General features: G+C 38.4%; 1 protein-coding gene, 1 long non-coding RNA gene and 2 pseudogenes across 2 annotated transcripts in view; all 4 read left to right on the top strand.

The window, feature by feature from the left end:
- The window catches only part of LOC115422492 (protein kinase C zeta type-like), a 182,454-nt gene extending 178,235 nt beyond the window's left edge, over positions 1-4,219 (top strand). Inside the window, exon 18 of the mRNA XM_030138838.1 lies at positions 3,898-4,219. Within this exon, the coding sequence (XP_029994698.1) occupies positions 3,898-4,219 (322 nt within the window). The remainder of the gene's footprint in view (positions 1-3,897) is intronic.
- A 51,513-nt stretch (positions 4,220-55,732) lies between these two features.
- LOC115422491 (protein kinase C zeta type-like) lies at positions 55,733-138,321 on the top strand (annotated as a pseudogene).
- On the top strand, positions 74,544-88,333 carry LOC115423140 (uncharacterized). The gene is made up of 3 exons (XR_003935912.1): positions 74,544-74,555; positions 86,770-86,777; positions 88,187-88,333. It is a non-coding gene; the product is annotated as an uncharacterized LOC115423140 (long non-coding RNA).
- A 1,196-nt stretch (positions 138,322-139,517) lies between the features above and the next one.
- Positions 139,518-144,179, top strand: part of LOC115422490 (protein kinase C zeta type-like) — a 61,477-nt pseudogene continuing 56,815 nt past the window's right edge.

Here is a 144,179-nt window from a genome sequence, read left to right as displayed (position 1 = left end):
CAGTGTTATTTTTGAGGTTAAGATGAGCCATCCTTACTACTTAGATGAAGTAAGGATTTATAAATGCACCTGCTGGAAGAACAACTGAATACCCAGCTATGCATTTTATTATTTTAATAATATTCATTTATGGATCCAGATGGATAGAAAATTAAATTGTCTTTAAAATATGAAAAGAAAATCTCCAGTGAGCAGTGAGGGTTGTGCAGATGCAAAGGCAACAGTAACTCAAACAAGACCAACAATGAACGTTGTAATGACTGGGGATGTCCCGATCCAATGTAAAGATCGGTAATGGCTGCCGATCTGGCATTTTTTAGAAAATTGGATTGGATCAGATTTAGTCACATGATTGGGCTGATCCAGTTTTCACATGAGTATTCAGCATGGTTCTGCTTAACAGCTTCGAAATGAAACATCATGCAACATGTCTGCTGTGTGGGAATACTTTTCTCTGGAAAGCAACAACTGTCAAGCAGCAACTTGCAAGATGTGTAAACTGGCAGTTGTGTGACAAGGGAACATCAGGGCTTGCTTTAATACAACAAATTTGATTCGTCACTTACAAAAGCATCACATGACCCAGTATAAGAACTACAAGGCTGCAGTGAAGCTGAATGTAGAATGAATGTAGAGCCCATAGAATAAAGGTTTTAGTTCTCTCTGATTTTTGTATATGTAAGATCTAAGTTACTTGATTGCTTGAGTATTTGTTATTTTTTTCTATTTAAAAGGTCTTATTTTAAAAGGGTTCTATATATATATATATATATATATATATATATATATATACATACATATCTATATCTATCTATCTCTCTCCTCTCTCTCTCTCCTCATCTCTCTCTCTTCTCTCTCTCTCTCTCTCTCTCTCTCTATAATATATATATATATATATATATATATAATATATATATATATATTATAAGAGGTATAATGTACCACAAAATACCACAAAATGGATTGGATTCGACTTGCTTTTAATACGACCTGACTCAGTGTAGGTTTGTTTAAAAAAACAAAACAAAAAAGAATTTTGTTGATTACCTCCGCCAAGGAGGTTATGTTTTTGCCAGGGTTTTGTTTGTTTGTTTGGTCTGTCCGTAGTGTGCAACATAACTCAAAAGTTATGGACAGATTTGGATGAAATTTTCAGGGTTTGTTGGAAATGGGATAAGGAAGAATGATTAAATTTTGGTGGGTGATTGGGGGTGGGGGGGCCCACGAGGGGGGGGGCCACTAATCGTTACTGGCAACATAACTCACAAAGTTATGGACAGATTTGGATGAAATTTTCAGGGTTTTGTTAGAAATGGGATAAGGAAGAAATGATTAAATTTTGGTGGTGACACGGGGGTGGGGGGGCCCACGGGGGGGGGGCACTGATCAGCCTTGGCGGAGGTCTGCGCTCTCCGAGTGCTTCTAGTTATGTTATGAAACATTATAAAAATCTTTGGCTAATAGTTTGGTTGCATTTAATTGTAATGCTTGGAAGAGCCATATACCAGAATTCATGTTTGTTATAAAATCGAAATTTAATAGTAAAAAGTATCGGTATTGGCAACACTAATCATAAAAAAAATTGGATAGGATCTGAAGCAAAAAAAATCCAGATCGGGACATCACTAGTAATGACCCCTTGACCACCCCTTTTGACAATGAGGGCAACCCTGCACCCATACACCCGTTTTTCCTATCTTGTCCTGTCACGTCATCTGTGCTAGCTTCTCCTATCTGTTCCCATGACCATGCACTGACCCTGAAAGACCAGAAAATGTAGGTTAACATTGCTGTTCAGATCTGATGGTAGTGAAGAGTAATCATGTTGACACTAATGGACAGACACGTAAATGGATGATGCAGTAGAGACAATACCCCTTCAGCCAATGCCAGACCGAGTAGTAGCGTACCTTGCAACACACAGCACTTAGGACCTTATAGGAGATTGGTTACAGCAATTTAAAACCACACCAGGGCCGTTGACTAAAGACCAGGTTTTTAGTCAGAAGCTTTTGGTTTATTCTACAGCAATGCATTATATTCTCTGTGATAGAGACTGCTTTGCCAACTGTTGACCACATTTCGTCAGTTCATGGTTCCTACTATTGGTACAAATGTAAACAGAGAAAAAGGCCTTTGAAGGTCTTTAAGTAGCAGAGCCAGCGCTGCTTTTGGGTATTTCCCATCAGAGAATCCTCAGAACTGTTCCATGCACAAGTGACTATAGAATCCCCAATGAAGAATGAATGGTTGTGGTGGTCCCGGGGGACTTGCAGAGGACAGTGGCCGTATACATGAAACATTTCAAATACACTTAATTCCAAACCACTCATTTAAGGTCTGATAATCAGAAAACAGCCCATGTGTAACTATCTATAGAATATGTGATGCTATGATATGCCCTACATACCTTTTTTTTTTTTTTTTATCATGCAAAAAGACACAAAGCCTCTTTTTTGTTTTCTCTTTTCTTCCTATTTATTCATTTACTTTTACCATATGGGCCCTTGTCATGGGGTCATGACACTCTTTAAGCAGCATACGATGTTTGTCACCAATTTTTTCATCAAATCTGTAAAACCAACTGATCGCCGAAGTATCACAAATCCGTTGGTGTTTCATGATTACGCACTTGAATCACTTCAGTCATGGTGAACAACTTAGAAGTTGACTCCATCACAAGCAGTCCTTCGTTTACATACCAAACCAAAACCAAACTGTCACTCGGGCTTTTTTGGAATTCCACGCAGCCGCAACAGGAAGAATCAATGAAGCCGTTTTCTGTGTTTGTTGCTGCTGCGACCATACTGCAGCTGTGGGAATTCCCATTCACACAATGCACTTTGCAACAAAATTTCCGAAAATGGCCCAAGTGACATATCTGTTTGGTATGTAAACAAAACAGACTGCTTGTGATGGAGTACACAACGGGGTTGTTCACTGTGAGTTAAGTGATTCAGGTGCGTAAACACGTAAAGGTTAACAGATTCGTAATACTTAGGTTATCACTTGGGTTTTACAGATTTCATGAAAAATTGGTGACAAACGTCACAGGCTGCTTTAAAGGCTTTCTTGTCCAAAATAAGAGAAGTGTTGCTGTGCCTGATTTATCACCACAGACTGACCACTACAGCAGGAAACAGTGTCTGAAATGGATTGTCTGGGGAAAGCAGGTGTAAAATCTGGTGCAGCGTTTTAGCTGACTCACATAGAGAGTGAGACCAGACCAACAGAAAAAAAACCCCAAAAAAGCCAGTTTTCTAGTTCTACCTTTGTGTCTGATCTTTCCCTTCTGCTTCGTGATATCTGGTCAGAGGAGTTTATTAGATTAAAAAGTACCCACACTTTCACTGTGAATAATAGATTATCTGCCTTTTTTGTATTGCATTCCAACAAGCTGCACTGTGATTGGTGCACTGCAATTACTGTGCTTATCACAGCCAACAAAAACAAAGTTATTCAAGATACTATCATATGGCAGCATGTTATTAATTTGCCTTTCTTTCTTTCTTTCTTTCTTTCTTTCTTTCTTTCTTTCTTTCTTTCTTTCTTTCTTTCTTTCTTTCTTTCTTTCTTCCTTTCTTCCTTTCTTCCTTCCTTCCTTCCTTCCTTTCCTTCCTTCCATGACTGAGATCACCACAGACTAACTATTTAGTCCACACCATAGTCCGGGAAGTTTTGGTGCCTGTTTTTTATTTAGTTATTGTGCCTGTCCTAAGTGACGGCGTTCTCATTTCTTGTAATCAGCACAACTTAAATTTTGAAGTTTTTTTGTTTGCATTTTTCTAAGGGTCTAGAAAAAATGGAAAAATGTGCTTTTTTCACTGGCAGATTTTTATTTGGGAGGGCGCCGGAACTGGCACCGGTTCCTAAAAGTTGATTTCTGACCACTCAAAGCAGCTATATCCTGGGGTTTTTGGCCTTGAAGTGTGATTTGGTGAGTGTCCATTTGCCCTCAGTCAGCAGAGGCGGCCCTGCCTTGTACTGGATTCTCCATCTCCATCATACCCCCTTGCCATCCCCCACTACACTGTACCACCAGCAGCAACAGCAGCGGCAGCAGCACCAGGCCACACCCACCAGCCCCCACCCTCTCTTCCCTCACACCCCCACCCTTCTCTCTCTCTCTGCTGTGTGGCACCACTGTCTCTCCAGGGAGGAGCCTACAGCGCCGCTGCTGCATCACAGCAGACAGACTCGGATGAGGGACACAGTGTGATAGTGAAAGACAGGGAGAGACAGACAGAAAGGGAGCTTTGTGCCATTAACGCACAAGGCAGACATTTTATTTATTTCTGTATTTTTTGTCTATTTTGGTTTAGCCTGCCACAGCCAAAAAAAAAAGACAAAAACAAAAGATACTGGACTACTTCATCGAGGATAACAGACGGAGAGAAAATTAAACAGCTTTGAGAAAAGCAAGGAGACTCCATCAGCTGTGAGGAGAGAGAGGGAGGGAGGGAGAGGGAGGAAATAATGAAATAAATCCCAGGGAGGAGAGAGAAAGAGGGAGGGATCGCCAGAGAGAGGGAGAGGAGGGGATGTAGCAGTGTGCATCCTCGCCAGCTCACCGCACATATACACACATACACATACACACACACACATATATGCACTCATACACACACACAAAAACACGCTTAGCCTGGATAATGTGCTGAAAGAGGTGGAGAGGAAGGAAGAAGGCAAACCGGTGAGCTATCTATCTCTGCATCCATCCATCCATCCATCTGTCCACATCATCCATCCTTTCACCATTTCATCAAACTGTGTGTTTCTATGCTGATCACTGACACAATGGATGTCCTTGTCTTGGAATCTGTCTGTCTGTCTGTCTGTCTGTGTACGTCTGTGCGTGTGGGAGAGCCTCATCTTCCTCCATGATTAGCATGTGCACGATTGATTCACGCCTTTTATCTGCTCATTGTGTCAACGCATTGCAGGCAGGCGGAGAGACTAGTGTGTGTGTGTGTGTGTGTGTGTGTGTGTGTGTGTGTGTGTGTGTGTGTATACATGCAAGCAACCTGCTAGCTGGTGTGCTAGCATGGCTCATGTTCCTGGCTTCAGTTGGAGCATAGCCCTGGAAGGCTGTCTGCTTGCTTAGCGTTCCACCTGCCAAGGAGTGCTGTCGCTGTGCATATTTTTTGTCACAAAAAAAAGAAGAAAAATAGTGTATGGGTAGGACTGGTGGTTGTACTCAGTGATCCACCTCTGATTTGTTGGTTGACTGCTCATCCCAATTCTTGATATACTGTTTGTAATGGAATAATACTTAAACCTAAGATGACAAGAATGCTTTGTTGGAAGAGACGTGGGGAGGTTGGTTTGAGGAATTCTCGCAGCAGAAATAGTGCAAAGTGTTTTGCAGTGGCAGCTTTTGTTAGAAAATATTACACAAGATTGACCTTCAGAAACCTATTAGATAAATCGTATGCCCCCAAAAATATATAATATAATATAATATAATATAATATAATATAATATAATATAATATAACTGTGTGTGTGTGAGATGAGGGAGCTTGCTTGCTTGGAGGTGTTTTTCTTTTTCACAGAGAAGATGCTCAAAGCACAATGAGGGGAGAAAAGTGTCCTCTTTTTTTTCCACCTCCTTCTTGAGAGAACCCTGGAAGTTTGTCCACATGGATATGGTCTGAAAGCAGTGCTACTTAGCTTTGTGTTTTACTTAAAGCACCAACTTTGCGATAGCAGGATAAATGCAAATGCACATCCCACTGCTTGAGTCAAACTATATATATATATATATATATATATATATATATATAATATATATATATATATATAAAATTAGCAGTGACATAGACACCCACATTCAATGCCTGATTTCATCACTTCAGTATCTATGTATCCTGACTAATTGTGCTCTGTCACATGACTCACGCCAGAAGTTACAAGACGCCATCGCTGACCCCCAGCTGTGGTGGTTCCTCTGTCTTTTGTGCACTAGTTAAATTCTCATCTACTCATCTCATCTACTGACTGCAATCATACTCTAATTTTTGACTCTTCCCCCGTCCATTGGTTTACCAACACCCCCCCACCCCCCCATCCCTTCTCCATCATGTGATATACATTTGAGGTGCATTAGAATGTATGGTGATACTTACCTATTAATACATACAGTTTCATTATAATAATGCTATGTCTGATGCCACATAAGTTTGTATCAAAACTGCTAACAGATTAGTCTGATAAAGGTTCATACTGTCTTCCAAGTACAACTGTGAAGATAGTTTATTTAGCAGACGGGAACAGTTTTTACCTACTTGATGGGTTCCACACCTGGGATGCGTCCTGATGAAGGTGGGGGTGCAAGCCCTCCCTGCTGTCTGGCACATTTTCCTGAGCAGCCGACAAGACACGTTACGGGAACATAATGTGACGAGTCTGACAAAGGCTAAAGGAAGTAGCCGAAACTAGTCAAGCAGGTAAAAACTGCTCCTGTCTGCTAAATGAATTATCTACACTGCTAACAGGTTAGTTTCCCTGGTTTGTAAGTGAGGCAAGAAGGTGTGATTTATTTATTTTTTTTTCACAATAAAAGTATATACCATACCTGTATACAGCAAAGTCAGAAAACATAGAATTGGTAAAAATGAAAAGCTTAAAACAAAATTTGGTAAAGAAATAATCAAATATGGTTGGACTTTAAGTGACGTCAAAGTGTGACAAAACTGCAGACGATTAACACTTCCCTGTACCCAGCACTTCCCTCAGCACTGCAAGCCTTTTAGCCTCTTTAAGTCTGTTATACAGCCCACAGTAGTGCTGTTTGGTTCACTGTCACCACCTTCATCAATCTCTTGGCAGCTACAACCATCCTCTCTGTTGCACATGACCAGCACCAAACAGAGGACAGTTAATTTAACTACTTGCAGGCGACTTTAGTGCAGCTTCAAGCAGCTAATAGAGACAGATATCATGTGCAGTGGTTAGCCGACACAGAGGTAAAATTAAGAAGTGACTTAGATTCACAAAGTAGTGTTTAATAAGTAACTGTATGTTCACATGTCTGAAGTACATGTTTTTTTTTTTTCATGGTTTGTTTTCACTGCCAAGTAGCCAAACCAGTTAATCTTTAATGTTCACAGTGAGTCTCAATAACTACAATTATAAAATATTCTGACATTTGACATTATTCTTAAATTGACAATATTGTTAATAAGCTGTTTAGATGTCTTTTAAAAAGGAATGTTTGTGTTAACATGCAGTCACGTATATTACAATTAAAAACACTTTCCCCACTGCTGATAGACACAGCCTTCTGCCTCATTCCCTCAAGTGCCTCCTTGAAAAGGCTTGTGTTGAGATATTTGTGTAGTAATGGAATACTTGTATGCTTTGAATGAATGTAGTGAATGATAGGTGGATTTAGCTGAACTAAAAAATAAGGGAGGATTGTGAAAACAATTTTATTTATTTATTTATTTAACCTTTATTTAACCAGGTAAGTTAGTTGAGAACTGATTCTCATTTGCAATAACGACCTGGCCAAGAGGCAGCACACAAACAATACTTATGTAGGGATGGTTTGTCCACTACTTTGTTCAGCAAACGGACCTATTTTCCCTTATGACACCTTGGGTCCAATCACACAAACCTGTAAATCCTGTAGGTCTAAAGCAGGGTTGTCCAATCCTGGTCCTTGAGGGCCGGTATCCTGCATGTTTTAGATGTATCCCTCTTCCAACACACCTGATTCAAATGATAATCCTATCATCAAGCTCTGCAGAAGAATGATAACGTCCGTCAGGTGTGCTGGAAGAGGGAAATATCTAAAACATACAGGATACCGGCCCTTGAGGATCAGGTTTGGACACCCCTGGTCTAAAGCTTTCTAAAACAACTAATTTACTCCATTTTTTTACGGAATGAAGCAGATGAAACATATGACCAAGGCAAGGAAAAGGTTGGAATGTGTATGGTGTTATGTGCAGTAATGTGTTGCTGGACACTGACAGTGACTAACAACAGTGTTGTAAAGCTTTACTGGTTATGAAATACATGCTGCTACCAGCATTTTCCAAAAGACACCTCTAGAATGAACCCTAAATTTCAGTGTGCATTTCAAAGGCTCAATATGAAACATAAGTACAAAAATTGACTTGGATTCACAGTATTTTTGTTATTTCTTTTACAGATGCCAGAATTGGGTAATTAAACTCCCAAATATATTCAGACACAAAATACCATTGATAGTATTGAAAGCAAAACAGACTACATTAGTACATAAATACTAAGAGATTATGGTTAGGAAAACATCACAGTTATGGATAAAATAAGATAGCTACTAGTCACATGGGAATCTCACATATTCTACCTTTGAATACATCATTGCAAGTTTTTTTCATTGTTATTTTAATGATGTTGTGTTTTGCTTGGACCAGTCAGTACAAAATGGTATTTACCTCCACGAAGGCAGATCCTTGGTGGAGGTCTGTGGTCTCCGAGTGCTTTTCTAGTTTTAACTGTGTTTCTAGATGTTCTGTCAACTGTTAGATAGTATTTCCCTGGCCAATCCCTGAAATATGCCAATTGAAAAGTTGTTAGATATGCTATTTTAACCCTTTTTGCAATAATTTTCAAGTTTTTCATGTACATTGCAATATTGAAGTGTGGAACAATTTGACATGGTAAAGAAAATTAAAAATAATTAAAATTGCTGGACACAACTTGATCTTAATGCCGCTTAACATCTACCAGCTCACCAGTGGCCATTTAAGTGTTTTAACCACATGCTAGACATGAAGGATATTCCACTTTAGATTAATATGAAAACGTGGTTATCTATTGTGATCATGCTTTAGCCACATACTACACAAAGAAACTACTAGTTTGTGTCCAAGTGAAGTCAAATTCACTTGTTTTGCACTTTGACTTGACTGATATGAACCCCAACTGAATCCTAAGAATAAGTGAAAATTCTGTTAACAATTACTTTTGCTCAGAGTTCCATGGAAAGGTTAGATGTTAAAAACATAATTTTTCATCAGTGTTTATATTGAAATGCTTTAAATTTTTATACCAACCATACCATACCAACCCAAAGTTCAGTGTTCATCTGTTAAGGCTTTGAAAGAATTGGTTGCCCACGAAGCGTTGTATGTTAATTGTCCCGGTGTATTCTTCTGATGATGGCCCGGTCATAATGGCAAAGGACTTTAATACTTTGAATGTTTCTTTGCCTGAAGTGATAAGGCACTTTAGCATTCAGCCACTCTGTCCTTGGCTGTGCTCTCTGCAGCACAGGGAGGTGAATATTCTGGAGCTGGAGTATTACATCTCAAAGGCTATTTCTGGTTTGGGGGCATTTGAGGCTGTTTTGAGCTTTAGTGGCCGTGCTCTGTGCAACCTGACTCATCCTATATATTGATTCGGTAGCTGTTTCCAACTATTTATGAGCCTGTGTAGGACTGCGTGTGTGTATGACTGGTTAGAAGTTGTGCTGACTGAATGCTGACCTATTAATAGCACTTTATGGGTAAGGTTTGGTTCGCTCTGCAGTGCAGTTGTTGATATATGAAGCATAATGACACATGCTTCCATTTCCGTTTGTCGATTGGAGGAGGCTGTGTATTACTGTCTTCTGGTTTACTGCTGTCTTGCTTAGAGGGGTCATTGAGACTGCATTATCCAGCTCCAGTCAACCTGGAGTAGCTAAACTGATTAACTGGAGACCACCGACTTTCTTCAGTATCTGGCTGACTGACACAGGGAGTAGATCATGATACATGTATCAGCCCTAGTCACTAATCTAAAGAACAAGCTGCATCTGTTTATGTCATGTTGATTATTGCATTAGCAAAACGCTGCTAGTAGCTGCCCAGTGGCATTACAAACCAAATAGATCATTGTACCACAAAGTGTTTGACTGTATCTGTGGTGAGGGAGGAGGTGGGGTTTGTGCTTTTTAGCTCACGGGCCAATAGGCTATGTGCTATTGTGATCGTTGTCGTCGTCTTAGGTTTCATCTTAGTTTTAGTCTTCGTTAGCAATTTCTTCAAATATCTTCTCTGACAAACTACTGGTCAGATTCATTTAAAAAAAAAAAAAGTGCATGTATCTTCCTTGGGACAATGTCCACAAAGTTTGTTCACAGTTTTGAGAAATTTAGCTTTTTGAATTTCTGACACATTTTTGAAATATTAAACACTTTCCTTTACTTATAATGGGCCATATTTTGATGGTTTATGATAGGAAAATTGTTAGATATATCAATATAGTTACTATTGAGCACTGATATTAAGTCATATATGGACTTTAATTTAATTAGTTGAGTTATCCTTCAGTGAAAGCACCACCCACTTCTATTGGGAGATTGATTTCCTGCATCAAGACCACAGGTCTCTAAGCTCGCAAATTCAACTTGGTATTGATTCTTGATAGAACATGCCAGTGAGATACAGGGACATTGGTCCTATTTTTATGGAGTGCTCTGTATTGGGCTGGGTGATCTCACAATGTTATATCTTGGACCAAGTTACTTTGTTCTGGAGTCTATGAAGTACTGTTAAAGCCTTCCTACTCATACTCATGCTGAGTTCTCTGTGTCTGTCTGCACTAACTATAATGTTATTGGTCTGAAGTGATGCAGAATGAATTTTTAGATGAATAACAACAACACAAAGTCATCATGTCACAGCCTTAGGCATCCAGAAACAGGAGGGAACTAAAGAGGAAAACTTGTTGTAGTTGTTTCTAGTGAGTCTGCAGCATCATAGGCCCCCTCACAAAAACACGAAACAGGCTGAGTACTTTTAGTTTGAAAAACACCATTACCCTCTGAAAGAATTTGTGTTTTTCTTGACATAAAAACAAAAACAAAGAAAGCAAAGAAATACAAGTTTTTCCTCTATAAACTGATGGTGTAAATCAGTAAAAAAAAAAAAAAAATTAATAGACTGCAGCAAATGTGTTTAATGCTCAAAATTTCCTGGTAGGGAACCCCAAGCCCCTGACCTGCTAGGGTCTTTGTGGTTGTGTTTTTTTCTTTTGTATGGGTTTAAGCAAGACGCAAAACACACTGAAGTGAAAAAAAAAACCCCATAGTGTTCATGAGATTGTGTGAAGGCCCAGTTAGTGTATCAGTTGCTAAACTGTTACACATTTTGTGATATTAGTTTATGTTTAATTATTTTTACAATTTTGGTTATCATGGTACGTGTTGTTTACCCCTATGTTGGATTAATGATGCGCTAACAGTGTCATTGATAAAATGAAGAAGGCTACATTGTGAATATTGTGATGCTTTCCTCAATGCTCAAAATTAAAACTCCTTATGAAAGAGATCCATTTTATCTTATTGTCTCAGAAAAAAGTCTCCTCTCACCATCATTTTTTCTTCTTTTGAGTTCATTATCAGACTGGGGGGAAGGTCAAATTAGACCGTGGCAGACTGCCACAGTCCATGTAATTGATTGACGGCATCAACATTTACTGTCCAAACATGTTCATTCACTTCTCTAAAAACACAGGTCAAAATCTCAAGACTGTAGCCTGTATTTGTCTTAGAAGGACATTTTGTTATTTATTACTTAACCTTGGTGGATAGAGTTGTTCACAGTGGCCTTTGTGATTGCTGGAAGACAGAGCATTCTCTTCCACAAGCGAGACAGACAGCAAAGAAAGGGTTTTCCATCCTCAAATCACAGATCCCATCAGATAACGCTCCAATTATAAACGGAAGTGCCAGCCTAGGGGGGATTAGTGTTAAAGCTGAAACTGGTTGAATTCGCAATTAGTGATGACTGAGGTTATTTGCTGCCCTGTTGCTTGTTTTAGTGCATAAATTGATTTGCATGCAAGTCTGTGCTCGAAACAAAAGAACAAAGATTGCCTCAGCCACTAAGTCTTGTTAAATCTAGACATCATTAGTATCATGTTGTATCATGCATCATGATGCTTCGTTTATAGTGATTGCACCCAATGTTTGTGTGTCACTGGCGAACTGTAAGACTATGTGACTTCATCAGTGTTGGCTAGGAACCAAAGATGGGGAAGCTACTTTAAAAAAAATATACAGTTTCATTGTACTCATTACTCGATTTAAGTTGTAGCTGCTGTCATCCTCTGGCATGCCTTAACTCAGAGATATGGTCTGATTGCTTCTGTCAGTTGAGGATTCCTTGACCTCCATTCTGCTATGCAATAACAAAGACACAAACATCAGTTTATACACTAAGCTGGGTGCATTTTAGTTAGTGACAGCCACAGTGTTTTAAGGCAGGGATGGCTTCAACCCGGCCCTCAGCATGAATTGGCAAAGTGCAAAAGTTTCACAGAAGACACTGACAGTCAAGTTGTATTGAAAATAAAGTTAAATGCTATATTTTTGAGTTCAGGATGCCTGTTACAAATGCAGTAATGCACATGTGTAAATGATAAGCTGAGACATAATATTGTTAAAATTGCTTGACAAATTTCATGGTGTTCATATTTGTTCAGGTTCTTCACATTTTTTGTTGAAGGATAGTTTGTAATGTAAACATTTTCAAAATGTAATTTTGAAAATGTCATATACAGTGTCATATACAGTATAGCCAAAAGATATCTAAAGAATTGTTTTTAGCATTATTAGCATTTCTTAGTCTTTTAACATCTGCAATGATCATCTAATCCTAACCCTGTTTGAAAACTCACAGACCTTGCTCTTACCAGACATAAAGCCCAGGTAAGACCAAACGTTTGTGAATCACCCCCTCACTCCACCCCTGCCAGGATCAGTTTAGAACAGGGTTGTCAAACCCATTTTAGTTCAGGGGCCACATAAAGCCCAATATGATCTCAAGTGGGCTAGACCAGTAAAATAATATCATAATAACCTATAAATAAATTTGACATGAACAACCTGAAATTTCTTAAGAAAAATAAGTGCAGTTTTAATAATATTATATCAGTTCATCATTTACACATGTGCATTACAACTTACAAGATCAGAAAAGCACAAAACATTTAATTACGCATTTACGCATTTACGCATTTGGCAGACGCTTTTTTCCAAAGCGACTTACAGGGGAAAACCAATTAAATCACTCAATCAATCAAATTTTATTTATATAGCGCCAGATCACAAAAAAGTTATCTCTTGACATTTTATATATAGAGTTGGTCAAAACCAGACTCTAAGTCAATTCTACAGAAACCCAACAGAATCCTCCTGGAGCAAACACTTGTGACTGGTGACAGTGGCGAGGAAAAACTTCCCTTTAACAGCAGAAACCTCGAGCAGACCCAGACTCCTGGAGGATGGCCGTCTGCCTTGACCAGTTGGGGTTAAAGAGAGAGAGTAGAGAAGGGGAAAAAGAGAGAGCGATAGAGATAGAGACTGGGGGAGAGGGGGAGAAGGGGGGATTGGGGGGAGACACATGGAGGCGGTTGAGGATAAGTGAGTGGTGATGATGAGGGCAGGGAAGAGGCCGGACCACCGCAGCAGGTCCAGAGATAATCGTGAAAGAATCTGTGGTTATCCTGGGAAAAACCTTATTAGAATATTTAAAATGGAATGTTTGAAAGTGCTAGGACAGGAGGTGCTCTCGGAAGAGCTGGGTCTTCAGGAGCTTCTTGAAGATAGGCAGGGATGACTCTGTTCTTGTAGCACTTGGTAGGGCGTTCCACCAACGTGGAACGACCCATGAAAAGAGCCTGGATTGTCTTGTACAAGGTCTGGGGACCACCAGACTACGTTCCCCAGACGAGCGGAGTGGTCGTGGGGCGACATAAGCTTTTATTAGTGCACCTAAGTAGACAGGAGCAGACCCACGGAGAATTTTGTAGGCTAGGATTAAAGATTTGAATTTGATGCGGGCAGCTATGGGTAGCCAGTGTAACTCAATGAGTAAGGGGGTGACATGTGCCCTTTTAGGGTGAGTAAGGGGGTGACATGTGCCCTTTTAGGCTGATTGAAGACCAGACGTGCTGCTGCATTCTGGACCATCTGTAGTGGTTTGACAACACAAGCTGGGAGGCCCGTTAGAAGAGCATTGCAGTAGTCAAGACGGGAGATAACCATAGTCTGCACCAGGAGCTGGGTGGCCTGTTCGGTTAGGTATGGCCTGATCTTTCTTAGGTTGAACAGAGTGAAACGGCATGATCGGGTGACAGAGGCAACGTGATCTGTGAAGGTCAACTGATTATCAATCATGACTCCCAAGTTACGTACTACACTGGTAGGAGCCAGAGGTGTGGAGTCAATAGTGATGGAGATGTCCTGCTGTATGGTTGGCTTAGCTGGGAAGACCAGCAGTTCAGTTTTGGACAGGTTCAGCTGAAGGTGATGGGCTTTCATCCATGCAGATATGTCAGAGAGACAATCTGAGATCCGCACTGAGACTGTGGAGTCATCAGGTGGGAATGACAGATAGAGCTGGGTATCATCAGCATAGCAATGATATGAGAAGCCGTGTGAGTGGATGATCTGACCGAGTGAGGTGGTGTATATGGCAAAAAGGAGGGGGCCCAACACAGAGCCTTGGGGGACCCCCGTGGTGAGGCGGTGAACTGCTGATGTGTGCCCTAGCCAGGACACACTGAAGGACCGACCAGTAAGGTAAGATTGAAACCAGGAGTGTGCGTGGCCTGTGATGCCCATGTTCCAGAGTATGGATAACAGGATATCATGATTGACAGTGTCAAATGCTGCTGATAAGTCCAGTAGTAACAGATATAACATAATAATATATAACATTAATAACAGATATAATGTTAAAATTGTACTTACTTCTCATAAGACATTTTAGATTAGTTTATATTTGCTCAGGTTATTCAATTTTTTTTTAATGAAAGGATAGTTTTCATGTACTTTTTACACACACAAAAAAATAGAACATTTTCAAATTGTAATTAGATTATGCTATTATTTTACTGGTTCAACCCACAAGAGATTGAATTGGGCTGTGTGTGGAACCTGAACTAAAAATATTTAAACATCATTGATTGTTAATATCTTCAGTGTAATTTTTGCATTTCACAAATTCATCCCATGGGCCAGATCAGACCCTTTAGCGGGCTGGTTTTGGACCACGGGTCGTCCGTTTGACACCCCTGGTTTAGAAGAACCACAGTTTGTGTGCTTCTTTACAAGAATCTATTCTATGTGTAATTAGTCTACAGGTAACAGGGTGAAGTGACAGATGGAGCCAGGGTTTTATCATAAATTAAATTCATTCATTTAACCATGAAACAAGAGGTTAAATAAACACACCAGGGCTGGATAACAATAGGAAAATTTGGTTTGTTTAGTTGCAGTTGTTTTCAACCCATATATAGCACATTAAACGGAGATTCACCTCAGCTGGATCCAAATTGTGTTGGTATATTAAGCAAGTAAGAATCTGCTATTGTGGCAAGCACATTTTAGATGGGAAACACTACTATGGAAGAAAAAAAGCCAAATGCTGTGGTCAGGAAGTTCCTGGGTACAAATCCTTGGGTCTGGGTCTGTGAATGTTCAGGTTAATAGTTGTTCATCATTACATATCAGGCCTGAGATGGGTGGGTGTATCCGGCCTTCACCCAGTGTCAGCTCAGAGAGGCTCTAGGTCCCCCATGACTCTCCAGAGGATTAAGTGGATATGAAAAATTAATTAATTAATGAAAAATGCAGTTATCTAATCAGGTGCCCTGTAAACCCACTTCTAAAATTATTTTTTTTTACACATTACCACCGAAGAAAGCCTGGTATGTACGAAGAGCATTGTATTATATTTAATACTTTAAGAGTACAGGGGTGTTACAGGTTTTTGACATCCAGATGAATCCAATACATAAGGAGAAACTCAGCAGATATTCTTCTAATTTCAACACTGTGCATGCTGCAACATTTGAAAATTACACTTCATCACACACTACAGCATTTTAACAACTCTCTGATTGTGATGTTTTTTTTCCATTTTATCAATTAACTGTCAAATGGTAGCTAATGTAAGCATCAAGGACAAAAATACTGGTAAAAGCATCTCTTTGTAGTTGTTTCTTGCATTTAGCTACTATAGTTGTACTTAGAAAGTATACATTCAATCACGCTGTCAGATTTTTTGTCCTTAATACCAAACATAACAGGCCAGTCATGAGTCTGCAAACAGTTAAGGCCAGCTCTGTAAAATCCTTAACCATATAATCTGGGATGAACAGGGGCACCCAGACTGGGTTTTTGCTTGATTGTAGAGTGGTCTTAATTAGGCGTAATCTTGAGTTTTAACATGGCCTCACAAAATAGCTTCTGTACCTCTGGAGTTGATTGTTTTAACATACCTGTAATAGTTTCAAGAATTGAAGAATTTTTCCGTTTATCCTGTTCAAGATAAACGTGTCTTTTTTTTTTACTAATTTGGCAACTTGATGTGTATGAACAGATGTTTTTGAGCTTAGTCAATACAAGCATCTTAAGAGAGAATATCTCATAGTTTGACCCTGTTATAGTATCTTTGGACTCAGCATGTAAAAATATTTTTGATTAAATAAAATTAAAGATATATAGTAAAACCACTGTCTTAAGTATTAACTGCAGCTAACTGCCTGCCTTTAAGGCATTTGTCATAGTGGCATGCTTTTGAGCTGTCTGTTGCTAAGAGGATTTAATAATATAATGCTGAGTGCAGTCAAAGCAGGAAGAATCATTTTGGCAGTTGAAAATCATAGGCCAAACAGCAGCCCTCTTTGTCAGTTGTATCTGAAAAGCAGTAAACACATTAGAAACAAGGGAACCTTGAAGAAGTAAAGCACCCTTGCCTCCCACAATAATGAGTTCTACCTCTTTTCATGGTCGCTGCTCTCTAGCTCTCCCTACTCAAGGAAACAGGAGGCTTTTTAATGCGGTCTTGGGTGGCAGTTATACATTCATTCTGCTGTTTGATTATGCCCTTTCTTTGTGTCTGTGTTCCTGCCACACAGAAACAGCATGGGAGCTGTAGCACAGGAGCAAACAGTGCACTCCGTTTTTTGTTTTTTTTTTAATACTGGAAAAGTGCCAGAGAAATGGGAGGAGGTGGTTATTTATGAGCTCCCACCCACATGGACGGGTGGAGTTGGCCCTCATGGGGCACGGGCAGAATGTGTCTGGAGGGTGCAGACTAAAAAATACAACTTCATACCAATTCCTTGCCACCAGTGGTTGAATTATTTTGGAAACAACAAGGGTGCACTGATCCTGAAATATTGAATGCTGTACAATTTTGACAATGTTATTATTATTATTATTATTATTATTATTATTATTATTATTATTATTATTATCATTATCATTATTATTATTATTACTTTTTTCATTTTTTGCCACTAACTTCTAGGACACTAATTGCTAGCATGCTAAAGTCAGCATGCTAAACTAGCCTGATTTAAACTCAGTATCACTTTGTGCCCAAATTTATTTACTGTCAAAAAGGCACACAGTCACACAATCACACAAGGACCATGGTAGAACGATTCAGGAAATATTCCACTGAATACAATAATGAAAGAGAATTTAATGAAGTGCAGCTGCAGTCAAATGCTGAGCTGTTATCACACAGGTAGTTCTTAACAGACAAACAGTTAAACATTAGCCTTTGTCATCAGTGAATGTCAGGTTATTTGCCACAAAGTGAATATCAGCCAATTCTGATGCCCTAAGATTCAGAATGACATGATCTGCATCTTGTAACAACTTGCAAAGCTCAGAGTTGCAATGTTCCTACCAGAACTAAGACCAATGCACCAAAACAAGACAGTGTATTATTTCAACAGCATTAAAACTGTGCACCTCCATTCCATTTACTAAATATTCAGGCTTATTATTGCTCTAAAATGCCCAAGGGTAGTACCCTCTAGTAGAACTGAAGTAATCCATCAATGATTTTCTTCCATCCGATGCGGTTTAACAATTTTTTGAGTAGGTGAAAAAAATTATGCATATTAACCCATAAAGACCCAGTGGTACTTTTGTGGCAGTTCCCAAATTAATTAGTCTCAGTATTTAATCTGTCTTAAGTGATTTATCACCATTTATTATATTATCCTCTGTATTTTGCATTTTTTTCAATGAAAATCTGGTATTTTCCCATATTTAATTCACTGATTGTGTAGATGTTCATAAAAGCTCAGATTGAAGTTGAGGTTTATTATATCAGAAACTGAGAAAAAGGAAGAAAACATGACTTTTTCAACAAAATATATCATTAACTGAACATAAATCCAGTGTGTCCATCCACTGTCATTGATCCAACTCCATGGGTTTTACTGGTAAATCAATGTTGTAGAAGATGACGGTGTTTCAACTGTAACTACGGAGCCACTGAACATCCAAATGGGTCATATCTGATGATCACGAAAAGATGACAAACTGCATTTTACACCAATTATTTATATGCATTGACAGGATTAGTGGATCAACAGGTATTAAACAGTTTAGATCAACAGATAGTTTTGGTCGCCAGTGGATGCCGGTCTTTCTGAGTTAAGAGTGTGAAAAAGATATGTCTGAAAATGACAAACTATTTGTTCTTTATTCCAGAACCAGCTGAAACAACAACCACAAAAATATAAAAGTAAAATGATATATGAAAAGTATCAATAGCCCATAGAAATGTGTGTATGTGCACATCTTTTGAGTGTTAGTGAATGAGAAGCAACATATGTTGTCAGTTCCTTAACCAACAGTTACAGCAAAACATGAATAGTAATGCAGCAGCATTTAGTATTCTTGAGCTGAAGGTACTGACATAACTAGTGACCGCTACATTCGTTCTGAGGGTTCATTCTGCTAACATATTAGCATTAGCATTAACTTTAACATTATTACCTTCTGTTCGTCTGCTCTCAGGATTAATACAGACAGGGTGTTTCCACTGCAAATGCTGTATCATTGAAGTCGTGCTCTTGTGATAAACAAGCTCTGTACCTCAGTGGATGCATTGTACTGTATTTATTAGGGATGTAATGATTACCGGTATAACAATAAACCGCAGTAAAATTCCCAACGGTAAGTATTACCATTTAAATTCTAATTATCATTAAAACTGTGTTCAGTTACTGCACTTTCAAAACTCACTGCTCATTTCCTGGATAAGCAGTGGCATTCCAGGCATGCATGTGCAGTTTGCAATGTTTGGCCTGCGAAAACATGGCTGAAGGCACCTGCACGGGCAGCACTCCGGAGATCCGGGGATAGTGGGCTCCTGCACAGACCCGGTCCGAGAGCACAGACAACTCCATCTGAATGCATGGACACCTCTGTCCGAGCACACGGACACCTCCATCCCATACATTTCTCTCTCTCTCATTGTGATATTGTGAATGATTTGACATGGAAAATGGTCAAACAAGCAACTACTTTTTTTTACCACTAAAAAAAAATGCTCAGGAATCGATAGGAGAATGGATAAGGAATTGGATTCGTAAGCAGAATTGATAATGACGTTGATATTGATCAAATCCTATCAATTCCCACCCCTAGTGCAGATATCTCTCATGGCCATCAGGTGCCATCTTTAATGCACATTTGTATGTGTGATGTTTGCATGTTAATATTTTAATGTTTCTGCCAACAGAAAATACATTGTGTGTGTTATTTTATTAGTTTTTTTTTTTTTTTTTTTAAATACAACTTGGTTAAATTATTTCAGTGTGTGTATAAGGACTTGTTTAACATTTTGAGCACATTTCACCAATACTGTGAAAATAATGATAACCGTGATATGAAATTTTTATATTGTTACATCTCTATACACAAGTAAATCAAATTAAGAGGAAAAGCCCCACTGAAACTGGAGTGGCCAGACACCTCCGTCTGAACGCATGGACACCTCCGTCTTGGACTGGATGGATCAGGTTCGTGCACTTGTGCCCGGTCCGTGTCCTTGGATGGAGGTGTCTGTGCACTCTGACCGGGTCCGTGCAGGAGCCCACTATCCTTGGATCTCCAGGACAAGGTTATTATCGTTAATGAAAATGAACAAAATGACAAAAACTAAAATTGAAAAAACATTTTCGTTAACAGAAATAAATAAAAACTAGAATTAAAAGAAAAAAATTAGGGATGTCCAATATTGGCTTTTTTGCCAAAAAACGATATGCCGATATTGTACAATGCTTAATTTCCGATTCTGATATCTACCGATATCGCTGCCGATATATGTGGGATATTAAACTAATTTTAGGTAACATCACATATCTCCTGTCATGGAATTAACACATCATGCCTAATTTTATTGTGATGCCCCATTGGATGTATTCTCAAATGCAACAAGGCTTTTAAAATGTAAACACTGTCTGTGCAGAACACATACTTCAACTGAACTCTTTCTCCGCCAGAGCATTTTCCAGTGAGTTGGTAGCCAGCGCCAGCCTTTTTGGTCATTTTCACTAATCTTTGGAGGCTCACTGAAAATGTTGTCTTAGGAGTATGTGAACACTGAATACATCAAAAGAAAGAACAGAATTTCAACTTTTAAACACAAGAAACAATTTTATTCTATCTTCATTCGTTCATGAGATATGAACATTTGAATATTGGTCATTTTCAGGAAAAAACTGAATTTTGAGCAAAAAACTGAGAAAACTGCATTTTTTCCCAAAGATATTGATTTTCAAGATAAAATTGATTTCCTATTTACATTTTTGACTCTTTCTCATTTACCAACAGTAACACTGTATTCCAAATCACAAAATAAAATAATAATAATAACAATAATAATAACAAACAGCTCTAAGATATCCATCATTCCACAAAATATTAGAGGAATCCACGCCAAACTTTAGACCAAACATCCTCTGAAGCACCAGGTTCCTTCTAAACTTTACACATTTACATACATCAGTTATAAGTCTTCCACATATTAGTTTAGTTTTTTTATATAAACACTTCAATATTCCTCATTTTCAAGAAAAAAAAGAAACAAATGCACTAAATACTGTAGATTTCTGGCCTTTCCTTGGCTGTACCAGGTCCTCCTGTTGGCCCACCTGCTGTGTTTGATCTGTAAATAATTATATGGACATCTAGTTATTTATCTATGTATGAATTTATGTATGTATTTATTTCATACTAAAGCCAAATCAAACAGTGTCTTACCTGTGTCCTGCTGACATTCTACAGCTGAATCTGTTCTGTGTCCTCAGTCTGAATCTGAACTCACTCTAACAGATGAACACTAGCTGTCCTTTGTCTTGTCCCATGTCTGTGTGTCTGTCTTCTCCTTGAATTGTCCACTATAAATATTTCTTTTCTCTTCCTCCTGTCTGACATTTTCTCCGTGTCGCTCCGTGCACCCCCCCCCATCTCCGTGTCGGACCTGAGCCGATCCGTTTTTCCCGTGTTCTGTGACCGTCTCCCTCACCTTCTATTTCTCCGTTCCTGTCTCTGAATGGTTCTTCTGTAACTCCATCATATATTGAATTGTCAGACTCTGTCTCCATAATCATCTTTAAGGCTTTTGAAACTGCGCGCAGTTCCTGCAGAATCTGCATTTCCTCATTCAGTGACTGCCGCTGGATGCATTGCCATGGGATACGGAGACTCCAGTGCAAAAACATTAAACCCCGTCCGTCATTTTTCCGAAAAAGCTGCTTAATTGTTTGTTTCTTGACTAAGGAAAGTAATTCACATGATCCGCAACAGCTTCAACTACAGTATAACAGTGAAAACACGGAGTGACGGAAAATCTCGTCATTGGCGAAGAAAGAGTTAAGTTGTGGAAAAAATGCCATATTTATGTATTTTCTCTCCCTCCCTCCATGAGTCTATTACAGTGTGGCAACTCTACTGTACAGTTTTGAAAACTGCACATTTCTTTCAGCTACAAACAATGCTTCATTTACGCGTCGGTAAATGCCGGTGAAATCAAAGCATTATTTTATCGGTTTTAATGAAAAGAACTGATAACGATATTCACCGATATTACATTTTTATGCCAATATCAGGCCGATAATATCGGTGGGCCGATATTATCAGACATCCCTAAAAAAATGATAACTAACTGAAACTGTATTGTGTGCTTACAAAACTAACTAAAACGTATAAAAATTCTGTATAAAATTCCCTGAGTTTTTGTCTTTGTCAATGTTGATATAGGATAGAACATGTGAAAATTTTGTCTAAAATCAGTGGTATAAGAGAGGTATAGAAGCCGGGAGGCCAATGGTGAAAGTATGAAAAGTTTCAGTTTTGTTTTCACGTCAGTGACGTTGTGAATGGATTGCACCCCCACCTTCATTACCAGCCCCCCCACCCCAAGCTGCTATAGGGAATTTATACATCCTACTGTACATATGTTTGTCTCTGCCCAGTAAATGAGCCTCCCTAACCCCACCCCCAAATAAAGTGTCCAGAGTAGCCCGCTGATCCGTGCCTCACTAATTTCTTTGAATAGGATGGCGAGGAGGATAAAATACATGAAAAAACTGAAACTAATACTAAAACTAAACTAAACTAAACTAAAACTAAGCATTCAGAAAAAACAACAACTAATAAAAACTGGCAAACCTGCTCTAAAAACTAATTAAAACTAACTGAATTAGAGAAAAAAAGTCAAAACTAAATAAAACTAAACTATAATTAAAAATCCAAAACTATTATAATCTTGCTCCGGAGTGCTGTCCATGCAGGTGCCTTCAGCCATGTTTTCGCAGGCCAAACATTGCAAACTGCGCATGCGTGCCTGGAATGCCACTGCTTATCCAGGAAATGAGCAGTATTACCATGAGTTTTCAAAGTAATCCAACACGATTTTAATTATAATTAGAATTTAAACAGTAATACTTACCTTCAGGAATTTTACCATGGTTTATTGTTATAATTGTTGTAATAATTGTTGTTGTTGTAATCGTTACATCCTTAATTTGCATATTCTTCCAGTGTCTGCCTGGGTTTTCTCTGGGTACTCCAGCTTCCTCCCACTGTTCAAAGACATGCACCTTAATACGTTAACTGGTCTTTCTAAATCAGCCATAGGTGTGAATGTGAGAGTGACTGTTTGGTTGTCTGTGTATGTCAACCCTTCGAAGAACTGGCAACATGTCTAGGGTGTCCTCCACCGTCGGCTGTTGGTAGTTGGGTTTCAGCACCCCTACAACTCTAACAAATGAATGAATGAGTGAATGAATGACAGTGTTAATTTAAGTGAGTGAAAGAAGAGAGCATCAAACAAGTGCTTAGCCCTTCCTTTTTTGTTGTCTTTGTTTAGATGTTCTGAACAACATAATAATGTCTGCAGTCAGCTAATCTGACAGTGAGACGTGGATACTTATCACCAGAACATAATGTTGTTTACATTAGTAATGGGAGAAACTCACCATCTGGTTTCTTCAACTTTAATTCAGGAGCAAATGTCAAACTTTTGATGATTAGACTTTTCTTGTGATAATTGTTGATATTTTCTGAGGCTCTATATTAAAGCATAGTTTGTTAAATTATCCGTGATTGATGATTATTACAGTAACTTAAAATATTTAAACGTATTAAATTATAACTTAAAATCAGTGGATTTCTTGAAGTACTGCTTTTTGCTGGTTAATGAATAAACAAATACAGATGAACTTTATTGATTCACCTGCACATTGTGTACTGTAATATAAAGTATATATTTTTTTTATTAAAGTAGTCCAGTTTCATATATTACAATCCAAAGTCACAATGTCTGCCTCATACTGCAGCGGCAGCTGTTCCATGTGCATGCAGTACTTAAAGTGTAATAATACAATGGCTGCATCTGTAACAATAGTGTTATGTAATGCACTAGCAGGAATTAATCACTGGACTCAAACTGTGGCCAGCTCCCAGAGGATGATAATACAACAGGCTTTTAACTACAACTGTGTTGGCATCCAGGGATGAGCCGCTGCCTTGTTGATGGACATAATGTCTTGCAGTTCCCTACTTTTGTACCACTGCTTTATGTTATATTGTTTATTCATTAATCAGCGATACAGTGTGGCCTGTGCTCCATAGGCAGTTCTCTGCCAGGGACCTATGTGGTATTAAAAATCATATCAGGATGGTAGATAGTGAACACAGCTGCAACCATTAAGAGATGGAATGAACCTGGAAACCAAGAGAAAGCCAACCAACATAACAGCTACCCGACTGACCTAACCCAAACAACCAAACAGTCATGTGACCCCAAATGTGAAGTTGTAGCTTGTCACTTCCCTTACTGAGCACCAAGAGCTCGTCTGTAGCACTACATGGAATTACATCTGTCTGTGTTGAGATATCCTGGTACTTTTTTGAAAAACAGAAATCCCACACACTATTTCACTGCCTTCAGCTTTAATTACAGGACATATTTGCTGTGGCAGTATTTATGCCATGCTTCACAATAAATGTCAAAACATTTATTTCTGTCCAGCGATCTTGTATTGATGATGGGAGAATTGGACAATTATGTAAAGTCTTCTCCATCACATCCCAAAAACTAATAATGGATTTCTATAGCGCTTTACATTATTGATCCATTATTCATTCTCCCTCACCACTAGTGGTAATAAGCCTGTGTAGCCAAAGCTGCCCTGGGGCAGGCTGACAGAAGCGTGGCCAAATGGCCCCTCTGACCACCACCAAACATTCATGCACATTTGTGAGTGACACTGGAGACAAGGTGGGTCTTGTCCAAGAACACAACGGCACATGACTAGGATTGGGATTTGAACCACCAACCCTTTAGTTATCAGACAACCCACTCTACCTCCTGAGCCACAGCTGCCCTAACAAAAATGTCAGTGTTCATGTCTGCATTCTTTGGTGACTAATCCATTTGTGACACTGAATATCTCATGTTCCATGAACCACTCTTTGGCAAATTGAGCCTAATGAATCCATGTGAATCTATGGCCTCTTTACATGTTCTGTTGGTTGAGTACAACACTGTAACCTTAGGCTTCTTCCTCATAGTCAGTATATGATGTCTTCCTGGCATCCAGTCTGACTCCGGCTGTCAGCGCTTATAGCCGATACGTTTAAGATGGGTCAAAATACGTCACAGTATCTGAGACAGGATGAGGGGCTTAAAGCTCATGCTCAGCTCTGTCTGTGTGACAGACAGTTTGCAGGGCTGGAGGGGTTTCACAGCAGCATCTGGATGAGCTCAGCAGAGTCCACCATCAGTCACAGTGACATTAGCATGAGTGGCATTTCATACTTGATGTCTTTATAATCTTTTAGCCCATAAATGTTGTAAGGGGATGTGGACTAGAGCCACTGGACTATCTTGGGTCATTAAGGTGTCATTTGTTCCATTCAGGTTCGTTATGTCTCACTCACGCATAGTATAGATAAGGAAAATGAAAAACCAAACCAAACCAAAATGGTAAAAAGCAGTTTAAGGTCAAAATCTGTGTTAAATGCTCCTGGTAGACATGGGCATTGAATTAATTTGATTAATAGAGGTTTCACCTTTAAGGTGAAAGGTATTCACACCAGGAAAGTCCTTTGATCAGCTTATTTGATTCGGATGGAATGCGGACTTTATTTTTTTTTGTTTGGGTCGGATCGCATTCTATTCTATTCTATTTTTACAGACATATTTATGAAAATAACGTTAACTGTCAAGAACAGCTCATTCAGAGCTAGTTTCGTGATATAGGCATCTGACCAAATGCCAGTGGGACATTCAGTCTCCTCATTGCTCCTCATTGCTCCACGTCTGTCCACATGGCCTCTGCTGTTAGCTCTGACTACCTGTGTGGCTTGGCTACTTTGAGCGGTTACAGTGGCTCATCAAGCACAAAAACGCACATGGTTCCTTGGTTTGTTTCGGCTTGAGGCCGGTTATATTCACACCAGAACTGAACCCGCCAGAGTCCGTTTTAGGTGGTCTCAGTCCGCTTGTTTGATTTGAATCAGAGTTCGCATGTTTGTATTCACACCTAAAAAAAGTCTGGACTTTACAGGGGAAATGAATAAGAGTCTGGGACCACCTCTTCTAGGTGGTCTAGGTGGTCTTTTTTTTTTATAAGTGCAAGTGCTTGTTTATTAGGAGTGAGGACATATGTCATATCATGTTACATATCTGGGAGGCTGCGCCATTTTGAACTTACAAGCTATCCGTTGTTATGGGCAACAGCATAGTACAGACGTGCAGGAAAAAGCCATATAGATCAAGATTTCAGAAAGAAAATGGATAACGTGGTAAAACCAAGGGGTCCCTATCCGGAAAAGCTCAATGCGACTACTTAGCAAAGGTATTTGGAGAACATCAGAGATATGAAGGATATAGACCCCTACGAGCTACACCGGCGTGTGACTGGTGCAGGGATCTGGACTCTCTGCCACCCTGGACCTACATGCAGTTAGTTAACTATCTCGTTTTCAGCATAAGTTACTACACAGTGAAAGAATTCAAGAGCTTCAAGTCCCTTGACAGCTATGAACAGTTTTGCTGTGGCTGGGTTCAAAGTTTGGTGATCTACAAGCCTGATGACTGTGAAAACACTGTGGTGCTGTCAAAGGTCAGCCCATGGATAGTGCAGTGTTTCTGTGTTGTAATCAAGGGGGTAGTAATCGTGAAATGCTATTAACATTGTCTCATAGTCAATAGACAGCATTGTTTATCTTTTTGTTTCCTCCCTACATTCTTGTTCCATGTATCTGTGAAGTGACTGGGATTGGATTCTAGTTTAGCGATGGCCTGGTTAGTGTGGTGGGTGGTTTAGTGTGTGGGAATTGCAAATGCATTAAACTAGTTGGAAACCCAAAATAACATACCTCTGGGTCTCTACGTTTGCTGTGTCAATCACAGGAGTAACCAGAACAGTTTTTAATGCAGCAGTGTCTCTCAGGCATCTTCGATTGGACGTATTTTACAGCCAATTTACCAAAACAATGAATGCACTGCTGTGGGACTGTTGGCGCCTGTATGTTCAAAATGGCGAAATGGGGAGGGGACGCTGGTTGTTGCATCATCTCATCAATCCTAATTACTACACCTATGGGTCATCTAGTTCTAGTAAAGAAAACTACTTTTGCATCATGATATTCAGAGTGCGTGTACTAGGTTAAAAATTCAAATCAAGGTAATTGTTGGACCACATCATTCAAGAATAAAATGTCGAAACATAATGTGAAAACAGTGGTTGTGTGAATCATATTTGATGTCAGACTTTCTTTCATGTGAACTTTTTCAGGTTCTGTAAATCCAAATTTCCTCATAATATCTGGTAAACTCAAACTGATACTAAAACTAACATGGAAATAAAGAACAAACCGAATAGAAATGAAAACTAATGGAAATTTCAAAACTAAAATAGCTTATGTTATTGTTACATGATTGCTATGTGTATTTGCCACCCAGTCCCTCTAGGAAGTGAATTCTGCATGACTGTAGAGTTTCATCCACTCACTGCACCTCCTCTGTTGTACTGACTAATCTCTATAATAATTTCCTTGTTTTCCAGTTTCACCAGTCAAGGTGGTCTGCCGTGCACTGACCATAACATAAAGGCAGAGAAATGTGCCAAATAGTGTGACGTGATTTTTATTGGAGATTTTCCAAGGAGTACATAGAACACAGAAAAGTCAGCATGATTGATGACTTCTGTTTCACTGAGGTTTTATTTTGAAAGGCACTACTGCTTTATAAATCTGAGATATTAGGTTCTGTTGCTTTTACCACTGCCTTAATGATTGAACAAACCACACTATTGGTGTACCATTTAAAATTTAACTAGTGTTTAACGTATAAGAGAATCTGTCTATGACTGGCTGACTGTTTTGTCTACTATAAATGTTATGTGTAACAGACTGCACACTAAGGGTCTTATGTAATGCTCCAAACACTCCTGAAAACCCTTGCAGTTCATTGACATGAGTGTTTTGCATAGCTAGTTATGTAGGAATTGGCATGGCTGAGTGAAAGGTGCACAGTTTAATCCCTATAGAGAGCATGACAGAAAGAAAGTAGGCCGTATACTGTATGTGTGTGTAAGAGAGTGAGAGAGGCAAGTCAGCATGCAGGTCCTTCACGCATCGCAGAACTCCACTGTCAGAGCCTGGACACCAGAGATGACTTATTTAGCCAGGGACACAGTGGACAGAACTGAAAAGGAGAGTGGGAAGCTTTTATGGATGTGGCGCTTGTCTCTGCTTCATCAACTCTACAATGTAAAGATTTAGCAACATTTGGAAAAAAAACAAACAATTGAACACCTAATGACTTCACCAGGGATTTCAGCATCCCAGAAACATTTCCATGGAATGAAATCTCAATAGTTTTACAGAATGTTGTCATGACTGTCATCTTGAGCATGTGATATGAGGCCATCATAAAACTTAGTCCAAGCTGTTGTAAAGCAGTCTTTCTCTTATGTTGCCATGAAATTAAACTTCTGTAATGTTATGGTTAGTTTTTAAAGATTTACAGTTTGTTTATATTTATCTCTGTAGAGATGTGATGACAATACATGTTGATGGAGATGAGGAGAGACTCTGTTGGCTCTTCTTCCTCAGTGGTGATGATACTGTTGTACTTGGAGTAAATTTAGTAAGAGCTCTATTGGTGGCTTGGCCAATTCAGATTAAACTTTATTGATCCCTTGGGCAGAACCCTCAGGAAATTAAGGAAAGATGTGTTCCCTTACCAGGGATCTAACCCAGGCCGCCATGGTGAGAGCGCCGAATCCTAACCATTAGACCACCAGGAACCCAAACTTCTATGTCTACGTACAGTCTGCTGTGTTTTGTGAGACCTTACTAAATGCAGGATGCAGTGACATAGCGTTTGCATAACAGTGCTAGGGAAAATTTTATTTGGTGGAAAATTTCCACATGAAAAAGTCAGCTATGGTGTTTAAATTATATAATATAAGATATAAAAATAGGACCAATAGCCCTGTAGCTTACTGGCCATATTAAAAGCTTTGGGAAATGTATCCAGATGCCATTTATTATCACCCAGTTATGTGTATTTATGATATTACAGAAATAGCCCATGTTTTGGTCATATTCCAATCAGATCTGTAAAAAATTGAAATTCCAACTTGATATCATTGATACTTACTGATTTATTGGATCAATCCACTTCCTATCTCTTATAATGGGAAAATTTTTCAAAGTCGCACCAAATCCAGAATCAGATCCGGATCGAAATAATTTCAATACCTTGTGCTGACATCATCATACAGAAGCTGTATACCAAGTTTGAAGTCAATCAAAACTGTAGTTTCGGAGAAAAAGATCGAAATTTTTTCCCCGTGTTTAGTTTTCTGTAAGTTCCCAGATCCAGAAGGTCCTGATCAGCATGTGGACATTATGTTTTGCTCATCTCCCCATCAGGGCTGGACTGTAGAAATTTCAACTTGATGTCATTTATATTTACTGAGTTATTGCATTGATCCACTTCCTATCTCTTATAATGGGGAAATTTTTCAAAGTCGCACCAAATCCAGAATCAGATCCGGATCCAAATAATTTCACTAACTTTTTGTTGACATCCTCATAAAGAAGCTGTATACCAAGTTTGAAGTCAATCGGAATTGTAGTTTTGGAGAAGACGACGATTGAAGTTTTTGTAACGGCCGACAGACGACGACAGACGACGACAGACGACGACGACAGATGACGATGACGCCGGATGCCACATGACGACAATAGCTTACGGGCTTTCGGCCGGTAAGCTAAAAACACACCACAAAAAATGACATGTCTTTTTAAAAATGTTCAGTGTGTAGTTGTTGCTTGGACGTTGTTGTTACTAGGGATGTCACGATACCAAAAATTCAGGAATTGATACCGATACCAGTTAAAGTACACGATTCTCGATACCAAATCAATACCACAGTAAAAAAATAAAAATAAATAAAATCATAAGAACCCTTAAACTTAAACAAGAAATACTTTAAGCATTTGCATATAAATGAATATTGCTATTGCCTCTAACTCTCATCTGTTGCACTGTCAGTCACTGTTAACTGCTTTGAATGCACAGACGTGATTGGCTGAGTAGTATCATGTGGGATGGCTCTACATACATGCAGTTGGTCTGTGTGTTTCCTCATCTACTCTACTATAAGCTGCACTGGTTAAAATAGAAGCGCTCCACCACTGTAGGTCCAGACCCAGATCATGGTCCGCTTGTTAGTGACCGCTGGTGTAGTTTGGTGTTGTCAGCATTTCATATCGGCGGTGGTCTGAACAGGCCAGGCTGTAAAAACTGTGTTGGACCATCGGACCAGTGCCAATGTGGAGCCCTGATGATATCGCATGTCAAATGTTTAATACTGAATAACGGAACTCACCTTGAATTCTTTAAACAGATCTGGGTGCCTGTCCTGAAGATGCTTTGCTAGGTTCGTGGTATTCCCCCCTTCGTTTGAATTCTGCGGTGGTGGCATTTACACAGTGGCTTATGTGTGTCCATAACCACGTCATGGTCGTCTACCTGAAATACTTTCACAAATGACTTTTGGTCCTGTTTTTGTGCATTAGACGACATGGAGCTTTAGCTTTAGCTGTTCCCATTTTTTCATGAGTTCCTGTACGTGTTGCATGTGTACTGTCAGCGCGTACTGCCCCCATCAATTCCAGAAGAGTAGTAGGCTACCTATGGTATTGATTCTTAAAAAAATGAGTATCGATGGTTCTTTTTTCATCATAGTATCTAATGGTGTCGAAAGTATCGGTTCTCATGAAATCCCTAGTTGTTACCTACACACATGAGGGAGGAGAACGCAAACTAAAATGGTCGCCCAATGGCAGGATTATTCCAGCACAGTACATTCTGTGAGCCACACTAGGGTAAGGGTTACATTTCAGTCATGTTGAGCTGATGTACTTTCAGATGTGTTTTAACCACATGCTAAACACAGACACTGGAATATGCTTGACTTTCACTCTCACTTCTTCTGTGGTAGCACTACTTTTCATTTAGAGTTAGGGTTCCATGAAAAGAGTTGATGTTAAAAGGTTAAAATGTATTTGAACTACAGGCTTATGGAAATTAATAGAACAAACCGATGCTGTAAGCCTTATAGACACAAGTTGATTTTCTTTGAAACCCTTAGAGATGTCTCTCAGAGAATCAGCAGTGGGTACCTTTCAGAACTCAGCAGATATGTCGCACATTATTCCCCTCACCTTGCCTAATTGCCTTCAGCAAGTCAGCTGCTCATTTGGTGGGAATGGGAATGTCATATGTCAGATGTCATTTGTGGTTAATGCTAATGAGACCAGCTGGACATGTATCCAGGCTCACACCCATAATGCTCAACACACCTCTTGACTTATAAGCATCTCTCGTGCCAGAAATAGCAACAGTGGTTTTGTAATGTGTCAGGCCTCCCTGCTGCACTGCAGCACACCCACAGGTTCTCACTGCTGATAACCGAGCAGCTGGGAAGCTTTCTAGCATTGATCTGAATGCAGAAGCTGGTCAGCTCTGCTAAGATTTGTTATGCAGATAATACATTTAATTTATTATCAAAAGCTGGCTGTCTGGAAGTCATGACTGGAGTGTGTATCAAGTCAGGCCTAGCTTTTGTAATATTTAGGCTTATGCTTCCAATTATGTGTTTGCACATAAAAACATTGACATGGCTTCTGATGTAGACAAAATAAAAAAAATTGTTAGATGTGGTTTAGCTTTGTATTGTCCACCAATTTACAGGTGACCCATTTTAGAGTTAGGATGTATCTGAGCCATGTTTGATTTGATACAGTTTCAGTTGTGTTCTACCTACATGTTTAACACAGACAATACATGCTCTTATTCAGATTAGGTCCAATATGTGTATTTTCTCCTTACTTCGCTTTTTTCTTAATTTTATTACAACTTGGTATGGATACCAAAACCCAGTTCTAAACAGGCCCCGGGGCTAAATAATTAAAGATCATAGCATCATCAATCTCCATTGGTGCTGGAAGAAGAAAAATAGAGAATAGATTTCCTAAATATCATAGTAGCATAAATGTTGTTTTGCAAATTTTCCCCACCAATTCTGTTTCTCAGTAGGGTATTCTTTTGAGAGATGAGAGACCTGGGTTCTGGTCTCAGGAGTGGGTCAGCTCTATGTCACACAGTGTAGCAAACACAAACAGATATTGTGACTGCAGCCGATGTTCACTAGACAACTAAACAGAAAGGTTCACATGATGACATGGTGCAATAAGTCTTTTATAAAGACGAGTCATGCGTCACAAAATCTAGAGACACTCAAGTACAGGTGGAGAAATGCACAGTTTGACTGTTAAGATGATAGTTAATCTGTGTGTTTTGTATAAAAGGCTGCTAGAATGTATTTAGCACACTAAATGTAAAAAAGGGACTGATAAGAATACCTGCTCGATAAGTGGCATTGATAGGAATAGCAGTATTGATGAAATCTTGACGTTTATCAGATGTATTTTGACTTAACACTGCTTTTGATATTATCCTAACCCCCAAGGTTCTATGAACTTTCAGTTAGGGTTAGGGTTCCTTGAAAAAGCTGGATGTTGAGAGGTTAATCTAGTAAAAACAGCCTTGTCTTACTTTGCAGTTTTATTTTTTGGAAAGACCACAAGACTGAATACAAAACCTGATAGCTATCTATTCATTCTGTATAAGAGTAATGTATTGTGAAGTCATTTGGACTTTATGTAGCTCTCTGCCTGCAGCAGCATAGCTTCCAAAAAGAGAGTTAACATGGCTGTGATGCCATCAATGCTAGCCTTGTTAGTGGAGTGTGGCCTGTGGCACAGCAGAGGGCCATTGTTTGCCTTTAACACACTGGTTTCTATACTGACCAGAATGATCCATTGTGAAAGGTTGAGGTTCTCTTTTCTGAGACAACTAGTTTTGTGCTAAGATTGTATGTCAGGCTGACCACTGTCTCTTCATGGTATACATTTACAAGAAACAGTTTGGGAACCCCTTCTCTTTTTCTGAATAATTCTAATCTAAAATGTCATCAAAATGTCAAGTACAAAATATTCTTAGTCATATATTTATAGAATGATATAAAATATCACACTACCTCATTCATAGAAAATACTCTCTCAATGAGGTAGTGTGATATTGTAGCCAAACAAATATTTAGAGCAGTGTATGACTTTATCACTATTTTTTTTTTCAGATTTGTGGTTAGGGTTAGGGATTTGAGTGATAGCCTAATTATCACTAATTCATTAGTCTTTCCGTGCTTGCGCACGTAAATCACTTCTCTCACCGTGAATAACTTTAAAGATGACTCCATCACAAGCAGTCCGTTTGTTTACATACCAAACTGACACGTCACTCAGGCCTCTTGGAAATTTTGTAGCAAAGTGCTTTGTGGGAAAGTGAATTCCACGCAGCTGCAACCACAGCCGTAGCCGCAGCAGCAACAAACATGGAAACAACAAGCAATGAAACTGTCTGCTACCAGGTCAGAAGAAATGGAAGGAATCACTGTAAGTCAATTGTTATCTTATGGTATGGGGTGTGTGACTGCGAAAAGCAATACTTAGACATCAGTTTTATGGCATTTTCGGAATATGTCATTGTGTAGACTTATCATTCATGCACTTTAACAAGTGAGTGGCGAGTGCCCGGCCATACCCTGTATGCTTGTGAGGTGTGTATGATAAGTCTACACAATGACATATACCGAAAATGCCATGAAACTGATGTCTAAGTATTGTTTTTCATGAACACTCCCTGTATTATAAGATGACAATTAACTTACAGTGATTCCATCCATGTCTTCTGACCTGGTTGTTTACCGTGAGGGAAGTGATTTAGGTGCACAAGCACAGAAAGATTAGTGATAACTAGGCTATCACTCGGGTTTTACAAATTTGAAGAAAAATTTGTGATGAAAGTTATACGCTGCTTTAAGAAAATACTTGTATGGCAAAAGTACCTGAACCTTTAGGATTGTCATTTAATTTGTTATTACTATTTAAATTTTAAAATGTTTTAATTCTACTTCTCTATTTACATAAATATTTATATAAATACCAAATTTCTCGTTTCTAGTCATATGTATATCTGTCTAATTTGTCATTGTTGGTATATCTGTTAATGGGATGACAGTTATGTGTGAGTCAGGGAGACCATATTGTTTTTACTTTACAGTGTTTTACTAAACTTATTTCTAATTCATTATAACAGAGAACTCAGTCTGCCTTACACACACATCAGTGTCTCACTGTCATATGATTCAGTTCATCTCACACAGTTATAATGAGCACAGTGGAGAAGGTTGACGAAAGGAAAGTGGTGCCTTGTGGTCACACCTCTAGCTGTGGTGTTTCCACTGAACAAACCTTTTCTATGCCTGCTTATGTAAAGAATAAATTGTAATGACTGCTGCTACCACCCACATTAGGATTTTCTGGTCCTCATTGGAAACACACAGTGCTCTGCAGTAAAGAATCCTCATTTTTCTGTACAGAAAGACGTAATCCTGTCAGGATTTGAGTGATGCCCCATCTTCCCATCAACCAACACTGACCCATCTGTTTAATACGGACACACTAGGTGCATTTACACCCAGCTGTTTTTATTCAGATTTCCAATCTGAACATAAAAAAATCTAAGTGGAAATGCAGAAGAAACCCCCCAAAATACTTAAAATATCAACAAAATTTAAAAAATTGAAGTGCAACAAAGACATTTTTTAAAATAGGATTATGATAATGTTGGTGATGAACCAAATCTAAACAGTAGTGGATGAAAACATCAATATATTCACACTTTTGCTGATTTTTGGAAAAAATTGTTTAAATTTCTTTTACATTCAGAGATAAACCCAGTTGTCACCTCTGAAAGCAGCCAGATGTGTACACACACTGAGGTAATGCAGCTTTGATTATGATGTATCAGGCCTGACACTGGCTCTGTGGACTACAATGAGTGTTCAGTCCCTCTGGCTTTTCCACTCACTCTCTCATTTACGCTCTCCTTTAATTCTCATTTATACAGATCGGTTGTCATGTGTCTGTATGCAATTTCTGTTAGAGCTAAAAATAATGTGACTCCCATTTTAGTAAACATGGATTGAATAGCTAAAGAAGACCTCTGCATCCACACCTGAGCACTTTTAACCCTATAACACCAAATGTATCATATTTGATGCATGAGTTTTGAAGCCGTCTACTTTATCAGTGTGATAGTTTTTTTCTTGAAAAACCTGATGTATACAATTAGATCGATGCAATACACAGATAATCCACCAGGGGGAGGAATTTGTTCTCTACTGGCCTTTCAGGGACACTACAAGATTGTCATTAATGAGGAAGGAGGTAGGACTTTGCCAATTTTGAAAAGGAATTACAAATTTGTTAGACATGTTTGTGTTATATCATGTTTTTGTTTGTTCAAAAATAATAATATTTGAATGTATCAAATATGTTACAAAATTGAAACTTATGCATGGAAATTGATATTTGAAAAAAAAAAAAAAAAAAAAAAAATTGGGTTGTTTAGAAGATACCAATAAAGGCTCCAGTTTCAAAGAACTGGAATTTTCTGTCAATGATTTAATGGTTCAGGCTTTACAGGGTTAAAGAATATATTGGGTAGGCTGTAAAGCTGGGTGAAAGTGAGTTGCAAAGTCCCTGGTTTCTGTCTTGATATTAGGAACTTTTATTCCATGTCATTTCCAGGGAACAACAACCAGGGCTTGAAATTTAAGCCAGTACAGAATTATGCTTGTAGAGGCCTGGAAACATAGATTTCCGTTCAACTTATCTCTAGGAGAACTCAATCAGTACATTTTTTCCAGGAGTCATTCCTTGTCTCATTGACTTTTTAGCTTTATACTTATCTTTTTGTAAATGAATTCTTTTGAATACTTCTTTTGGATCTTTTTGTTTTGAATAAAACAGACTTTGTGGTTAAAATGTTAACACTAACAAGACCATCAGAAGATTTTGTCATACCAGTGTAACTGTACAAGTAGCTAAAATTACTTGGTGATGTTTAACCTCCTCAGACCCAGCTATGGGTTTTCTGTCCACATTTGTGGACAAGAGTTTCACAGCTTTATACAAAAAAAAAAAAAAAGAAAAGAAAACTGTCCACCACAAAGGACATTCCATAAAAAAAAAAAAAAAAAAAAAAACGCATCTGAAAAAACTGTTGCATCATGATGTTTCGAATACAGGCACTTATTTAATAAAAAAAAAAAAAAAAAAAACTTGTACTTTGCTGACATTTCCTGGGTCTCAGGTGGATAAGATTGCATTCTCTTGCTAGGAGTGTGGTCATTTGGTGTTTTGAGTTAGTAAATGGTGAATTTAGCTTGGTGACCATCACCTATTCCCCAACATTATCTTCTCTTCCAAATTGGATTTGATTTTGATTTGATTTATTTATTTATTTCGAACATGTAAGGTAACAAAATAAAACAAAACAAAATAAACAAAATAAAACATTTAAATGGACAGAATCTATCTTCAGCACATACAAGTCCGAATATTGCATGGTCGAAAAGGAGTAGGAAGAAGGATAAACTTATTTAATCCTACCCCTCAGTGCTTTTACACCTTTATCACTAACTTGATACAAGAATCAAACAATACTATTTTCCTAATTTTGGCATCAAACCACAACAAATACATAATGCAGTAACTGAATTACACACAACAATATGATCATGGCAGTACAGTCATACAAACAGACTCAACAATTCAACCATTTTCTTCAATAATTACAGCAGATTTATCAGTACATCATCCATAAACAAACAGACCTCATTGTCATTATTAAATACTGTACCTCTCAAGGATCATTTTTTATATCTTTTTTTAAAAAACTGAATTATGTTTGATATTTGTTTTATCTCCACACACAATTTGTTCCATAGTTTTACTCCACAGATGGTGATACAGAAACTTTTTAACGTAGTGCGTACTTTATGAATCTTTAAATTTAACTTTCCCCTTAAATCATAGCCTCCCTCTCTTTCACAAAACATTTCTTGAATATTGCCCGGCAGTAAGTTATTCTTTGCTTTATACATTATTTGAATAGTTTTGAATTCCACAAGGTCAATGAGTTTTAAAGTTTTAGATTGTAAAAATTGTGGATTTGTGTGTTCACGAAAACCAACATTGTGAACAATTCTTATTGCTCTTTTTTGCAGTATAAAAGTCTTTGTAATGAGCTTACATATGTATTTCCCCATACCTCCAAACAGTAACTTAAATAGGGTAAGATCAATGAATTACACACAATCTGAAGTGATTTTTGATCTAATATCCCCTTTGCTCTGGCCAGGACTGAGATGCTTCTGGATAGTTTGTTTTGTACATGTTTTATGTGAGGTTTCCAGCAAATTTTATCATCAATTATCACGCCAAGAAACTTGTTTTGATTCACCCTTTCTATATCTACACCCTCTATTTGTAGCTCTGCCTCATTACTTGTTTCACATTTACCGAAAATCATGAATTTCATTTTACACAAATTTATTGACAACTTATTTTTGTCTATATTCTGTCTATATTTAATCATTTCTGGTCCCAAAAACCCAAGGTGTAGTTGCTGGAGATTACCAACCCAAATGTTTATAAAGCTAGTCCATACAGCAATGGCTGTAGCACAAATTGTTTGGAAGCAGTTGCATATAACACATAAAACACAATATTTCAGCAATCAATGCATCCGTTTATTTTTCAGAAAATGAACAGAAATAGGAAAAAAAAAAGTGACATCATTGTGGCACAGGCAAAAAAGTGAGAATCCCACAGTCAGTATCTAAGTATATTTCAGGACTGTATACTTATGGACACAAAGTAATCCACATAGATTAGTAAAGACTGGCCTTGGGCAAACTCTACACTCTTTCTGTTATTAGTGATCGTGAGACAGGTGGAGTCTCATAATCCAAATGAGAATTGATGTGGATTATGTAGATAGGACATGAAGTTGTTGAGACAGTGTAAAGGTTTTTCTCTGCGTAAGAGCAACAGCTTGTGTCATCACAGTTATTATGTTAGCTGATGTGGAGACAAATAGACTGAACACACAGTATTAGAGCGAACAATTGGCTGTCAGAACGGATAGCTTGTTGATTTTGGACATGCCATGTCAGTGGTTACAAATGTATCTTGTTGTATGCGTGCTGATTATGTGATGCTCTGTACTGTATGAAGCATCGAAGCCCATGCCAGTCCCCATCAGAGGACAGCGTCCTTGGCCTCTTTGCCTACTGAGGAATCCCTAATTTCCCAAGAGTCATTGCTTTGAACTGTCAGCTTCAAGCAGCACTGGATTGACTTCTCATTACATGGCCTTAGTGAGCGGCATGTATTGTGGTGGACCGTGAGTCAGTGCCAGACAGGTTCCTGTTTGAGCTGATGGGAAAAAATCCTCTGTAAGGAATCACGTATATTTCTGAAGTATTGATGGTTTCATTCCACAGCTTTCATTCCACAGCTTTTTCGTGATCCATTCCAGGGTTTCGGGTTACATTTGAGCCATGTTTGACCTGATGAAGTTTAGGTTGTGTTTCAAGTCACAAACTCAGAAAAGAAGACATTTTCTTTCAAATGAAGCCTAATACCTGCATTTTGTGCTTGGCTTCTGTTTTAACCTTAAACTGAGCCCACTGCAAACTTTCATCAGTGTTGGTGTTAGTTGAAAAGGGATGTTAAGAGTTTTAAAATGTCGGAAAATATAGTGTAGTCATCTCCTCCAAGAGAAGAGACAGTGTGTACTGAAAAGCACCTGAGCCCAAATTGACTGTGACCTCTTTGAGATGTAACAGAGAACAGAAAATGACCTTTTTGTGTGTTAATCAAAGGGGGGTGTTTGCCTCTGTGGGTGCTATTTAAAAGGTTTATAAACCAGCTGCCTCATTGTAAAATAACCCACACACACATGGAGTATCCCTACCTCAATCCAAAATCTTCTTTTTAAAATTGAAAGCTTACACAAGATTGGAGGCAGATGGATTTTTCTTCTTGAGATAGAATTCAGATTCAGAGCTTAGCCTAGTGAATCAAGGGCTACACTAAACACTGTTAATCTGCAGAGCATTTCTGGCATGTGTAATGGGTCAGAGGTTTTTGGTCAAAAGGGCAATAGAACAGTCAAGAGGGTTTTAATTTATGTAAAATTGGAAAGTATTCTTTAATATCTCATGACATATTTGTGCCTGTAGATGGCACAAAATGAAAGAAGAGAATAACATGTTGGAAATAATGTGCATTAAAGTTTCAAAAATGGGGCTGTGTTTTTCTTCCTCAAGGCCACCTCCAAATCTTGTCCTTTAATGGATTTATAGATGGCTGTGCCTGTCCCCCTATCCATCACTGATTAAAAAGAGAGAAAGAGATGAAAAGCTGCTTCGCACAATTTGTGGTAGTAACTACTGTATGTTAAAAAGTGAGATGAGGAACATCAAGACCTAATTCAGCTAAAATGTTACTGACTGATCAACCACAGTGTTTATTTGTATGTTTAATTCCCTTTTTTGCTATTGTATTTTCCTCTCATGTTTGTACACTGATTTCTATATCCATCAGCTCTATTTATCTCAACTTACCACAGCCTTTTTTTTTGCATTTTCATTATGTGATAGCCTGTACTATCAGATGCTATTTTTAGAACTGTTTATTTTTAGAAGTTCCAAGTGAGCTGATGAAATCCTAAAACACTACATGAAACCATGCATGTCACAGATTAAGAGGTTGATCCAATATTGACATTTTTAAATAGCCAAGCAAAGCTAGTGAGAAATCTAAAAAACTTTTGAAATACAGATTTTAAGTCTTGCCTCAAGAACATTTTAAGACTGAAACAAAAAAACAAAAAAATTGAAGAAATTCAAAACTCAAGAAAAGAAAAATTGCCCATAGATGCAGCTGTGCTGCTGCTGATGTCATAGTAAGTGTATGCAGTGTCACAATGATGATTAGGCATGGTGAAGGGGACCCACATGTAGTGGAAATGCAGTGTGCTGTTACCTGAGGTGAGGTGTTTTATCTGTGAAAATGCAAACACTTGCTTCCACATTGTTCAGTGCCTCTCTTTTGCATCACTACAGTACAAGCACTATGCGACATTGGCTACAATTAGTGTAAAAACACAGAGTTAATGGCATAAACCATCTCTCGGCACAACACAGACTTTCAATACAATCTGAACCTAATTGGCCCAGACCTGCCATATTAATTGTCATAGTTTTTAATTTATTAATAATTATACTATTGTGATGTTAATATTAACTATAATTTGAGTTGTGCCTTATAAATCTCATTAATTATTAGTTATTATATATTTAAATATTTATAACTATGGAATAAGCTAATGACAGAGAGGAACTGATTGTGTGACCCCCATTATCATCTTGTCGAGGAAAATGATCTCATGTCTTGTGTGTATTTTGACAAATGATCATAGATAGATCATACAAAAAACTGTGTGTCATTTTGAACGCCCAGTTGAACCCATAACCAGAGCAACAGACCTGGTGGTCAGCACATTTTTAGGCCATGCTACCTGCTCTATTTTGATGACAAGAATTGTCCTTGGAGATGGCCACACTGTGATGTGATTTGTTGGGGGGTGTTCATGGTCCCTGATTGGTAGTTTCTAGAAATGTTTTGATAATGAATACAAATATAAAGGCTGTGATATGAAATGGACACTAATTTCAGCTGAAGGTCAGAGGATGGTTTTGGATTTTCTGTATGGTTCCTATTCTGTATGTATCTTGACTAACTTTACCATGAACACTGGCAGGCTTTGACTCCCCTGACTCCCTCCTGTAGTCCCCCTGAAAGAAATAGCCTTTGTTGTTTGACTTTGTAAAATTAAATGGGATTCAGAAGTTGATAACATGTTGGGAACCTGTCTTTTCTTGCTGTTAGTGACCTGGGATTCCAGACCTGATTATGGATCACAGACTATATTGATATCCTTAAATTTCAGCACCTGTCCAAGTCTGGGTTGAATCATTGGTATTCATTGGAAACCCTATCAGCAAAATATTACATCATTTGATGCCATGAGCAATGAACACATATGACTATGACCAGCTCTGTTTAATGTTCCAGGGTTTTCATTACTTTACGACATGCTTATTTAATCCATGAGAATATTTGTTTTCACTTTTAGTCAAATTGTCTGAGGAAACCTACCACTTAAATACTACTGTATATTATAATGATTCACCAAAATGTTATTTGAAAATGCATAGATTTTTGTCAAATAACATCAAACTCTCTAAGTTTTGTGACCTGTACTACAACAGCACTACCTTATCTCCCCAAAAACTTAGAGAAAGATATGGGTTCAACATAGAACAAAATTTCAATATATTTGAATTTATTTTATAATTCTCTATTGATAATGTGGGCTTCTGACTTATCAATAGACATCCACTTTAGAGGTAAAACTAGAAACTGCAGGCCTCAACTTGTAGCTCCTGACTCAAACTCTTATTGACACTATTCTAATGGTTTAAATGACATTCATGTTCCATAGGATGGAGACGCAGATACGGCCTCTCTCTTTTATGCAAGGGAGTTGATGTCTGGAAAAGCCCGGTGTCTGCAAGGTCAGCAGCTTTGGGGAGCAGTGCTGTTTTCCTCTGCCTATTTTTACTAACTGGGTTGGAACTAAACCTTTAAGTAACACAGCATTTGTTTTATCCGACTTGAATTTGGGTCATATCAGTTGTCAGCTGAAGAAATCTTTTACTTTACAGAGGATGGTGATTGAAACTGTCCTTAACCTGTGACTGTTTCTTCTTTCAAAGCCACTGGAAAGAAATGATTAGACCTTTGAGAATTTTGGCTCTTTTGTATGAAAGCCAGACAACCCCTGTGATGCAGCCCTCAGCTGTGAAACTGTGCTTTATGGATTGCATTTCATTTATGGCTTAAGCTTTTTGTTCTTGCACATCTGATGGGGTTGCCCGTGCTGTGGAGGCCGCTCAGGGAAGAGCTTATGAGCTTATAGTGTGTCGAACGGTTCATGCAAAATTGATAAAGAGATGCCTTGCTCCTAACAATGATGAGAGTTACCTTCTAAAATGGGTCTACAGTATGCCACACAGAAGGCGATTGTGTTTCTGGGTCGTAATAACAATTGGAGCAAAACATTAACCTTCAGACCATAGAGTATATAAACAGACTGGCCACAAAATCGTCCCATGCTCTAATATTTAGCTTTAGCAGTATTCAGCCTTTAGCTCTGATTACGGCATGCAGTCACGGTGGCATTGTTTCAGTAAGCTTTTTCAGTGTCACCACACTTTCTTTCATCTTTTCATAGACACATAATGTTACTGAACCTAGACGTGACCAACTGAAGCAACCCCAGATCATACCAGTGCCCCAGCAGGCTTGTACAATAGGCACTTGGCATGATGGGCAATCACTTCATTCACCTTTCTTCTCATCCTGATGCACGCATGACTCTGGAAACAGGTTCAGTCTGGACTCATCAGATTACATGATCTTTTTCCAGTGAAATACAGCCCAATGTTTATGTTCCCTATCAAACTGATGGTTTTTTCAGAAATGACAAACTACTGCTGGACTGTATATAATTAATTGTATACAATGGGGCAGCCATGGCTCAGATGGTAGCGCGGGTTGTCCAATAACCAAAGGGTTGGCAGTTTGAATCTTGCTCTGTCCCAGCCATGTGCTGTTGTGTTGTTGTGTCCTTGGGCAAGACACTTCACCCTATGAATGATTGGTGGTGGGAGGGGCCGTAGGCGCGCATTGGCAGCCACGCTTCCATCAGTCTGCCCCAGGGCAGCTGTGGCTACAAATGTAGTTTACCACCACCAGAGGGAGAATGTGAGAGTGAATGAATAATGGATCCACTGTGCGCGCTTTGAGTATGCATTCATAGAAAGCGCTATATAAATCTAATCCATCATTATTATTATTTAGTGGACAGAGGTATGGTCATGTCACCCACTGGTTTCTGAACTGCAGTTTTAAAGCCAGTAGACTGTGATCTGGTTGTCGCTATGTTGGCTTTTTGGTGCCAGAAGTGACCATATTTGGACAAAAGGGGAAGAACTATGTGAGTTAGGATACCTCAACATTGGCTTCATTTTGGAGAGGAGGTCCTTTCTTCAGACACAAACTGGACAAATTGAACATAAAATATACCATGAAAGTATGAACATGTGCATCTAAATTGTAAGGTGGGTTTAGGATTAGTACAAATATATTTTGTTATAATTATGCACACTACGTTTTGTTTCAATATATTGATTAAATGCTATTAAATAAGGTGGTAAAACATTGCCCCTGAATGGAAATGTAAGTTGTTCATAGCTAATGTATTTTGTTGCAGCAAAAGGATGAATGAGACTGTTGGTGCTAATTCTAATAATGATGATGATGATGAGTCATCACCCAAAAACACGATAAAAATACAATAAAATAAAATAAAACAGTGAAATTAATCATGAAGTTTATTCATCCTTTAGTTTTCAGCCTGAGGATAGAAGTAAAAAGTAAAGAGTAAAAATATTTTTTTTTAAAATCCCACAACAAACAGGAAGCCAACATAAAGATACTAAAATAGCTATGATATGATTGTATTGTAACTTACTGGTTTGGGTTTAATGTTGGGGAGCTGAGTACTGTACAGTTTGTAGACGTTTCATGACTTTAGGGTACAGAAAAAATAAAGACTGTAGTAATGAAGTTTGTGAAAACAAAGACAGTAATGAGAATTTTGGCATCTCTAAAAGCATCTCTAAAATTTTAAATGGATGTAATCTTAGCAACATTCCTAATGTGATAAAAATCTTATTGAATAAGGTTCATAAAGTATTCCTCCAAACTTGATTTAGAAATCAAATAGGATTATTTGTTGGAAGTTAGCTAAACCACTATGGTGTAACTGACAGGGAGGGTTTGTAGAAACAGCATGCCTGGGTCAGAGAACTTAACAAGGAGCTGCAGCTGAGAATCCTGCATCCTAAGCCCATGGAAGACCAAGGGGAATCCCTGAGTTCTGTGGTGTCTTGCTGTACTTCCTTACTGAAGATACTGATACTGGTGACCATCTAGTTGTCATCAAGTGTTGCTCAATTCCATACAGTATGACTTAAAAATGTTAGATGCAACACAACTTTAAAGCCTCTTGTCTTTTGTCTCTGTCTGACCTCATTCTGTTGTGAGGCTGTATTTGGAGTGCTGGCATGTCCTACTATTGAACCTCTGCAGTTGAATAGCGTTAGCCTAGAGCACATCTGCTCAGAAGGCTAATCCACAAAAGGCCTGTCCCCTTGCATAATGCTCCCACTGGGCAACCACTTCAGCTGGCACTAACAACCACACAGCAATGGTGTTCTGAGAAGAAATCATGGGGCTGCTAAAGTTGCTAAATGGGGGTACTAGTGTCTCAAACAGAGCTGTAAAAGCAGAAATGGCCTTGTTTTCTGAAGCCATCCCACTGGATTTTCAATTACAAGTTACCAAAAATGGTTTCAACTCTCCCTTGTTTTGTCACTTGCCTTTCTCTGTAATAATTGTGTCCATCTTGCTGTTTTTGCAGTCTTCTGGTCAGTGCTACACATGTGTTACCTGGTAACCTTTATTTTTTTGGTGGGGGTGGTCAAAGCTTTTTGCTCAGATCTCTTGAAATCTTACATAATGCAGCAGCGGGCAGACTGACATCACAATGGTCTGTCAAGGTTAAGAGCATCATACACAAAGGAGCTGAAAAGCTGTGAGCAGGAAAGCTTAGATTTGGCCACTAGGATTTAGCTCAGCATTAATATATTGTGAGTAGTACTATTGTGTGTTAGTGCTGCCTCTGTTGGCGGAGTTTGAAGCTTACAGCACTGTTGTTACATTTCAGTACAAGCTACACAGTGATTTGATATGCAGTGGAGGTGTACCGTTTCACTGACTGACGATATTTCCACTCACATAAACAGTCTGTCTGTCCATCTGATTCTTGTGAATATGAGATCTTGGGAATTCAGAATTTCTTCAAATCTGGTCCAGATGTTTATTTGGAGTCAAGCATGAACTAATTAGAATTTGGTGGTCAAAGGTTAAGGTTGCTGTGACCTCACAAAACATGTTTCTTGGGTTGTTACTCAAGAAATCACCCACCAGGTATAAATTATTCTCACAGATGTGACAATGTGATGACAGTGTGTACCTACAAGGAGTATCTCAGGAAGGCGTTGAGGAAATTGTCTTATATTTTGCACAAACATTCACTTGGACTTGTACGTAACAGAATGCGGTGGTCAAAGTTGCTGGGGTTCCATGTTCTGTAAAAGTTCTCCTCTGTACATTCTTCATCAGCACACTCCTCTGTAAAAAAAAAAAAAAAATAGTGTGGAGGTACAGTTTGTGTCTTTCTCATTGGAAATTTATTTCTGGATGCAGACATGTCACTAGATGTCATTTATTCAAATGTATTGATACATATAGGTATATGTATATAGCTAGAGCTGTATAATTTTTTCTGTTATGTTTGTCAGTGTATTAGCTTAAATCAGTTTGACTTAAACCAACTGACATTTGCCATATGACAGGTGTGTCATACATCAGCAACTGGTGGGGATGGTGTCGCTCTGCTAAATCCGATGGTTTTTACATCAGTAATAACTAATATGACAATGTGATGAGCATAATATTGTGTTTTACTGTAACCAGACTAGTTGAGGCACTAGAGTATGGTGAGCTTGTTGCTGCTTAGTTTAGGCAGATTATATGAGGATCATATATCAGTAGAGGGAATGGAAGTTATACATGTCACATAATGCACCTCTTTACAAGAGATTTTATGTTTTGTTTTGTTTTTTTGGTGATGATGAGTCAGAATAGCAGACTTTAAAGAAAACAAAATGTAAGATTTCCAGATTTAAAAAGATTATACAGCTTGTGAGTGGTCATACTGGTTACTGCTCTTCAACGTTCCTGCTTTTTATTCTTCATTTTGAGTTATCGCACCAGCTTGGATGTGCATTACCGCCACCTAGTGGACTAGAGATGCCACAGTCTCACACATGGCCTCAGTTATGTTCCACTCAGGCTGGTGCCCTTGCATAGCAGTAAGTCAGTGAGCCCATTTACATGACCATAAAAGTCTGACAACTGTGAGTAATCAGATAATTGTAACTAGCAGACCTGACATATTTACATGCACTTAAGAAATGTGATGATGGAAAAACCTTGGTTTAGATGTTTCAGTTCATTATCAGCTTTGTTTAGGTGTATATGTACTTAGTGACTTTAAACTCAAACCTACTATTAATGTTTTCCGCTCACATTTGAATACTCCACTTCTGTGTCGTAAGATTCTTTTTTTTTTTTTTTTTTTTAACTTGCACAGGTGTAAAATTGTGAAATAAACCATATTAACAAGTGTGCATGAAGACATTGGTGTATTGGAGAGAAATAAACGTGTATAAATCTGATTTCTCATTATCAGATAACTGCTGTTTTCTGATAAAGCATGTCAAATTATACTGTTTACATGATGACTTGAATAACCTGATAACTCCAAAAATCAGATAATGATCTGATTATTAGTGTACATGTAAACGGGCTCAGTATGACACTGGTGTATTTATAACATCAAACAAGTTTGATACAATTTGAGCCTATTCAACCCTGTTATCTGCAGCATCTTTTAATAATTAAATATTAAACTCAACCAAAATGCATTTATTTGGATGGTAAAGTAAAAAAAATGAGACGCATCAGATGACAGTCGTGTCTCAAATTATGCTGAAACATCATAACTAAAGTTAGCAGCAGCTAATTTATTCCAACATCTCCAACAACGTGTTCTTGTCACCTGTAGCAGAGAGTTTAGATGCACACTCTTTTATATCTTATCCGTGTTTCTCTTTATTTTTTTACATTCATGTACAGAAACTATTTCTGTTTGATTGTTCAATCTAAAATATTTAATGATATCTAACAATGAATTGTACATTGAAAAGTGATTGTTAGAATGTAAACCACAACTGCTAATATGTGTTAGATATTGGCAGGTAGGTCCTACTTTAAATGGTGTCATGAATTATCTAAACAAATGACAAGTTTTAGAGTAACTGATCTCAAATAAGAGTTAGAATCAGAATACTTTATTAATTCCAGGGAAAATTATTGTGTATTACAGTTGCTCTGTGCAAGCATAGTTAAAGTAGCAGGAAAGAAATTATCTATGCTACTATTTATACTACAAAAAACATTTATGCAAGGGTGCTTCAAAATGTTTGTGTAAAAGGGACAGTTGGAAACTAGAAAAGCACTCGAAGAACGCAGACCTCCGCCAAGGCAGATCAGTGCCACCACCCCCCCCAATCACCACCAAAATGTAATCATTTGTTCCTTGTGCCAGTATCAACATTTCCTAAAATTTTCATCCAAATCCGTCCTTAAATTTTTGACTTATCTTGCACACGGACAGACAGACAGACAGACAGACAGACAGACAGAAAAAAAACAACCCCAGCAAAAACATAACCTTCTTGGTGGGTGTAAAAATGGTTTAAGTTGTGATGAGGTATGAGTTTATTTTTCAACATATGTTCCACCTGGGTCAGTACACCTCTGGGAGGTTGATACCAGCCTTTAAGTCCATCTGTGTAAAACTGAGGGCCATCAAAGCTATGTTCTTTTTCCACAAACTTTTTGAAGCCCCCTTGTACTTGTAAAACTCTAAATACACACACACACACACACACACACACACACACAGATATACATATATATATATATATATGTATATCTGTGTGTGTGTGTGTTCTAATTGTGTTGTGTGTGTCATTTCCAATTGCTCAAGTTGCCTAAAAAGCCTGGTCAGTCTGGCGTTGTGCTGTAAAGCTCTGTTCTGTTGTGCGGCCCTGTTGATTCAGAGTGAATGAGTGGCAGGTAGTGCTGCCTGTTGCTGCTCTACACACACTTCTCCTGGCAGTACTGATAAAGGAAAAATGTCTTGAAGGTTGCTGTGATAACGCTCCAGGTCCAGCCTGGAGAATAGCATCACACCCTCACTGTGAAGGAATGCAGAAAATGCTTGCACAACCTCCCCTGTGTTACAACACTGGCAGGATAGCAGATACAGAAATGTGTCCAGGAGTGTGTTTGACTGGGAGACGGAGAGCTGTGGGCGTGTCTGCTCCTAAATAATCAAAGGGTTTTTAAGGGAGAATGTATAATTCCACCTTCCCATTACAGAGATAATGGAAAGGTTGTAAGTACCAACTTTTGTTTTCACGTTGACCTTTTTTTGTTACTGCTGATGATGTCCATTCTCAATAGCATCCATAACACTGCTTTTGAATTGAACATCTGAACAGTCTTACAGGTTAAAACAGCAGTAATATACCTTGAAGTAATGGAAATAATTAATGGAGAAATAATAAACCAAATCTAAGTAAAATAGATGACAATAAATGATGAAACCAGAGCTACTCACATTACAAAGAAAGTCACAAAGAGATGCCACACTTTAGAATTTTCTCTCTATTCCCTGAGTTGAATAATGGGTTTTCTCAACATTCAGGCTGAATATAATGCCTGTTACTGTAATTATTGTCAGGAGAAAGTGGGAGCAGAATCCACAAAGAACTACAGCAAACAAACTCCTTGAGCTATCCACCAAAGGAATTTTGAAGTAACTTAAGTGTTGGAGACAAATTTCCACTGTGGGAATAAAATCATGAGAATGTTGATGGAGTTGTGTCACCTCTTTCATCTGGATCGAAGACTGTTTCAGTATCTCAGTAGTAAAGTTTTTTGATTTGCTCTTGCAAATAGTGAAATTCAACAATGTGAATATTGTTTAATTCAAGTTATGTATAAGCCAAGCTCACAAATCAGGTAATCACCTCAAAGGGCTTTACGTATACCGTATTCAACACCCACTGCCCTTAGACCTAGCTGTAATTTAGAGCTCAAACTGGGAATTCTCCACTAAATCCTCAAATCTGATGATCTGATTTGCACCGTTCTTTAAGAATAAAAAACTCAGAAAGAATTAGAAACAAATCCTGCAAGATTCCTAGTCATTGCAAAAAAACACATTGTGAATACAAAGTACAAACTCACTGACACAGTGTCTGTGGAAGTGAGATCGACACTCAGTTCTGTCTTTTCAAAGTCCTTTACTCTGTGGTAGGCATAAGACTCAGTCCTGTAAACACTGTAAAAAATATTATAGGTTGAGGATTTAAATGACACAAATTGGGTTTTATGACCAATGATAACAACAACTAGTTGTTGCCATAGTACAATACATTATGATTTTTGAAAGATGAATGAGTGTGGCTTTAGTCTACACATTTCATCTTGCACATGATTGTAACTTCTATATAGGATGGTACACACCCAACACTACCCTGAAAAAAGTATAACAAGACATCAAAGACAGTTCTCTAAAAGTGAAGCTGTCATTCTGAATGGGTCCAATAGGTGCAGTGGAGCCACTAAAAATAGTCCACAGGCTTTAAATTTAGGTCCCTATTGGTTGCTGTGGATGCTGTTGCTGGATTTAGACCTTGGTCTGCCATCTTGTGGAAAAAACGTGCAACTGCTGCAGGTTCTCAGAGAAATATTGGTTTGTTCCATGTTCAGTGGGGAATATTAACTGATCACGTAAAAGAAATAAGCTCAAAAAGCATGATGTCTGCTTTGGAATTTGTGCTTGTGAACCTCGGGTGCCATTGGACAGGATAGGACTTAGAAGGGAGGGGAGGTAAGAGAGAGCGACACAGAGGCATAAGCAGAAGCTATTTAGTAGAAGAGGAGGAGGAGGAAGAGGAGGAGGAAGGCAGGATGAGGAGAGGACTAACAGAGGAGGAGGTATACGAGACCACCATGAGATCCAGAGCGTGAAGACGAGCGGGAAACGTTCAGCAGGAGGGATGCTGCTCACGCTGCTTTTCTACCTTCGCGTCAAAGGTAGGGGGAGAGGATATTAGTGAATGGATCAGTGCAATGTGAGGTCATATGAGGTGTGTTGAAAGCAGACTTCCACACTCATTAGTATGCCAGGGAGTTAATGTGAGGTGAGCTTTTCACCAGACGCTCTTTAAGCGATAAGCGATCACTTTGTTTTCTACATTTCATGCAAATTGTAGCGTGAAAACTCAGCTAGACTCCACAGTAATTGTTCACCACAGAGCGTCTTTTCCTGCTCACATCACCAGCTGCATCCAAATTGAATATCTCCCAGTTTTTGCCTCCCCCCAACCACCACCACCAGGCTGCACATTGTCAGCTTTGACAACTGCCTCTCAGTTGTTCTCTGTAGAATTGGAGCTGCTGATTGGGATCTTTGTAACCTATTTAAAAACCCTCTTCCAGGCTGTCTCTGAGGAAAAGTGACTTCTAACAATGTTACGGACAATATATCTTTATATCTGTTGGAAAATCTGTGCCTCATGCATGTCCACAGCCATCTGGAACACAAGTTTACTGATGTACTTGACTATTATTTTTGCAGAAATACGAAAGATTATTTATGAAGCTAGTTGATTCTTATGTTTTTTATGGGACTGATGTATTTGATTATTATATTAGTGGTACAACATATGGTTGTGAGTTAATGTATTGCTGGGTGATTTGTCCAAAAATGAAAGTATGAAGTAGAATTATTTGTGGTTCTAAACTATTCCTAATGGACAGAACATAACACATGTCCAACAGTGCGGCATTTAAGAATTTAAACATATTACACCTGATGTTAGAGCTGAAGGTGTAACAAAATAAATCCTAAAGGCAAACTTTTACAATGTAGTAATGGTAACTATTACAATATAAAATCACAAATTATGACAATAATTATCGTATCATCATATATTATTTCTTTACCTAACTATAGCTGTATGTGAAAGGACAAATTTGTAAGTATTTAAGAACAATTTTATTTTCAAATACTGATCTAATGAGCTCTAAAAAGAAAATAAACTGCAACATCAAGGTCTAAATGTCTGAAACTTCAAACAGCAAGAGTAAAATTTACTGAGTAAGTGTCCCTTCTTTCTTATTTAATGGACCTCTGAAAAAGAACCACTAAGAAGAAAAATAAAGACAAGTGGCTCAGACTTTTATGCACCTTAATCATCACACTGTACACAGGATGTGCTCTTGTACAGAAGTTAGAGAAAAGAACCTTGGTGTAAGGAAAAAAGGAAAGAGTTTAGCAGAACATCTGGGCCCATATCCCTGAAGATTCTGAGAATACAGCATAATAGATTCATACGAAAGGTGTGAATGGACAGTTAAATCCAAATTTACTGTAATAGCACACTGTTGCCCGAGTCCCTGTTGTTTTAAAATAGGGATTAGGACAAATAGTTGATTAGTAAAAATGATTTGCATAGACTACTTTTTTAAAGAGCTGACAAATTTTTCTTTGGCGTGGATATAAGGGTGGGAGGAGATTTAAATTTTACTATGTTGTGTACTTATGGTGCACTATTGCAGTCCATTGTTATGTTGGTTTGGGTGAAGGGCACATGTTAATGTCTAATTGATTATTTGACTTCAAAACAGAATTGAAATATCCATCTACTGTATATATTGAAATATTTATTTCAAGTGTTTTTTGGGGGTTTTTTTGTTTTGTTTTTAAATCAGTCAAATCAGTGTTCGCTAACGGGCAGTGAGCCAAAATGGAAATGGTTGTGTTTTCGCCTGTGGCAACTTCAGGCTGTTAAACTAAAATGCAAGGGGAAGGGAATTTAGGTCATGATCAATCAGTAACCCCACCACATAAGCAGTCAGTACAAATGCACGTACGTCAACTGCCACTAATGCTGAGACGGCAGAACTACTCTGGAGCTGTGTTCCACTCAGATTTCCATTTCAGTTTTGGTTGCTTAGCCACATAGTTAATCTTAGACAAGTGTGGCTCTGAAGACTTGGTGCAGTTTCCCAGACAATCATAAACTATATATTTGGTGTATGGATGTAACACTCATGATCAGATTAAACCCAGCTCAAATTCTACCTGATAAAAATGAAGTCTCCTTCCGGCTGCACTAAAAACATTCTTCAGAAGCTCTTTCTTCTGTAGCACCTATGGCATTTTCTGCTTTTCAATTCTGTTTCTACAAGGAGTTCCTGAGTGTATGTAGGGAAAAACACGCGGGGAAATGTGGCCCTGTTGTGGGGAAAAACTGTACAAATGCAGAACAAGTGTTGGAGTCAGAACAAAATTACTTTCTCACACCAAATGAAAGCACTTTTGTTGCTGAAACCTAACCATTAAATAGGACTGACTACAACATACTTGAAAGTTTTTCAAAACCTCAGCCCAAATGTGACAGAAAACAAGATTTTGTTGTTCTAAAACTAGATTAAGATGTAAATGAAAGCTTGCCGTATTAATCCTTTGCAGTGAGATAAACCAAGTAGAATGATAAATGAATGGGGAAATAGTCTGGGAAACATAGTCAACATGCCAGAACTGGAATGAGATTATGACTGTCAACAGCAAAAAGCAGCTGACACTAGCCTCAGTGTTTCTGATTTACAAAACTGTTGTCATCTCTCACATTGACATATCTTGAGGATTTTAACTCCTAAACATCAAATATCCATAGTTTCATGTCAAAGGTGGTTGATAAAACGTTAAACTTTTCCACTCTCTACTGTTTACCTCATTCAACAAAAATATCTGATATATACAGGGTGGGGAAGCAAATTTTACAATATTTTGAGGCAGGGATTGAAAGACAGTGTATGACCAACTAGTTTATTGAAAGTCATGAGAATTTATTTGCCAAAAGAAAATGTCCATAATAGAAAATGTTTTTATTCTATGTGTCCTCCTTCTTTCTCAATAACTGCCTTCACACACTTCCTGAAACTTGTGCAAGTGTTCCTCAAATATTGGGGTGACAACTTCTCCCATTCTTCTTTAATAGTATCTTCCAGACTTTCTGGTAATAGTTTTGCTCATAGTCATTCTCTTCTTTCCATTATAAACAGTCTTTATGGACACTCCAACTATTTTTGAAATCTCCTTTGGTGTGACGAGTGCATTCAGCAAATCACACACTCTTTGACGTTTGCTTTCCTGATTACTCATATGGGCAAAAGTTTCTGAAAAGGTATGGATAATAGTGTTAGGTATGATTATGACATCAATATATGTTTGGTTTCAAAACAATTGACGTAGTGCCTGCTGAGAAAAAACAACAAAATGTTCATTGTAAATTTTGCTTCCCCACCCTGTAAAGTATATCAAAGATTTGATAGTGGCAGGCAATCAAACGTAGAGCTTTGTTCATTCATACGTTATGCCTCTGTACATAATGTGACACTGGTAACACCAGTCAAAAGAATATAATGGCGGTCTCAGTTTAGTTGTACATAAGCATAATTTATGGGAGACCGGGTTTCTTTCTTGCACATGGGGTCCATTAACCTTGTGCCAATGCTTCAGTGTCTGACAGCAGATGCACAAATGCTGTAAAACAACTGCTTCAGCGAGAATAATTTTGATATGCAAATGGTTCTGCAAATACATCTTCTTGTTGTGTGTCAGTTCCCCAGATTTCAGCTGCCAGGACTATTTAACTTTAGCTGCATCCATACTTATTTGTTTGACCATTTCAGTCTTAGAAATAATCTGTATCCATTGTGTAGCCTGGAAGGCATATCACATGACTCTTCACCTCAGTGGACATGTGCATGCATAAACCTCTGGCTCCTATGAGCATATATATATAACACACACACACACACACACACACACACACACACACACACACACACACACAGTGATGTTATAATAAAATGAAGAATTTAGCTGACAGCTATGGAAGGCAGAAACACTTGCACTCCATTATTCATATTGAAAAAGCTGTGAGTAGTGAAAGCTGTAGTGACGAATCAGGTAAAGATGTGCGGTGTCAAATGAGACCCGATTAGACAGAAAATGCTGGTGCCGACTTTATCATTTGCAACATTTTGTGTCTGACCTTCCAAACCACATTGCAGTCCCACAGTTTGCTAACACAGAGAATGTGTTTACATGCCAGTGAGATGAATTAACCGATTAATCAGTGATTAATCAGCACTGATAGGACATTTTACCAGTGGAATTGGACTTTGATAGATTGTGACTCTGATGACTTAGTGACTTTGAATACAATAATGCTTCAAAAAAAGTTAAAAACAATTATATATTATTTGTGGTTAGTTTGATGTTCCAGATGTATTGATGAATTACCATGAGTTTGATGTTCATTTATCCATAGTAATTGAGCAATTCATATATGTATTCATTACTTTGACTTGGATGTTCAGATGACAGTTATCTGTTTAGTTAAAATGGCAGCGGTGATACAGACCGACTTCATCTTTTATGCTGTTTAAACTTTTGTTTTTATATCGGCCTTGGCTAATCTCAGATTTTCACTTTGCTGAAGCATTTCCTGAGTGAAAATTGCAATGCATATAAATTTAGCAAAAAATTGTGCCATATTAGGTGGAAACAGCCATAAAACATTACCTTTTATAAAGAGCTGCATAAAAAAATGTTACACGAAGTCTTTGGTAAACTGGCAAATTCTGAGAAGCAAGTAGAAAATTTTGAAGCGATGTTACATGATTCAAACCAGTGGTACAGTTCAGGAGACAAGACCTGAAACAAGCTGCAGGTTTTTCAACAAAATATCTGTCAGCTTTTGCAGTCAACACCTTAAGTAGTACTGTATGTTATTGTAGGAAATATTACATCTACTCTGTAGTTTAAGTTTAAAACTGAATTACAGTTGTTGATATAATTGCACTTTTCAAATTCACATTTGTGCTTTTTTTTTGGTAGATTTTCTAAACATTCAGTTGACAGTACCTTTGAACAAAAACCCAACTAGAGTTAGTTAAAACAGGGGAGTAGAACTGACAAGATAACTAAATGGAGCAGTAATGATCTATATTAAAACAAAAACAGATTAGTGTTGATGTTTCCTTACTGTCCTCAGCATACCTCAACTCTCAGCGGTCTGATGTGGATGCAGGGTTAACAAACGATCTGTTACCATGGTGTCAGGCAGAGCAGCTTACTCATCAACATAAGACGGCCTTATCTACATTCCAGGGGATCCCACACACTGTCATCCACTCAACACTGGTCTCTCGCTCACAGAAAACCTCCATGAGCATCAGAAGCCTCACTTTGTACCCAAATCTGACTAGAAATTGGATGCCTTTTGTAATTTCATGCACTTTAATGTGTCCTTCCTTTCCACTTTTTATCTGTATCAGGGATAATTAAAAGGACAATTGAATAAATGCTCTAATTAAAAGTCAAACTAACAGAGTTAGTCATGGTCACTATTGAGCATCTCCTATCACAGAGGTCTAATTGTCTAAAAATGCTTTGGGGTTGTTTCATTGATCCTCTCTGCTTCTGTGGGAGTGCAATAACCTTGCTTTATGTAATAGTTCTTGAAAATTCTAAAATTGGCAGCAGGAACACAATGTACACATGATAACTTAGCACTTTGCAAAAGTTGACAAGTGTCACACAGCCTAGTAAAAGTAGGTGGACCATGCAGTATGTATGAAATCACAGTAATTAACATGTATTACAGTCCTTTTGGCAATCTTTAAGACCTTGTCTCGTAGTTTCTTTTTTTTCAGGGTTGTATTAGAGGGAGGGGGTGGGTATTGTTGGTAGTAACTTGAATGCTGTTACTGTACTTTCCTGAGTGTGAGAGGAACAATGTCTGGAAATGAGTCAAGCCCTCATAAATGTCCTGTCCTGGAGATGTTTGGTAGTACCACCCAGTTCTCCAGCAGCGCAGCTCCCCACATAGTCTCCCGTATATCACCGGCAGGCCATCTACTCTTCTTTGCGCCTACAAAGGACAGAATGGCAGGACTATGCACGATGGCCTTTACGACTGGAGGTAGCAGTATTGCATTTGATTCATCACCTGAGCAGCCTGCTTTTCTCTCTGCACCCTGCTGTCTTCACTCTTGGTCTTTTCTTAGTCTCATTCTTGTGCTTTGGCAGAAAAATGGGGCATTGCAACACTCATTGTCTCAGGGGGGCATGCTGTAATAGGTCAGCCCTTTGAAGGTCTGCTAGTCAAGTACAAATGGTGGTTTATAAGTGCATGTGAGAGACAGCCGCAGTCTGCTTCTCATCACCTCCAAACTCAAATCCCTATAAGATCAGAGCAAACTGTGTTTCATGGGTTCAGTCAACACAAACCATTACAAGTTGTAAACCCAGATCGGCTTTATCTCTTCATTAATCTAGAAATGGATATGTTTGGTCAAAACATCATTGATTTGTGGCTAAATTTATGTGAGGACTATGCAAATAATTTGACGCATCATTCAGCATTGTCATGAAACAAATCCCGAGAATGGACCAAAAAATATTTCAAGACTATGATGGACCATAAAAGTAAAAGAGAATCAAAATTTAAGTGAGTTTTACTTAGTAAAACACAGTTAATGAAAGCCAGTGTTTCAGCTTGTTACTGGTCAAATCCAGATCAGTATTTGCAGAAATTGTGACAAATAGTAAGACAAAGATCTAATTTTTTTTTTTCTTATAAAGAGATTATTTTTCCAATGTAAAATATGCTTCACAAGATTATATTTCTTTTTAGATTAAAAAAAATCATTTCCTGCAAAAAAAGTCTTTTTACTTAAAATTTCTTTTTTGCAGTGAGGGCATCCTCTTTAACAATTTGAATGAACCTGTTCTGTTCTGTCACTGTTGATAAATCTAGTCTGATATACAGTTTTAGCAAAGAATTTTGGCCGTGCAACAAATGTAGTTTTTCTCACCTTGGCTACAGTTGTTTTTAGATTTTTTCCCACATGTTTCTGAGATACGCTGTAGTACAATTAGAAACATTTTATAACTTTATGTGAATTGTATTGCTCTGTAATGGGTTGCACAAGGTTTTGTGCAGAAAAAACTCATTAAAGTCTTTTGATGGTCAGATTATGTGTATATTAATATTTATATGCATATTTATGTTTGTAGCACCGCTATTAGGCCAATAAGGGTCATAAAATAGACTGTATATATTCTAATTGGAGGTCAGAGGAACAGTTACCATCAGTTTCTGAGTGGACATTTTGATGCCAGTAGTTTGCAGTGTGACTGGAACCATGTTGGGTTTTTGGAGCCAGAATATTATTTGGACAAAAACGCCTCAACTTTGGAAATGCAAGGAGTCAGAGACATCTGCATAACATCTACCATCCACCACCAGCTTACTGACTCAGTAAAACATTATGTACTGTAGTACTGTAATTTAATCTGAGATCTTATTTATGGAGATGAAATTGAAAGATTGACCAGATCACTTATTAGAGGGTCCAAATAAAATACACGAGACAAGAATGGCTTCTGGAAAGACTGATTGTCTTAGTGCAGTGGTTCTCAATGTTTTTCTGTCAGGCCCCCCTTTGGAGCACAAAAAATCTCCAAGCCCCCCTCAACCCCAACAACATTGTACCTGTGGTGCAATTATTACTTTTATTGAAAGAAACATCAATATCGTAAAAATACTTTTTGCTTTTCTTGAATAATTTGTTGTGCAAATTAAAAATAACGTAGATTTTTGATTGAACACTACAAATGAACTCAACAAGACTGCTCCCTGAGACATTGTTTTTCAAAATAAAAATAGGAAATGTGTAATTATCTTAAAACTATGACAGTAAGGTAATTTTTTTTTTTAGAACAACAAACACATTTTGGTAACAAAGAAGAACATTTTAACAATATCAATCAGTGGCTGCAATGAGCCCGTTTACGTTGCACATCTCAGAACATCAAGGTGCAAACTGTACAAACTGTGCAAAAACAGAAACATTGCACATTTTTCTTTTCCAGTCCAATCCTTGTCCATTCTCCAAACCTAAACTCTTTGTCTAGTCTAATGACAGATCACCATGGCAGTAGATTTGTTTGTTGTACGTCCCTAAAATGAGTCCAGCTGGACGTCTGAGGATGACCAGAGTTATTCTGCACTGGTGACTTTATGAACAGAACTGTAAACGGTTACTGTTGGCCGTAACCACGCTGAACAACAGGACAAATAGAATGCATAGAAAAACTTAACTCTGCTCCATTCCCTCATCCACTCACTCACCACACGCATACCTCATCTCACTCACACACACACACACACACACACACACACACTGGTTTGCCCCCATAGTGCTCTCTTTCAATCACCCATCTCTCAAAGCCGCACATACACACAGTCCTCTGTTGTACTATGTCCTGAGGTCATCTGTATCCATAAATTGATGTGGAGACTAAAATTCAGTGAGTGGATCAATCCTCGCACGATAAATTAGTTTTTCTCGGTGCAAAATGTTCAGGGTTAAAACCTGATATCAAAAATATTATCAAAATTGTGTTAAAAATCTTTTTTTTTTTTCAAATTTCAATAATATTACAAAGGAAATACATTACAGAAATTAAGTGAAATAAAGCTACAAGACTATATCCTCATTCTGACGCAGACCCCCGACATCTGCGTTAAAATCAGCCCTTTGACGCAGAACTAAAAGGCACTTAACAAGTGCAGACTTTTCACCACCTAGCCCTGAAACGGTAATGTGTTGGGGTTAATGCATTAACAAGCGAGCCCAGAAACAAGCCCCAGGATGACTCACAAGACAAACTGGCCTGAGGAGAAATGACCAGTAGTCAGGAAGCACACACTGCTTCTAGTGAGTTCATATTGCCAGTATTTGACTGCAAGCCCTGGCTGTAAGCATTAAACATCTGTTATAGGCTCACAGCGATGCTCTTCCTCACTTCAGTCTAATTTAGTATGTGATTCACACTCTGCATAGGCAGACCTCATCTGAAGACTTGCTCCTGGTGCACCCGAGGCCATGAGGCAAGACGGGCTGTTGTTATTTAAAACTCAGCTCATTCTTTGAAGCACTCCTCTGGTGTAAAACTGAATCTGCTTTAGCTCAAACTTCAAAGAAAGCAGAAGTTTTTTAGAAGTGTGTTGGCATCAGACAGATTCAGAATAATTCATCATTCTAGGACATCAGTTTGAAAGACTCTGTTAAAATGAACACCAAGTGAATAGTGGTTTGGCTGAAAGGTGAACATTTCTACTCAAATCAGAGTAAAAAATTAAACATAAAGCTCTCAGAAACAAATGCTGTTAAAATGAGTTGAATAGATGCTTAATCTAGCCTGATGAAACTCCACAGAACACTGATTGAAAATGATTATCAGAAAGTTACTGGTTTGAGTTCCAAGTTATTACTTAATGTGCTTCAGTTTAAACTGAATTAAAGCTGCAGTGCTTGCAAGTGTTTTGGGAAAGGGAAAAAATTCCATGTTGCATGTTCCATGTCAGCATTCAAGTTGTTTGAGAGGAATCAATAATTCTACTCATTTCTGTTGATATTCTGTGGTTTTCATGCTCTAAATCAAATCAAATTCAAATCAAATCAAATTTTATTTACATAGTGCAAAATCATGACAAAAGTTATCTCATGACACTTTACATATAGAGTTGTTTAAAACCAGGCTCTAAGCCAATTTACAGAAACTCCACAGAATCCTCCAGGAGCAAACACTTGTGACTGGTGACAGTGGCGAGGAAAAACTTCCCTTTAACAGCAGAAACCTCAAGCAGACCCAGACTCCTGGAGGATGGCCGTCTGCCTTGACCAGTTGGGGTTAAAGAAAGAGTAAAGGAGGAGAAAAGAGAGAGCAACAGAGATAGAGAGAGACTGGGGGAGAAGGGGAGAAGTAGGTAGAGACACATGGATGCAGCTGACGCACAGATAACTGAACTAAAACATCTATGGAACTATATGATAAACACTATCAAGAGAACATCTGCTCTGTGTAGCAGGTTTTGACCAATCATGGGTACTATCAGACAGGTTGGAGGGTCCCCTCAATTCCCCCTCAATTCACCTCATGCTGTTTAATCCCTCTTTTGACAGTTTTTTTCCCTTTACCCATGGTAATTATTTGATCATTCATGCTACATTCATGCTACTATAGTCTTTAACAAAATAGCTTCAGGTCAGCTCATAGTAGCTTTTCAGTTTTTTAGCAACAATGGTCACATGTAATGTACGTCCATGTTCTGTCTGCTTAGATTAATGCAGTCTGTATGGCAGACATGGACACACAAGAGAAGATAATTTATCACATAGTCAATTTTTCTCACTGTATTATCACATATAGTACATACTTACATGAACACGATTCAATACACACAGCTTTCATTTAGTTATTTAATCATATAATCCGGGGCACCAATAAGGGGGGGTAAACATGACGAATTCATGGGGCCCAATATTTGTTGGGGCCCATAGAGTGGTGGAGGGGGCCCAGTGGATATAGAAGTTGTGAAAATGTTGTGTAAGATCTGTTGTATAAGAGAGGTGTACAAGTGGAGAGGCGAATGTTGAAAGCATGTTAAGTTTTGTTTTCGTCGTCACGGTATTATAAGTGATGTTGTTTATGGACCGCACCCCCATGTATGTAACCCCCCCCGCCGGTCCAACAGATTGATTCTGTAGGGTCCACAATGATTATGCTTTCATGGGGCCCATAATTGGTAGCGGCGCCCCTGCATATACTAATATAATATGCTAATATAATTTAGCTCCTGACTTGATGATGTGTAGCTTCACCTTCATCACACTCAGTGCCTCAGTGTCACATTGCGTCACCCTCACACCCACTACTTTGGGCACTGGGGAAGAATTCCTTTGTCTCCATGGAAACGCTCTGCAGCGAGTCTTAGAGGCAGGGGGTGCTTTCCTTCAGAGTGAACAGGATTAGAGGGAATTGACAGATGAGACCCTAAAGAGCAGAATATTTTTTGTCAGCTCCCTGCTCACACTTCTTTCTTAAATGTATTCATTATCATGCAAAAAAAAAAGATGAGGGTCGCCATCTTTGTTGTCGTCTTCGAAACTGCTGGTGAGATTCATTTCAAATTTTATATGTAGCTTCAATGAGAAACAATGTTTACAAAGTTAATTCAGTTTTCAGAAATTTCAATTTTTGGATTTTTGGCACATTTTTGAATTATTAAAAATTTACCTTAATTAATTAAATGAATAATGGGACATATTTTGATGCTTTATAACATGGAAATGGTTAGAGATATCAATACAGTTACTATTGAGCACTGATAGGAAGTCATATATGGACTTTCATTTAATGAGCTGAGTTCTCTTCCAGTGAAAGTACCACCCATTTCTATCGGGAAAGTGATCTATTGCATCAAGACCACAGGACTCTAACATAGCGGCAGAACCTAACAACCTTGCAAATTGAAGTTGTTATTGAGTCTTGATACAACATGACGCTGAGATACAGTGACACTGGTCCTATTTTCTCAAGAGTTTGAATGTTATAAAACTTGGTTTGACTGTCTGTTCTTGTGGCTAGATGATTTACTTCCTGTTGCCAGCCCATTACCCTATGGTGCTGCATATAGATCGTTCACGGATAAATCATTTGATTTTCCTGCCGAAAGCAACCAGTCTTGAATTGTAATATTAGCTTACTTTACAAAAGCTCTGTTTTGCTGGAAATATTTTACTAACCTCCTTACAAGGAGTTAAAATGTTCAAATTACTCTCCAAATATGCTGTGGTTTGCTGTGAATGTACATAGGCAGCCGGATCAAGTATGATCTACAGACAAAAATATGACACCTTCCTTAAATATCCCTTTGACAATAATCTTTAATGTCTACCCATTACATTCAACAGTAACCCCCAACAATAGTTCACTTACAGTTGGAATGAAATACAATTTAATTTGATAGTATGTAATTTGTGCCACTAAGTAACACTTTTGGTCAAAAAGATGGAATGTGAGCCCATTTTTCCCGTCATTATCCGATTTCTGGAGTTATCGCTTAATTCAAGTGATCATGTAAACAGTATAATCTGATCTGTTTTATCAGATAACAGCAGTAAATCTGATTATGAGAAATCTGATTAACACACCTGGATTTCTCCCCAGTACTCAGATGTTTTTGTGCGTGTATACAGGTTAATCTGGTTTATTTCATTCTTTTACATCTGCGCATGTGTGAAAGCAATTAAAATCATAGAAAATGGAAGTTGCATAGTCAAATGTGAGCAGAAGACAATAACAGGAAGTTTGAGTCTACCATCACTATGTACGTATGTACTCCGAAAGAAATACAATAATGGACTGAAGCGTCTAAACCAGGGTTTTCGATTCTCACATTTTTAAGTACATGTAAACGCTTTAGATCTGATTATAACAATTATCTGATTACTCCCAGTTATCGGATTTTTATGGTCACGTAAACAGGCCCAGTGTCAATAGCCTTACACTGCAGATGCATTATTTCCTGTCACAATAAAGGCTTTAAAAATACACACTACAGGACTCAACTGTGGAACTGAGAGCTTTTCACTAGGAGATAACTCAATAGCATGGAATACAGTTTAATTAACATCATATTTAGAGATGTGTATTCACACCATGTCATTTCATTTTAATGGTAATAGTTGAAAGAAACATATTTATGTTAGCTTAGTAAAAAGTACATGACGACACTGACAGGTGATAAAACATAGCCCTAGTAGATTTTAGAGATTTTGGGCCACAAATGCTTCATACTATTGGCTGAATTGAATTGAACTGAAATGAATGTTCCAAATACAAACAAACTATGGTCTGGTTTATGAGATCACACATCTGTTCACACCCATAGGTAGGTTTTGTTGTGGCTCAAACCCTTGACTGGTCATTCAGTATCTGATGTGAACAGTAGCTAATGGAGTGTTTTCTTTCACCTTGTTTGAACCAGGTGGATCACTGGTTCACTCTAGGCCATGAAACATCTTAAACGTACTTTTGCACCCGATGCCCAGAACAGTCAACGAAAATGTTCAGCCTTACTCTGCACAGTCATAGGCTCATTATGCACATGATGAAAAGGAAGGGATTTATTGTAACAATTCACTTTTTTCCTGCAGACAATGTCATCCTGACATCCTCACAGAAATCCAATAATAACTGGTATAGTATAGTGGGCTGTGGCTGCCATAGCAACAGAGGCAAAAAATGACTGAGTGGAGGAGGACACCACAAACGCAGCCATCATAGGACCAGCCAATGAGAGAGGAAACCAGTGCATACAGAGGGTCGTACTGGGAGAGCAGCTACTGAATTATTTGTGGGAGTCAGAAGAGAAACACCTCATGCAACTAAAACATGTTAATCATCTGATTATTTATTTATCCGTACAGCAGCAGATGTCAGTCAGCTCTTTGTACCTCATAACAACAGCCTTATTGACTATTACTTGATCCTGAAACAGTAATATATAACATGTATAACTAGGGGTGTGTAATCACAAGAATCTGGCAGTACAATACAAATCACAATACTAGGACCACAATATGATATATTGCGATGTTTCATGATACTGTTAACAAGGCAGTATTTTTTGTTTTGTTTCTTCTTCTAAGAGATTATTTCCTGGAAAAATTTAATTATACCAGAAATATCCACAAATACTCAACACATTTTTATTTGATCAGAACAGGATTTAATACTATATCACAAAACGTTCCTCTGTAAAAACTAATATTTTTTTCTACAGATAAGTATAAATAAAATTACAAGTACAAAACAAACACACACACACAAATAAATAAATGGATAAATAAAATTATGTTTAATTATTTTTAACTGTTTAAGATCCTGCTCAAATGTCCATATTCTATTAATTGTGAAAAGAATGCATAGTGTACAGTCCCTGAATTCAACATCACAATCATAATCATAATCATTATTTTTGTGTAACCAACATCTGCCTCTCTCACAGAAAAAAGTGCTTTTAGGATGACTGAAATAACCATTATTTAACAAAACGGTGTTATCAGTTCAAAAAAAACTACATGCATGACCTGCAATATCACAATGCTACTTTTTTTAGTATACAAACAACAGAGCAAAATACCCATGTGAATATAGAAATAAAAGAAACAAAAAAGAAAAACAAAAAGATGAACCTCCACCATATCTCCGTTTGAATAAATACCTAAAAAATATCAATATAGTACTTTTTAATATCGTTACAGTATCATGAAATGAAATATCACGATATATTGCAGAACCAATATTTTCTTACACCCCTATATACAACACATTCTTATGTCATCTTTTTGATGTCACCTGTGATACTAGTGGTTTGACTGGGGTCAGGTACCAAAACATCTCCTCTGAAGGTTTGTCTCTATCCAACATCATGTAACCACTGCCACACTTTTTTCCCCCCCTTCAGGCGATTGTTACTCATACAACAAACCAAAAAAATCCACTTCAGAAATCAACCAGTATTGTTGTATTTGAAGACTCTAGACATAGTAATCAGTAAATCTGTTCCACGAGTCCTTCTGGTTTTACTTTGCTGCATGGTTTTGTATTCAGTTATTGCTCTATGAGTAAAATTTTAGGCCTGTTCATTCAGATAGACTTTGGTAGTGGCTGAATGAGGTTAGCTTTAACATGACATCATTGATCACCCCTTGCTCCACCTAAAAGTCACTGTCCGAATACAGTCACTTTTGGTTGATGGGGTTTAAAAAGTAAATGTGAAATGATGACGTCTTCTTTTATACACAGATATTCTTTTCACCCACTCATCACCCCATGTGTTTTTTCTCTTTAGAGTCACATTAATAATAGTTTCACAGTATAAATTTAAACAGTCATGCATGAAGTAACAGTAATATGAATGAATAAATCTGAGTAACTCAAGATCACCCAAAGAAAACTGAAGAAGAGCCATTGTTCTCATTAGTGTAATGAGAGGACACAAAAGTAATATGCTACACTACCCTACAACACTATTAGTATTACTCAACAGGGGTAATACGAATCTAATAAAACATGTGCACAGTCCATTGAGCCCTTTAAATCTCTTTTAAAGACGCACTTATTTGCCCTGGCTTTTAATTCAAGTATGTGAATTTTATTTATTTATTTCTGTGTTTTCGATGTTTTTATGCTATTCATCCTATTATTTTGTTAGTTTTAGTATATTTTTTTTCTTATTCTTACTCTTTTACCACATTGTATATTTTTTTATATCTTAGTACAACACTTTAGTCACCTTACATTGTTTTAAATGTAGTATACACGTAAACCTAACCCTTGACCTTGACCTCTGCACAGGTAATTCATAAACAAGACCCAAAAAAATGAAAATACAGAGGGTTATTTTATCGTTAATGGTGAAAAATCACTTAAGAAATGTTAAGTATAAAGAAAAAAATTGTTTGGGAACTGCACTGGGTCTTTATGGGTTAAGGAGGGTTCCTACTGAGAGGTCTTTGTCCATTGCTTGTGTTAGTGGGAGGGGTTTTGGGACATTGCTGTGGTTTTATCAGCCCTCTGGTGGATTACCCTGACCAAAACGGTGCTGTAAATATGTGTTTATCCATCAATGACTAACCTTGTCATCATATGAGAACTGTAACAGATACTGGATGTCACATTTTTCCATGTTGTCCTGCTTTTGTTGTACTCCTCATGGTGTGCCGGCCTGCTTGCTCTGTCACAGCACATCAAATTCAGTTTTCTTTTTCTGGCTCCCAGTGATGTAACACCCTCAAGTCAAAATTCGTTGTTGCTAATAGAAATATAATGGCTGCCTGTAATCATTTTCCATGGTAATCACTTATTAAACTGTGCTGTGTGAAATGCTGAGTTTATATCTAATCTGCACATTGGAATAGTGTTTAACCATGACTAAGTGAAATTAGCAACACGCATAATATAAAGACAGATTAATGAGTATGCAGTTGGTTCAGTTTGTAATGAATGCATTACACAGGTGTGTCATGTGAACTGTTTGGGTCCTGGCTATTGACTGGAGCTTATGGTCTAGAGCAGTGGTTCTTAACCTGGGTTCGATCGAACCCTAGGGGTTCGGTGAGCCAGTCTCAGGGGTTCGGCGGAGGTCAAGACACACACTCGACTCATTAGTCGGGTGTGTGTGTCGGGCTAGGTCCGTGTATGTAAACAAACGGCTTCAGAGACTCTTTCTCTGATTGACATCCAATATACGCGGTGTATTGTTGTTGCTTATAGCACTACAACACAATCCAGAAGTGTTTATAATCTCTTCCACTCGTCTGACGATGAATTATTTGAGTATTTTCCACATCGTTGTTATGACTTTTGCTACTTCCTGTTAACCTCGGAGGCAGCCATGTGTAGCGTTTGTTTACATTTTTCGGTCACCGCACTGGTCAGTTACAGTCATGTGACGACCGACACACCGTCGCGGATGGAGAAATCATATTACACTAAAGCTGTCAGTCACACTGATTTGCAGTAAATATTCATTATTATTGTAGCCTGATGGAAATTAGGTGATGGGTTTGTGTTAAAATGTTAAAAATGATAAATAGCATAAATACAATAAGTTCATTATTGGAATACATAAGGTTAAAAATTAAAACCATTTCAGTGTGGTAGTACTAAAAAAGGTCATGTCTTTGTGAAAAGGTATGTCATTTGTTGTGAGTTCATGCACTGTATTGGTTTTGTCCTTTGAACACAGTGATGTTAATGCACGGTTCATTTTGTGCACCAGTAAAACATATACCTGTGTCTTGAATTTGAAAAAAATCATATTTTATTTTTTAATAAAGAAGGGTTCGATGAATGCGCATATGAAACTGGTGGGGTTCAGTACCTCCAACAAGGTTAAGAACCACTGGTCTAGAGCTAGCTATTAACATAGACAAAATTGACATGTTACACTGCACTTGCAATAGCCAGGGCCAGAGGTGTCATGTTTTCTGGTTGTCTGTCCGTACTCTCTGTGTGTACTTCTGTCTTTCAGTTCAAATGTCATTTGTAAAGTCAGGAACATCTTGAAATTAAGCAATCAAGCATTCACTGATTTGATTACATTTTGGTAACCAAATGTCAAGACCACTGTCTAACACAAAACACATTTCTGAAAATAACTCAAGAAGTTAGGTAGTAAATCTGAAAAACAAAAAAAAAAGGCTATTTCATTAAGATCATGAATTCAGATCATGAATTATTATAGAAAGATGGTTTGGTGGAAAATGCTGGGCTCAGTTAACAAAAAGAAACAGAACTCCTATCTGTTGAAGGTCAGTTTCTGAAACTGTAGGTTTGCTTTCTGCAGGTCAGTGAACTCAAACCATTTCCAAGTGGATGCATTGTCTTCAGGTTTTGTGCCAAGTTACTAATCTCATTCTCGTGAGTGTAATGTGGAAGGAACACCATGAGGATTTTTTTTTTTTTAATTTGCTTAAACATCACACAGAATTCAAGGATGAGCTTTTGCAACCAAGGACGTTGCTCATTTTGATCTCACAAAACACATTTTTGGCAATAACTTGAGAACTCTTGTGCTATTTATTGTATTTATTTCATTTATTTAATTTAATTATCTATTTTTTCTTTCTAAGAACTTCCACGCCTTGTAGTGTTATTGATACTTTTCATTTATGTGTAAAAGCCCTGCTTGTTAACATTAAGCAACATTGTATGATTGTCATGTACCAAGTAAAAACTCTAATAAAAAATTCAATTATATAAAAAAAATAATAATAATAATGTACTAAATATGACAATATTTTATACAAATGTTTAATAGGTTAAAACAATTAAGTAATGACTTTTGATATTGAAAAGATGAAAGGTTAACTTCACTGTTTTATGATAATGGACCATATTGTCATGCCAACCATTTTCCTCTGAAGTTTTACTTAAAATGGGAAACTTTACTGCTGTTATGACAATAACATCATATTGGTGTGTTTAATATATAGTATGTCACATATATATCATATAAAAACTGACAACTTGACAAGTTAGTGTCATTTGCCTTGATGCTGAAAATCCAGTACAGAAATCTGGACCTTGAACACCCCATGTAAATCTTCTTAGGTAACAGCTAATGCTGGTATCCAGCCACATCTTGGCTAACAAAACTGTCTGATGCAGTTGGGAAGGTGTCAGTTCATGCTGATATATCGCACTATGTTTCTATCTTTACAAGTGATGAAGTGCTGCAATTGACCGTCTGAATAAACATCACAGAAAAATGAATTTAGCCCTTTCCTATTGTACCACATATCATTATCAGACAGTAAGGTTAGCGAGGTAGAAGCGATTGACTGTAATGTTCTCTATTGCATGTTATGCTTTGAAATACGATCTTCATGTAGATTGTTTTCACTATCCATTTTGTCTCCAAGTGCTGATTAAAGAGGAAGTTGTTAATATTGTAGGAGCAGTGGGAGTTAGAAAAATTAATGGTAATGATGAAAATTTGTCAATTCCCAATATTTAAGCTTCCCATTCTGAGTGTGATGTGAAAACAGGTGCTTTATATTGGCGCGTTTCCATAACGTGGTACTGGCTCGACTCGACTCAGTCTTTTTGCTTTTCCATTACATTAACCCTTTCATGCATACTGGTCACTCCAGTGGACAGTTCTTCTTCAGCTGTTCTCTTGTTATTTCATGGGTTTTGTTGTTTTAGTTCCATATCAGTTAACACAGTGGACACTCATGCATACACTGACATTCATCCCATTACTGTAACTTTCCTGTTCTTGATAAACCTGATCTGCACTAACATATTTGAGTATAAATCAATTGGTAATTGTTATTAGACTGTAATTAACAGTTTGTTTTAAAAAAAACAAAAAACAAAACATGTTGTTTTTTGCTTATTATCTGAATGTGTAATAGCTAGTATTATAGTATGTTAAAATGTGACAGAATGTCAGACTAGCAGCATTAAAAATGTTTTTATTTCATAGTTTTCACACAGTATGTCGCTTCAAAAATGAAACACATGGTGTCCAGCTGAGTGGAGATTTTTGTAACTTCATGAAAAATAGGTTCATAAAAATTTCACATTGTTTTTTTTTTCATGCCTATAGGGAGGAATAAAAATAGTTAGAAAAGAATCTCCTAATTCATGCATGAAAGGGTTAAAGAACCTGGAGTCTGGTACCCGGTACTATTTTTTTAGTACTTTCTTGACTGAGGTTCCAAAATGGATGAAGAGATACTAAAATGAGACGTGTAAACACTGCAGACCACTGATTGGTCAGAGAGTTGTCTCTGTGTCATTGCGTCATCAATGTGTGACCCGCCATTTTTAAAAAAATTTGATTTGGAAGTTTACAGTAAATATACCGGCAGGCTAATCCACGATGACCCACAAAATGACATTGTGACCGGTCGAGGAGGTAGTATTGTGTAATGCAGGGGTTCCCAAAGTGGGGTACATGCACCCCCAGGGGTACCTGGAAGAAGCCCAGAGGGTGCTTGGCATTGTTTTGGAAAAATACATTAAATAAGTCATCATGTACCGAATGCAAATTAAATAATGAGAATTAATGCTGAAATATAAAACACAATAAACACCTTCATTTAATAGTTTTATTGTCAATCATCTTGTTCAAGCTTTGGTAACATTTTAAGAACATTTCTATTTTATGTTATTCAAAATGAGTTTATTTGGGTAGCTAAGTGATTATTTTTTGTTGATGAAAGGTTCATTTATTAATTAAGGACTAATTTATTTATTTATTTATGTATCTTATCAATGAAAGAGAGTGCTTTTTAAAAAAAACTGTGTTATTTTTTATATATTACAGTCAAATATATGTTGTTTGTTTACCTACTTTTTTCAATCAAAAATCCTGAAGCGAGAGTTGGGGGTACTTAGCTAAAAAAGGATAATTTCAATGGGGTCCACTGTAAAAAGTTTGAGAGCCACTGCTGTAATGGAAACCAGGAATAGTACCTGGTACCCAAGTCGAGCAGAGTTGAGCCAGTACCACACAGTGGAAATGTGGCTTATGTTCTGCACAAGCAAAGATACTCAGAACAAAAGATGAAAATTCCAGTCGAACTGGTTTCAGTGGTTTAATGGCTAACCTGTGGGTTATTGGCTTAAACTTCATTCATATGAATCACGAATTCAGTGGTATCCGTTTATGACAGTCTTGCATCTTTAATCACTGGTAAATGCATAATCTCTAAAGAAACAATCCACGTCTTGCATGTTCGGCTACATGCAAAGTATTCACCACATAAGTCTGGCAGACATCGATGTAAAATGCTGCTCAACTGGTTTGCAGATGCAAACAGTTGTAGGTGGTTATTCTATCTTTCAGTGTTTGATATGAAGACAGGGCCACCTATTTTCAACAGTGTGCAGCACCCATTTACAGTAAAGCTGGCAATTTTTAGACTTAGTCTAAATAGCCCCGTGTTCATGGTCTCATCTGAATAAAAGGCATTATGGAGCACTAATAAGTCCATTCATCAAAGGAGAAGGGAAAGGAGGGATGGAGGCTTAGGGAGAGAGAAAGCAGGGTAGATGGGAGTAGGGTGTTGGGAGGGAGAAGAGGGAAAGTAGAGTGGCGGAGGAGGGGGAGGAAGATGGAATCAGACTGTGTGCAGGGGTAGAGACTGTAGAGATTCCTGATGATTCTCCTCACGTGAACTCAGACTAGACAGCAAGGAGGAGCCACAGAGCCTCTGGACTCCCATCTCCGCTCTCACTCTTTTGTTTCTCCCCACACCTCCATCAGTTCCTCACCATGCAGCTGCTTTACAACTATTTCCTTTCTCTTCTAGAATCAATCTACCGCCGCGGGGCTAGAAGATGGAGGAAACTTTACCGAGTCAACGGGCACCTCTTCCAGGCCAAGCGCTTTAACAGGGTGAGTGTCCTCAGATCTCACTGACACACTCCCAATAGGGAGGTGTACCCAGGAGAAAATGGAATTAAAACGTATGTTATACTGCTGGAGGACATGGTTTATCTTCTTGTATTTTTATCTCGTATCTTGTGTAGATGTTATAATGTGTACTGGAGGTCAGTTTAACCACTTCCCAAATGAATCCAAGCCTGTGTATATCTTCAGTAGTGATTGACCTATACTTCTCTGCAATGGCATTTTCTTCCTTAACATACCATCTTAATTAAAGAATGCCACTAATTTAGGGGTTATTATTGTTTAAGGTGACTTTTTAATTCAGCAGGCAACAAATCGAAGCCAAGGTAGGAGCAGTCCTGTACTACAGACAGCCACTAGATGCCAACTCCCATAGACTTCCACTGAACTTCTATCTAGAAATACTAAGTCAATAAATGTTTTCCAGGAAAGTTCAGTTTGTCTTAATTTGGACATTTTGTTTTGCCTAACTATGGGAAGACCAAAGACGTTGTTTGAGTGTATTTTTACCCCACCCCCTGAAGCGGAGGCAAGGGGTATTGTTTTTGGTTCGGTTTGTTTGTTTGTTAACACTCTAGCAGCAAAACTATTGGTTGAATTCATACCAAATTTGGTTTATAGATTGACAGTGGCCCAGAAAAGATGTGATTACATTGTGGGAAAAGTAGGTCAAAGTTAAATTTTTCTGAATTTTTAAAATGTTTTTTTCCCATTTACTTATAATAGGAGAAATTTCAAATGTCTGTAGCAGCAAAACTGTTGGTTGAATTCATACCAAAGTTGGTTTATAGATTGATGGTGACCCAGAATAGATGTCATTCTTTTTTGGGAAAAGTAGGTCAAAGTTCAAATTTTTTAATGAATTTCTTTAAATCTTTTTTTTTTCTTCTCATTTACTTATAATGGCTAAAATTTGTCTATACTGTGTATGCTGACATCAGTGCACACATAGACACGATGACATCCACTGACTCACTGTCAAAATGAGCTACAATATGTGTGAGGGGGTGGGGTTTGTTTTGCCTGCCCCACTTGTTATAGTTTACAGTGATATGATGATTTTGACTTTTTGGTCATAACTGCCAGTAACTGAAAAGTGCATGGCCAAATAATGTTGTAAAGACAGTGGATACCTCTCACTGAAACTACAATTGTTGTTTATGTACAATTTATGTGAAATGATTTTTGGCAGACAGTTCAGTTTTCTGCAGGATAGCATAACCTCGACATGACACACTGTCAACATATTATTAGCAAGATGACCTGACTAGTAATGTTACCACTGATTGATGAAGAAACTTTAAAAACAACAAAAATAGCCTGTTTTATTAATTTATTTACTCACATTTTGTTGTTCAGGGTTCCTGCGGAGCCTAAAAAGTCTTGAATTTATAAATCTGCATTTAATACCTTAAAGTCTTTAAAGGGTAGTAAGTTTGATATGGTAGGTCTTAAATTATGTAACTATAAACCTGTTCACTGTGTTGTGTTTAAATGTGTCTGGGAAATGTCGAAGCTGCAAAGAAAGTAACGTTAGTCTACTCAGTACTACCCTTTCCATCTTGACAATTTATACTCAAACTAGGAACCATGGTTCTAAATAGTCTTAAAAAGGTCTTAAAAAGTCTTAAATTTAACTTGTAGAAACCTGTAGGAACCCTGGTTGTTCATTGTGGAAGCCTATGTGTGTTATGCTTTGGTATTTGTTTTTTATTTGACATAGAAAAAAACAGTCTATAAACTAACTCACCTTAACATCATGTAACTCTATATCATGATACATATTGTTTTTACAAATACAGCTGCTGGAGGATTTTTACAGTGTCAGTGTGATATAATGCACTAAGGCCACTGTGGAGGGCTTCAGCCTTCAGTCTAAATGCTCACCGTTGACTCTTAGCAGGAAGAGAGCAGTCAGGCTCTGCTGCTGCGTAAAGAACAAGTTAATTTTTGTTGTTGGCTGTCCTTTCATTAGTCATATTCATCTCTGCCAGATCACATCGTATGTTTTTGTCTCTTGTGTAAATCTTTTCCAACTAAATCATTCCTGTTATAATGCAGTAAAGGTGTAAAAACAGAATACAGTAGAACCTTGCAGTATGAGTTTAATTTAGTTTCATGATTGAGCTCATTTTTTAGTTACTGGTTTTACAAATCAGTTTTCCCCACTGAAATTATTTTAAATATAAATAATCCGTTCCAGCCCCCAAAAAATGATTTTTAAAGGTTTTTAAAATAGAAAAAGTGCAGTTAGAAAGAAAATAACAATTATAAAAACACAACAAAAGAGAATGCAAAAAAATGAACTGGTTTTTATTAACTTATTTACCTTAGATGAGACGATCTGCGCATGAGGAAGATGGTGGAGGAGGAGGAGGGGGATTATTGTTTGGAAGGAGAATCTCCTTCCATTAAAACATCAGGTAGAACAAATTTGGCCATTTTCTCTCTCACTTTACTTGATGTGGGCTTTTTGAGTGAAGCAAAGGCTTCTCCTGTTGGGGGGAGCAAGTGCAGTGTTGACTAGCAGTGGGTAGTATGAAGCTTGCTCATACTGCGGATTTTCACCCATGTTTCAAGGTAAAAATACTCAGGAACTGTGGCTCGTAAAGCAAATGACTGGTAAAATGGGGCACTCATACTGCAAGGTTCTACTGTGTAATAAAAAACAGAGGCGCTACAGACATTGAGTTATAAAGATAAATATCTGTTTCATCTTCACTGTCCTTGTTTTTCTGGTCAGTAATACACTGATAAAATGTCTCCCCTGAGTGCCATGGTATCAGTGTCTAAGTCCATAAAGTGCATGAGCTGAGTGCACTGACAGTATGCTGACTCAGCCCTTTGATCCAACATGTACTGTACTTCTTGATGTGCTCATTACTACTGATGGAGCCAACCTTATTCAATAAAAGACATATAGATATATGTAGTGAAGTCCTTCCATCTAAACAAGTGGTTATTATGGCTGTTTACACACACTGGAGTGGACTGCAACTACTGTCATTCCAACCCTATGTCCTACAGTAGTTGCATTTGATACTACTTAGTATTTGGTTTCCATCTACCAGAGTATATTTTGGAGAAGATTGTTGATTAGCTTGTATTCACTAGCACAGTGTTTAAAAAAAAACAACAAAAAAACATGTGTGTCAGTACACAGAATAATAAATGACACACTTGAATGTAAATCAACTTGATAAAATCTACTTACAAAGACAGAAATAACTGTTCAGAAACATATCATGTCAAGGAAGCTGGCGTATCCTTATTCTGTTAAGTTTTTATTTATTTATTTATTTATTTATTTTTATCTTGTCTCTAAAATGTACCTTGGCTCTGTTCTTTTCTCCAAATCTAACAATTTGAAATGCTCAAAACAGAGCTGTGGGCAACAATCTGACATCCCTACTGAGGCAATGAAAATAAAAAACGTGATTTGAGCAAGTAACTGAATTTGTTGTAAATATTGTATAGCCTGTTTTAACTTTACAGCAACTTGCTTCTTCTCCTTATGAGAGAGTCCCATTTGCTTTTAGGACAGTAAATAGATATCCCTTGGGTGAGTCCTGGGTCAGCTGTCTCCAAAGGGTGTCTTTATCAGGGATCTGAACTTCTCCACATGATGAAGGAGCAGGTCCTCTGTGAGCCTGTCCCACATTTCTGACTGCTGATCTTGGGTACTTACCTTGACCATTGTGCAACGAAAACTCATTTTGGCTACTTGTAATTGCAGTCGCAAGTTTGTTCTCAGAGTTCATGAGGGTAGGGGCTTTGACCAACTGTAAATCAAGAGTTTTACCACATGGTTCAGCTCTCTTTGCAGAAGCTGGACCCAACCCAGGGTCAGTCTAAGGCTACATTCAGACAGCAGGTTTTCATGCAGAATTCAGATTTTTTGGTGAAATCAGATTTTTTTGTGTGCTCTTTCATATTCCACATTAAATGCAACTTCTATCAGTTTTGTGTATGAACTGAATAGGACCCTGAAGTAACCCGCATCTGCAAACGAGGTCCTGATGTAATATGTGACCATACAGGCACGGACTGTGTTTATGGAAGTAAGGTACTTCAGCCTGGTATAGGTTCATCCATACACACATCTGAAAAGAGTATGGTGTTCTTTTCTGGAAGCAAAGTATAGTCACAGTTTAGATGGTGTCAATCTGCACATTTAACTACACCTCACTGTTCCAGTGGAATACTGTGGCCGTCCTCTAATCGTGTCACAACTACATCACCCGTGATAAATTTCAATAAATAAAATATGCTGTTACTGAGCACTTTCAGGTGCTTTAAGTATAAATATTTTTCTCTGCATTAATAACTAATGTAGTTCTTCTTGCGTCTTGTTAAACATATTTGATCATGCAAATTCACCATGTAAGAACAAATAATATATTTTAGGAGACAGTGTTGTTCTGTTGTATTTGATGTGGATTTAAGACAAAAATCACTTCTTAGCTGTTGCTCTTTGTATTGTAACTCAGTGTTTTCAGACTGGGGTTTGTCTGACTGCTGTTGCTATGCCAGTTTCCAGGCTTCTGGTTGGCTTACTATGTTGTCCTCAGCATATAAATAAGCCAAGGAGAAGTAGGTCAGGTTTCTCTTCCCTTCTTTCACTCCATCCCTCTGCTTTCCTCTCAGCGTCTGCATGTTTTCCTCCATCTCCCTCCTCCTCCTCCTCCTCCTGACTTTGCAGTAGAGAAAGCTACTTTGTGCATCCCTCCCATTAGACATAATGGGGTCTCTTTAGCTCTTGTTGTCCACGTGATGAAGCAGAATTCAGCCTTTCCTTCTGGCTGTTGCCTCCACATGCACTGCATTTGGGGGATGACTGACACCAGCCTCTCTGGTTCAATGTGATTCTGAGAAATGGGGGGTGGGTGCACATTTCCTCGACTATTGATGTTTTATCAGAATGCCAACCAGCAGTCATTTGTTTATGTAAGTTAGAGTTTTTCATCTGGTTAATTTAAAGTGAAGTACATCTACATAATGGAGGTGAGAGCTGTTCCGATCAGTACCCTTCCATTCCCCACCAGGGATCTCAGCAGGAGCTTGAACCACCAAGCTTTTTACCCACATAATGGTCAGCCATTAGGTTTGGCTGTAGGCATTTTATAGCTCCATGATGGAAAAAGTTGTGTTTTCAGGTAGTCAGTCTGACTGTCAATCTCATTCTCGTGAATGCAATATCTCAGGTACATCCTGAGGGAATTTCCTCACATGTGAAACAGTCTTGGTTCTACTGATCAACTCAAGTAATGTTGTGGTGGTCAAAGGTCAAGGTCACTATGACCAAAATAATGTTTTTTCCAAAACCTCGGTGCAACAAGTTGGGCTTGAAAATGAAAAAATAAATGTAATTTTTTAAGTGTATTCTGACAAACATGCACAAGATGTTGGCATCAAAAGATCATTGCTGGGAATACTACAGGGTGGGGAAGCAAAATTTACAATGAACATTTAGTTGTTTTTTCTCAGCAGGCACTACGTCAATTGTTTTGAAACCAAACATATATTGATGTCATAATCATACCTAACACTATTATCCATACCTTTTCAGAAACTTTTGCCCATATGAGTAATCAGGAAAGCAAACGTCAAAGAGTGTGTGATTTGCTGAATGCACTCGTCACACCAAAGGAGATTTCAAAAATAGTTGGAGTGTCCATAAAGACTGTTTATAATGGAAAGAAGAGAATGACTATGAGCAAAACTATTACCAGAAAGTCTGGAAGATACTATTAAAGAAGAATGGGAGAAGTTGTCACCCCAATATTTGAGGAACACTTGCGCAAGTTTCAGGAAGCGTGTGAAGGCAGTTATTGAGAAAGAAGGAGGACACATAGAAGAAAAACATTTTCTATTATATAAATTTTCTTGTGGCAAATACATTCTCATGACTTTCAATAAACTAACTGGTCATACACTGTCTTTCAATCCCTGCCTCAAAATATTTTAAATTTTGCTTCCCCACCCTGTATGTTTCTAGAAATGCATGTAATACTAAGTCATTACAGTCTTTCTTGATCTTTGGATCATCCACTTAGTGTACCTGTAACGTACACTAAGTGTTCATTCATATGAGTGTCCAAGTGACCCTTGTGAACACAAAAAATGGTAAATAGGAGTGGATGCTCATAAAAATTCATTCATTCATCTTCTGAACCCGCTTTATTCTCACTAGGGTCGGGGGGGGGTGCTGAAGCTATGGGCCACTCTGAATGAGTCGCCAGTTCATCTCAGGGCCAACATATAGAGATGAAAACCAATCACTCATATTCACACGTATGGGCAATTTTAGGTTGATCAGTTAACCTATCAGTGCATGTCTTTGGATGGTGGGAGGAAACCGGAATACCTGGAGAAAATGCATGCAATCACATAAAAATTGTTATTTGTTTTATTATTATGTGGCTGTATGTCCCACCCTATGTGTCAGGAAGTCTTCCATCACAAACATTTTGAGAGTAAAAGGACAAATTTCTTAAATTCTTAAGTTTTGAGGTTTGAAATCAACAGTTGACAAAGTTACAAATGAATCAGTGCCTGTTGGTTTTATCTAGCCTGAAACTATGAGAAAATATGACTACAAGGTTCCAGCCTCTGTGACATGTTATCAGACCATCGCTGTGATGTGACAGAAATAGACAAATTCCCCTCGGTCACTGCACAGATTCCTGCAAATTGTCATTGGTCAGTATGTAAGGAGGATGAGTTTTGTTTTTGTCAGAGGTGAATCAGACAGCACATAATTTCTCAGCACATTAGCCTGGTGAGTTTCCTGGCACTCATATGATTTGTAATGTAGTCTGAATGAAAGCAGGACTATCAATCGATAAAAGTATCATCCTTTAACTCCCCCAGCTGCAATAAGCTGTTGGGACTCCAGACCACTACTGCTGATGTGTTGCAACCCTCATCTGTGCCTTTTTATAGAATAGAATAGAATAGAATAGAATAGAATGGAATAGAATAGAGTGTTTATTTTGTCAGTAGTAGTTTGTCACACACGTAAACATGCACTGCACACTGAAATTTGTCCTCTGCCTTTAACCCATCACTAGATCCTGCATCATGCACACTGTGTGCTAGGAGCAGTGGGCTTGCCATGTCAGGCGCCCAGGTAGCAAAAGGCGGGGGGGGGGGTGTTGAATGTCTTGCTCAAGGGCACATCGGCCAACAACTGTCCAGGGAATCGAACCGGCGACCCTTCAGTCACAAGCCGACTCTCCAGCTCACTCTCCAGCCATCTAGGCCACAGCTGCTTTTAGGAGGGATAAAAACCAGCTAATCGTCATGTTCTTAAGTCTTCAACATCACTGCATTACATGTCACGTCATATTGAATCTATAAACATGTGGGGAAATTTTGATCTTGCAAAATTTCAAAGTTAAGCAGACTCTGGCAATCTGGGATTACAGTAAAACTTCTCATGAAACTGAGCAGTGGGGAGTAGTCCAGCGAGGTCAACTGGATCACTTGGCCTAAGCTGAGACTGGAAGCCAGCCAAAATCCATCTGAAACTTCAGCATGCTATGGTTCCTCAAGTGTTGAATATTTTTGTGAGGCCTTAAATTTTTCTTTATGGAAAATTCATCATATACATTATACTCTATATCTCTGAAGTGAGTCTGAAAGCCTCTGGAGACCTAAATACATCTTACACCATACACATCTTTGTATCTATGTCAGTGGTTCTACAGACGCCCCCCATTTCAGTCCCCTCTCCCCCCTCTCAGCTTTCTCATTCCAAACGCCCCCCTGATGGTGTCCCAACACTCCCTGGATTTAGGTTTTTGTACGTTTTCTGATGTCATGGTTGAGTATGGTTATTTCATAGTTTTATTCTTGCTAATGTACGATTTTATTAGTGGCAGTGCATTACATTATGCCCACTGTTAATATTGCTGTGGCAAGGTTAGTGAGTTTACTAACCCTCAAACAGTCACTGGCAGCCAAAATCATCTACTGATCATCTATTCTTTAATTGCTTCTGACACACTAAACCTATCTACCTATTGAATATAATATACCTTTTAAAATAATTCAGTTAAAATACAGTTTGTCATCTTTTCATGGTCATCAGATATGACCCATTTGGATGTTCAGAGGTTTCGTAGTGAATGTGGAAACACCGTCATCTTCTACAACATTGATTCCATAAACTTTGATAGATGACAGTCGATGGAGACACTTGTTTTTACATTCAGTCATTGATATCTTTGCTGAAATAGTAACTATTTCTTTGGTTTTCTCTGTTTCTAATATAATAATCCTCAACTTTAATCTGAGCTGTTATGAACATCTCAGTAATTTAAATATGGGGAAAAATACCTGATTTTCACTGAAATGCAAAATACAGAGGTTAATATTACAATAAAAGGTGATAAACCACTTAATAAAGGTTAAATACAGAGAAACATTCATTTGGGAACAGCCACAAAAGCAGCACTGGGTCTTTATGGGTTAATGTCCATTCATTGAGATTCTTTATAATCTGTCGTCATTAAAAGTGTTCAGTCAGTCCACTTTAACCTCCATGTGTAACTTGTTTTGGTTTTAGCTTGACATGATTCTGTTGGAAGTTCAGATCACCGTGTGGCTGTCCCCATGTCCTGAGTGGCCATGGAGAAGTGTAGAAGCTCTGTGGAAGGAGATGCAAGTTTTTCCATTATTTCTGTTTACCTCACATCACAAAATTAGTAATTCATTTTTCCATAGAACGTCAAATTAAACTATGGCATTGTGCTGCTTGGTAGAGTTTAGATGACTTGTATTGATGTCCTCAGGAAAATTCTGGAGGTCATCACATTAAGGGTGCCTTCACACCAGCCCTGTTTAGTCAAACTCTAGTTCGTTCGCTCAGAAAGTCTGGTTCATTTAAGGAGGTGTGATTGTGCAATTGAACACTTTTGTCAATCAAAGAAGCAATCTCTGGTCTGCCTAAAAGCGTAGATCTTGGTCTGCTTCAAGTGAACTAAATGCAGGAAGCAGAGTAAACACAACTTCCATGCCTTGTTTTCATTTGGCGGGAAGTAAAGTTGCCCTGCATTGAACAATAGTATATGTTAATAAAAAATCTATCTATCTAATAATGTAAAATCTTAAAAGACGAGATAAAAACATATATTACAACGTGATGATATTTACCACAGCCATAAATTATGCCTGCTTAGGGTTCCATGAAAACAGTGGATGTTAAAAAAGCTCTTCACTGACAAACATTAGACTGGACTGATCTACAAGCAAGCCATGTTTTATGTGATGTAGTTTAGGTTGTGTTTTACCCACACACTAAACACAAAAACTAATACTTATTATGTACATATGTTGCCCTTACCTTGAAGTTTGGATTAGAGGTCCATTGTTTTGCTTTGTATTTAGAGCAGTGGTTCTTAACCTTGTTGGCGGTACTGAACCCCACCAGTTTCATATGCGCATTCACCGAACCCTTCTTTATTAAAAAATACAATATGATTTTTTTCAAATTCAAGACACAGGCATATGTTTTACTGGTACACAAAATGAACCGTGCATTAACATCACTGTGCTCAAAGAACAAAACCAATACAGTGCATGAACTTACAACAAATTCCATACCTTTTCACAAAGACATGACCTTTTTTAATACAACCACACTGAAATGGTTTTAATTTTTAACCTTATGTATTCCAATAATGAACTTATTGTATTTATGCTATTTATCATTTTTAACATTTTAACACACACCCATCACCTAATTTCCATCAGGCTACAATAATAATGAATATTTACTGCAAATCAGTGACTTCTGCTGTTGTGTATATGTATGTGTAGGCCGTCAGGTCAACCCGGTTTTCGTTTCATCTCGCTCCGAACTTTCCGAACCACGCAATTTTGACATAAAAAAAAAGATAATTGCATGTAGTGTATCAAAAAAAAAAAAAAGTTCTCGTTATACTCCTTCAGTATTTTTGTGATCGTTGTTTTATTACGGCACTAGCTCAGCTTTAGCGTAATACGATTTCTCCGTCCGCGACGGTGCGTCGGTCGTCACATGATTGTAACTGACCAGTGCGGTGACCGAAAAATGGAAACAAACGCTACACATGGCTGCCTCCGTGGTTAACAGGAAGTAGCAAAAGTCATAACGATGTGGAAAATACTCAAATAATTCATCGTCAGACGAGTGGAAGAGATTATAAACACTTCCGGATGTGTTGTAGTGCTATAAGCAACAACAATACACCGTGTATATTGGATGTCAATCAGAGAAAGAGTCTCCGAAGCCGTTTGTTTACATACACGGACCTAGCCCGACACACACACCCGACTAATGAGTCGAGTGTGTGTCTTGACCTCCGCCGAACCCCTGAGACTGACTCACTGAACCCCTAGGGTTCGATCGAACCCAGGTTAAGAACCACTGATTTAGAGGAATGAAGGAGTCTGACAATCTAATGAAGCTTTTGACATTTTATCTATAACTTCACACATACAGGCTGAATACACTGGAATGAATAATCTATCCCATTATCCCTCAGTCCGTATCATGTGAGCTTAACAACCAATAGAAACGTTCTTAGAGCCACACTATAACATTCAAGGACATGTTGAACCGTAGTAAATATTATGTACCCTTTCTTGTAAAGAAAAATTTGTGCTGTAACTCTGAAATGAAAGCAGTTAGCCACGACATTAAACAATCAACCATGTATCAGCAAATACATCTACAATTATATTCAACTCAAAATATCATAAAACTCATCAATGCAACTCAGTACATTCAGAGTATGAAATGCATATTATTCCACCCTTGGTGACCTATTGTGACATTACAAGTCCATAACAATTCTTGGCTTAACTTCTCACCCATAGCGTATTATGTATGTATTAGTGTGTGGCTCCTGTTGTTTGTCTGGAGATGTGTCTGCTGTTTCTTTGGTTTCCAGCAGTTTCCTGTTTCTGCAGCATTCTCCTCTTTCAGCAGTACACATGGTAGGATCTTTCTGTATCAGCAGGTTTAAAGACAACTGCAAGTTTCCAAAGGCCATGCTCTTGGATTCTCACATTATGTCCTTTATGTAGTGGTATGAGCAGTTTGGCTGATTCGTCATAAAATCTTTTCTGCCCCTGCTGCTGAATAATTCTCTTTTTTATGGACCATGTTGTGATCAGTAACTTTGGGCTAAAGTTGTTGGGTGTTTGGGAGAATAGACTTTAGTCTGCAACTCATCAGAAGTTGTACTGGTGATCTGAAATTGTCAGTGGGTGTATTTCTGTATTCCAGTAAACCTAGACAAAAATCCTTCTGATTTTCTGTGGTCTTTTGCAGGAGTGTTTTAGCAATGTGCACATACTTTTCTGCAAGTCCATGGAGTGAAGCGAAACCGCAAGTTTGTGAAAATGTTGCAAACTCACCAAATGCATATTGATGACCGTTGTCAGATATGAGAGGTATGCCATGTCTAGCAGAGGATGCTTTTAGTTTCTGAATAATGGGATGTGATGTTGTGCTAGTGAGCTTGTCAACTTTGAAGTATTGACTGTAGTAGTCGACTGTTATCATGTAGTCTTCCTGGTTCCAGGTGAATAGATCTGATGCAATAGTCTGCCATGATCTGTGAGGGATCCTATGATTTATCAGCGGCTCTTTGGTGTTTGCAGAGCAATGCTCAAGGCATGTGGGGCCAAAACAGAATGTCACAAGTTCTTTGTTTGCATTTTTCCATGCCCATGTGTCCTGTGTGAATACATGAAAGCATTTCTGAGCATAGTGAAGCTGGAATGATCATTTTCTCCCCTTTAAACACAGTTCTGTTGATGCTACAGGTATCTCTCTGCCAGGCTTGTGAGTGATAGTGAAATAGTACCTCTGAAGTTGAAAGATCATGCTCTGAAGTCTAGGAGGCACTGCTGTGAGTGGTTTCTGGACGATGGATTCCAGTGGTTTGTGATCACTGTCTACAATGACATGCTGTCCATAAACACATTGGTGACAATGTCTAAAACCTAACAAGATAGCATGTAGCTCCTTTTCTATTTGTGTGTGATTTGCTTCACTTTCTGTGAGTGATTTTGAGGCATAGTTGACTGGGTTTCCATCCTGAAGTAAAACTTCACCTAAACCATACTTTGATGCATCAACCTGAAGCTTTAGCTTCAACTAAACAAGTTGGATCAAAATAGGTCAGAACAGGGCCTGGGTCCTGTGTGATGAGTTCTTTCATCCTTTTGAATGCTTCATCATGCTGTGCATGCCATACAAATTCATTAGTCTCTTTCAGGAGCTGACACAGTGGTGCTCCCGAGTTAGTTTTATAGCCCCATAGCCAGATCTGGCATCCATTACAGAGAAGTATTGGACTCCAGCCAGCCTAGCGGTGATGTCATTGAGGGGTTGGTAAAGGGTAGTGTGGACACTTGCTTTGTTTAAGTCTCTGGAGTCTATGCACACTCTCAGCTTACCTGTACGGGGTTTTTCAGCTAACACCATGGAATTTACCCATTTTGTGTGTTCATTGACTTTCACAGCTATCTGTTGTTTCTCCATGTTGTGAAGTTCCTCTCTCAGCTGGTCACACAGCGCATGGGGTACTCGCCTTGGTGGATGTATGACAGGTGTTGCATCTGGGTCAAGGTTGATGGCACACTCACCAGGAAACAGTCCTATGCCTGTAAATACATCAGCAAACTCTTCCATAGTGTTAGTCTGCGGTGTGTTGTTTACAGACATGACAAGTTGAATGAGCCCAAATTTCAGACATGCTTTTAGACCTAACGCTGGAGGTGCTTGTGTGTCAACGATGGGCATTTTGAGGTTCATTGTTTTGTCCTTATATTTGCACCTCAGATGGCATTTGCCTCTTACAGTCAGGTGTTCCTCTCCATAGCCATAGAGTGGTTGTCTGACAGCTGTTAGTGGTTGCATTCTTCCTAATGCCTTGAATATTTGTATGGGAATAATAACATTTGCAGAAGAGCCAGTATCAAGTTTGAAAGTGTTGTAACTTCAATTTTTGTAAAAGCTTGTTCATGTGTCATTACCCATGTGCTGTGTGCTGCCACAGACCTGTATGTAAACAAACTAATGTAGTACTGCGAGCTCGTCTACAGGACTTGGCGTACCATTTAAACTTCACACAGACTCATAGCAAATGAATTGCTATGTGCAAAGTCTGTGTAATGAAAATAAAGGATGCAGGATCAACGACCTTAAACTTTTAAGGCACCTTAAAAACGCACCGATAGGTCAGTCACTTATAGTTAGCAAACATGTTTAATGTTAGCTCACTCACATCGTAGATAGTACCAGTCTGCTGTCTAACATTAATGCGTTGCTGGCTTTATAGCCATGGAGGGAGGGATACCCCCATTATTTTTGTGGTGTTTTGAAAACATGAGTGGTCATAATGCTGCTAATCATCCGTGTCTCGCTGCCATCATCTACAGGCTAACGTCAAAGCCAGACAACCACGTTCATTATGAATGGTGGCTAACATTACAGGCAGGACGCAGGTTTTTGCAGACCACCTAATGTTAGGCTTATAGGTTAATGTTATACTGGGATTGAGAGGCTCTGATGTGATAGTTGGAGACACTAATAATATTGCTGTAATCTGTTATTGATGTTATTCACATGCTTTTAATAATATATTCTCGTTTCCCTCCATAAGGTTAGTCTGTATTAATTTTTACCTCCGCCAAGGAGGTTATGTTTTTGCCAGGGTTTGTTTGTCTGTCTGTTTGTTTGTCTGTCCGTTAGTGTGCAACATAACTCAAAAAGTTATGGACAGATTTTGATGAAATTTTCAGGGTTTGTTGGAAATGGGATAAGGAAGAAATTATTAACTTTTGGGGGTGATCCGGAAGAAATCCTGGATTCTGGATCACTTTGAAATTTTCGTTAACATTGTGGTAAATGGGGCCAAAATTTTCGTTTCCCAATATCTCGCTTAATTATTGACCAAAACTCATAAAATTTAACTCAGGAATTGACAATGGGGTCCTCTATCACATTTCAAAGGCTGATCCGGGTCTGATCCATAAGGCGGATTTTATCTCAATTTATATAAAAAATGGGGGTGCCCTTACTTTTTGGCCTACTGTGCCTTTAATATTAAAGGTAGAAATTTCTGACAAGCGCCATCGTGTAGCTCAGTCAGTTCCGCATCGGGAGTATGCCACCGAATTTCATGTAGCTTTAATACTTAAGGAGCTAGATCCAGAAGAAAACCGCCATTACGAGAAATGTGATTTTCGCGAATAACTACTGAACTAATAAGGATATAATTATGAATCCAGTTGCTAATGGTATGTTTTCATGGTCAAGGAATCTTAAAATATAGTTAAAATAAATATGGGACTAATATTTATGGTGGAAATCCCAATATGGGGGAATTGTGCAAATCTCATGCAATTTGACTCAGGGATTTACAATGGGGTGTTCTATCAAATGGCAAAGACTGATCCGGATCTTTCAAAAAGTTATGGACAGATTTGGATGAAAATTTCAGGAAATATTGATACTGGCACAAGGAACAAATGATTAAATTTTGGTGGTGATCGGGGGGGGGGGGGGGGGGGGCACTGATCTGCCTTGGCGGAGGTCTGCGCTCTCAGAGTGCTTTTCTAGGTATGCCTGTAATATTATCTTAGAACCAGTTCTTCTCTCAGAACCCTGTGGTTCCAGATGCTGCACATGAATGAAAAGTTTTCTGTATCATCACAATCTTAGTTCAAGAATTAGTAACCAAACCTATTTCACATCTCGTTCATGTACAGGTTCACAGGTTGCAACAAAGCAAATAAAGGTGCCAGTGCAGAGGGACAGAGCAGGCAGAGAAGTTCAGGTCTACAGCCGACCCAGGAGTCTGGAGAACACTACTGTAGAAACCAGGGTTGGGCTCAGTTCAGTTTAGAATTTTTCATCAAAATTTAAACACTGAAAAATATTTAACAGAAAATGTGGTGCTATCCAGCCAATCAGTAACTGATAGAGTGCGAAATATTACAGTTAATGTTATTGCTAGGAAAAATACCAGTATTTTTTCTTTTTTGAAGAAAAGCTTTTATTGTGGTCTTTTTTCATATTGTGTCGATGTTACTATTGATGACAGAGAGGTGATGATACAGCACAGCTTTGTATTCCTGAGATATAGCTATGCTATATTCAAAGCAGAATGACTGGCATGCAGGATTCATTAGCCCTATTACAGACCTGAGACTTGACTTGGACTTGAGCTCAAAGACTTGAGACTTGAGACTTGACTTGGACTTGTGAGTATCTCTGCTACATGGACATTCTTGGGTAGTTTGAAGTGACACACTATTGCAAAGTGATTCCATTTACCACATATTTTGCATCGCTTCCCTTTTGCTGTGCATTGGTCTCTGTTGCTGTGTGCTTTATTTCCACACTGGTCACATCCTTTCGAGTGCTCAGTCACTCCTCTCCTTTCAGCAGTAGTATGTTTCCTCTTGAACTGACACTCCTTACGAGTATGTGATGCTTGTTGGTCAATTGCATGTACTGCATCCTCTTGATGACTGTTGGAACCGCCTGATATTGTCTTCAGTTGAGCCTTTGCAATTTATGAGACCAGGCATTGTCTATATATTTGTCCAATGTTAGCTCAGACCTGACATTAAGCAGTTTCTCTCTCACGGCAGGTGAGTGTATGCCGAACACAATCCAATCTTTGACCATTTCATCACCTCCTCTCACCCTAATGCACCCATCACTCTGGAACAGGGTCAGTCTGGACTCATCTGACAAAATGACTTTTTTCTATTGAAACTTAGTTCAATCCGCATGCTCTCAAACTGGTGATTGTTTCAGAAATGAGAAGCTACTCACTGCATCAGTTAGGGTGAAAACTTGTTGCAGCTCAAACATGTGGATCACTGCTGGAATTATCCAATGGAAGGACCTGAAATATTTGTTTAGATAAATCCAGGTGGGGACTTTCTTTTGGCTAGGGAGTGTATGAGATAAAAGGAAATGTTTTAAAAAATGAATAAATAAATGTAGTTGACCTTTTTTCCATTCCATCACTGAAAATTGAGAGCAACAAGATGTTTCCTGAGGATGAAGATGAACTAATGATTCTCCCTGGGTGTGGGGACTTCAGACAAAACAGGAGAGAGAGATTTGTGATTAATTTAGAATAGAGTTTGATTAAAATGACTGATGGAAACCTTTGAAGTCGTGCTAGAGCATTTCCATGGTAACAGAGTACTGACTGGGACTTTTTGTTCTCACAGTGTTGGCAAACACATCCCTGTGAATGAATGTTATTGATACACTGAAGCACAGACATATTGTATCTTAAGTCTCCAATGAGACATTTTTGGTGACAGGCTGATTGATGTCAGGGACACCTAACAGCAAACCAAACATGCTTTGGTTCCAGAATAGCTGTGGAATAGAAAAGCTAAAAAATAACTACAAAGAAAGAACTAATGAAACAACCAACACTCTGGAGAGCCTGTTATGTAATGAGAACTGCATTTCAGTGTGAGGGACCCAGAGCTGAATGTCAGGCAGAAATGAGAAGGACAATGCATTAAACAATTTGCTGAATCATTAAGTTCAGAAAAGCTACATCATGACCCAGACTGGATTCATAAGTTACATTTCAAACAAAATTTAAGGTGTCATGTCATCATATTTGCTGATCTACGTCTGTTGGAATGACTTTAATAGACCTTTTTCACAACTTCTGTATTTTTGACTGGAAATAACGCAGTCGTCGCCTATCAGGGCAACTATGGCGCATAATTGTAGCATTCCAAGTCTTGTTCTGCCCAAAAGTAGCTGTATCTGTTTTTTCATTATTTTCCTGTGGACAGTGAGGTTTGGTGGAAATGCATTCAGGTGATCCAGCAGGATGAGGGACCAAAGTTTGTGATTAAAAAGGGTAGTATGTATGTATGTAGCAGGCATTTCATGTCTTAAGATTACATGTGGGGAATCACTGTTTGCCGCCTGAAACCTGGGTCTGTTCGTAGCCTTTTCTCATGTAACAGCTTCATTTCTGTTCAGAGCAGTACATAAACACAAACATTACCCGAAAAAAAGGTTAACTGATGTTAACATTCAGCTAACATTACTGTCACTACATAGAGGACATCCACTTGGACAAATGGTAAATGGACTGCACTTATATAGCGCATTTTCTACACCTTCATGGTGCCCAAAGCACTTTACAAAGCCTCACGTTCAGCCATTCATGCACACACTCATACATCAATACACCAGTGGGCAGCTGCTTGCCATACAAGGCTACTGGGAGCAATTTAGGGTTTGGTGTCTTGCCCGAGGACACTTTGATATGTGGACAGTTGGAGCCAGGATTCGAATTGCTGACCCTTCGGTCATTGGACACCCACCCTAAACAACCCTAAACAGAACAAATTAATGCCATAATGCTTCATTCAAAGCAGACTATGATACTTAGTAAGGTTGACTGTACACTATACATAAATTATGCCTAAGTAAACATGCTAATGTAGCCGTCAATGATTTTGTTCTTTTTGGTTATGGAATTTTCTTCAGTGAGCCTTGCAACATTGGCAAATGTAATATTTAGCAAATCGGTCAGGCAGGTTGTGTACACTCCTATCCATTTTGTCTCACTGTGTTGACGCTTGGCAGGAAGTCCTTTTCTGTGACGATTACGTATTTCCAGCAAGTGTGAAAAAGGTCAATAATTAGTCTCTAGTCCCAGAATCTGTTATAACTGCATGTTCCAAAAGTCAGGACAGAAATGGGAAAGAAGGCTTTTAAATGCTGTTGTTCCACTGCTTGGAACAACCTACACAAGGAGATAAAGCTGAAGGAACTGGTCTCTTAAGATACATTCAAAGTCGTTTCAAATGAATGAGAAAAGGATAAAAAGAGATGTTGATGTTTTTCGAATTGATTGAATCAGGATCTGTTTTGAGATGCTTTTAAGGAAAATTGTTGATATCTTTGGTACCTTTTAAACTATTGATAGTGTTTTATATGTATGTTCTTAGTTTAGTGTTTTATGTATGATTTTAGTGTGGATGTATAGGCTTAGATTTCTATTTTCTGTGGCTTCTGCTGCTGCTGTCTTGGCCACGACACTCTTGCAAAAGAGATTTTAAATCTCAATGAGTCTTTTTTCTTGGTCAAATGAAGGTTCATAAGCCTCTTGAACCCATACCCTAAATCCAACAAGATGTCAGAGTACCAGACCTGGAGATGTCTACATAACACCTCTCTTTAAGCTTTAGTTATACAGGGTGACCCAAAAAAAAGAGAATTTTTGAAGTGCGTATTGGCAGACATGAGCAAGTGGCAGCACTGCGAGACAGTGACCTTGAGCAAGTAAACACACCCCCATTTTAGTAACCATGGATTAGTGGAACGGGCAACAGTGTGCGTTAGCCATAAAAATGTTTTATAAAAACGGTGATAGTTTGACAGCTGCGCAGAGGGAGTTCCGACGTTTTTACAACTTAGGACGTCATGGTGCTGTTCCATCAAAACACGCGATAAAATGTTGGATTAATAACTTTGAAGAGACTGGATCTGCCATAAGGAAGAAACCAACAGGACGACCAAGAAGTGCTCGTACTCCTGGCCCCCTAGATCGCCAGATTTGTCTGTTTGTGATTTTTTTCTTGTGGGGCTATCTCAAGAGTAAAGTGTTCACGACTCGACCAAGAACTCTGGATGAGTTAAAACAGAGAATTCAGGATGAAATTCACAGTATCCCAGCTGAGATGTTGCAGCGGTCAATGAGGAATCTCAACAGCAGATTTCAAGAATGCATTCGTACAGGAGGACGCCATCTACAGGAAGTAATTTTAAAAAAATGAAAATTCCATCATTGTTTCTTAAATGGCATGTTTTAAGGTTTCAATTACTATGAATAAAATATTTTTATTCCATCACTCTTGGTTTTATTGGATTGTTAAAAAGTTCCCGTTTTTTTTGTGTCACCCTGTATTTACTCTGTTTTCTTCTCTTGTGTGTTCCAGAAAGCCTACTGCGGCCACTGTAGTGAAAGGATATGGGGGCTGGGCAGGCAGGGCTACAAGTGTATCAATTGCAAACTGCTGGTCCATAAGCGCTGTCACAGACTCATCCCTCAGACCTGCCAAAGGCTTATGGTGAGTATTTCATCATGTCTCTTGCAGCAGGCAGCAGTGCCAGCTTGTCCTATTACACACCAACACAGTCTCACAGCATTCTGCCAAACTTTGAAAGGAAGATTTGCATCCAATTTTTTTTTCGCTGTTAAAACCATATTTACTCACCTTCACTATTACCATATAATCTCCCAAAATGTACCCTCAACTCACTCAGTCCTGGCGCTGACCTGACCCTTTGCAACAAGTCTTGAAATTGTTTCTAATGTTCTGGGTGGTACAGGTAAAAACTGAAGTTGAAAATATATTTTTTCTGTTGTAACCACCACTGGTATTTCAAAAATGTGTAACATGTCTGCTGTCTGTTCACTCTCAGATGTGTTGTCTTGCTGTTTCTCCACAAAGAAAAAAACTTTGTGAAGCTGCAGCTCTAGGGTGGGAAGTCGGCTTATGTTTAAATCTGTATAGCCAGCTATGAATTACTGTGTGACAACAACAAAACAGACCACTGAAACACTGAAAGAAGCTGTGATGAGCGTGGTCACCATAGTTCTTTAGGTCACCACAAGAGTGTTATCACGATTATTGAAATCACGTACATGATGCACCAGTGGACAAGCTGCCAGTCACAGCCCATTTATGGGCTGATTTACCCTAAATTCCTTCCTCTTATCAGTCAAAAGAGAAATCTGGTCTCTAGCACCTCGGTCGTTAGAATTTACAACCCAGATTATCAAGACTGATTCTTGAACCCCAAAAATTGCTCTGTTATATATTTAGTGGTTGGAATCTGAATGTCAGTGCTTTATAAACAGTAGGCAATGAGGAACATGCTGACAGTGTTACCATCCAACAGTAAACATGCTAACCTTTGAGGTTAATGGGGCTAACGGTCAGTAGCACACCACTGTATGTTAAAACTGACAGTAGAAATCTCACCACCAGTTCTTATGTGTTCTCCCTGAGTATTTCCACATCCAGGCTCAGCTGACATTCGTTTTTTGTTTTTTTTTTTTGTATTTTTCTCATTCAAAAGGATCACTTCCCAAAGATTTTGTTTACATCTACATCTCCATGAGATCACATTGTATGAAATCATCTGCAGACTTGATAATCCTATTGATATCCTGCATTGTGATGTCCCATTATTTTCACATTTTCCAGCATGTGCTTTCATAGGATTATCTGTGAATAATCTCCTTGTGTGTGTTATAATCAAGAACCAACTGCAGTTTAAAAAGGAAGCCAGTGTGGAGGGATCTTAAAGTGAAATACCACCGATGGCCACTAGATTTTGGTCAAAAAATATTACCCTTCCACCCAACTTTTCATTAGAAATACAAAACTAATGTTTTCCCAGACGTCATTCTGATCTTACTCACTTTTTGAGCCAGTAGTAAATAGTCTGGAGATCCTTATATAAATTATTCCTGTAAATAATGACAGAAGTCTAATAAGACAACACAATTCAGTGGCTTTTCTGGTGAAACCCCCTACAATCCAGTTTCTTAGTGGAGGCAGTGGATTATCCTAGAGTACCTTACCTTTTGTGGTTAACATGTTTTATAACCTGCTCTGCGAAGAATGCAAAGCCATGAATTTTGGGGAATATTTAGCTGGATTTTTTCATTCCTTCACTCATTCAGGATCCAGTCATGCCATCGCAGGAGCCCCCCTCAGATGCCAAGAGTGAAGAGGTGGACCTTCCACCAGATGACACAGAGGACACGGACGAAAGTAAGACACTTAAACTGTCCACTTTTTCTTTTTCAATATTGAACAATGTCAGTGAGAGATATGCAGTTTAAACAATGAACATAACACTGAATGCATTATGTTTCAATATGCTGTTATCAGCATTAACATAATAAATGCATAGTGTTGTGGTACTCTACTTACACAAAATGGAAATGGAGATACACTTTAAAAAGCTTGTTGTTAGAATGTATAATTGCAAGGCGGTGCAACAAGATGTTAGAGTAGATTTAAAAATAAAATAATTTAATGTGGTTTATATCCAAAGAAAAGTATGTGGGTGGGAATAAGGGTGTCCAAACCAAACAATTTATGTAAATTATGTCTAGTCAGTTTTCATATGCAGACAAACAAGACTGACTTACTTTTCTGTGCTCTCTTAAAAGTGTCTGCTTTATGCAGGAAAAATTCCTCCTACCGTCCAAAGACAATGGGTCCCTAATGGGTTAATTGGTTTACCTAAATTGCATAGGCATGAATGTGAGAGGGATTGGTTGTTCGTCTCTATACATCAGCCCTGAGATGAACTGGCGACATGTCCAGGGTGTACTCTGCCTTCACCCGAAATGTAGCTGGGATCAGCTCCAGCACACCTGCAGCCATGTAGAGGATAAACCAGTTCAGGAAATAAATGAATGAATGAATGAATGAATGAATGAATGAAAAATTATTTTGACTTGCCTGGATATATAGAATGTTTAGTGTAGAGACTTCATTTTTGGTCCTGAACCAATGGGGGAAAAGTGCAAAACTGAAAACTCTCAGGCTTTTCTGAGTTGTAAGGCTCATTTCTGCAACTCTTTATTTAAAAATGTTGGAGTACGAGATCATGGATCTTTATACTTAGTCTTTTGATTTGGACAAACAAAACAGAACTGTTGTTTAAACTGTGTCTTTTGAATTTCTGGATTTCCCCCCCTAATTTTGGAAAGAAAGGAAGCCATGAGCTATGGTGTGGACCAAATAGCTGGTCTTTGGTTGAACCAAATAGGTCTCAGTCTGGATCAAATTGAACCTTAATTTGTTTGATCTAAAGGTGGGAAAACAGTTTTTGGATAGCTTAGATTTTTGGACCGATCACAGGAACCAAAATAAGAAAATCAAACAGAAAAATTAAAAGGTCAAAGGTTAAGTCATTTTATTATCCAAATATTGAAATTCAGTCTGCATTTTACTTACTATAATACAAGACAGAAGAAGTTTTAAATGTGGTGAATTACTATTACACAGATACACTGAGCATGGGTGCTTTCAAAACTGCAATGTGAATGAAACAGACCAAATGTTTACACAAAAGGGGAAAAAAACATTAACCTTGGTTTGAATATACTGTGAGGTATCCAGTAGTAGGACAGGTCATGGAATATCTCATAATAGTAATTAGATATTTTATTTCATATTTTCCTGTCACCATAACCATCACCAACTCCTAAATCTGTTGATATCTTGGACACTATGTGTCCAAACTGTATTCAGTACCTTGCACACACTGTACTGTACACACTTGTATGGACTTAAATGAGAGCACAAAAGTTTTCCTCTCAATCTTCTATTGTTAATGTGAAGTCACACTAAGGTTTTGAGGGTGCATACAGCCAGCACAAATTTACAAATATGTATCACAAGTTGCTTCATAAATTCAAGGTTACCACAGGGCTGTGTACTATGATCACAGTTTTACATGACAAAAATAAAAGTAAGAGCAGTATGACTTTTCCAAAAGAATCTATGTGTATATAAATAACAATGTTCAGTCAAGTGTAAACACATAAAAGCATTAGAGGGGTTCAGAAACATTCAGGTAATCCCAGAAGACTTCACACAAACAAACAGAAGCGCTTCCTGTCACGGCTGGTCGCATCTCCTCACATTCACTCTCATCTTATGTAACAGTGTGCAGACTGTTATCTCACTACACAGCTGCTCTGTGATAGGACTCTACACAACACTGTGTCAAATCCTGTTAAAGGAGACTGTAAACTGTCCAGGGGTCCCTGATATAAAATGATCTGGGACCCCATGTGGACTGACCCAGTTTTGGAGATACTGCTACAGCCAAATGGGATTATGTGTAATCTGTCTCCCTCTACTGGCCAACTCCCAGAACTACACACCCAGCAACTGGGGGAAGATGATCCTTTCCACTAGTGAATTTGAAATTACATTTGTGTTGTGTTGAAGTTCTTTTGCTGTCGTAGTGAAATAAAAATTGGCTGACACACAATTTATTGTGACGTGCTACTTCAGTAAAACAACTTTGCACATGTTGATTCATCTGCTACAGCATTTTTAGGGACCAAACCTATAGGGTGAGTCCTATTGTATTTCGTTCATTTCTTAATTTTGTGTGACACTTTAAACTGGAATTTGACCACCTCAACATGCTCAAAAACTCACCAAATTTGGCACGCATGTCACATCTGATGGAAAAATTTTATGCAATAAAAAAAAAAAAAAAAAAAAAAAAAAAAAAATCAGGGGCGACACGGTGGTGCAGTGGTTAGCACTCGTGCCTCACAGCAAGAAGGTCCTGGGTTCGATTCCAACACCAGTCGATGGGGGGTGGGACCTTTCTGTGTGGAGTTTGCATGTTCTCCCCGTGTCTGCGTGGGTTCTCTCCGGGTACTCCGGCTTCCTCCCACAATCCAAAAACATGCACTAATAGGTTAATTGGTTAATCTAAATTGCCCATAGGTGTGAATGTGAGAGTGACTGTTTGTCTCCATATGTCAGCCCTGCGATGAACTGGCGACTTGTCCAGGGTGTACCCCGCCTTCGCCCCTATGTAGCTGGGATAGGCTCCAAGCGACCCCCGTGACCCTAGTGAGGATAAAGCGGGTTCAGAAAATGAATGAATGAAAAAAACTAATCCCTTTAAATGTGCTCTGTAACGCCACCTACATAACAAAAACAGCTCTAGTGGCCAGTAGGAATGTCGTAGAGACATGAAATGAATGCCAAAATCTTTGTCTCATCAAGCCTAACATATCATACGCTGACACCGACTTCTAAAATTCACCAAAAGACAGATTAAACCCTTGTCAAAAAAGGTATTTGCAACTTTGTAATAACTGCCAGTCTGAAACTGCTCAATCAGTTCCGACTTTTTTTCACATTATATATCAATACGCTCAGAAGACTTACCACAACTCTTTTGTGCAAACATTTTTGAGATAGGATGTACGGTTTTGGATTAATCGTAGTTTGTTTGAGAGGTGGTTTCTCACTGAATTTAGCACGGACACACATCTCCTCCATAAGGAGCCATGTTAGAAACTCACATATACACACAGTGAACAGAATGCTGACAGCTGATTGGCTGAAATTATCTTACTTCATCTTAAGCCGGGCACACGCTGTGTGGTTTTTAGACCGAATTTGACACAATTTCATCCTGTACTACCCTTTACAAATTGGGCCGAATGTTGACTTTGTTGTGCATCTTTATCGTACAGTGTGCAGAGGGTCACGACTGCTCACGGCATCCACACGGTCAGAAATCGGATGATCACTTGACTTTTTGACATATCAGAAATTTTCTTCTGAATCATGCGGTTTTACGTCACTACACAGCAGATAAACACAGAAATACAACTGCAGCCATGACAGCATCAACTACATGGGCTCTATCTATATGAATAAAAAAGGCTATGGGACACAAACAAAAAAAAAGTTCAGTAGTGTTTTACTATTAGCTTAGCCTAGCTGTTATCATACCTCCAGCCAGCGTCCTGCACTTTTCCAAACCCGCAACCCGGCTGACCTGTGATTAAGCTCTACACAGTCACTTTTAAGGGCTTTATTTTTGGCTAAAACACACGCCATCAATAAATCACATCTGTGGCCAGATGTAAACAAAGGTGAAGCTCACTTCACAATAAAACAAACTGGCTGTGGATCAACTACAGGTGAAATTAGATGATCATTAAGTCACCATTAAATGTCCTGTAAATTATTTTCATCCATAAATCTTTTATTTTTTTACTTCTTTGCCCACTGCTCACCTGCATTTCATTTAATTTTAGCCGTACCTGCGAAATTTTTTTTTTTTTTTTTAATCTGACCCCACATGTTTTTGCGGGTTACCCGCAGGTACCCAACCCGATGCAGGACTCTACCTCAAGCTCTTTTTGCAAAATAGACAATCCATACTATCCTCATCCTTGTAGCCACAAGCATGCCCAAACACGACGGGACTTTTTTCTTTTGGAGTCTGTACATGAAATTGCCAAGGCTGTCAACACGGTGCAGATTTTTGCCTTCTTATGGCTCCCGGTTTTCAAGGACTGGGAGGGAACAGTGTCCAAGTGCAGCTGCTGACTGTCATGTATGTTCACTCATAAAGTGTGTTCAGTGAAGTCGCACAGGATCGTACACTACACAGTGTGTGCACCTCACCCGCAGGTTTTGGCTCACGTCGTATGCGAGTCAGTCACACAGTGTGGGCAGGGGTTAAATTAGAAACTATAGGTCCTTTTCCACCAAGAGCCCAGGAACTTTATTACCAGGAATTTATTTACCAGGAACTTATTTTGGTCAAAGAGTTCCTGGTAATTGCATTTCCATCGCACCCCAAAGTTCAGGGTAATTTATTCAAATCAGGTTGATGATGTATGGGGGAGCAGTAAAAGAAACTGTAGTCCAGTTCTTGTACATTCACAAACTAAGCTCTAGCACAATAAAATGACACAGTACTTTAAGTGGACAGTTTGGGTTTAACATTTTACTGGTTGTTGAATCACTTAATCCATCTGGAATACATTTTAAATGAAGTTAACCATCATTACATATCCGTAATTTCTGTTTAATAATGGCAGAACATGTATTTTCTACTTTTCATTCCTTAAACTAAATCACTTCTAACTTTAAGTGTGATGGATGGTTCTGTTTCATGTCTATTGATTCATAGATATAGTCCAGGTTCAACCCTAAAGTCAGACACATTTACTCAAATGCCTGCATTTAATTCGACCACATATCACTCATAAAAGTATTTATACTCTACTTATATTTTGATGCCTTGTAGATGAACAGACAGTATTAGGTTAGATTTTTTTCTTTATTAAAAATTTAAACAAATCAAAAGGTGCAAAAAAACAAGGTGCCTTGAGATTAAAAGGGAAATAAACATCTGTGAAAGGTTTGGGCTTCTGGACCAGGGTCTGGACCAGCTGGTCCAGGACAGCCGGTCTGGAACTCCATGGTCCCAGTCCCTGTTTCACTTTCCTACTGGAAAAGTAATAAAAATGCTAAAATGAATAACAGAACACATGATGACAGATCCCTACTACTATCATGTGACATGTGAAATGTCTTTGGCCGTTGTAAACAGCAGTAGACGATGGACCACGGCACAAACGAGCCCAGGTTCAGATTAAGAGGCGAGTCCGTCCAGTCCATTTCAGGTGGAAATCGCAATACATAAATAATAAATCAGTGTTTTGCTCACGGCAACAACACGAATACATCCAGTTCTCTGATTTAGGTTTAGTGTCAGACTGTTGACCAGTTAGCATTAGGTTAACCTGACTTCTGACTAAACAGCTGATGTGCCGCTGACTACTGTTACAGCATGGAACCAACTAAACAGTGAATATTTCTGTGACATACAGACCACTGGTTTGTTTAACAGTCGGATCATCTGTGACCGTTGTGGTCCTTCAGGTTCTTTTAATCCTGCATAAGTTTCTTAGGCTTTTCTCGGATTTCTTTAGGCTTGTGTCTTATATTTGGCTCCGACAGCTTTTACTCAAACCTCGCTCGTTTTGTGTCGGCGATTCGAAGTCCGTCTGAATTTCCTTGTCGTCCATCCACTTGTTGTACCTTCTCTTTTGGTCCATTTTCAGTTATCAAAATACAAAGCTTGTGGAAATTAAATGAATGAATCAGATGATTCAGATGAATGATCATATTCAGATGAATCGGGTGAACAGAATGCGGAAATGCTGCCAGTGTAGTCCACCACTTAGTGTTCTCCAGCACACAGCCCCGCCCCTAAGAGTTCCTGGTAATCTGAAAAGTACTACCTCTCTACCAGGAACTTCTCCGGGGAAAATTCAGGGCCGGGGGAAAGTTATTTACCCGGGTAATTTTCAGTGCAAACACACCGGGGCTTTTGAAAGTTCAGGATAATGGTCAAAGTTCCTGCAAAAGGGCCTTATGTAAAATCAGTGTGTGCCCAGCTTTAGAGTGCAGAGACTTGGGTTTTATGTTAGAAAATTTAGAAGCAACTCTTCACAACTCTCATATTTCTGGAATTTCAGCCACTATTTGTACATCAAAATGTTGGAAAAACTCTTTTCTTTCAAATATTATTCACATGTCAATCTTAGAATGTGTTATTTTAGATTGACAGGCGTTTAAGCATGTGATTTTAGAGAGTGCTGATTTTTCTCATTCACTCCCATGTTAAATATCTGTCACTAACATTTACATATCTAACATGTACATGTCTTAAATATTTTAATAAAGTTCTTCCCAGGCTTACCACAGATTTTCCCAGGATTATCTCTGGACCTGCTGCGGTGGTCCTGCCTCTCTCCTGCCTTCATCATCATCACTCACCTATCCTCAACTGCCTCCATGTGTCTCCCCCTACTCCCCCCTACTCCCCCCTTCTCCCCCTCTCCCCCAGTCTCTATCTCTATCGCTCTCTCTTTCTCTTTCTTTACTCTCTCTCTTTAACCCCAACTGGTCAAGGTAGACGGCCATCCTCCAGGAGTCTGGGTCTGCTCGAGGTTTCTGCCTGTTAAAGGGAAGTTTTTCCTCGCCACTGTCACCAGTCACAAGTGTTTGCTCCTGGAGGATTCTGTTGGGTTTCTGTAAATTGGTTTAGAGTCTGGTTTTGACCAACTCTATATATAAAGTGTCATGAGAGAACTTTTTTGTTGCGATCTGGAGCTATATAAATAAAATTTGATTGATTGAGTGATTTAATTGGTTTTCCCCTGTAAGTCGCTTTGGAAAAAAGCGTCTGCCAAATGCATAAACATAACACCAAGTTCCCACAATCACTGCTTATTCAGTTCTGACTTTTTTCAACATATTATACAGCAATACAACAATACAAGACCCTCCACAAATGTCACATGCAAAAATTTTTAAGATAAGATGTATGGTTATGGATTAATCGCGGTTTGTTTGAGAGTTGGTTTCACAGTTGATTTAACATGGAAAAACCATGTCCATATTAAATAAGTTGCTGGTCCCTCAGTGGCCATCCTGCTGGATAGTGTAGAGGTCAAGGCATTGGCCTGGCATGCGGCAGACGGGTTCGAATCCCGGATGGAGCATTTTCAAACAGGGGTTTGCCGCATTGCACTGTTGGTATGTGACATTTTGAGTACAGAATACATGCAGTAGGGTTTTTCAAAATAAAATCATTATTAAAAATGCTAAATAATGAGTATTAATGAGTTTTTTATGACCAAACGTGCAATTGTTTGTACGATTTTAATTGATTAAGGGTGGGGGCTCGAGCCGGGACAGAGAGGTCTGAGTAGAGCTGAGGTGTCGATGTTAACAGGAGGTGGAACCGGGCCAGGGCATGAGGTCCCGCCCAGTGCTGCTTGCAGCTTTAATTTATTTTTATTTTGCAAATTGTGTATTCTATAAATGTGCAAAATGTTCAGCTAACAGCAGCAGAATGTCAATAAAAGCATTATTTATCATTTGTGATGAATCCCTTGTTTCTCTTTGCCATGTTGAAAAGGTCAAAGGTTATTTTCATTTCAGCAGCTTGTGGATCAAAATTTTTTTCCCAGTTCTCCAATGGAAAATACAATCTGAGGGGGCGTTCATGTGCAATTTTCGAGTTTGTAACTAGTATTTACTATAATTCCCATAGCACATGAAGGCAGGATTAGGTAGGATGGTTTCCTCTCTGTTTAGACCTATGCTTGTCCAGTTTATTTGGACTTCCAAATGACCTTTGTCTTTTTATTTTGTTTTCCCAGTACCGCTTCTACCACACAACTGCACAGTGGATAAAACAGAAGATGCAGACACGGCGGTGAGTCACATAAAGAAAATGTCTGTCATTTGGAAGACAGTAGCATCAAAAAATGTGTGTTTTACTGTGAATCAGTTATGTATATGTTACATTCAATTGTCAGAAAATGTATTGCAAAACCTCATAGTTATAGAATAATTAGATATTTTGAGTGTATTGACAGTCCTCACATTTTAAATATTTGGACAGTATTAATGATAGCAATATTATTATCCCATAAAAATCCAGTGTTACTTTTGTGACAGTTCACAAATAAATTTTTCTCTATATTTAACCTTACATAAGGGATTTATCACCATTTAATATAATATTGTTCTCTATATTTTGCCTTTTTTTCTTTAATTTAATGAGGATACACTGTAATTACACTTGTATGTATAGTATAATCCTCATTTTCCATGAACCTGTTGACCTTTGCCCTCTTACCCTCTTTAGGACATCAAAGCTGTGGTGGATGGTATCGATGGCATTAAGCTGTCCCAGGGCCTGGCTCTGGGACTCGGTGACTTTGACCTGATCCGAGTGATTGGCCGTGGCAGTTATGCTAAGGTCCTGCTGGTTCGGCTCAAGAAGAATGAGCAGGTGTATGCCATGAAGGTGGTGAAGAAGGAACTGGTCCACGATGACGAGGTGAGGAATTCAGCAGTTTGATCAATAAACAAAACATATAGATGTATTTATGATGCTTTAATGAGGTGACACTAGATATACTACCTTTAACCAGTATTGGTCAATCTGTCTGCCTGTTGGTAGTCTAATGTTCCCAATATTGGTCAAATCTTCCTTTTTTTTTTTTTTTTTTTTTTTTTAAGTTCCTAATGTTAGAGATGACAAATGAAAAAATTTGGCAGTTCTTGGAGAAAGGTCTCATAATCATCTTTTTTAATTTTTTTTTCACAACATTGTAGTTAGATGTAGAAATGCTGAAGGTTAAGGTTACAGTAGGCTTTTTGTCTAAAAATAGGATCAATGTCCCTGTATCTCAGCAGCATGTTGTATCAAGAATCAATAGTAAGTTTAATTTGTGAGGTTGTCAGGTTCTGCCGCTATCTTAGAGTCTCCCAATAGAAGTGGGTGGTGCTTTCACTTGAAGATAACTCAAATAATTAAATGAAGCAAATTTACCAGTCAGTTTTTGCTGCACAAATGTCACCGTTCTCATCAGTGTAGTTCTGTCATTTCTTTGTAGTTCTGTGAATGCACCAAAACTTTGATTTATTCTCAAGCAGTTCTGTACCAGCTAATCTTAAAGAGGTCCTTAAACAGTCAGAAATTTGAGGCAAATCACCAGAATCAGAATACTTCTTTAATCCAAAGGGGAAATTGTTTAAAAAAAAAAAAAAAAAAGAAACATATAAGGTTATCTTTTGGTTCCAGACAGTTTTTTTTTTTCTTTTTTTGTCCTAAAATCCTAAAATGGCTCTTTAGATGAAGGTTAACAAAAGTTGCCAACCCATGGTTTAGAGCAGTGGTGTCATTCATTTTAGTTCAGGGGCCACATACAGCCCAATATTGACCCTTTGCACGTTACGTCATGCTCTGTTCGCGCCCCAAACGAGCGCCATGACCGACAGCGGAAGTGCCAGACTGCACACTGGACGGCAAACTGGCTAATATCAAAATTGATCTGAACATTCTCATTTTTGTTCGTTTTTTAATCCTGCTTTACATGTACAGTGGTCACACACAACAGTTCCATCCATGGTTTCAGCTAGGTTCCAGACAGAGACCTGGATGGGACTTTTGGCTCTTTGAAGGGAGCCGTTCAATCAGGAGCCGTTCACTGAAAAGAGCCGTTCAAAAGACTGGCTCTTTTAGGTTTTTTGCATTATTTTGAAACACCAATGTTTTAATGACTAGATAGGCTACATGTGATGATTGACGTTACATTTTAAAGGTGTTTAATTGGCGTGGCAGTAAATAATATCTTACCGTAAAAAAGAATAATTAGTTAAAATGTGTGGGCTAAACACATGACATGAGAGGTGACATTAGGCAAATGCTGGAATTTGACAAAAAAAATCCCGGTACATTATGTGGACTTGTCTGTAGCCTAAAAATGAAGAAGAAAATAAAACGTTTTTTATGAAATAACATTTTACTCTCCTCAAAACAAGAACAATAAATGTGTAAACATACAGAAAAAATTGCACAAAACACAACAGTGAAATTGACCAGTTACTTAAATACCTGAACTATAGTGCAGTTCTCAGAACAAGAACAGTATGTTGGTAAACATACAGAAAAAATGCACAAAACACAAAAGCAATTTATCATTTATTTTTTCTGCTCGAACATTCTTCTCCTGCCCAATGCCTCCCCAGTGACACTAAACTGACAGGCAATCGGACACTCCCTCCTTAAAAAAAAACAACAAAAAAAACGCTCTTTACAAAGACTCGGTTCCCGTCATTCATTTCAAAGAGCCGTTCAAAAGATTCGATTCATTCATAAACGTCACATCACTACTGGATATGATGGACCTGATATTACAGATAGAACAGGCTCTGTTTGTGTCCATAGCACATTAGCACCACCAAATGCTAGCTAGGTGGTAGACTGGGTTAAGTACTATGAGCCACTCTGTTCCAGTGGCTGTCATCAGTACCTTCAGTATTAGCTCTGTTGTTGTAGTGGCTGCCTTTTTTTTTTACCAGCTATACTATGTTATATGAAATACTGTTATTGTCCTGATGCTGTTCCATATGTTCTAGTGGTGGAACTGTACATATGACTGTGTGTAGATAGTAGAAAGGCAGACACTTCAACAACAGAGCTAATGTTGTAGGATACTTATGACAGCCACTAATATTATTACAGTGTTCATTAATTAGAGCTGCTTTTGGTTCCAGTCTATTTGAGTTTTGATCGCAATGCTGGGGGAAACATTAAAAACATACACAGCTAGCTAGCTAACGTTATCTGTATCTTTCCTTTGCCATTATGAGATGCATTCCTCTGCCGTGAGCGCAGTACAGCGACTCGGTAATCTAACCTGAGACTAAGAACTGGTATCATCCAGACTTTAGTCTGCTTTTAGATCAGCACCTGTGTATGGGGACACCCCATTTAGAACAGAATGGGACAGATCGTGTGCTTTAAACTCCGGTAGACTGGAGGATTTTGCCAGATCCGTAAACACACCAGGAGGGAGAAGGTATGGGTCAGTAGCTAACCCTGCTATTGCTAGCTTCTCCATGTAGCATTCTTTGTGCCATCCAGTAAGGTGAGTCACTTCGCAGGACAACTCAAAAACATTATTTTCAGTGCTGGTAGCCATAATCTGTCACTCATTCGTTTGTTTGTTGTGTTGCTTTTGCCGTCCACCATGGCGCTGCACCCCTAGTCACGTGATGACTGTGACGTCGGTGCAGAGGGTCAATAATCTGAAGTGGGTCAGACCAGTAAAATGTTAACATGATAATATATAAATAGCATCAAGTACAAACTTTTCTCTAGGTTTTAGAGTGAAAAAAGTAAAATTTCATCAGGAAAATGATTACATTTACAAACTATCCTTAAAAAATTTGAATAACATGAACAAACTGAAACTTATTCAGAAAAATAAGCGTAATTTTAACAATATTCTGCCTCAGTTTATCAGTTACACATGTGCATTGCAACTTACAGATCACAGTGGATCTACAAATACACAGAACATTTTTAGTAACAGGCAGAATATTGGTACAGTTACACTTACTTCACTTAAGACATTTCAGGTTGTTTGTATTTGTTCAGATTATTTTCACTTTTTGTGAATGAATGGTTTTTAAATGTAAAAATTTTCATGTAATTTTACATTAATTGGTTGAGGTCTCCTTCAGTGAAAGTACCACCCACTTCTGTTGGGAGCTTGATCTCCTGCATCAAGACCACATGACTCTAACATAGCGGCAGAACCTGACAACCTTGCAAATTCAACTTGATATTAATTCTTGATTGAACATGCTGGTGAGATACAGGCAGTGGCACTTCATCACTAGAGGGCGCTAGGGCGCCGACCTACCTGTCTCACATGAAGAAAAAGATGAAAGGAATCACTGAAAATAATTTTACAAAAACATTAATATTTAAATAAACAAGCTATACATGATACGGCCTGTGAGTATCACGTATAATCTGCATTCAAGTGTAGTTGAAAAATGTTTTTGGTCTTTTAGTGAGCAGTCAAGTGATGTGTTTCCTGTTTGGGGTGCAAAAATATGGCCCGTGGCTCTCAGTTTGCCGTAGTATACTCTCGTTATAAATGGCAGGTGCACAGTAGACCCCCTCCAATACAAGAGTTAGGAGAGCCTCAGGGCGCAAAACACTGGACTACAATACTATCAGTGGAAAAGACACTGGTCAGGGACATGCCTAAGTTTAACAAAAGCGTCATAGAAAAATGTACATGTTTGAAGGATAGATGGGTGAAATTTACATATAAAATACATAACTGAAAATATATACTGTGTATTTTTTTAAGTAATATTTTAAAATAGCGGTGCATGTACTGTGGTTGAAATGGAAAAAATGCAGGGTCCTGGGGACAAGGATTAAGAACGGCTCAACTTTTTGGACCTTTGGTCTAAGAACAGTAATCAGTAAAGTAGGACAAGTAGAAGAATAAAGGTTAGAATGAGAAGCTGGTGGAGGGAGAAAGAGAATAAACAAGGAGAAGTCAAAGAGAATGAGTCAGAGACTGGTAGGAGCTTCTGAAAACAATAAAGAAAAAAGAAGGATTCTGACAAAAGGATAAAACCAAAGTGGGGGTGGAAATGACAGAAAAGTGGTTGAGAGTCTTTGAATTGGAAAAAAGGCTTAGTAGGAAGCAGGAATATGGGAGTGGATGAGTCACAGGAGGATATGAAATCCTCATACATTCTATTTTTTGCAGTTATGAATGGTCGGATGAACATGACATCAAGTAAATTTGAAACCGAAAAGGCTGTATATTTACTGAGTTTCCTGGATCTTTATTGAAAATCTGTCTTTATGCTACACCACACTGTTTTTAGTGTTGTCAATGTTTAGTGTCTTTTTTTACATGGTTTAGAATATATTCAGTTCCACCTCTCAAAGTGTCATTTCTTCCAAATAACATAAACACAAGGTTTTCAAAGACTATATACAAAATAATCTTTTCAAAACCTAAGAGAATGTGCTCTGGGGATTAATTCAAAGCAGGATTCTTGAATGAAAAATGACATGTCTATTTAGCCATTTCAAATCTGAATAAGATGAAAAAAATATGTAAAAGATAAGTTAAGATGAAAGCAACGTAAAAAGAGGCAATGGAGACAAAAACAGAGTAAAGGGTGGAACTCAAGGGACACAACATAAGAAACAAGACAAGATGAAAACAAGATGAGATAGACGTAAAAGATGCAACAAGATGAAGAGAGTCTGATGTGGTAATTTAGTGTGTATGCTGGCTTTCACAGTATTAAATCAAAATGCATTCAATAAGATGAATCCATAAATTGCCACCTTATTGAAGTGGAGGGGTTTGTGCTGCTGTCTCCAAAGACAAACTGGTCCCAGGAGAGGGGCCAGAATTAAAAGCCATCCAAGAAATATTTATGAAGACATCTGGGAAACCTGTGATCTCACCCAGGTCAGGGACACCGGGGCCCTGTCCTGGAGCCAGGCCTGGGCAAAAGGCTCATATCGTCATCTTTCTAAAATGATTTTTTTCAGATTTTTCAGGACACACAAAAACCCCTGATGATTTTGTTTAGTTACGCATTCAGCACTTTCACTCATTCATTCACACACTACAATACTGATAATGCTGATTACTGATTTGATTATTTAGCTTAATCTGACTCGTGCACTGTTTAATTAATAAATAATAGTTATTTGCTGGCATCTTCTTGTGTTTGTATGCTTTGTCAAGGCCCTATGAACCAGTCTTGACAAGCTTAAAGAAAAAATATATTTAATGTGGAGATGGGACTATTCCTCAACTGTAGGTACCAAATTGGCCAAGTTAGAAACTTCTCAATTTCTCAGAACCCTGCAGACACACACACACACACACACACACACACACACACACACACACACACACACACACACACAGATGCTCTGAGACCTTCCAGTACTATGATATAGATAATATTTATGTTCATATAAAAATAGATCACAATCAATTGGATGTGTTCAGTATATGCCGCTAACCCTAATGTTAAACCTTATACCAGCTGATGTATCATATCCAGAGTTTACGTAAGAGACATTTTCCAAGACAATACATATTTCAAAACGATATTCCAGAAATGTTCAAACTAAACTGCCAGTAAACATGAAAGGACTATTATATTTTCAGTTTGATTTTAGGAGTTTGTATTTTTTTTTAATATATTAATGTAAACTTTCCACTGGTGTCCTGACAAACTGACAGGAGACATACATTTTCATCAGGCCAGTAGTGACCTATCTGAGGTTTAGGGTTTCATATGAGGTTCCATTTGAGTTTAAACTGTTGTAGTTATGGTTGAATTTCAGTCACGTCAAACACTAAAAAAGACGTTCCCTTCCCAATGACACCTCACATGTTACACTCTTTCCATGTAAGCTGAACCCTAAACCCTTATGACATTAGCTGTCCTGGCAACACATTTTCTAGGTCAAACAGTTTTAGACTATTTAAGATGCCATTAATTAATCTATTTAATGTATTTCCCACTGGACCTTTTGGCTGTTAACCGCTAAAAGAAAGCAGAAGCAAATCCTGCCTCGTCTCAGCACATGAAGTAGAGACTCCACATTTAACATCATTAGCATGTTATGCTTGTCTGTGTTTGACAAGAGCACCAGAAGTTTTGTAGAATAAGCTACTGCTACTATTTTAAAAGGAAAGAAGGTGATGATTTGTCTTCTGAAGGAAATAAGGAGCCAGTGGCACCATGTTTGAATGATTTAAGGCCTAGGTTATAAAAATTAGAAATTTAATCTGGAATCGGACTCTCTCCATGATGGTTTGCTCTCCACCCAACTGGCCAAGATATTTGTCAAGTAAACATCACACATGAGACTGTTTTTGAGAGAAATGAGTCGATATTAGCCAGTGTATGTACTTGGAAGAACCACTAGATGGTGCTATTGTTTAAGTCATGGCTACTTAAACACAACCCACTGGGCTCATTGAAGCAGACATTGGACCAAGTGTTCACATAGAACAGCATCTCCTCACATCTACGCAGCCAGTCACAAACATCATATTGAAGGCTTCACATTCCTCTCATCATCAGCTTTGAATATTTTTTATTTTCAAGCATGGGTGTCAAACTCATTTTAGTTCAAGTGCCACATACAGCCCAATTTGATCTCAAGTGTGCCAGACCAGTAAATTAATAGCATAATGACCTATAAATAATGACAACTCCAAAGTTTTTTTGTTTGTTTTTAGTGCAGAAATGCTAAAATTACATTGTGAAAATGTTTACATGTATAAACTATCCTTTCACACATACAGTATGTGTATGTGAATAACCTGAACAACTTGAAATTTCTTGAATTTTAACAATATTATTCCTTAACATATTAACACATGTGCTTCACAACTTAGAGATCAGAGTGGATCTACAAATACACAAAACACTGAGTAACAGGCATATGAAACCCAAAAATGTATTATTTAATGCATGTTGCTCAGTGTAATTTTTGCACTTCTTAAATTCATCCTGAGGGTTGGATTGGACCCCTGGGTGGGCCAGTTTTGGCCCATGGGCCGTATGTGTGACACCCCTGGTATAGAGTTTAAATCCACAAAAGTGTGATAGTTGAACAAAATAATTTTGACTCATTAACAAAGATGTGATTTTCTTCCAGTGGGGAGGATCTGGAGTAATTTGAAGAAGTATTGGAGTCCTCCCAGTGTTTGGACTGAGCATCCCGTTTTCATTTATTCATGCACATTAGCTGAATTATTAATCTCTTTACCAGTCTATCGCCTGACATCAAAGGAAGTGTGTGGGAGCGTTGCCTACAAACTGCAAAAGTAGCAGAAATGACCAATAGAAAAATGTGTTATGATGTCATGTTCTGCATAATTATAAACTTTCAACCAATAATGAGTTGACCAGAAAGAATTGGGTGTCTTGGGCACAATATGGGGTGTGCTTTATGATGTGATGAATTAATCATCCAATGCTGGAGCACAGTATGGGAGAACTCAAATTTTAGACAGCCTCTGTTATAGTCCACATAAAACATCATCAACTTAATGACACTTTAAAACAGCATAAAACATCCGTGCCTCAGGCTACACTCACAGCAAGTCAGATATGAAAAATTCAGACTGAAGCTGGTAACAATATTCTGCTCCAGAGATAGTATCTGGTTTAAAAAAGACATTGTTTGAATTTGTCAGAGGGCGTCCTGTGTTGCTGACATTCAGAGGTTAAACATTTGCTGTGGAACTCCTGACTATCACAGTTTAGTATATTCATACTTTAATAACAATTTTAAGGAGTTTTAAGCTTTCTGCTGTAACTCATGAATTCTACATTCTTCATTCATTTGTTGAATATTATTTGCCACTAATGATTCTTTTTCTAAAAAGCTAAAAGCAATATCTAGAAACACATGCAAAAGCCATTGTTTCAGAGTCAGTCTGTGTATATTTCAATTTGACAAACTCCGCATTAAATAACTTTGTCATGAAGAGTATGAGTCACTTAACTTAAATGTGTGATGACATCAAATGAGAGCTTACAAACAAATTTTAAAAAACAAAATTAACAAAATTATTTTATACATTCTTTATACATTTTATATATTTTATTTTATACTTATTTTTAGCTCACTGCCCGATAGGACATGAGCTATTGTGAAGAGGCTGTGTTCAGCATCATCTTTGTTGTTGTCTTCGTTTCGTTAGCAGTTTCTTCAATTATCTTCTCTGATGAAACTACTGGTTAGATTCATTTCAAATTGTAGCTGTAGCTTCCTTGGAACAATTTCTCACAGTTTTGCAAAATTTAGATTTTTTAATTTTTGATGAGTGGTCCATATTTTGATGGTTTATAACATGGAAATGGTTAGAAATATCAATATAGTTACTTTTGAGCACTGATAGGAAGTCATATATGGACTTTCTTTTAATTCACTGATTAGTTCAGCTAGTTTTACACTTACAGGATTGTTTGTACTTTCGTCTACAAAGCATTTTGTTGAATATCTTGTGAAATGCACATTGCATTTTCAAAAACTTTGTATCAGCTTGTTCCTGGTCTAGAGCTGAATGTTTGGACCAGAAAAACATCTAATTAGAGTTTTTAGCAAAATTTTGCAGAACGTCTAAATATGCAAAACCTGCTATTTTCAAACTTGTCTATAAATGTGTGTCTTATCAAACCTTACGAACAAAACAAGCTCTCAGTTCTGCGTAGGTGCGTCACTTGGGTCAGCACAAATTTGGGACTGAATTGGATTGCGTTCCTTGAACAACTCATTAAAAAGAAAGGACTTTTAGTAAAGAGCCAGATACAATATTTATGTATCATTCACTGACACGTCCTTATCAGTAAAACCTCATGTGATTTTAACTGGGGATGGTGCATTAATAATGTAAAAACTGTTCTTTAGATGGGATACCATTGTTATAGAAGTGAATACAACTGTAATAAATATTCCCTTCAGTTTTCCTTTTATAAAAATATAGACAGCAGAAGGATCAGTACTGTATCGGTACCAAATTGAGTATACAACACTGCAGGACAGACACAATTGTGTTAAAAATGAGCAAGAATGGTCCAAAATGTGGCAGGCACCGACCAAAAATCTTTGCAATGGTCTGTTTTTCAGTTTTTTCTCAGTGTGTGGTGAGATGGAACTAGAAACAGTGTGGCATTCGGCAATGAATCTGTTTACATGCAAACACAAAATGCTCCAAATGTATTTGTCCTTATTCTGGAAAAAAAAAAAAAAACAACCAAAAAATAAATAAATGAAATTGCTGATAAGTTATTCGTTTTTGTTAGTCATTTAAACATCCCGCTAATATACCTGTTTACCTGTAGTCATTCAAGGCCACAGTCAGAATATCCAAGCAAAATACACTGTTTACATGACACCTCAAAATCTGAATAATAGTGGAATATTAGTGTGCAGGTACATCCTCTGTGATGGCCGACTCATATAATGGCATTGCTTTGGATTTGAATGTCTGTGGTCCATTTAATTTGTCTTAATTTGTGTCATTTATTCAATTGCAAGACTGTAAAGACCTCGACTCTGAAATACATCAATACATCAACTTTATGCAACTGCAGCCTCATTTCAACTCTTTAAATGTTTTTAAAATAATTATTCACAGAAAGACCATGTGCAGTTCTCTTCCCCTGTACCATAAAATTACAGTTCATTATTTCCTTAGTGCTAGTTTGGATAAAGGGATTGACGGTTCATTAAGAAATTATTAAAATAGGTCTTCCATCTCAACTGAAAAACTGTTGCATCATCAGTTAAAATTTCAAGCATTTTATTTAAAGCCACCAGAACCTTATTGTGCTTTTATGTAAATTTACTCTTTTACAGTACAAATACTGTGGTATTTTACTTTTCAGAACCTTCAGAGTTGTCATTTCTACCACAGTCTAAAAGCCAGCAAAGCATCTGTGATGTGATGAGAATGTTCTGAAGAAAGTATACAATCATAGCTGACCCTATGAATGTTAAATGTAAACATCATCAATGGCTGACGGGGTTTGGACAGTTTGATTCCTTACACACTTCCAACACCTTTAATGCGGCCTTCACGTGCTATCAGGAAGATGATCTTTTTCACTAGTGAATTTGAAATTACAAGTGGGTTGTGTTCAAGTGTGTTTTTTGTCGTAGCAAAACAAAAAATGGCTGACATCCAATTTATCATAACCTGCTACTTTGGTAAAACAGTTTTGGACATGATAATTCATCTGCAACAGCATTTTTTGGGGTGGGGGGAATTTAGTTTTTACCCTCAGCCCTCGCCGCAGGGTATTGTCATCAGTTCGTCGTCCGTCTGTCATCTGGATGTGCAAACACTTTGGCGTGCACCAGTTGTTCTCAACCGAGGGGGGGGCGGCAGATAGTCAGCGATAAGGAAGCCCTGGCGTGGACTGAAGGCAGAGGGTTTTCAAGTGCGGGCATGTTAGAGGTTTTCTTTGTTTTGCAAGTTGTGTATGCTACAAATGTACAAAATCATCACCTAACATCAGCAGAATGTTAATGGAAGCATTGTTTATCATTTGCGATGAATCCTTCATTGCTCTCCCCAGTGTTGAAAGGTTCAAAGGTTATTTTCATTTGAGCTTTCACTTTGGCTTTCATTTGCTTTTTTCCCAGTTCTCCAGTGGAAAATATGACGAGAGGGAGCATTCATCCAATTTTTGAGATCGTAACTAATATTTACCATAATGCCCATGGCACGTGAAGGCAGGATAAGACACAAACAATTAACATGTTTGGATGTAATATTTAAAGTGTCCTTATAGCCTCCATTCATGTTGGTGACTAACTTGACTAACTGTTTTCACAGAGTACAGACTCTACAGTGTGTGCCAGTTTTCTTCTGGCACACACCATCCCATGGTCACATTTTATGAGCATTATCCTTTAAGCCACTGTTTTTCCATCGTGCTGTTTGACAACAAGTGCCCTGTATTGATCAGTCAGATGGAACATTAATACTCTATGTTTCTTCTCTGTCTCTGTTTGTCTCCCCATCCCCCCTCACCCTTGCAGGACATTGACTGGGTGCAGACAGAGAAACATGTGTTTGAACAGGCGTCCACCAACCCGTTTTTAGTAGGCCTCCACTCGTGTTTCCAAACAGAAAGCCGGTAAGACATGACAAGGGATAACACTGCCAGATCTAAGAATGTGCTTCAAGTCAGTACTGTATATGAAACACCTGATCAAAATTTTAAGACCAGTTGTCAAAATTCTTGCATTTTTTCAACTGGTCTTAAAATTTGGATCAGGGATGTATTTAGTGACACTAAATGTGGAATTCTGCTGTATGATGGGAATCAGTGTGTATCTTTTAGAATTAAGATTACTGTGATAAGTGCAAATTCAATACCTCTGTTAATTGTAAATGAATAGTAAATTAGTAAAATACACTGCCAAAATAAAAGTAACCATTTGGATTTAACTCAGCAACTAGTTCAGATCCTTCCATTGGATAATTACTGCAGTGATTAATATGTTTCAGCTGTAACAAGTTCTTTAACCTTTTAACGGTTGTACTAACTTCTCATTTTTTAAACAACCTTGTTTGACAGAGAGCATAAAGATTGGACTGTGTTTCAATAGATAAAGGTCATGTGACCCGATGAGTCTAGGCCCTGTACCAGTGATGGATGCATCAGAGTGAAAATAGAGGTGGATGAAGTGATTACCCATCATGCCTAGTGTCTATAGTGCAAGCCTACAGGGGCAGTGTTATGATTTGGGGTTGCTTCAGTTGGTCAGGTCTAGGTTCAGCAGTGTTATTTGTCTAACAAGAAATAAATGATGCACAAAATTATTGAAACAACACTACAAGTAATGCATGGAATAATCAAAAATCAACATTTGTTTACGTTTGTATTTGGATTATTTGTGTCATGGATCTGTCGATCGTCAGTATAAGTTAAGGTTACTTACAAACGGTTGACGTTCTAACATTACATTAATAAGTGAATTTACTGAGCATTATTTTGTGGAAGACTTGCTACTTTATCAGATTATCTTTTGGATCTTGAGTCAAAAAGTTTTAGGAACCACTGCTTTCTCTAAAATGACTAATTTATAAAGCAGCCTTTTCTTTTACCAAATGTTGAAAGTTATTAATGGTCCTCTCGAATTACCTTTGATGGTCAACACCAACAGTAAAAACAGTTGGCAGCATAAAATACAGAATACATAACTATAATAACATGTTATTGTTATGTGTAACTGTAAAATATGTAAGAATTATTGTATATAACAATAATAACAATAGCAATAATAATATGATATTATTATTATTATTACATATTTTACACTGCAAAGCCCCTTGAAAGAACATTTGAAAGAGCGGGTGTGAGGGGAAAAATGAACAAATTACAGGGTCGAGACAAACAACTTAGTTACAATAACGAAAGGTCACCACTGAATGTAAATCATGGATATACTGTATATAATATTTCTGAATAAAAGTATGCTTTTGTATTAGCATTCTTACAACCATTCGGGTTGCTTTTGGTATTTTCAGGGAATAGAATGAAGCCTTTATGATACATAGTCCTTATGTGGTGTCACAATACATGTCAAATGTATTTTTATCCATTTCACATTACATAAAATTTTTGCCAAGAGCTGATAATGGAGTGGACCACTGTGTAAAGTCTTCTCCAGTAGAGTTCAGGTCGGAATTCCTTGTAAATGTTTCATGGTCCCTGAATCACTCTTTCACAGTTTGAGTCTGATGAATTTGATGATTCCATGCATTGTCCAATGTTTATACTTTCTAGTAAATCAGTGGTTGTTTTTTGAGATGATTAATCACTGCACTTATTATCCAATGGAAGGATCTGAACTATTGGCTGAGTTAAATCCAGGTGGGGGTGTTTTGGGGCGGGGCTCTGTATTGTGATAATAACTGTTTCCCTCAGACAGTATTATTGAACTTTTTATTATATTAAGTCTAGACCCTGGCAGCATTTAGCTAGGCTTGGATGAAGTGATTTAAGGGCTTTGTGATTCTTTATGGATTTAAACTGAAATGTATTTTTCTAACCTTTAACTGGGAGTCAGGATGAAAACTGTCAGGTGGCAGAGTCCTGTATTTTATCTGCCATCACCTCACCTTCCTCCTCACTTTACCTAAACCCAGTGTGATCTATTAATTTATTTAACTTACTGTGTGACTTTTATGGTGACTTAATGTGTGAGATCAGACTTTTAACACGGTATTTGTTGTTTAATTTGGATCTAAACAAACCAGAAACCCTGGTGTTCTGCAGTCACTAAAACTATTGGTGAATTTATTTCAGCCCACATGTCTACAGGTTAGATTGGAGGCAAACACCATAGCTGTTTTATTCAAATCACAGGTATCTATGACCTGTTTCTGAACTAAAAGTATGTTTCATGCTAGTATTCTTACAAACACACTTGGTGCCTTTGCTATTTTCAGGGAATAGAATGAAACTTCACTGCCCAGCCAAAAAAGTCCAACATACAATATTTCATTAGACCGCCTTTAGCTTTTATTACAGGACACATTTACCATGGGCATCCTTTATGACATACAATGCCTTATGCGATGTCACAATAAATGTCACATTTATTTCATAGTTATGTTAAATTTTGGCAAATATCTTGTATTGATTGCAGGAGAGTCAGTTTTAGTAATTCAAAATAGTTTGACACTATCTATAAATAAATTCACAAAAACATGCCATTGCAAAGAAATTTCACTAATACTGTAAGGGAATTTATTGCAACTCATATCTACAGATTAAATGAGGTGAACAACTGTTGCCAGAAAGGTAAAAATAAAAAGTGCTTTAAGAAGACATTTACATAAGAGACAAAATCAAAAATGCAGTTCATTTCTCCTAGGAGTGTAAAACAAACTGGTGCAGCTCCAAGGCAGGCTTTTTAACTACCTCTGTAAAACTGTGCATTCCTGATATGTTTTTGAGTTCCTGTGTTGAACAGTTGCTACTGTTCACTGACATCTGTTCCTTCGTGCTTTGGGTTGCAGGTTATTTCTGGTGATTGAATATGTGAACGGTGGGGACTTGATGTTTCATATGCAACGACAACGGAAGCTCCCAGAAGAGCATGCGAGGTAAACGTACAGCTCTGCCACCAACATCTGTCTACATGCTTGCTGAGAAAAAGTATGCATCTCACCTCAGTATTGAAATCATGTTAAATGCAGTACAGTGTTTGACTCATACATCAAAATGTGCTTCATATTGCCTGGCTTCTTTGGGTTTACTGGAAATTACTCTTGAATTCTTGTTTCTCCAACCATAATTTTCAAATGCATCTAAAACAAGGCTCGCTCCTGTAGCCCGGCCACCAGGAATAGACTGCATGATGGGAGCATGACATACAAGTGGGTGAATTTGTGGTTAAGATGACATGGCATGGTCAGGCAGTTACACAAGCAACACACATGCAATTAACTGTTATTTCAGGGCAGACTGATTGAACATCTTCCAGAAGGGTCCCTTTTTATATTTATGTTATGTGGATCCTTTGTGCAGTAGTTAGGACAAAAAAAACCCCTTTTTTGTAGAACGTATGCTTGGTTATATTTCATACCCCGCTATATCAGCTCTTCATGCACATACGGTGCCAAAACCCAACTTAGCTCCTTTTTTTTAGCTCTGAAAATTATAATGAACTCATATAATTCTTTGTGCCTATGTATTTGTAAGGCACTCCAACTGCAGCACTGATAAATGCTGGATCAAAGGCCGGGTAATTTAGAGAGGCACCGTTGGGCCCCTATCGGTCCCTGCAATCTGTATTCTGGAGACGCTGGCTGTACATATGCAAAGCAGCATGTTAATCACTCATAATGATTGTACATATTCATGAGCAGCTCTCTTAGAAAGCCCTGCCACATTCCCCTGCGCCGTGGGGGAGGCATGCCGGTGGGCAATGGATGGTACTGCTGATAGAACGCAGATTCTATCAGTCTGCGTGCCAGCGAAGAAACATCAGCACAAAGCAAAGCCAGGCTGTCACAGGGAAAACGAAGGGAGAGGTGTGGGAAGCGACTGCACTGTCAAACATGTCTGCAGTGTTTCCCTCAGTCTCACAAAGCACAGAAGACGAAGGGGAACAGTCGCACCCGGGGCTAGCACTGGGTTTCATTGAGAATTCAATGTCAGTTCATGGACGGTACATTTTTATAAATATATTTATTGTTGTTTTACATTGTTATGTAAAAACAGGTAACAACACTTATACATTAAAACAATCCCTATAACCCCCCCATCCACACAACAGCATCACACTCTCAGTGTTACAAAATATATTTGACAGTTACAATTTAACTGTTTATACAGACAAGTCCTTTATAAACTGTAGAAAAGGTGTCCAGATCTTCAATCAAGTCTTCAATCTTTCCTTACCCAGGTGCATCAGTTTTTCCAATGCAAGGTTACAAGACATTTCTTTAATCCATTGATCAGCTGTAGTCCTTGAACATCTTTCCATTTTAAATAAAACGTTTGGCTTGTAATAAGCAAAAAAGTAAGTTTTCTTTTTCTTCTGATTACTTGACACTGCTCAGGGAAGATGTGTAAAATACACAATTTTGCATCCACAGGGTTAACACATTCTATTAATCTCTTTCCAGAAGTTCTGAATTTCCTCACAGCCCCACATGAAATTTGTGTAATTATGTAATTTCTTACTTGCAATATTTAAAAAAAATGTTTCTAAGGTAAATTACATTATATATTACATTGTTTAATTGTTATGGAGGGTACTTTTTAAATACATTCCATTTTAATAAAAACGATATAACATGACAGATCATTGTAATGTGCAATTGCAGTTTCGATAAACACCAGGGGAGGCTGATGGTGAAGAAGACTTGAGGGGGGGACTAAAGAAGATATGAAGGCTATAGTTTTAAATTTGTGTGAAGTGTCAAACATGTAATTTTGAGTCAGTTGATAATGCTTGCCATAAGACTGTTTGACTAAAGTCACCCTGCATTCTAAGGGTTCTTGGAGCAGATTAACCATGTGCTTTGGGAGTCCTAAAATTGTCTGTATCTCACTTGAAGCAACTTGGCAACTCAGTGAACGTCATCAAGTCACATTAATGCCAGAAATAAAACAATTCTATTGGCCACAAGCACCAAAATTTGCAACCAGGGTTGAGCCTTTAATCCTCCAATGAAACCACAACCTCATCTCATCTGTTCAGGAAAAGTTTTAGAGTCCCCATGCAAATTTATTTGACCCACACCCCATGACCAGAAATTGGTTTAGTTGCTGTTTGGGCTCAAGCAACTTATGGAACTCTTAGAGGTATGGTTAAGGAGAAGGGAGCTTCTTCTGCATAGTGGAAATTCTGTCTTTATTTGCTATGTTTATTTTGGACCTTTTTTTTTTTCATTATTATATATGTGTAGAAAATTTGTTACAATATCTAAAATTTTCTGGTTTCCTCATCTTTCACTCAGGACCTTTAAACTTTAAAAGCCACTGAAGAAAATAATGACTTTTCATTACATTTATTACAATAATAATCAATATTGACTAATATGACCATTTTTACAGTGCCCTGTTCAGACTTTTCAGACATTTTTTTGTGGGTTTCTGCCTCTAGAAATATGAGTTTGAGCAGTGAAGTCTTTTGTTTCAACTGATGTTATAAATGATCGTATTCCAGCTCTCCTACAGCGGTGCACCCAAAAGGCTCTGATGACCTTTTATCTGCACATTTGGCTTCTAGTCATGCATCTTTGTGGTGTAATGTTAATTGTGTTTCACAAAGACAAAAATGTCATTTAGCTTACCAAAAGACATTTTAATCAAATGAAAGCTAACTCATTATCTACTATTTATCAGAGAAATGACAGTGACGGTACTCACCTCTTCTGGATTGATTGATTTGCGATGATGATGATATTTGATGTGTTTTCACTATAAATCTGGAACCTCAACCGATTTCACAGTAATTTGAAAATATTGCCTGAAGCGACTTATTGGTAAAAATGGAAAGCGGAAAGTAATAATACAAACATAGTAGCTCAGAGGATTTACTGCTTGGTTTGGAGTAGGAATGAAACACACTCTGCTTGTTTCAGGTAAAAAGTGGAGTTGAAAATACTTTGGCAGGTCAGACACATCATTCTTTGAATTTTTTTCCCTTCTCTGCAGATTTTATGCTGCTGAAATTTGTATCGCTCTGAATTTCCTGCATGAAAAGGGCATCATCTACCGTGATCTAAAGCTGGACAACGTTCTACTCGACCACGAGGGACACATCAAGCTCACGGACTATGGCATGTGCAAGGTAAGAGATGTATTGATCTTTTGCTGCGAGGACAGCTGGTGTGGGGTTATCAATAATGCAGCAGATCAGTATCAGCTCAAAGTACTAACGGGGCCTCTATCTGTTTTTTTTTTTTTTTTCAACTCCCCCCTTCATGTTTTTACTGTTAATGTTCTTTCAAACAACTCTTCTTTCACCCCTGCAAACATTTTTCTCTGGTTTGTACATCCTTCTCTTGTCCCACTCAGGAAGGGATCAGGCCTGGTGACACCACTAGTACTTTCTGTGGAACACCCAACTACATTGCACCTGAGATCCTCCGAGGGGAGGACTACGGTGAGTAGAGCCTTGGGGACAATATTTCTATAATAAAGACAGAAACACATTTTTGGTATGAAATTCCCTAGTCAATAAACCAGTTTACATCCACATTAATACTCCAATCATTATCAGATTTCTGGAGATATCAGATTCTTCAAGTGATTATTTAAACAGCATTATCTATGTTTTATCACATAACAGCAGTTATCTGATTATGAGAAATCCGATTAACACACCTGGACTTCTCCCCAGTACCCCGATGTCTTCCTGCATGTATATATCAGGGTAGAGACTGCGATCTGGTAGGATCGGCGATTCTACCAGTAGAGACTCCGATCGTAGTCTCTACCAGTAGAAACTCCGATCAGAGTCTCTACTGGTAGAAACTCCGATCCTGCCAGTAGAAACTCCGATCGGGTTAGGGTTAGGGTTACGGTTAGGATTAGGGTTAGGGTTAGGGTCAGAGACTCTGATCGGAGTTTCTAATGGTAGAGACTTCGATCGGAGTCTCTACTGGTAGAATCGCCGATCCTACCAGATCGCAGTCTCTACCCTGACATATACAGGTTAATCTGATGTATTTCGTTCTTTTATGTCTACATGTGTAAAAACAATTAAAATTGTAGAAAATGGAGGTTACGCAGTCAAAGCAGAAGACAATAACAGATAGTTTGAGTCTACCATCACTATGTATGTATGTATGTACTCCGAAAGAAATCTGATAATGGACTGGAGTGTCTAAACCAGGGTTTTTGATTATTGCATTTCTTGAGTGCATGTAAACACATCAGATCTGATTATTAACATTATCTGATTACTCTGTTATCGGATTTTTATGGTCATGGAAACAGGCTCAATGTTGTACTTCTATTATTTCAGAAAAACTTGCAGCCTCAGTATATAGTTTTGGCTAATAAGACAGGAGATATTTGGAGGACAGTCTTCATGCCACACTTACCAATGTTCTAACAATGAAACTTTGTGTCATTGCTGTGTGTCCACCCAGGTTTCAGTGTGGACTGGTGGGCTCTGGGTGTCCTGATGTTTGAGATGATGGCTGGAAGGTCCCCGTTTGACATTATCACCGACAATCCTGACATGAACACTGAGGAGTACCTCTTTCAAGGTGAGATAAAGGAAAGGAACAATATGCCACTTCTGCCCACGGAGAAGTTGGCTGATGTGGCACAAGTCCTGGTAACGACTGTAGCCCAAAGAAATGGGGCTCATCAGGTAGACTGAATACAACTGTATTTAAGTAAAGGACAATAAGGGGAAAAAACATGAACTTTTCTATATTAAAAGATCTTGGTGGCTGTTTGAGTGTAGATTTCCAACCTTAGACAGCACACTGAATGTATTACGAAGTCATCATTCCTTAGTGTCAAAGACCGACACAACACCAAAGTGATGCGCTGGAAAATAAAGTCTGAGAATGTCACCAGCATATTTATCTCACTGGCCAATAGGCCATGAGCTATTGTGAGGGCGCTGCGTCCGGCGTCATCTTCACAGATGAAACTACTGGTCAGATTTGTCAAATTTTATATGTATTTTCCTTGGGACAATGTCTACAAACTTTGTTCACACTTTTCAGAAATTTGAATTTTTGAACGTTTGATGAATATTTTGAATTATTTTAAGTAATGGTCCATAGTTCAGTGGCTTATAACATGGAAACTGTTAGAAATATCAATATAGTTACTAATAAGCACTGATAGGAAGTCACATATGGACTTTTATTTAATTAGTTGAGTTCTCCTCCAGTGAAAGTACTACCCACTTCTATTAAGGGAATGATCTCCCGTATGAAGACCACAGGACTCTAACATAGCAGCAGAACCTCACACATTCAACTTGGTATTAAGTCTTGATAGAACATGACATGAGATACAGGGACATTAGTCCTTTTTTTTTTTTTTTTTTCACAACTACATTGATATGAACGTCTTGATATGAACACCAGCTCTGGTGCACTGATAGACAATGCAGTCTAATGGCCATGGGCCTCTTTGCTAGTGTTGGATTTTTTAAACCGGGGATGTCAAACTTACAGGTCAAAACCGGCCCGCCAAAGGGTCCAGTCCGGCCCGAGGGATGAATTTGTGAAATGCAAAAATGACACTGACAGCACTGACAATCACTCATTCATTCATCTTCTGAACCCGCTTTTAGCCTCATTAGGGACGTGGGGGGTGCTGGAGCCTATCCCAGCTACCTGTGGGTGACGGCGGGGTACACCCTGGACGAGTCACGTTAACAATCATGGATGTCAAAATCATTTTAATTCAAGGTCACATACAGCCTAATAATAACACTCCAGTAATGATAACTCCACATTTTTCCTTTTGTTTTAGTGTCAAATAAAAATGTACATGAACATGAATAACCATGTAAAACCTGACATGTCTGAAGTGTAATCATCACAATATTCTGCCTGTTACTAAATGCTGTGTGTCTTTGTAGATCCTATGTCATCTGTAAATTGTAATGCACATGTGTAAATGATGAACTGAAATACAATATTGTTAAAATTGCACTAATTTTTCTTAAGAAATTTCAGGTTGTTTGTGTTATTCACTTTTTTAAAGGATAGTTTGTAGATGTAAATATTTTCATAGTGTAGTTTTACTTATTTCAAACATAAAACCTCTCTAAAAGGTAGAGAAAAGTTTGGAGTTGACATTATTTATAGGTTATTATGTTCTTATTTTACAGATCTGGTCCCTTTTGAGATCATATTGGGCTGAATATGGCCCCTGACCTAAACAGTTTGACACCCCTGGTCTAAAATAGAGACACCTCTACAGCACACTGATTAATACAATGAATCTGCTGCATTGAATGTGAAAGAAAAATGTGTTAGATTTATTTAAATAACCTTCCAAAACCCTCTATATTGGTGTTACTATCTGAGCAAGAAACTGGTTAATATTTGATAAGTGATGTATGCTGCATGCATGTGCTGTACTACATGCTCCTCTGCCGAGGGATGGAAATTTAAAATTTAGCGATTCCAGTTCCGTCATCAATATCACCATCCATTTGATTCCCTATCTATTCGCTTATTGATTTGCACTGGATTAGGAAATAAACTATGGTGCAAATGGCTTTGTTTGCATTAACCCTTTAATGTCAAATATGCACTACATAACATTTTGCATTTGATTTGAACAAAGCTCATAAAGGGTAGTAAAAAAAGGTGTTAGATGTACTTACTGCAGCCTCTGAGCCTCATCATCATCGAAATGTAATTAAAGGAGATTATTCATAAACAATAATGAATGCAGGTTGATAGTGAAACAGGGCTGACATTAACAGTATCAATAGAATTCAGAGGAGTTTAATGTTAGCGGCTGTGACAGACAAATGCCTTGCTCTACGTGCTGCTTCCAGAGTTGCCACCACCTTCACTATGCAGTGCATTAAAGATGCAACAGTCATATAATTTAATTGGATGCTGTGTGGCTAAATATTTCTGGATGTTGGAGGTATTTGCCCCCTTTGTTGTAATGGAAGCTCTGCAACTGTTGCAAATGGCCCTAGTGTTGTCACCACTGGTGAAATACAACCTTACTTTAGAATTCTTCTAAACCAAATATGGAAATGACATGTGACACGTTTGACATGATGATGTCGCGGAACCAATAAGTGAATTGTTGAGCAAGCAGCCTAATGATTCCAAGGAACTGAGCTACTGGGAACTGGTTCTCTACAATAAGCGGTTCTTGATTCCCATTTCTACCTCCGCCTCTAATGAACTGTGGAAAAACTGGCAGTACATCACGGCCTCTGTTACAGCCTGATATTTAGGGTGCATGTGTGGAACAGTTCAGCGTGTTTTCCGCATTAGTTTGCTTCATTTGGCAGGTAATGGCATTTTCATTTAATGTGAGATTGGGCCAAGTAACCAGGCGAAGACACCTGAAAACAGAGGGCCACGTCTCCTTCCAAGGAAAACACTCAATGCTTTTAACCAGGAGAGAGAATGTTATCGTAGCAGCCATAAAAGTATGTTTTTGGGGAGACATACTTTTATGGGCATACTCACTGTTGTTGGATCATTGTTCTATAATTACGCTTTATGGTAGAAGGAGACAGATGTAAAAATTCGATTGCCTGTACTCACTTGCAACTTGGAAACCCTCAAACAACAAAATGAGCTGGAAGCCTTTTACACTAGTGTTAAATGTACATTTGTTTGTGTTTTCTATGTACAATCCTAATTTAAAGACTGTGAATAAAACTGGTAGACTAAATAAAAGAAGAAAAAAAAACCATAAAAAGTGATTTTTGCAAATACAGATACTTTTTGATCAGCTGAATAAAATCAAAAGAATAAATGTATCATTAGTCAGGTGCTGTAGACTCTGACACTGTATGCATGAAGGAGCTTCTATATCTCACAGTCCTGCATCTTAATGAGGTTAGATGCCTGCTGCAGCTGCTTCTGTGGTTTGTCAGAACGGGATGAAGAGGATGATCTGGATTTTCCAAGATGCCCTCCACTTTACAGTGTGTATCTCTCCAACAGAGTCCCCACTGAGTCCAGTGTCTGTACAAAAACAGAACCTGCCTTTTTCACCAGTTTGTCCAGCTGTTGTGTGTCCTATTGTCTGATGCTGCCTCCCTCAGCAGACAGCAGCATGGAAGTGTACACTGGATGAAACCGACTGGTAGAACATGTGCAACATCTTAGAGCAGACATCAAAGGACCTGATCTTCTTAACCGACTGCCCCTTTGATAGACTGCATCTGTGCTCAGGGTCCAGTCCATCTTGTTGTCAAGATGCACACCTAGATATTGAATGTTGGGACCACCTCAGAGTCTACCCCACATAGGTTGACTGGCTGAAGAGTGGGGTTAGACTTTCTGAAATCCACCACTATTTCTTTGGTCTTGGGACGTCAAATTAATTTGAGTTCAGGGGCCACATACAGTCCAATTTGATCTCAGACGGGTCAGACCAGTGTAATTATAACATTACAACCTATAAATAATGAGATCTCCGAATTTTCCTCTCTGTTCTCGTGCAAATTTTTTTTTTTATCAAACTATGAAAATGTTTACATTTACAAACTGTCCTTTCACAAAAAAAAACTGAATAACCTGAAAAAACCTGAAATTTTTAAAGAAAAACAAGTGAAATTTAAAAAAGATATTGTGCCACAACTTATCAGTTATACATGAGCATTACAACTTACGGATCACAGTGAATGTACAAATACAAAAACTTTTAGTAACAGGTAGAATATTGTTAAAATTTCACTTTTCAACAAATATGAACAAAAGTACAAAAATCAACAAATATGAACACATTAAAAAGTAACAAGAACAAAACCTGAACAAAAATAACAAAAATTTGAGAACCATAAACAAAATGTTAAAGTTGTGAAAGGATGGTTTGTAAATATAAACATTTTAATGTTGTTTTACTTTTTTTACACTAAAAGAAAGAGAAAAATTTGTAGTTGTCATTATTTATATTATGACACTAAAGATCATATTGGTCTGTATGTGGAACCTTAACTAAAATGATTGTTACATCCTTGTTGGCTAATAGCTTCAGCCATAATTTTTGCATTTCACAAATGCAGAAATTACGGTCTTGGCCCATGGGCCAGATGCTTGATACCCCTGGCCTTGGTAGTGTTCAGTAAGAGGCAGGTTTGTAACTCCACTCACAGAAGGCTTTTGTCAGGTTGCATCGGAACCATATTTTGAGGTGGTTTGAAAAGCTCTTTGAGTCTGACTTTTACTGTATTTATGTATTTTTTTATGTCACTCAGTGGTGCAACACACAAAAACAACTACAACCACAATCACAACAGTCTGTGGACAGATTCTGTAGTAAAATGTCTGCTGCGGTCATAATACCAAGCCATCTTATCCAAGTCTTTTTCCTGTCTGGATGTTTCAGCAAAATCCATCCTATTTAGTATTTGCTCATGTTTTTAATCTGGGCTCACACAGACAGTCATGTGAGGTAGAGGCTGGGCAATATAGTCAGAAATGCAATCATGATCTAAGTGAGAGTTGAAGAAGCCAGGGGGTTATTTGTGGTTTTAAAGTATTTGTAAAAGATATAAGGAAAAAAAACAAAAATCCTGTAAAATATGAGAAACATAATGTACGCACACTTGAAAACCTCGGCCTTCAGTCCAGACTAAAGTTTTTCATATACAGACAGACAGACAGACGGACTGACGATGTGCTGGACGCCCACCCCACATGGACAGACAGATAGACGGACGGATGGACAGCTAACTGATGACAATACCCTGTTTCCAGTGTGGCTGAGGGTAACAATGGAAAAGATGAAAACAATCCAACAGATGCAAAAATGATGAAAAAGATGTAACAACATGAACCATTGTAAGAGTCATAGAAGAATACAAGACCAAAATCCCACAACAGTTATGAATTGGATGTTGTTGTGTTCACTATCACTCTTTAACTTATTGTTGCAAAACCCTCATGCAAAAAATATTTATTGCGATACTCATATTCACTGATCTCTAAAGTAAATTGTTATGATAATCCGAAAATAATATCATGTTGTTATCTAAAACAATTGATATGATGACTGTCATTGTTGGTTTTTACCCTCAGACCTTGCTGCAGGGTATTGTCATCTGTTTGTCGTCCATCCGTATGTGCAAAAACTTTGGGGTGGACTGAAGGCTGAGGGTTTAGTGTGGGCATGTTATGTTTCACCCTGCCGTGATGTGTGCATTACCAACAACTAATAGATTAGAATCCATCTTATCCCAAGCAACAATAAGGAAATAACTGCTTATAGATTAAATCCCTGACAGGAGTTAAATACATTTTAACATAATATAATGACAAAATCCAGTTTGTTGCGTCATCAGCAGAGCAGTGGTGGCAGTGCTGCAGACAGGTGATGGTGATGAACAGATGTACTGTATTTAATCTAGTTATAGTCAAAACATTATTCTCAAGCAAAAAAGTGTGATCCTCTTTGATTTTCATCCTTTCAAGAGTTGTGTGTTCTACAGTAGGCACTAATAAACTCACAGTTTTGTGGGTGTGATTGTAACCTCTTTTGTGCGTGTTCTTTGTGTAATATGTCCCTGTATTTGTAATTGTGTGTCTTCAAACCATATGGTACCTTAACATAGCCGACCTGCACCCCTACCCCTCCACCTCTATCACACCCACTCACACAGCCCTCTAGAACAGAAATTCCTCCATACTACTACGATAGCTTCATATGACGCTTTATGTGTCTGTTGTGACTGTCAGGAGCATAGCATGGCACCATGACTAGCATCTGCCACCAGCGCCATCCTCCTGGGGGCTTTACCAGGAGAGCAGCAGGTTCCTGGATGAACACCTGCCAACGGAAACCAACCCTTCCACTATAGGAGCCACCCAGCCATATGCCATCTAGCTATAGACCCTCTGTCTTTGAGTGCCATTGGTCCACATCCCAACCTAACGGCTTTAAAGGGACTTGGAGACTGCTGTGTCTTTGGACAGTATTATTCCTCCGTGGATCCCCAGAACATTCTTCAAATTCTCTGAAGTCTTCTGGAGGAATCAAATGTATTTTTCTGAATGTCCCCCCCTCTTGGTATGGATTCATTGATTGTGGTGGACAGTGCTGTATATGGCTTCCTTCACACAATTAATGGATTACTTAAATGCAGGAAGGACAGTTTGAAAATCAGCTTTCTGACAAAACATGGTAGAGAAAAAAATATTTTCCTGCACGTGTTCAATTAAGCTCTACACAGTCTCACCAGAACACTGGGTTTAATGCAGCATGTAGATATTGTCAGGCCTGGCCTCCTTTTAGTTGTTAACAAATGTTACTTTCCCTGCTGAAAATAGCAAAATCTGTTGTGGTGGGCTGTTGAGTGTAGGGTATGACTCCAACAGCCTTTTTCATTAACTCTGGACCCAATGTACAGTGTGGGCCGGATCTATCAAAGGTTTGCGTGTATTAAAACGTGTGCAAACTCATTGCACACGCAAAAAAATGGACAAACTGATTCACTGACGGTGCGCAATAAGGGTTACGTCTTTCAAAGGTGCAAAATAGCACATCTGCATCCAGTTAGTACATTTGCCACAATGAATATGCAATTTGGGGCGTTTATACGCAGTTCTGCATGTGCTGGGAGGAGAAAATGTAAATACATTAATTTAGCACACGCAGTGATTTATAAAAAATAGAAACTGCGTCTATATTTTTGCATGTGTGCATAATTGCACCACACGGAAGTGATTAGGAGACATCGAAAAGATGAAACGAGATGCAGAGAATGCATTTTTCACCCTCGTGAACATTTTTGGAGTGACGGAAGAAAAAGTAATTGTGACATATGCCCCCCCCAAACACACACACACACACACTTTATGGGCTCTTTTCCACTCCTGATGATTGTGATTAAAAATATGCACCGATATTTGGCTACAGTGTGACAGCATGATGTGCGCCTGACAGTCATTAAATCCAAACCCCCCCCCCACACACACACACACACACACACACCTTTAAAATGAAAAATAAATAAATGGATGAGTCATGCCATGCCTTCTATGACTAAACTCCTCCAACGATACATTTCCATGCGTCTGGATCATTCAATCACTGTTCCCATTAATGCTGGTTTATCCCAGAGCAGTTTTTACAGTGTATTGCCTCCAGTAGCACGCGCTAAACCCTAATTTAAATAGGGCGGTCTCCAAGACTTTGCACATGTTGTAATTTGTGCAAGCAATCTTTGTAAATCACCCGCAAACCACGGTCACACCCCACACGCAAAATTCTAGACTGCGCAAGCAATGACTACATGCAAATTGGGATCTTAGTAGATCTGGCCCTGTGTGCCTACCAGATTTTGTATGTCGACGTGAAAGTTCACAGTTTGTTTGTTTTTTCTCATTTTCTAAGACCCATTTTTCCTTACTTGTCCCCCTCAAATATAATGTTTTTTTGTTTTGTTTTTTTACCACATTCTTCCAGCAAATCCATATGGGATATTATTAATAATTACACATATTTAGTTTGACTACTTGTTAACCAAGATGTATTCAAAGACATCACTAATGTTTCGCTTCCTCCTTCTGTCCCTCCTCTAGTCTGACTGCCTTTTGTTTTTGTGTAAGTTCCTTCTTAACCAGCCTAAACTGGCAACACCTTCTGCAGTTGAACTCCTGTGAACGCAGCCATCTACCATTAGGTCTGGCATATACATTAGAGGGCAGAATCATGACCCCACTCTTTGAAATTTAAAAAAATGACTGCAATTGTGTTTTCAAGTTCAAACATCCCAGTTTCTTTTCTTTGTTCTGGTTGTTTTTGAACTTCACTGTACTCCTGGAGTATCATCTCTTGCTGTGTTTGCTTGCACTCAGATGTTGAAGTATCACTGTTGTCAATCTCCAGCCCAATGGCTTAATGTATATTTAAATTTGCATAAATATTTCAATGTACTGTATATCCTACTATTATGCACATTCTGTAGCCAATCGATGTGTGATTGATGTTGCAGCACAGGAGGGTGTTTGTACGGGTCTTCCTCAGCCTTCACAGGCCCGATTGCTGCCAAACTCGCTAAATGAATAGAAACATTACCTGACTATCTACTAGGCACAATTTTATGTCCATATTCAAATGTTGTGAGGTATGCTGGACGATTTTAGCCTCTCATGCTATCGTACAATGACACCACGGGTACAATGCTGCTAGTTTATGCAATTTAGAAGGAATATGACAAGTGTTGACAGGTGGTGGGTGAACAGGCCTTTGGTCTGCCTGTTACCAGGGCTGTTGTAACGCAGGTCTCTTGTCAGTCAAAGGAACCAGTCGACTTAAGTCAAATGACGTGCATCTAACAGTGAGGATGTGGCTTTCCTGGCAACAACTGAGAAACTTGTGATATGCTTCATGTACAATGCAGCATGGAATTGCCAAAGCACTTCCTGTATAAGAATAATCTGGAACCTCTTGTTTCGTTCATAGGCACAGAACAAATAGCATCTGGACACAACTGGTTAGATTTGTATGTGAACTGCTCTCCAGTTTGTTTCATGCTGATGTGCTGACAAATTCAAGAATGTTCCATGTCAGTGGCAGACATCATGGTTGTTTTTTTAAAGTCCTTAATGGAATACTCTGTCAGTCTTGGTTTCAAACCCACCCCTTATCTGATAAACAGCTGCACTTGGCCTTCCACAGATATGGCCAGGGGGATATCTGTTTGTGGAGCCAGATTTTTCTTGTATTTGAGGTGTAAGGTCTTAACACTGGAAATCCCAGTCTGCCATCCTATGTGGCTTAACCTCTGCTATGTGCAGATGCAATAAGTAAACAGATAAAGGAGCAGTGTTTATACAGAGCAAACCTCAGCTCATCAAGGTTTTTTTTTTTCCAAAACCCCTGGCAACATCAGTGTGAACAAATTTGTGAAGTAGCGCAGCATCCTTGAATATCAGTTTTGAGGAGAATCTATTTTTCAGTGTACTTATCTTTTGGTTACTATGACATTGTTGATCCGTGGGAGTCTCAAGGCTGTGAGTAGACCATTAAAAGTGCGAGGAAAGAATACAATATCGCCCTCCGAGTCTTCTCCCTTCCTTTGATTCCCTCTTGGCAGACATGGTCATCCATAGGCAGCCTGAACTGTGAATCATGCTCCTCCCTACTCACAATTGTCCTTTTCTCCCCCTCCTTCCCACCCTCTCTTTTTTTGTTGCTGTCCTTTTCTTTTTTGGCCAACAGTAATTCTTGAGAAGCCCATTCGCATCCCAAGGTCTCTGTTGGTGAAAGCTGCCAGCGTGCTCAAGGGCTTTCTGAACAAGGTGAGAGCAGCCCACTCCTATGAACCCCCTCCCCATCTGTCTTTGACCGTGCACAATGTGTGTGATCTCTGCCAGGAACTTGAGCCGTGCTATGGACAGCCAGGGAAGACCTCTTCCATTCAGCTCGGTCTACCATGATGTATTTATTTCCTGATTTAACATAAAGTAAATGAAAAATGAGCCCTGTTTTTAGTGAGAGGGCAGAAAATTCCTGACCAAATTCATGCTTTCTAATGGTTCAATGAAAAGACTAATGCTGTAGTGTTACAGTTGGATACAGAGTGAAAGGACTCTCCTGCTTCAGCATAAGAGCTAGAAGCACACACCTACACTGAACTGAGGAAGCTCGGCTCAGTTCAGTCTAAAACAGGGGTGTCAAACATACGGCCCATGGGCTGAATCTGGCCCACCAAAGGGTCCAATCTGGCCCATGGGATGAATTTGTGAAATGCAAAAAACTACACTGAGATAATAACAACCAAGGATGTCAAAATCATTTCAGTTTAGTTTAGAATCATATTAACCTAAAAATAATGACAACTCCAAATCACTTTGTTTTAGTGTAAAAAACTAAAATTGCATAAAAATGTTTACATTCACAGAGTATAGTTTTACAACAAATCTGAATAACATGAACAAATATGAACAACCTGAAATGTCTTAAGAGAAGAGCAATTTTATCAAAATTCTGCCTGTTACTAAATGTTTTGTGCATTTGTAGATCCACTGTGATCTGTAAGTTGCAATGCACACGTATAAATAATAAATTAAGGCATAATACTGTTAAAATTGCACTTAACTTTCTTAAGAATTTCTGGTTGTTCATGTTATTCACATTTTTTAAAGGATAGCTTGTAAACATTTTCATAATGCAATTTTGCTTTTTTCAAACTAGAGCTGCAACCAATTAATCAACTCAAAGTGATCAAAAAAAAAATCATTCAGCCACAATTCTCTTGAATCAAAGCTTTGTTTCCTTCATTTCTCTGCTGTTAAACATTGGTTCCGCTGTTGTGTTTCACATGGACGCTTATTGTGATGCACAAAGAAGCTTCAATTCAGGAAACTGTAATAGAATATCTCCCTTCTATCAATTGAAGTCGATTAATCGAATCGGGACTTTTTGCATGACTTTAACCACATAGTCGATTAATCAGTTTGCAGCTCTATTTCAAACATAAAACATCTCTAAAACAAAAAGAAAAGTTTGGAGTTGACATTATTTCCAGTGATTATTTTACTGGTCTGGCCCATTTGAGATCATATTGGCTGAATATGGCCCATGAACTAAACTGAGCTTGACACCCTTTGTCTAAAACAGAGACACCTCTACAGCACACTGAATAATACAATGTATCTGCTGCATTGAATGGGTACATTACAGAACTGTACCAATGAAACTCACTGTCTTAGTGTTTTCTTCTGCCCTCATTTTTTTGTGTGTGTGTGTGTGTGTGTGTGTGTGTGTGTGTGTGTGTGTGTGTGTGTGTGTGTGTGCGCGCATTTGTTTTGATGTTATATACAGTCATGGCAAAAGGTTTTGACCATGACACAAAATGTGCTGAACTTAATCAAAATTTGCAGAGTTGTTTTAGATTTTTCCCAGGTGTTTTTTTAGATATATTGAAAAATTATTTTTTGTTTTAAAGAATTGTATTGGCAAATAACAAATAAAGAGTGTATATTTGGTCTGGATAGTTTTACTTGAAACCTTTAATTTTCTACATGTGCTACATCTTTCAACATCAATCATTCAAATTTTATTTATATAACACCAAATCATAAGAAAAGTTATTTCATGACACAGACAACATGTTGTAAACTCTACCGTTTTTTAAAGTCTTCTGTTTTGTGTTTGTTTTTCTTATTATTTTTCTGTGATGAAAGCATTGTGTAACAGTAAACCTGTGAGTATGATTGGTTTTAAAATCTGAACTATCCAAAGACCAGTTGCTTGGTCTTAAATGGAAACATACTGGTTATGATTTTCCGCAAGACAATGGGCCATTGTCAGTTGCTATTTGATCAGTTAAGAACTTAATATGATTTGTTAGATTTCAGTCAGTAGCCCTGCTTTGGTTTGAGACGAAATCTAATAATACCATGAAATGCATTTAGTCGTGTCTATCATTCTGATGAAGTGTTGATCCCAACAGGATCCCAAGGAGCGGCTGGGATGCCAGGTTCAGACGGGCTACACAGACATTAAGTCACACACATTTTTTCCGCAGTATAGACTGGGACCAGGTAAGAGCTGGAAGGCTGAACAACTACACTTACAATCACACTTCCACTATTTTTTTTTTTATTTGACAATTTTATTATTATTATTATTATTATTATTATTATTATTGATAATAACAATATAATATTAATAATAACCTTCATTTAACAGGAAAAAAAAAATCCCATTAGAGATGAAGAACCTCTTTTATAAGGGAGTCCTGTCCAAGAGAGGCAGCAGCAAATACAAAACACAGTTACAAGATTACACCGTTAAAACACATATAACAGACACATTTGTGCAAGTTTGTGTGAGTCAGCTTCAAAAACTGTGTTTGGACTTACGAGTTCAGCCTTTTCAGTCCTTGTGCAGCAGACTCCATGGATAAGGTGCCAAGTAAACAAAAGTCCTTTGACCCAACAGAAAGCAATGTATGATCAGATGTACAGAGAGAATAAATATCTGAATTTCTCTTCACAATTAAAGGTGCCCTGCCACACATATTTAATTACTTTTGTTGTAATGTCTGAAGTTCTACCATGGACCATTGGTTACCAAGTTTTAAGCCATGCTAACGTGGTAGACTCAGCTCGATTTGCAGCAGTTCTCAAGCTAATCTGCTTGACTCTGATTGGCTAACAGCTAGCCAATGAGAGCCTGGCTTTTCAGCATCCTTTACCCTGCGCAACGAGTAGAGGAACTGGCATGAACTGAAAATAAAACTTAACATGCTTTGAATGTCCGAGTCCTGGCTTCTATGCCTCTCTTGTACAGCAGACCTTACACCGAATTTTCACACTTGTAACCTGTATCCACTGGCCCCCCTCCACTGCTCTATGCCCCCCCCCCCCCCCCCCCAGGAATGCTGGCCCCATGAATTTGTCATGTTTACCCCCTTTTTACAGTGCCTCAGCTTGCTGTCACTGAAACTGTCACTGAGCTAGACGAATTCTGTGGACGTGGTCTTACTCATGAGTAGTAATGAGCTCAGGCATTAACACGGTCACACTGACCAGCTTTTCAAATTGACCTGATGTCTCCACTTACTTCTTTTCTGTGGCAATAGCAGACAGAGGAGGTAGCAGTTCATTTTCAAAGTCACTACATAACACAAACACCTATGGACTGAACATATTTCAAAAAATCCAAGTAAAATGGTTTGTGTGGCAGGGCACCTTTACTGTGCAAATGCAGAAAGGCAAGAGGCCGAGTAATGCCTTCAATATAAACATGTACTAGTGGGTGATCCTTCTGGTGGTCAGATCAAGACATCCATCCCAAGAGTAGGACTCACAGTAGTGTGGCGACACTTTACAGTTGGTAATATACCTCAGAGAAGCATGGGAAATGGTGTCAGCCATTTTAAGACACTGAGCAGATGCATTCATGTACAAAATGTCTCCATAATCAAACACAGATGAAAAAAAAAGTTGGAGCATCAAGCTGCTTTTTTGCATCAAAAAATATTCTGAATGTGTCATGTAAACAGCATATTCACTTGGAAATCCTGAATTAGGCCTTTTCCCAAATGGAGCATTTTCCAATTCCAACATGTAGGATTGCCGATAATACTCCATCTTTACGAGAATTTTTTGGACACAAATACAGCACATTCAGAAAATGAATCTAATTTTTGCAATTTACTGTAGGTTGTGACACAAGAAAAATTCCATATTCTGGTCAGACGGAAAAAACACACTACAACATAAACATTTGACAGACAGTGTTACCAGATTCATAGATCTGGACAAATATTGAAAAGCCAACCTTTTCTAGAAGATGTTTGATGGAACAGGAGGCTCAATTCACACAGTAGGCTCAGCCAGCAGTAGAAAACTGGAAAAAATGTCATTTTAAATAGGGTATGAATAGCTGCGTATAAACAGGAGAGTACTAGAGGAATGTTCAGTTTTGTTCCACTTGTAAACAACATATTTGGAATATTGTCTTATTCAGAATTAGGGAATAAAAGAGAGTATTTATGTGAATATTTATTTATGAGAAATACATGTAAAAATGTCATTGCTTATATCACCAATTTTATGTCCACTGCTGAAACGGACTTTCAACAAAGTAAAAAAGCATTGTTTATAGGAAATTCTTTTTTTTTTTTTTTTTTTTTTTTGGGGGGGGGGGGGTTTAATAAAAATTACAGTAAAGTACAGTAAAGTCATATTTCTGCTGGGGAACAAGATTGTTTTCCTTACTTAAGACTGAATACACTGCATGATCAAAACACAGGAAGAAGTAGAAAACCTTACCTTTTTTTTTCCAACAAATATAAGCTAGATATGTGAGATGGAATTACAGATATGTTTCTAATCTGCAAGCATCCTCTGTGTCCTGAAAAACATTCGGAAGTTAATCATCTTCCCCCATTAGTTTTCAGTTATTAAGCTGTGTTTTAGACAATAATGTCCAGCATTGTCTACAGGATGAAAGAGGTTTACAGCTGTATGTTGGAAAGCATCCTAAAGCTACAGTTGTAGTTGTTTTTGTGTGTTTGCACACCTAAGTTGTAAATAAAGCTAATGGTAATGAGAAATGTTATCACTGTTTGTCCATGAATTAGCGTGATGGAACGTAAATGCAAACAGGTGCAAACCTGAGTAAAAAAAAAGTTCCAGAACATCAAAAAAGGCTTTCAAACACAGGAACAATGAGCTGGAAGTGGTATCGGTGTTCCACTTAGCATAGAGCTTATTATTGGTGGAATGCGGGTGCATGTTGCCTCCTGACAGACAGGGGCTGACAGCTGATTTGGAGTTCGACTCTGCAACCTGTCAGTTCATTTAGAACTAATGTAACAACAACAAACACTGAATAAACACAGCACGCCCACATTTAATGCCAATCAGCTCTGAGTTGGGGCACAGCTGTCATTAGAAATTGTGATTTGCCTTTGTTAAACTTGATGCAAAGTGTCTGCTGTGTATATCAAGAGTTTCAACCGCGTACAGCAGAGAAGACACCCTGCTGTTTAAGATCCTAACAGACACATGATTGAGGTGAAGCCCTCTATGCGTGCGTGTTAAAAAATGAATGATATGGTTATAGACGTTGTGTGTAGACTACTGCTGTGTAGCGGAACACCCACCCCCCGAGAAACAAGGCAAATAAAAGTGAATTCCTAATCACACGCACCACAGAAAGCTTTGCGCTGTGTGTATGTTGCGGTTGGAGGTTGTTAGTGATGCCACTGGTCTGATGCACGCAATTATTTGAAACCCACTTGAAAGCAGAATACAGGTCATTCAATATTAATGTCTTTTTACAGTGCAGTAGTCTGTCTTTGTATAAGTCAAGTGCACTCTAGTAGGGTCTGTTTAAGGGATGCCAGTGAGAGATCACTGCAGGGCAGAATACTGACTCTTCATAGGTTCTCGGCTTCTTAGGTCTGGCTTTTAGAAGCAGCCGGTAATTAAGTCTATAATTTGTATGGTGCTATAGGTAGTTATAAGCCCTATTCACACGGGCCTAGTGCAGTAGAACCTCGCAGTACGAGTTTAATTCATTTTGTGGTCGAGCTTGTTTTGTGGTGTACTAATTATACAAATCAGTTTTCACTATTGAAATTAACTGGAGTGTAATTAATCTGTTCCAGCCCCAAAAACCATCCAGAAATCCTTTTTTCAAGGTTTTTAAAACAGAAAAAGTGCAGTTAGAAAGAAAATATGTATAAAAACAATGCAAAGTAAAGAAACTGGTTTTATTAACTTAAGTACTACTCGGATTAGATTAGTTTTACATGGGTACGTAGGCTAATGCCACCTTACCACAGGGCATTGGTAATATTAATGGCCAATTCATATGGGATAAGAAATATCAGTAAAACTACCACAAATGGGAAGGGTAAATCCATTCATACACCGCCGTCCCCTCCTGTCGTCATGTGTGTTGCTTACTGTTATCACTGCCAAGAATATTAATGTTGTCCATCAACTGGATGATTAAGCTACTAACATTTTCTTTATTAGCCACATAGCCCTGCTACGTTGCTTAGCTTACCAAAAGCAATCAGAAGTCCCGTGCCTCCAACAAGTGCTTTCAACCTTCTTTTGCTTCTGAATCATGGTTGTCGTACCCCAATTCTTACAGTACACGAGGTTTCACATGCACTTGTCCGACTACCTACTGGAAAACTGAGTACTTCTTCAAGAGCCTCCATGCTTGAAAATCTGTGAAAAACCACTTGTAAACAGGATATGATGGAATATCTTTTGTCGACACAATCTGAACGTACTTCTGGTTTTGACAGACTTCAAATAACAGCACTTCCTGAAATTACTTAAAGCGTTTTCTCTTAGAAATTATCAACTTTGTTATGACTTTCTTTTACTATTAACAATAAATAATGCATTCTCTGGTGATGAACCACTGGACTGAACTGCGTGGTTAAGTTAAATACAACATATATAAAAGCCTTGTTACCACAGTACTTTAGCAGACGTTAACACTAATGCTAATTATGATGAGATAAAATGCAGTTTCAGTTTCCTTATTGTTGTTGTGTCCCTCATGGGACAATTAGGTGGGATGGTGGGTTGTATAGAGACATGAAAGAGGAAGAAAACAATTGTCAGAGTGTGTTAATGAGTGCTGCCACAGCCTGTGAAGTACTCACCAAAGGCGAACTGGGGAAAGATATCAAAGCAGAGAGAAATCCTGAGCCCAACGACAAAGCTCCCATGTAGTGCACAGGGAAAACAAGTTGACAAAGCTGTGAGAGGTGGAGAAGCGACGCACTCTACCCTCAAACTAGAAACCTGTCTCCAGACCTGACAGGCCTGGCATGCCACTACTGTTGTTAGCACATATTAATATTCATCAGACAGATCCTGAGGGAGCTCTGAGTTTTCTCTCTGAAGAGATGACACATTTGAATATCATTTACCTGCCGCCCTGCTTTATTCCCTCTCCAAACGCACAGTTCTTTACTGAAAGAGAACTGTCAAGTTGATGAGCATTGAAAAGAAATTGATGGAAGCAGGAGAACCAAAATTCTACAACTATGAGGTATATGTTATTGACACTGAAGCCACTTTCAGACCAATCCAGTGAATGGAACCATTTCATTCATTTGAACAGGGCTCATCAGCCCAGAACAAACTGGAACAAAACCTGAGTGACTGCTCCATTAATAATACTAAAGCTGTAGCAATGTTGTTTATTAGCACATAGGCCTTATTTTTTACGTCTATAAGGGGGCTTCAAAAAGTTTATGGAAAAAGGACAGTTGGAAATACGGTTTAAGTTATGATGTTAATTTTCAACATGTGCTCCATTGGGGTCAATACACTTCTGCAAGCGTTGATACCAGCCTTTAAGTCCATGACATCCTCTTGACAGTGCCTGAGTTGTGTTTTCAGATAGTATGAGATATTTAAAGAAAAGAAAAAGGTTCTTGTGTTGACAGGACTTTTCTTTCATTTATTTATTCATAGTACAAATGAGGAAAACCTGCAGCATTGAAAAATCAATCAACCAAACTAAAGTTATCTCATGACACTTGACATATAGAGCCGAATGAATGTGAATGAAATGAGACCGATATTCTGTCAATCCCCTCAGATTCTCTTTGCAAAAATAGGGCAGTATACATATTTTGCCCATATTTGACCACTGCAGGTTCCAGAAAATGAAGGTGGTGATGCCAGAATATCCAAACTTTCCCCTTTGTCAGTTGTTGAAAGCTGAGAACATCCAAATTGGGATGTTTGTTTTTGTGTGATTTTTCAGTTTTATGACACGACACAGCAGAACATTTTGAAAAATGAAACTCACAGTGAAGTAAAAGATCCTGGCCTCTCTGACAATGCCCTTATTCTTTTTTGGTGATTTGCTTCTGTGCTGCTGTGGAGGATGATGGAGAAACAACAAGAGAGCTGAAGTACCACTTGTGTGTGATTAAACGACGCATTGGTGGAGCACATGGAAAGGGTGTGATGCACAGCTTTGTAGGGGCTGACTGTTTGCTACAGATCGAGTCTGTTTTTTTTTAAATTATTTTTATTAACCTTTATTTAACCAGGAAAAGAGATTAAAAATATCTTTTGCAAGTGTCCTGGCCAAGACAGCAGCAGCAGAAGTCACAGACAATAGACTTCATCCATCCATCCACACTAAAAATGTACATAAAACACATACTAAAACTCCAGATTGATCTCATAAAATGGCATTGGATGGCACACCAGTAATGGCATTTGCCGTGCTATACGAATGCATTTTCAACTGTTCGCGTGTTATTCAAGGCCATTTGATCGTGTGTCAAATGACGCCAAGATCTCCGGTTCACATAACCCTAACCACTAATTCAAACCCTACCCCTCAGTGAGCGGTATTTGACGCATCGATTCATGTTGGACAGGGGTCTAATAATGGCATGAACATACACACGGAAAGCTTATAATGCATACAGATAACATGCCAATTTAAAGTGGTGTGTATATTTACACACGTCATGAGATTACATTGAAAACTCGAAACCCATACATAAAACACTAAACTAAAACCATACATACAAAACACCATCAATAAGTGGTGCCAGGCACAACAAACCCTGCCCCTCGCACATATTGTAGCTTTTCTTGGCATCGATCCAGCTGATGTCATCATGTCTATGTATGTGCCCATGTCAGCATATCAATTACCTCTATATATGTGCCAAGTTTGAAGTAAATTGAAACAAAATCGATGTTTTTATAGACATTTCAAATTTTGCCCATTATAAGAAAATGAAAAAAAATAAATTTAATAAAAATGGATTAATTAAAATAAAAAATTGGAACTTTGACCTACTTTTCCCAAAATGTAATCACATCTATTCTGGGTCACTGGTAATCTATAAACTCAATGGGCTCTATGCACAGCCCCTCTACTTCCTGAGCCCATTTGATATGAATTCAACTAGAGCTGCAATGATGATGATCCCGGTGAGGAAGCAGCTGTTCATCCATGCAGGTGTCATCGCTGTGGTTGAATGTCGGGGGAGTCACCCCGTCCACCTGTCCACACCTGTCCGTAGGCTGCTGGTTTGTCTGCACTGCGATACCGCAGCCAGGATAGCCAGTCATCGAACCGGATCGTGGCGTTGATGGGTTAGAATCACTGTAGTGGCATGGTGGAGTGAAACCCAGACCAGCCCACCCGTTTGTCCCACATGCTGCAGATTGCCTTGTTGTAGGAGCGGTACACCCCCGCTGGCAGGACAAGGCCCAAATACACACTCATATGCGTATCGGTCCTGTCCCGGACGGAGCATTTTCCATGGAGGTTGGTCTAGTCCTCGGTCATCTGGACTATCTGGTCAGTGAGACAGAAGCTGAAAACATCCTTCAGGCTCTTGATCCGGGCCACAGCATATAAGGTGGGTCCCGTGGTCACCCCGGTGGTGGAGGGGGCACACTGCATCTCCCCTCTCCTGGTGATCCATCCCCTGTGTGAACCTCCTCCATGAGAAAATCTTGCTCCATTGTGTCAGGTAGTGATGCAAAGTCAGATATGCCCATTTCTTCTAAACTGGCCCTCTTCAGATCCGCCTTTGTAAACACATTCAGGTTTTGCTTTTGTTCATGTGCCTTTGAAGCACTGGTAAATGACCCCCATTCTTGTTCCTCAGTGCTGTGTAATACTTGTGTGTATGGGGCTCTCTGCAGGTTTCTGCCCAATGTGTGTTTCACAATAATAAAAAAGCAGAGGGATTTTTGATCTTTTGTTAAAAAATCTACACATGAAATGAAGTGACTGAACAGCAGTGCACTCTGAATGCTTCATGCGCTTTTTACACATAAGGGCACAAAGTCATAGAAAGTCATATGCATGTGCACACATGTAATAGTATTGTTTAAAAATGAAGAAAAAAAAAAAATCAGATTTCTCAATTAATCACTGAAATATTCAGCAGAATACTCAACTCCCAAAAGAGCTGATAACTGCAGCCTTAAATTCAACTAATAGTTTTGGTGCTAGAATGTTAACAAACAAACAAACAAACCGAACCAAAAATAACCCCTTGCCTCCCCTTTGGGGGGTTGTAATAATTTAAAAGGTACTAAAGTACACTACCAGTCAAAACTTTGGACACACGTTCTCATTTAAATGACATGAGATGGACTGCAGATGGCCAACAAGTGCTCAGCATCACTGGGAACTCCTTCAAGAGTGTTGGAAAACATTTCAGATGACTACCTCATGAAGCTCATCGAGAGAATGCCAAGAATGTGCAAAGCAGTAATCAAAGCAAAGGGTGGGTAGAAGAATCTAAAATATAAAACATGTTTTGAGTTATGCCACACTTTTTTTAAGTACATAATTCCATATGTGCTCATTCATAGTTTTGATTCCTTCAGTGAGAATCTACAATGTAAGTAGTCATAAAAAATAAAGAAAAACCAGGCGAGTCCAAACTATTGACTGGTAGTGTGTACAACTATGTTGCTTAAAAGTACCTCAAAGCAGAACCTGATTCAATCAATTACAAAACCACCTACACTCAGATTTATCCTGTTCCCATTCATTTAAAATGACTTTGAATGTTTGTCGCATTGTCCAGTCCAGTCCTGTCCTGAAAGTGTGCTCATCACTGGAACGCAGAGACACACACACACACACAAATCCATATTATGACAGGTGCTATGATGTGAGAAGCCGTGGATGGCCTGTGCAGCCCTGGCGCTCACATACCTCTTTCATGTGCCCCTCTGGCCTCGGGGGCCACTTCCTGCACGCGAGTATGTGTACGGAGAACGCAGCGCTCGTTCCTGGCCTTCAGTGCACTTCATTACCACCACACAGATTTTCAGCCTGCCCAACAACACATCAGAGAGACTGGGGAAAGTAGTAGGAGAGAGGAGAGGAGTGTGAAAAGATAAAAGAATTGACAATGAGTAAGAAGGAGACCGCAATGGAGCCGAGATATGAGGGGGTGAAACTGACAGAGGAGTGTATGTAGGCGCTGAAAAAGCTGCAAGAGAAATTAGCAAACAGAGATAGAGGGGAGGTAGTCCAATTTGACGGAGATGGAGTGGTAGAAAGGGATACAAAGACAGAAAGTGAGAGTTGTATTGTGTTGTTTGTTTGTTTGAAGCTATTCTCACTTTGAACCAATAACACTAATGAAGCATGGAGGCAGCAGGGGGAACCAAAAGCTTTGTAGGAACTAAACACACCCGCAACAAACAACTAACAAACATGTTGGGGAAGTAGGAAGCAAGTTGGGAGTGTTTTTTTAAGGAAGACAAGAAAGTGTTGAGGTGCAATTACAATATTCACGGATAATTTTATTTGTCAGTGTTTTACCAGTGTTAGCAACGTATGTAATGTTGAGCATAAAGGCTCATTTATGCTCAACATTAAATACGCATGGGTATATGGACGGAGCGTTCTGTCCGTGTTTATATTCCTGTTTGTCTTGTGCGACAGGGCTCGTGACTGCGACTGAATTACGGTCGCATGCGCCTGAGAATTTCGGTAGTGCGACTGTTTTTGAGATTACGATCGCACGGTGCGCCAATAAAAAAATGAGCGAAAATTAATACGTGCGCCTAGAATAATGGCTGCAGAAGTAACTCGTCAGCTGAAAATAAACAAGCTCCACGTCCCGCTGACTGAAGCGGAAAATCTAGTCCCCGCCCCCTCGCATGCGCAGGCGGCATAAACAAAGGGATCGAATAACTCCACCGACGTTTGAAACAATCTCCCGCCAAACCCGGTTAGTAGCGCGGGCGTTGTTCCAAGTATTTTCCCATGACGTAATGTATCCTGCAAGTCAGATGATCATGTTGCGCGAATCAACTTGCTACACGATCAGCTGACCGTAACCAGCGAATCGAGGGGCTAATGAATAAACAACAAGCGGTATCCAGACGTGTACATGATTCGTCAAAAATTTCTGCGAGCCTGTGGGCGTTGTTTGTGTAAACAGGGAAGATGAAGCGCTCTATTTTCTGATTATTTTTTGATGGCTTCTGTTTCAAAAGATTCGTCTTTCTTCTCCAAGAACCAACTAAAGTATATACCACACATTGACAATTGTTTTGCACCTGTGTCAATGTAAGCTTTTTCTTTCATACTCTATTCAAATACTTTATTCTAGGTTGTTAACATTGCTTAAATACATATAGGAATATTACTTAGTATGGCCAAGAGTTTTGCTTGTTCTCCAAATTTTTTATATAATAGTGGTGCGCCTAGATTTTAGCCTGTGCTCCTAACTTTTTAGGGTTAGGAGCACAGTGCTCCTAGGTCAAAAAGTTAATTTTGAGCCCTGTGCGAGCTTGCGAATATGAACCCAAATGGAGGAAACGGAGCAGTAACACTGGAAATTGTGGGGACAGGTTTGAGAATTGAAAATTATTTCTAGAAAGGGTGGAAGTTTTCGAAAAGCAACTGCATGAGTTGGTGAAAAACTACCGAAACATTTTCCGACAACTAGCATTTTCAATATCAACATTCTTAATACAGCGACTCGTCCAGTGTGTACCCGGCCTTCGCCCGTAGGTAGGTGGGATAGACTCCAGCACCCTCTGCGACACTAGTGAGGATAAGGCGGGTTCAGAAGATAAATGAATAAATGAACATTAGTAACACCTCCTCTGTCCCTGCCATGTTTGTAGTTATTGACTCTTTCCTTCTCTCTTAAACCTCTACTCTTCTTCTTAGTATGTAGTCAGTCTGTTCATTCAGAGCGGCGCCCTCTGGTGGGCTGATTGCCACACACTCATTCCAACACAATGGACACATGGAAGTATAAAGGCAGTGACACTGGACAACTTTTGAAACTGACGTACATACTGACATACATAAAGTGATCATAAATGGGCCTTACAACCTCAGCACTTCCACCACTGCTTTAGATTAAAAGTCATTTAGTGTTTCACTGGATAGAAACCATTTACTTCTTAAGATGGATATTATTGAGAAATGTATTATCCTGTGACAAAACTAGGCTAAGACATAAGCAAATATGTTCTCTGAATGTGACTGAAATCCAACAACACCACTTTAGATTATTAATTAGAGCAACACAGTGTTGAGGACAGTATGAGTACATCGATTTTTTGTTTTGTTTTGTTTTGTTTAATTAAAGTGATAGAGGTGTTCAGTGTGACTAAGTGGCGCCAGGCACCAGGAGTTTATCTGACTTTGTTTTTGCCAAGTCTGTATTTGGGGACCAGCCTGTAGTTGGTCATGCCGCCGCACACTGGTCATTATCTGAGACAAACCCAGTCTCTGATTGAGGAAATATACTGAGCAAATACATTATGTAATGGTAATGAAATGTTTTGAGTAGGGTTGTAAACATGGTGTGAACTGTGTCCTATTAGGGTAAAGACACATTAGCAGCACAGATTCAGAGATACCAAAGTCAGAGGTGGACATGGAGCTGTTGTAGTTTCTCTTTGTTTTTTGTTTTGTCCATCTGTTCTCAAACACTGGCTCGGGATCCAAAGATGGGTCACTACAGATTTTGTTTGGATGATGAAATACATTTTTGTACTCAATGTTTGTATTTTTCTGATGATTTTACATGTAAAATTGGTCCATAAAGGACTAGTGTGCATAGTTTTAGGACTAGAGTGCACAGTTTTACAGATGAAGACAAAATAAGTTATCACACATAAAAGCACTTATATTTGAAAGCTAATGGGGAACCATCATCTTTGAAGAAAATGCCTTTGGAAAATAATCTTAAATGTAGGAAATTGTGGGAGAAGATGACTCGATCTTTTGTTGAATTCAGAATGTAATAAATCAACATTAGAAATCACGGTTATGTTTAATAGTGAAAGTCACAGCTGTGTGTTATTCAGTTATTTCAGAGAGTTTGATAGGGGCAGGAAAATATAGAGGAGGAAGAAAAACGACACACCCAGTGCATGATGGGTCATTAGTGATGCCTTTCAGTTGGATTCAAGGATGTGCAGACCTTTGTTACTGTAATCGCTGTAGCTACACATGCAAAGGGCATTTAAGTCTGAAAAACATTTCCAGTGGCTCATTTACACTGTGGTATTAAAATAATCTAAATGAAAGCTGAGAGCCAGACCACTCCAAGAAGTTTGATGTGAGCAGATTTTTATAGCATTAATAGATTTTCAGAGGAAGAAAAAAAACCCACACAAAACAACAGGGAGATCAACCCTTTGTACCTGTGGTGTGTGCCCGTTCTGATGTTCTCAGAAAATGTCCTCAGAGTGCATTTGAACAGGAATGAGGGACTGATGTGAAACCATGGAAACAAACCAGACAAAAACTCTCCGGGCTGAATCACTCAGGCGCAATTACTCTACAGCCTCCACTTTTGCCATTCCATTCCTCTTTTTTCTTTCCCTTTTTCAGTCATGTCTTCATTGCCTCTGAGAAATGTAGTAACAGGGTGCCTGGATCTGACCATGTTGATGACAGCGATGGGATGTATTTCAGATACAGAAACAGACACATCCACAGAGAGAGACTATATGAGATTAATGTGAGGCTGCAGTTATTGTATAGATCAGGGGTGTCAAACATACGGCCCACGGGCCAAAACCGGCCCACCAAAGGGTCCAGTCCGGGTTGTGGAATGAACTTGTAAAAGCAAAATGATCCTGATGATATTAACAATCAAGGCTATCACAATCATTTTAGCTCAGGGTCCACATATAGACTAATTCAATGTCAAGTGGGTCGGACCACCAAAATATAACATAATAATCCATAAATAAGGACAACTCCAAATTTTCTCTATATTTTAGAGTGAAGTAACATTACATTATACAAATACTTGCATCTACAAACTAGTTTTTAAAAAATGGGAATAATATGAACAACCTGAAATTTCTTGAGGAAAGTTGCAGTTGTAACAGAATTCTGCCATGTAAACATCATGTATCATTTAAACATTTGCATTACGGGGAGAAGTGGGTCTACAAATGCACAAAACATTTTATAACAGGCAGAATATTATTAAAATTGCACTTATTTCTCTTAAGACATGTCAGGTTGTTCATTTTTGTGCTGGTTATTCATATTTTTTGTGAAAGGTTGGTTTGTAAATATAAACATTTTGATTTCATTTTCCTTTTTTACAATAAAACAAAGAGCAAATTTTGAAGTTGTCATTATTTATAGATAACCAGGGACCTCTCTGCAGCTGTTTTCAGACCGACAGAGAACCATGCCAGTGCCGGTTCCCACACCTAATCTCGAACCGGCTAACATGTTCACACTGAAAATCAGAGCATTCGGGAACCAAAAATTTGGTTCCCGGTGGCCACAAAGTAAAACTTGGTTTTTCTAAGCAAACTGTGACAACATGAGTGGACGTCACCAGGT

Source organism: Sphaeramia orbicularis, chromosome 7 (assembly GCF_902148855.1).
Source record: "Sphaeramia orbicularis chromosome 7, fSphaOr1.1, whole genome shotgun sequence".
NCBI classification, from domain to species: domain Eukaryota; kingdom Metazoa; phylum Chordata; class Actinopteri; order Kurtiformes; family Apogonidae; genus Sphaeramia; species Sphaeramia orbicularis.
Note: the sequence above shows the minus strand (reverse complement) of the source record. Positions and strands in the feature narration are given on the sequence as shown.